Here is a 125,404-nt window from a genome sequence, read left to right on the forward strand (position 1 = left end):
AGTTCATCACTACTAAACTGGGCCAACAGGGGGCACCTGGATGGCTCAGTTGGCTAAGCTTCTGCCTTCGGCTCAGGTCATGATCCCAGGGTCCTGGAATCGGGCCCGGTGTCAGGTTCCCTGCTCAGCAGGTAGCCTGCTTCTCCCTCTCCCTCCCCTGCTCGTGCTCTCTCTTTCTCACTATCTCTCTTTCTCAAATAAATAAAATCTTTTTTTAAAAGGTTTTATCTATTTATTTGACAGAGAGAGACAGCAAGAGTGGGAACACAAGCAGGAATGGAAGAGGGAGAAGCAGGCTTCCTGCTGAGCAGGGAGCCCGATGTGGGGCTCAATCCCAGGATGCTGGGATCATGACCTGAGCCGAAGGCAGACGCTTAACGACTGAGCCACCCAGGTGCCCCATAAATAAAATCTTTTTAAAAATAAAATAAACTGGGCCAACAAGAAATATTGTAGGGATTCATTTAAGCTAAAAAGAAAGGACACTAATTAGTAAGAAGAAAACATATGAAAGTAAAAATCTCACTAATAAGGATAAATATGTAGTAAACGTAGAGGATTAATCACTTATGTGTATGAAGGTTAAAAGGCAAAAGTAATAAAAATAACTATAATAAGAGATACACAAAATAAAAAGATGTGAGTGAAATGTGACATCAGAAACATGTAAGGGGAAAGTAGAAAGTAAAAATGTGGAGTTTTAGAATGCATTCAAACTTAACTTGCTATCAACTTAAAATGAACTATTATATATATATAGCTATTCTATGTGAGCAACATGGAAACCACAAAGCAAAAAGCACTAGGTAGGTACACAAAAGATAATGAGAAAGGACTCTAAGCATCACACTATAGAAAGTCACCAAACCAAAAGGGAAGAAAGCAAGGGAAGATAGTAACAGAGAGGAACTACAAAACAACTAGAAAATGTTGACAAACTGGCAAGAAGTACACACTTATCAATAATTAAATGTGAATAATTTAAATGTAAATTTAAATTCTCCAATCAAAAAACAGACCAGCTGAATGGTTAAATAAACAAGACCCATCCATATGCTGCCTATAAGAGACTCACTTCAGATATAATGACACATACAGACTGAAAGTGAAGGGATGGAAAAAGATGTTTCATGCAAATGGAAACCAATAGAAAGCTGGGGTAGCTATGGTTATATCAGACAAAATAGGTTTCTAATACAAAGACTGTAATAAAAGACAAAGATAAGCATTACATAATGATAACGGGGTCATCCCAGCAGGAAGATATAGCACTTGTAAATATTTATGTACCCCACATAGGAGCAACTAAATATATAAAGCAAATATTAACAGACCTAAAGGGAGAAATTGATAGCAATAGCAAATATATATATATATATATATATATGGAACCACAAAAGATTCTGAATAGCCAAAGCAATCTTAACAAAGAGAAAGGCTCCCCTTTCTCCACATCCTCACCAACATTTGTTCTTTCCTGTCTTGTTAATTTTTGCCATTCTAACTGGTGTAAGGTGGTATCTCATTGTGGTTTTGATTTGTATTTCCCTGATGGCTACTGATGTTGAACATTTTTTCATGTGTTTGTTAGCCATTTGTATGTCTTCTTTGGAGAAGTGACTGTTGATGTCATCTGCCCATTTCTTGACTGGATTATTTGTTTTTTGGGTGTTGAGTTTGAGAAGTTCTTTATAGATCTTGGATACCAGCCCTTTATCTGTTATGTCATTTGCAAATATCTTCTCCCATTCTGTTGGCTGTCTCTTAGTTCTGCTGACTGTTTCCTTTGCTGTGCAGAAGCTTTTTACCTTGATGAAGTCCCAAAAGTTCATTTTTGCTTTTGTTTCCCTTGCCTTTGGAGACGTGTCTTGAAAGAAGTTGCTGTGGCTGATGTCAAAGAGGTTACTGCCTATGTTCTTCTCTAGGATTTTGATGGATTCCTGTTTCACATTTGGGTTTTCCATCCATTTTGTATTTATCTTTGTGTATGGTGTAAGAGAATGGTCTGGTTTCATTCTTCTGCATGTGGCTGTCCAATTGTCCCAGCACCATTTATTGAAAGCACTGGGTGTTATATGCAACTAATGAATTGTTGAACACTACATCAAAAACTAATGATGTGCTATGGGTGGCTAATTGAACATAATAATAAAAAAGAAAGAACAAACAAAGGTGGAGGCATCATGCTCCCTAATCTCAAACTGTACTACAAAGCTATAGTACTCAAAACTCTATGGTATTGGCATAAAAACAGGAACATCAATCAATGAAACAAGAATAAAAAGCCCAGAAATAAGTCCACACATATATGGTCGATTAGTTCACAACAAAGTAGGCATGAATATACAATGGGGAAAGGACAGTCATTTAATAAATAGTGTTGGGAAAATTAGAAAGCTAAATACAAAAGAATAAAACACAAAATTAATTCAAAATTTAAAGACTTCAATGAAAGGCCAGAAACCACGAAACTCCTAGAAATAAAAAGAGGCAGTAAGCTCCTTGACATCGATCTTGGTGATATTTTTATTTTTAATGAGACTCCAAAGGCAATGGTCACAAAAACAAAATTAAACAAATGGGACTACATCAAAGTAAAAGGCATCTGCACAGCAAAGGAAACCATCAACACAATAAAAAAGCAATCTACCGAATGGGAGAAGATATTTGCAAATGATATATCCAATAAGGGGTTAGCATCTAAAATATATTTAAAAACTCATACAACTCAATATCAAAATAGCAATCTAATAAAAAAATGGGCAGAGGACTTGAACAGACATTTTTCCAAAGAAGACATACAGATGGCCAACAGGTATATGAAAATGCTCAACATCACTCATCATCAGAGCAATGTAAGTCAAAACCATGATGAGATATTATCTTACACCTGTTAGAATGGCTATCATCAAAAAGGACAAGAAAAGATAAGTGTTAGCAAGGATGTGGAGACAATGAAACCCTTGTGCACTGTTGGTACAGCCACCATGTAAAACAGTATGGAGGTTCCTTAAAAAATTAATAGAACTACTATATACATATTATCCAGCAATTCCACTTCTAGATATTTATCCAAAGAAAACAAAAACTCTAATTCACAAGATATATGCATCTGCAGGTTCAGGGCAGCTTCATTTACAATAGCTAACCTACTATATCAATGGAAGAATGGATAAAGATACACACACACACACACACACACACACACGCACACACACAAGAATACTACTCAACCATAAAAAATGAAATTTTGCCATTTGTGACGGCATGCATGGAACTTGAGGGTATTATGCTAAGTGAAATAAGTCAGACAACGAAAGAAAAATACTGCATAATTTCACTTACATGTGGAATCCAAAAAATAAAACAAATGAAAACAAAAAAAAATCAGATATAGAAAACAGACTGATGCCAGAGGGCCGGGGTGAAGGGGGTGAAATAGGTGAAGGAGATCAAGAGGTACAAACTTCCAGTTATAAAATAAATAAGTCATAAGGATCTAATGTACAGCATGGTGACTATGGCCAATAATATTGTATTGAAAATTTGAAAGATGCTAAGAAAGTAAATCTTAAAAGTTCCCATCACAAGAAAAAAAAACTGTAACTTTGTATGGCGATAGATAGTAACTAACACTTACTGTGGTGATCATTTTGCATTGTATGCAAATGTCAAATCATTGTGTTGTATACCTGAAACTAATCTTTTATGTCAATTAACTTCAATAAAGAGAAAAAGACCCAGAAACAGCAATCTGAAAAAATGTGAAAAACTGTCATGAAAATGGAGTATAGACTTTTTGTTGTTCCACAAGGAAAGATGAGCAAGGCACACAGAGAGTTATATATACAGTTAAATGTGAAGAACTTTCTAATAATGAGGATTATTCAGAAATAACCTGTGTGGCTTTATAAAGTGCTCTAACCATCACTGGGTTTGGGGGCAGAAGTAAGAGAAACATCAACCATACTGTAAATGTGTTTCTGTCACCTCATAAGGTTTATAACTAAATTAATATAAAGATTATTTCTAGTTCTAAGATCCAACTCTAAATGAATTTTACTGTTTCACTAGAATGACTGTAATAGAGTATGCATTTAATTATCTCTATCTCCCCTTTCATAATTCACTATTCATAATTCACTATGAAAGTTATTGAGATTATTCCAAAAAATAAATAAAATAAAAGCATCCCTTTTAAAGATTAGTTACAATTATTATTGCAGCATTGTTTATAATAGTAAAAAATGAAAGCAAGACAAATGCCCATTATTTGAGAATAGATTAAATAAATCTTGAGACATAAATATAATGGACTACTATGTAGCCATTATAAACATGTGTTACCCAAGTATTTGATGATATGTGAAAAACTGTTTATGATATAATGTTAAGCATAAGAGGATGTAAATTACAGATAAAGATAGAAATTTTATGATCTATAATATGCTTCTCCTGTTCATCTTTAAAATATTTGAACCTATATTTTTCTATCAGCTATGTCCAAGTTCATCTCAACATTGCCATAGTGCCAGGTCCATAAGAGCTGCTCAGTAAGTACTTGATGAATGAATAAGGAGGGATTAATGAATGGGAGGGAATGAATAAGGGAAAGGTGTGACACATTTTTAATAAAGTATTTTGGAAAAAAAGTTAACATTTTTAAAATATCAATCTGTCCCATGCCTTAAACATAAAACAATGTAGTTACCATATGGATGAGACAGAAAAATATCAAGTCAAAAGAAAATTTAATTCATATTTTTTCAGGGATCTACGAAAATCTTACCTCAATGAAAATTAAAATAACAAGTCAAAAATAAGGAAAATCACAAGTTGGAAAAGTACTTGCAAAAAATTTGAAGAACGAAGTGTTAATCTATTAAGAATTCATACTAATTAAGAGGTAAACTATCAAAATACCAAGAGATAGTTAAACAAAGGATGTGGACGGACAGCAAAAGAGAAAATATAAGCAACAAATAAACATAGAGGGAATGTTGAATCTAACTGGAAATCATAAAAATGAAAAGCTAAAAGTAATGTTTTATACATGCAGAAAAGAATAAACACGTTCTCTGGTTCCAGAAAATACACAAAAATTTGTCTATGGAAATACTTCAGTAGCACTGTAAAGTGTTAAGTTTTAGATTGGAAATATAATTTTGCATATCTACTAAGAATTCTCTCAATTCACGCACTTTCATTCTATAGCCTTAATCTCTAGAGATTTGCCTTAAATTCTGAATTTTCAGTAGAAGGAAAAGCAGATTAGATAACCTGATACATAGATATCAATAGTCATTTTATCAAAATCACAAAAAATTTGAGACAAATTAAAATATCCAGTAATGGACCCTTAACTCTATGGTCAACTAATCTTTGACAAGTCAGGAAAAAATATCCAATGGAAAAAAAGTCTCTTCAATAAGTAGTGCTGGGAAAATTGGACAGCTACATAGAGAAGAATGAAACTGGACCATTCCCTTACACTATACACAAAGATAAACTCTAAATGGATGAAAGACCTCAATGTGAGACAGGAATCCATCAAAATCCTAGAGGAGCACCTAGGCAGTAACCTCTTCGACATTGGCCACAGTGACTTCTTTCAAGACACGTCTCCAAAGGCAAGGGGAAAAAAAGTAAAAATGAACTTTTGGGACTTCATCAAGATAAAAAGCTTCTGCACAGCAAAGGAAACAGTCAACAAAACTAAGAGGCAGCCCACAGAATGGGAGAAGATATTTGCAAATGACATTAGAGATGCAGGGCTGATATCCAAGACCTATAAAGAACTTATCAAACTCAACACTCAAAAAACTAATAACCCAGTCAAAAAATGGGCAGAAGACATAACAGACACTTCTCCAAAGAAGACATACAAATGGCTAACAGACATGAAAAAATGCTCAACGTCAGTAGCCATCAGGGAAATACAAATCAAAACCACAATGAGATACCACCTTACACCAGACAGAATGGCAAAAATTAACAAAACGGGAAACAGCAAATGTTGGCGAGGATGTGGAGAAAGGGGAACACTCTTATACTGCTGGTGGGAATGGAAGCTGGTACAGCCACTCTGGAAAACAGTATGGAGGTTCCTCAAGATGTTAAGAATAGAGCTACCCTACGACCCAGCAACTGCACTACTAGGTATTTACCCCAAAGATACAGATGTAGTGAAAAGAAGGGCCATATGCACCTCAATGTTCATAGCAGCAATGTCCACAATAGCCAAACTGTGGAAGGAACCGAGATGCCCTTAAACAGAGGAATGGATAAAGAAGATGTGGTACATTTATAGAATAGAATATTACTCAGCCATCAGAAAGGATAAATACGAAATGACAGATGTTGGCGGGGATGCGGAGAAAGGGGAACCCTCCTACATTCCACTGTTGGTGGGAATGCAAGCTGGTACAGCCATTCTGGAAAACAGTATGGAGGTTCCTCAAAAAGTTGAAAATAGAGCTACCATATGATCCAGCAATTGCACTACTGGGTATTTACCCCAAAGATACAAAAGTAGGGATCCGAAAGGGTACGTGCACCCCGATGTTTATAGCAGCAATGTCCACAATAGCCAAACTGTGGAAAGAGCCAAGATGTCCATCGACAGATGAATGGATAAAGAAGAAGTGGTATATATATACAATGGAATATTATGCAGCCATCAAAAGGAATGAGATCTTGCCATTTGCAACGATGTGGATGGAACTGGAGGGTATCATGCTGAGCGAAATAAGTCAAACAGAGAAAGACATGTATCATATGACCTCACTGATATGAGGAATTCTTAATCTCAGGAAACAAACTGAGGGTTGCTGGAGTGGGGGGTGGGGTGGGAGGGATGGGGTGACTGCGTGATAGACACTGGGGAGGGTATGTGCTCTGGTAAGTGCTGTGAATTGTGCAAGACTGTTGAATCTCAGATCTGTACCTCTGAAACAAATAATGCAATATATGTTAAGAAAAAAAAAAGAAGATAGCAGGAGGGGAAGAATGAAGGGGGGGAATCGGAGGGGTAGATGAACCATGAGAGATGATGGACTCTGAAAAACAAACTGAGGGTTCTAGAGGGGAGCAGGGTTAAAAAGGAATATTAAAAAGACTACGAAAAATCACAAAACATGTTACTATAAAGTGCAAATACTAATTAAAATTTATACTGTGATTTTACCAGTATAAAGAAAAATTATGTAGGGGGGAGGAGCAAGATGGCGGAGGAGTAGGAGACCTGGATTTTGATAGAAACGCTCGGTAACAGGCCGGGTGAGCACGGAGTGCGGCCGGAGACCAGCAAGATGGGAGTGATTGACTGCTTTTCTCTGGGGGCTCACTGAGGAGTGGAGCCCCGAGTTCTCAGCTCCTCAGGGTGCAGATTGGGAGGCTGCCATTTTCACCCTCGTCCTCCAAAGCCAAACGGAAAGCTTGCAGGGAACAAAAGCTCCCGAGAGCAAACCCAAGCAGATTATGTAGCCCAGACCGGTAAGGGCGGGGCAATTCCACCTCCAGCAAAGACATTTGGGAACCATGGCAACAGGCCCCTCTCCCAGAAGATCAGCAAGAATAGCCAGCCAAGACCAAGTTTACCAATCAATGAGAATGGCAAAACTCCAGCGCTAGGGGAATACCGCACATAGAATTCATGGCTTTTTTACCATGATTCTTTAGTCTTTCAAAGTTAATTTTTTTAACTGTCTTTTTTTTTCCTTTTGAACTTTTCTTTTTCCATTTTTCAACCAACATCTTATCAATCCCTTTTTTAAAAAATATTTTTTATTTTTCATTTTTAGAGTCATATTCTATCCCTTCATAGTAGTTACCCTTATTTTTGGTATATATATGTAAGTTGCTCTCTCTACAAAATTTTGAGATACAGTTTCTTCTAACAGATCAAAATATATCCTAAGTCTCTAGTGTATGGCTTTGTTCTAGTCTCCTACCTAATCGTATTCTCTCCCTTTTTTTTTATCCTCTTCTTTCTTTTTTCAACCAACTTCTTATTTTATCAATTCCTTTTATAAAATCTTTTATAATTTTCATCTTTACAGTCATACTCCATCCCTTCATCATATTAACCCTTATTTTTGTACATATATAAGTTTTTCTTTCTTTAAAATTTTGGGAGGCAGTTTCATTTAACAGACCAAAATACACCCAAAATCTAGTGTGTGGCACTGATCTATGCACCAGCCTGATCATATTTGATCATATTCTGGTTTTTTTTTTTTCGGTTTGTTTTGTTTTTGTTTGTTTTTATCTTTATCTTTTTCTTTTTTTTTTTTCTTTTTTCTTTCTTTCCCTTTCTTTTCCCCCGGTTTCAGGTCTTTTCTGATTTGTTTAGTGTATATTTTCTGGGGACGTTGGTACCCTGTTCACATTTTGTTCTCTCAGTCATCTATTCTCCTCTGGACAAAATGACAAGACAGAAAAAATCACCTCAACAAAAAGAACAAGAGGCAGTACTGACTGCCAGGGACCTAATCAATAGGGACATTAGTAAGATGCCTGAACTAGAGTTTTAGAATGATGATTTTAAAGATACTAGTTGGGCTTGAATAAAGCATGGAAGATATTAGAGAAACCCTTTCTGGAGAAATAAAAGAACTAAAATCTAACCAAGTCGAAATCAAAAAGGCTATTAATGAGGTGCAATCAAAAACGGAGGCTCTAACTGCTAGGATAAATGAGGCAGAAGATAGAATCAGTGAGATAGAAGACAAAATGATGGAAAATAAAGAAGCTGAGAAAAAGAGAGAGAAAAAACTACTGGCTCATGAGGGCAGAATTCGAGAGATAAGTGATACCATAAGATGAAACAACATTAGAATAATTGGGATCCCAGAAGAAGAAGAAAGAGACACAGGGGCAGAAGGTATACTGGAGCAAATTAGAGCAGAGAACTTCCCTAATTTGGGGAAGGAAACAGGCATCAAAATCCAGGAGGTACAGAGAACCCCTCTCAAAATCAATAAAAATAGGTCAACACCCGACATCTAATAGTAAAACTTACGAGTCTCAGAGACAAAGAGAAAATCCTGAAAGCAGCTCGGGAGAAGAGATATGTAACCTACAATGGTAGAAACATTAGATTGGCAACAGACCTATCCACAGAGACCTGGCAGGCCAGAAAGGACTGGCAGGATATATTCAGAGCACTAAATGAGAAAAATATGCAGCCAAGAATACTATATCCAGCTAGGCTGTCATTGAAAATAGAAGGAGAGATAAAAAGCTTCCAGGACAAACAAACACTAAAGGAATTTGCAAACATGAAACCAGCCCTATAAGAAATATTGAAAAGGGTCCTCTAAGCAAAGAGAGAGCCTAAAAGCAACATAGACCAGAAAGGAACACAGACAATATACAGTAACAGTCACCTTACAGGCAATACAATGGCACTAAATTCCTATCTTTCAATAGTTACCCTGAATGTAAATGGGCTAAATGCCCCAATCAAAAGACACAGGCTATCAGATTGGATTAAAAAATAAGACCCATCGATGTGCTGTCTGCAAGAGACTCATTTTAGACCCAAAGACACCCCCCGATGGAAAGTGAGGGGGTGGAAAACCATTTACCATGCTAATGGACACCAAAAGAAAGCTGGGGTGGCAATCCTTATATCAGACAAATTAGATTTTAAACCAAAGTCTAAAATAAGAGATGAGGAAGGACACTATATCCTACTTAAAGGGTCTATCCAACAAGAAGATCTAACAATTGTAAATATCTATGCCCCTAACATGGGAGCAGCCAATTATATAAGGCAATTAATAACAAAAGCAAAGAAACACATCAACAACAATACAATAATAGTGGGAGACTTTAACACCCCCCTCACTGAAATGGACAGATCATCTAACAAAAGATCAACAAGGAAATAAAGACTTTAAATGACACACTGGACCAAATGGACTTCACAGAGATATTCAGAATATTCCATCCCAAAGCAACAGAATACACATTCTTCTCTAGTGCCCATGGAACATTCTCCAGAATAGATCACATCCTAGGTCACAAATCAGGTCTCAACCAGTACCAAAAGATTGGGATCATTCCCTGCCTATTTTCAGACCACAATGCTTTGAAACTAGAACTCAATCACAAGAGGAAAGTTGGAAAGAACTCTAATACATGGAGGCTAAAGAGCATCCTATTAAAGAATGAATGGGTCAACCAGAAAATTAAAGAAGAATTAAAAAAATTCGTGGAAACCAATGAAAATGAAAACACAACTGTTCAAAATCTTTGGGATGCAGCAAAGGCAGTCCTAAGAGGAAAGTATATAGCAATACAAGCCTTTCTCAAGAAACAAGAAAGGTCTCAAGTACACAACCTAACCCTACACCTAAAGGAGCTGGAGAACGAACAGCAAATAAAGCCTAAACCCAGCAGGAGAAGAGAAATAATAAAGATCAGAGCAGAAATCAATGAAATAGAAACCAAAAGAACAGTAGAACAGATCAACGAAACTAGGAGCTGGTTCTTTGAAAGAATTAACAAGATTGATAAACCCCTGGCCAGACTTATCAAAAGAAAAGAGAAATGACCCAAATCAACAAAATCATGAATGAAAGAGGAGAGACCACAACCAACACCAAAGAAATACAAACAATTATAAGAACATATTATGAGCAACTCTATGCCAGCAAATGAGATAATCTGGAAGAAGTGGATGCATTCCTAGAGATGTATCAACTACCAAAACTGAACCAGGAAGAAATAGAAAACCTGAACAGACCTATAACCACTAAGGAAATTGAAGCAGTCATCAAAAATCTCCCAAAACACAAAAGCCCAGGGCGAGATGGCTTTCCACGGGAATTCTACCAAACATTTAAAGAAGAATTAATACCTATTCTTCTGAAACTGTTCCAAAAAATAGAAATGCAAGGAAAACTTCTGAACTCGTTTTATGAGGCCCCCATTACCTTGATCCCAAAACCAGACAAAGACCCCATCAAAAAGGAGATTAAAGTCCAATATCCTTGATGAACATGGATGCAAAAGTTCTCACCAAAATACTAGCCAATAGGATCCAACAGTACATTAAAAGGATTATTCACCACAACCAAGTGGGATTTATCCCTGGGCTGCAAGGTTGGTTCAACATCCTCAAAGCAATCAACATGATACAATACATTACTAAAAGAAAGAACAAGAATCATATGATCCTCTCAATAGATGCAGAAAAAGCATTTGAGAAAGTACAGCATCCTTTCTTGATCAAAACTCTTCAGAGTATAGGGATAGAGGGTATATACCTCAATATCATAAAAGCCATCTATGAAAAACCTACAGCAAATATCATTCTCAATGGGGAAAAACTGAGAGCTTTCCCCCTAAGGTCAGGAACATGGCAGTGATGTCCACTATCACCACTGCTATTCAACATAGTATTAGAAGTCCTAGCCACAGCAATCAGACAACAAAAAGATATCAAAGGCATCCAAATCAGCAAAGAAGAAGTCAAACTCTCACTCTTTGCAGATGATATGATACTTTATGTGGAAAACCCAAAAGACTCCACCCCAAAACTGCTAGAACTCATACAGGAATTCAGTAAAGTGGCAGGATATAAAATCAATGCACAGAAGTCAGTGGCATTCCTATACACTAACAACAAGACAGAAGAAAGAGAAATGAAGGAGTCGATCCCATTTACAATTGCACCCAAAACCATAAGATACCTAGGAATAAATCTAACCAAAGAGGCAAAGAATCTGTACTCAGAAAAGTATAAAATACTCATCAAAGAAATTGAGGAAGACACAAAGAAATGGAAAAACGTTCCATGCTCATGGATTGGAAGAATAAATATTGTGAAGATGTCCATGCTACCTAGAGCAATCTATACATTCAAAGCAATCCCTATCAAAATACCATCAACTTTTTTCAAAGAAATGGAGCAAATAATCCTAAAATTTGTATAGAACCAGAAAAGACCCCGAATAGCCAGAGGAATGTTGAAGAAGAAAAGCAAAGCTGGCGGCATCACAATTCCGGACTTCCAGCTCTATTACAAAGCTGTCATCATCAAGACAGTATGGTACTGGCACAAAAACAGACACATACATCAATGGAACAGAGTAGAGTGCCCAGAAATGGACCCTCAACTCTATGGTCAACTCATCTTCGACAAAGCAGGAAAGAATGTGCAATGGAAAAAAGACAGTCTCTTCAACAAATGGTGTTGGGAAAATTGGACAGCCACATGCAGAGGAATGAAACTGGACCATTTCCTTACACCACACACAAAAATAGACTCCAAATGGTTGAAAGACCTCAATGTGAGACAGGAGTCCATCAAAATCCTAAAGGAGAACACAGGCAGCAACCTCTTCGACCTCAGCTGCAGCAAGTTCTTCCTAGAAACATTGCCAAAAGCAAGGGAAGCAAGGGCAAAAAGGAACTATTGGGACTTCATCAAGATAAAAAGCTTTTGCAGGCAAAAGAAACAGTCAACAAAACCAAAAGACAACCGACAGAATGGGAGAAGATACTTGCAAATGACATATCAGATAAAGGGCTAGTATCCAAAATCTGTAAAGAACTTTTTTTTTTTAAGATTTTATTTATTTATTCATAAGAGACAGAGAGAGAGAGAGAGAGAGAGAGACAGGCTCCCCGCTGAGCAGGGAGCCCGATGTGGGACTCGATCCCAGGACCCTGGGATCATGACCAGAGCCGAAGGCAGATGCTTAACCATCTGAGCCACCCAGGCACCCTATAAAGAACTTCTTAAACTCAACACCCAAAGAACAAATGATCCAATCAAGAAATGGGCAGAAGACATGAACAGACATTTTTCCAAAGAAGACATCCAAATGGCCAACAGACACATGAAAAAGTGCTCAACATCTCTCAGCATCAGGGAAATCCAAATCAAAACCTCAATGAGATATCACCTCACAGAATGGCTAAAATTAACAAGTCAGGAAACGATAGATGTTGGTGGGGATGCGGAGAAGGGGAACCCTCCTACACTGATGGTAGGAATGCAAGCTGGTGCAGCCACTCTGGAAAACAGTATGGAGGTTCCTCAAAAAGTTCAAAATAGAGTTACCATACGACCCAGCAATTGCACTACTGGGTATTTACCCCAAAGATACAAATGTAGGGATCCGAAGGGGTACGCGCACCCCCGATTTTTATAGCAGCAATGTCCACAATAGCCAAACTGTGGAAAGAGCCAAGATGTCCATCAACAGATGAATGGATAAAGAAGAGGTGGTATATATATACAATGGAATATTATGCAGCCTTCAGAAGGAATAAGATCTTGCAATGACATGGATGGAACTGGAGGGTGTTATGCTGAGCGAAATATGTCAATCAGAGAAAGACATGTATCATATGACCTCACTGATATGAGGAATTCTTAATGTCAGGAAACAAACTGAGGGTTGCTGGAGTGGTGGGGGGTGGGAGGGATGGGGTGACTGGGTGATAGACATTGGGGAGGGTATGTGCTATGGTGAGCAGTGTGAACTGTGCAAGACTGTTGAATCACAGATCTGTACCTCTGAAACAAATAATACATTATATGTCAAAAAAAAAAAAAAAGAAGATAGCAGGAGGGGAAGAATGAAGGGGGGAATTTGGAGGGGGAGACGAATCACAAGAGACGATAGACTCTGAAAAACAAACTGAGGGCACTAGAGGGGAGGGGAGTGGGAGGATGGGTTAGCCTGGTGATGGGTATTAAAGGGGGCACGTTCTGCATGGAGCACTGGGTGTTATATGCAAACAATGAATCATGGAACACTCCATCAAAAACTAATGATGTAATGTATGGTGATTAACATAACATAATAATAATAAAAAAGAAAAATTATGTGGTGTGTGGCCTAGAGTTAACAAAAATATTAAAGATAAAAAGGGTTTAAAAAAAAAGATAAAAAGAGTTTAAAGAGGTGGAATGACTATTTAGGACTCTATTAGGATTGACCTAGTATTATTTCTGGAATAAAAAGAAAAACAAATTCTCAAGGAAAGGTAACTTTTCTGAGAACTTTTAGACATATTCTGATTCCAGCCCTAACTTACGTAGAGGCCATCAAATACAGCTATATTCAATGAGTACTCCAAGAAATGTATAACTGAAGATTCTCTTTAAGTGAAGATAATTGGGTTTTTAGAATGTGCAGAAGTCAGGGACTTTATCTCTAGAGAATCCTAAGTTTCTGACTCATAACCTTAGGGATTGAAGAAGTTTGTAAAAAATAAGTGCTAAATTGACTTCCAAAAGAAGCTGAATCTCTTGAGTAAATGTCAACTTTAGCACAAGTAATGGGAAACTAGAGTTGCATCATGGATCTTTATTTTTAACATATTTTATTTCCTTGATTCCTTCTTATGAAAATTCATGTACAGACTAATTGCCTGATTGTAGCTATTCTTTCTCACATTTCTTTTTAGGAAGGAGAACAACTGTCTTTCAAAGTGAGAATCTTCAGGTCTCATCTGAGAAATGCAAATTAAAATCAAATTCCTGGAAATTTTTTCTATTACTTGATAGAATGGAATGGTGTGGATGAGTTTAAAACCTAATCAGGAGGTAAGATAAAGAGAAAAGTTTTACTGAAATTATTTCAAAAGGAAAACATCCTATCAATAAATATAAAGATTTTTTTGTTGAGGTGATCACTGCTGGTGGGATTTTGAGAGTATGTATATATATGTAAAGGAAAAAAATATAAAAATCCAGGCAGCCTCTTCAACAGCAGAATATTATTTAAATTCTTTTAAAAATCCCAAAATAGTACATGAAAAAGAGACTAGTGAGGAAGAGGAAGTTGCCAACAGACCCTTATAAGTAATAGGTGAATAGCTACTGTATTCAAGTTTCTAGTTCACTAAAATCTTAAGTAAAAATTATCTAGAGAAAGAGCCCACAATTATTTATATATTATTCACACATAAACTATGCTCAATAAGGGTTTGAGGAAACATGTAACTAAAGGTGTTTACAGTAAAAGTAGGATTAGAAACAAAAATATGTAATAGAAGGCTGAAGTAATTATAACTGTTACTCTGAACTGTAGGTGTCCAAGGCAAAAGAAGAAATATTAATTTTTTTGTGTTCCCGTTTATGTAACAAATCAATTCTACCACTCTGGATCTTAAGTGTCCATGCTAGACCTGAAAGGAATCTTGGCTTTTTCTTTTTTCATTTTAATTCATTATTGTGGATAATGTCTTCATAAGTGGAAGACAATAAATGCCTCAATGCTTTCGAAAGATTCCAATATATTTTTATGTGTGTATTTATCATATGGATCCTTGAAAGTTAAGTGCTTCATATTAAATCGTGGTTTAATAAGAAGAAATTTTATAGGGCGCCTGGGTGGCTCAGTTGGTTAAGCGACTGCCTTCGGCTCAGGTCATGATCCTGGAGTCCCGGGATCGAGTCCCGCATCGGGCTCCCTGCTCAGCAGGGAGTCTGCTTCTCCCTCTCCTGCTCCCCCCTCTTGTGCTCTTTCTCTCTCTCACTCTCTCTCAAATAAATAAATAAAATCTTTAAAAAAAAAAAGAAGAAATTTTATAAATAAGTAAACCTAGTATAGTGCTCAAACAGGCCTGGGAATCAAAGATAAGAGTTTAAATCATAGTTCTGGTATTTATCACCTATAAGATATTGAAAACCAGGTGTTATATGGAAGTGTTGAATCATTACTACACTGTACACCTGAAACTAATATTACACTGTATGTTAACTAACTGGAATTTAAATAAAAACTTATAAAAAAGATACTGAAAGTTGTTCTTAAACTTTGGAACTTCTAACTCATTTCCTCATTGGTAAAATTTATAATAATATTTGGATTGTTCTGAAGATTAAATGATAAAAATTGTATGAGGTGCCTCATACTAGGACCTCACATGACAGTTTCTCTTCTCTTTGTAACCTAAAATAATACATCTTTCCTTGTGGTATATTAATTGAAGAGTAGAGTTTATAAAATCTATAAATTGAGAATCAGCAAATCCACTGATTTTTTATAAAGTATCAGTTGTCTTAATTGATATTTTTAGAAAAGCTGAAGAGAATAACAGGATTATTTCCTCTAGTGAGAATCTAGAGTGCAGATAGTGTTTTTCACTGAAAAATCTTAGTACTTTAAATATTAGATCTTCAAGTATCTAAGCCAATAAAATAAAATGATACAAAGTTAGACAGTTTCCCTCTAGAAAGTTAGAGAGCTTGACTTCTGGCTTGGATGAAAAGTCACAAACTTTCCTTAGGTCTCTTACAACACTAAAACAGTGCCAAGATGAAGTCCCAGGGCATTGAAACACAGAGTGGTTAATTCTTGTAAAACACCAGGGTTTGGGAGAGGGGGATGAGAGGTTTTAGGATCCAGGCCAGTTCAGATCCTTTAAAAATAGGAATGTCTCTTCTAAATGATAATTCTGGGGGTGCCTGGGTGGCTTAGTCATTAAGCATCTGCCTTCGGCTCAGGTCATGATCCCAGGGTCCTGGGATTGAGCCCTGCATCAGGCTCCCTGCTTAGCAGGAAGCCTGCTTCTCCCTCTCCCTCTGCTTGTGTTCCCTCTCTTGCTGTCTCTCTCTGTCAAATAAATAAATAAAATCTTAAAAAAAATAAATAAATAAATGATAATTCTGTTCCAGGCATCAATAGTCTGCAATCTCTTTTGATAACATATGATTAGGTCAAGAACTCAAGTTCCTTATCTTGGTGTACTTCCTAAAAACAAAAAATACTGTTACTTGGATGATTTTGAGGGTAGGGATTATAAATGCTCTCTTCCACCAGAAATAGTAGGTTCCTACCAATAACTGCATAGGACACATCTCTACAGCTCTGCGTCAAAGTGTAGTTTCTAGACACTTAAGATAATCACTGTACTACTTAAACTGTTTTGACATTTTTTTATTCTGAGTTAATTTTCCTAACATAACTGGAACCTGCTTCAGTGTTTTTCTCTTTTTTGATAATATTTTTTCTTTATATATATTTTAGAATTTTGGGTAATTCAGAAAAGTAGAAGAAAGTTCTCTAATATAACCATTAATGTTTTGGGTATTTCTTTTCAGTCAGTCTTTCTATTCTGTCTAGGTTATCTTGGTTTAGGTTTCAGTTTTGCAAAAAATGCTGTTGTTTTGTTTCTGTTTCACTTAATCATTTTAACATAATGTAAACATCATTTTTGTTTTAATAAAACATCCTCACAAATGTCATATTAATAAGTGCATAATGGCCCATCAAATTAGTATGCTATGATTATTTAACAATTCCTGTGGCATTAGCTAAGAATGAAAAACTGTTTCAAAAGACAATATCTAATAATGGCAAAGATTTAGTAGAAATGGAATTATCCAATATACACTTTGCATGGAAAGAAACTATCAAGAATCTTAAAAATCTTCATTCCCTAGTTCCCAGGAACCCATTTAGTGAAGTAAGCTAAAATGAAGAAGATTGGTGGTTTCTCTTATAAATGTTTGCAAGTGAAGTTTTTTTATGGCAACTATCTCTGAACTGTCAAGATACTAAATGCACACCATCATTACTTCCTGCAAGTAATTTCCAAATAGGAATCAACTTGTCCCTAGAAAAGAAAAGAGGGTATCTGACATGATTCACATCCTTCCTGAAACAACAGACCCCAGACAACCGATGGTCCTTCAAAGCCTCTATCAGACTTTCATTTTCATATTCAGAGTAGGTTGAGATATATATCTACAGTCATTCAAATTCCAATCTTAATACCAAATAGAAGTATATCCTGGCCTACTCAACCCTTCCTACCCTCTTTGTAATGTATGCCTACAAAGTATGGTACAGCTTGAATTGGAGGGGAGTCCTCCTTTCCATAGCCAATAGACATATAAACATTGTATTATGCTGATTAATATGTCTCACCATTATAAGCTAGAGTTGTCATAGAAAGCATGACCTGTTGGCAAATGACTATCACAGAGAAAAACAGCAAACTCTATACCAGAAACACAGCCTTGTTTAGAAACACTAAGTAGAAACTCATCCATTGGATCAATTCTTTTCTTTTCCTCTAGGGATATTTTTTTACAGATGTATTTATTTATTTGAGAAAAAGAGAACGTGGGTGGAGAGGGACAAAGGGAGAAGGAGAGAGAGAATCTTAAGCAGATTTCCCGCTGAGCAGGGAACCGACGATGTGGGGCTCAATCCCACAACCCTGAGATCATGACCTGAGCCGAAATCAAGAGTCTGACACTTAACCAACTGAGCCACCTAGGTGCCACCCTCTAGGGATATTTTAAAGTTTGTCAGAATACCTTGGGAATGAAAAGGTGTTTTCAAAATTATGTTCTTTGATTTATTTACTATAAAAAAGAAGGTCATCTAGTAATATCTACTCCTTAAATTTTTCAAATTAAAGTTATTTGCTCCATGCTCTATGATGCACAACTCAGATGACTGAGCTGACCTCAAATTCCTTTTCTGGAACATATTGACCCTAATTGCAAATTTAACAAATGGAAGAGAAATGACTTTAATATGGACAGAAATAAAAAAGCAGGTTCTTTTGTATGCAAATTGGTTGCTTGTATATCTAAAATCTAAGAACACAAAACTGACTGCAAAACTGACTCACACAGATATCTCAACTCCAAATCCCAGAAAGTGTTCAGTTTTTCATTTTCTACTATTCAGTTAGTCCTATATACAATGGAAGCACTAGTGACACTCTGCAATAGTATTGGAGAGAGATGGTCTAAAAGGACTAGCTATTCGTGTGGGTTCTCTAGTCAGCAGCAGCAGCATCTGGGAACATGTTAATAAATTCAGATCTTAGAATCTGCTTCAGACCCACTGATTCAGAATCCTTTACAAAGATTCCCCACGCGATTCATCTATATACTAAAATTTAGAGGCACTCCACTGGATAGGTGGTTTACTTCCACATTGCACATTAGAATCATCTGGAGAACATTATTTTTTTTTTAAGATTTTATTTATTTACTTGAGAGAGAAAGCACGAGAGAGAGAGCACAAGCAGGGGGTGCGGCAGAGGGAGCCAGAGGGAGAAGCAGGCTCCCTGCTGAGCGGGGAGCCCGACGCGAGGCTTGATCCCAGGAGCCCGGGATCATGACCTGAGCTGAAGACAGACGCTTAACCAACCGAGCCACCCAGGCGCCCCTCTGGAGAACATTATTTGAAAAGATGTCTGATTCCCACTCCTTAGACAATTTACATAATTTAGAGAGGGCAATAGCCTGTTGTTTAAAAAGAGCAGGTGATGTAAAGTCAGAAAATGCAGATTTGAATAGTGGCTCACTCGTGTTTTTATATACATTTTACCTCTATGAATTTCACTTCCCTCAGATAATTATAGTGATGATAAAATGAGTAATATGTGTGAACATATTTATAAATTATAAAGCCTTAAACCAATGATATTGTTAATGATTGTCATGAAATAAAATCAAATACACAGATATTTTTTAACAGATTAGGCACAGCCTCTCCACAATAATGATATTCAAAGTGGGATCTGTGGGTCCAATGAATTGGAAATAACAGATGTTTGTTAAAAATGCAAATAGTTCTTCCCTGCCTCAGAACTGTGTATCACAATCTCAGGAAATGGAAAAGAAGAGAAATTCAAAAAGCTAAACTGACAGCTGCTACCAGCACTCCACTGGTGCTGACACGCTTGGCTGCCCCTCCTCCAATGATCCCTTACTGCATATGGGAATATGTACAGACTTGTTAAACTCACATGCACTTTTCTCTTCTGGATCACTCCAGGTACAAAACAGTAAAGTGGACAGGATGAATTGGACTGACATTGAGTTCGTTCTGCAGGGACTTTCTGAGTACCCAAGAGTGGAAAAACTCCTTTTTGTGATGTGCTTGATGATGTACCTGGTGATCCTGCTGGGAAACAGCACCTTGATCATCCTAACTCTTCTGGATTCCTGCCTCCATACGCCCATGTACTTCTTCCTTGGTAACCTTTCCTTCCTAGACATTTGGTACACATCCTCCTTTATCCCCTCAATGTTGATACACTTCCTATCACAGAAAAAAACCATCTCCTTCACTAGATGTGTTGTTCAGATGTCTGTCTCCTACACTATGGGGTCCACAGAGTGTGTGCTCCTAGCAGTGATGGCATATGACCGTTATGTGGCCATCTGTAACCCTCTGAGATACTCCATCATCATCAGCAAGGCACTTTGTATTCAGATGGCAGCTCTCTCCTGGGGATTGGGCTTTCTCAATTCACTGACAGAAACTATTCTTGCAATACGGTTGCCCTTCTGTGGAAAAAATGTCATTAATCACTTTGCTTGTGAAATACTGGCCTTTGTCAAGCTGGCTTGTACAGATATTTCCTTGAATGAGATTACTATAATGTTGGGCAATGTAATATTTTTGTTTTCTCCATTACTGTTAATTTGTATATCCTACATTTTCATCCTTTCTACTGTACTAAGAATCAATTCAGCAGAAGGAAGAAAAAAGGCCTTTTCTACCTGCTCAGCTCACTTAACAGTAGTGACCGTGTTTTATGGGACAATCCTCTTCATGTATATGAAGCCAAAGTCCAAAGACTCTGCTTTTAACAAATTGATTGCTCTGTTCTATGGAGTAGTCACTCCCATGCTCAATCCTATCATCTATAGCCTGAGAAATACAGAAGTGCATGGAGCTATGAGGAAATTGATGACTAGACAGTGGTTCTGGAGGAAAGGATGAGAAACTTACCTCTTTGAGTTCATGCACAAAATAAGCCCATAGATGTGAGACCTAGGTTTTTAATATAAACAGAACAAAAGAAATAAAGATCATATGTAGCATCACAGAATTTAGGAGTTGGAAATAAATTTCAAGATAATAATCTAACTTCACCTTTTTAAAAAATGACATAAAAATGTAGAGACAACTGGTATAAGAAGTGAGAGTAAACTTTAAGGAATAAGAAAAGAAATAAAATTAGGCTTTTCCAAAAAAATCCAGTACACATCTTCTTCAACTGATGGGGTTACGTCCTGATAAACCCATTGGAAGTTGAAAATATCATAAGTAAAAAATGCATTTAATACGCCTAACCTACTGAACATCATAGCTTAGCCTAGCCTACCTTAAACGCATTCAGAACACTTACATTAGCCTACAGTTGTTCAAAATAATCTCGCACAAAGACTGTTTACAATAAAATACTGAATATTTCATACAATAATAAATTATATGAGTACTATACTGAAATTGAAAACCAGAATGGTTGTATGGGTTCAGAATGGTTGTGAGTGTATCAGCTGTTTACCCTTCTGATCATGTGGCTCAGACTGGAAGCTGTGGCCACTGCCTAGCGTAACAAGAGAGTATCAAGAGCTACCATGTTGCTAGCCCAGGAAAAGATCAAAATTCAAATTTCAGAGTATGGTTTCTACTGAATGCATATCGCTTTCGCATCATCATAAAGTCGAAAAATCCTAAGTCAAACCATTTTAAGTCAAGGACCATCTGTACCTTTGTCTACTGAACAAGTAAAGCACATATTTTTCAGCTCCCTTTTGAGAGAACTACTTGAGTTTTTCTGTTTGTCTGTTTAATACTGATGTTTGTTTTACCCAAGGACTTGATCTGGCCCCAACCTAATTTTTCAGGTACCTATTTCCCCTTCTTCTTTCCTTCCTCCTGTTTCTCCCACTCCCTTTGCACAATGCTATGCTCCATTCACTATTAGTTCTCCAATTATATCATGTTCTTTCCCTACCTAAAGACAATAGCATATGCCCACTTCTTCCCCATCATCACATTTCTCTTTCTATGGTAACAACCTAGCAAACTCATTAAAGAAAATTCAAGTGTTCGATCTTCTGCAAATCCTTCCAAAACTTAGTTAGTTATTCCCTCCTCTATGCTGCCTTGAACTTTACCTCTGCTATGGTAATTTTCCTTTTATACCAAATCATTTATTAGATTCTGAAATCTCCCCAATGGCAGAACTCACTGTTCTCTGTATGAAGTCTAATGTCAAATAAATTTAAAACAGTAGACAATAATTAATTACTGAATTAACATTTTTAAAGAATAGTAAAATATAGGGGCACCTGGGTGGCTCAGTCATTAAGTGTCTGCCTTCGGCTCAGGTCATGATCTGGGGGTCCTAGGGTCGAGCCCCACATCAGGCTCCCTGCTCAGCGGGAAGCCTGCTTCTCCCTCTCCCACTCCCCCTGCTTGTGTTCCCTCTCTCCCTGCGTCTCTCTGTCAAATAAATAAAATCTTTAAATAAAAAAAAAAGAATAGTAAAATATAGTCCAAGTACTTGATATAATACAGTGAGGTAAGAGAACTTGAATTTATGTATTATTTCATTGACTAAACAACAAATTCAAAAGTTTTTGATAAAGTATCAGCTAATTTTAAATGTATGGAAATATAAGAGCAGATAAAACATTTGGGCTGGGTAAGACAAAAATCGTATCAGTGTATAATTATTCTCTAATAAAAAATTGCTGAGAAAAAGATAATATCAATTGTATAAATCCTTCTTTTTTTTAAAGATTTTATTTATTTATTTGACAGAGCAAGAGAGTACAAGCAGGGGAACAGAAGAGGGAGAGGGAGAAGCAGGCTCCCCGCCGAGCAGGGAGCCCAATGTGGGCCTTGATCCCAGGGCCCTGGGATCATGACCTGAGCCGAAGGCAGACACTCAACCATCTGAGCCACCCAGGCGCCCCTGTATAAATCCTTCTTAAAGAATACTGACAATTCACTTTTTCAGCAGCAATAGTTTCATTTTAAATATTTTCCTTTAAAAAAAAAATCCCTTTGAAATTGCTAGTGAATAATAGTATGCAGTTTTATTTTTTTATGTGATATCATATGTTTATATGATATATAGTTGAGCTGCCTGGTACAGTGTCACAGTCTGAGCTGGATGAGGAGAATCTATGCTAAAGGGCCACTCAGCAAAGGTTTCAGCAACCAAACAGTGTTCAGGAGGGCATCTTTGCTTGTTCTGCCCAGCATGATGTTTTGGAGCCTGATGGAGTAAGTGAAATATCAACATGAAAGGGAGGCCCAATTCAGGTTGTCAGAACCCAAGTAGAATCAAGAGGACATCCACACAGGGAATGACTCAGCTCAGATTGTCAGAGAAAGACAGAGGGAGAAAGAGATAACTTGGGGTATTTTATGCTTATATCCCTAAGTACTACCAGAGCGATAGGCCTAGACTTACACTAACAAGATGTTGCTCAAGACATTTGAAATCACAGGTAAATTCAAACTAACTGAAGCTACAGTCTAGCCAGAAAAAGATCAAAAACTGACTGTATCAAAGTGATAAGCCTATCATCCTAGCTGACTGACAGGTGGTCTTTTGGAATTAGCAAATATGAACTTTTAAATAATTACTATAAATATATTAAATAAATCATTCCCATTTCATAGAAGAGGAAATTAGATTAAGATGTTTAATAAATTGCCTATGATCTCTAAGCTTGTATAGAAACCAAAAAAAAAAAAAAAACTAATTCTTTACTCTAGATCCGAAGTGTATTATTCCTTCACCTTTATCACAGCTCTGCCCAGTCACGGGAAAACAAAGCCAACAATTTTATAGACAATTGTCCTAAATTTCTCCCTAGATGACATCATCTACAACTAGGGATCAATTTCCATCTCTGTGCAAAAGACTTCCCAACGTATGTATAGCTTTAGTTCTGATTTCTTGCCTGGACTTCACTAATCTGTCTTCTCCTGTAAGTCTGACCATCAACGCACAGCGAACCAGTCAACCAACTTACATCCCTATCTTCGTGAAGTCATCATCCTTAAGCTTCTCCTCTCATCCAATCAATGGCTGTATCTGAGATCTTTCACTTAGACCAATGGACCAATCATCTTCGATGACCACTTATTCATACCTGAGAAATCAAATCAGCCCTACAACCCTGTAATTCCCATATTCATCCTATTTTCTTCATCCCATTGCTTTCTGGATCCAAGCCATCTCAACAATTTTATTGACTCTGGCGACAACTTCATGATGAGCAAATAAGTTTTGCACACTGAACTCACATTTAGTCATCTGGTCCAGAAAGTATATACAAATGCTACAAATGCTGCGGAGTGTACAGTTTTTAATTCCTTGTATATTGTGGTTTATATATTAGATATATTCATGTATTTCAATAATTCACACCATTTTAGTGGGTTTGGGGTATTGTATATCTTATAATATACATATCATGTATTTTCTTTCTAAGAGCTGATAGGTTCATTTATACCCTTGGATTTAAGAAACTAGGTGTCAGGGGAAAGAACAATAAAAAAGGGAAGGGTACTAGTAGTTTCAATGAAACATCCTGTAGCTTATTTAAATTTACAAAATAATGTCAGCATTCTTTTTTTTTAAAGATTTTATTTATTTATTTGACAGAGAGAAACACAGCGAGAAAGGGAACACAAGCAGGGGGAGTGGGAGAGGGAGAAGCAGGCCTCCCGCGGAGCAGGGTGCCCAATGCGGGGCTCCATCCCCGGACCCCCGAATCATGACCTGAGCCGAAGATAGACGCTTAACAACTGAGCCACCCAGGTGCCCCAATAGTGTCAGCATTCTAAGACCAACAACAAACTACTAAACTCTCTGATTTTTTTTTCCAGACTGGCACTCCTACCCATTTCTATTCAGGATACATTTGTACAGACCTTTTCCATGTGTACATAGACATTCACATCACACACATCTATCTGCATGCACAAATATATCCACACATGTAAAACATAGTTACACTTTGTGGAATATGCAATTACTTCCATTAAATTTAGCTATGCTGAAAAAGAGGTTGTACTAGTTTTCTAAAGCTGCCATAACAAAATACCACAGATTGAGTTGCTTAAACAACAGAACTTTACTTGCTCAGACTTCTGGAGGCTAGAAGTCCAAGATTAAAGTGTTGGCAGATTTGATTCCTTCTGAAGCCTCTCCTTGGCTTGCAGATAGTCACCTTCTTGCTATGTCCTTTCCTCTGTATGTGAGCATCCCTGGTGAATCCATGTGTGTCTAGATTTCTTCTTATAATGACACAACTCAGATTGTATGAGGGTCCACAATGACAGCCTCATTTTAACTTAATCACCTTTTTAAAAGGCCTTATCTCCAAATATAAATACATTCTGAGGTACTGGGGGGTTAGAGCTTCAACATGAGTTTTGGAGGGACATAATTCAGACTAAAACAGAGGTTAATCATAAATTAGCTAAAAAGTCTACTATAGGCATTACATTTGTATATTACATGTACAAAATTTTGAATACTAACAATATACTAACTTAATGTTTAAAATTATACTTACACTCTATAACCCAAAATAAAAATTGAAATTTGTCATCACGAGAGCTATTTGCATAAGATTTCAGATATGCTTATGTAAAAGGTATCTATGTTATTTTAGTTTCAGTAGTCAAAGAGGAAACTTAGGAAATCATACATCTCATTTAAAATAAGTGTGTTCCTGGGTGGTACAGTCAGTTGAGCATCTGACCCTTGGTTTCAGCTCAGGTCATGATCTCAGGGTCATGAGATTGAGCCCCATGTTGGGCTCTGTACTCAGTGTGGACTCTGCTTAAGATTCTCCCTCCCTTGCCCTCTGTCCTCCCACTATGCTCTCTCTCTCTCTAAAATAAATAAATCTTTTTAAAAAATGAGTGTCTTCCCCCATTATCCCAATGTTCTGTTGTGTATTGACCACTAAAACATCCCTCAGGTTAATGTTTATTGATATTATTTGCTACTGGGGATTAAAAAAGCACAAAGAGGGTTCCTAATCAGCAATTTTTTCACAGCTGTTTTTACGTCCTTGTTCCGTAGACTATAGATGATAGGATTCAACATGGGGGTTAATCCAGCATATACCAAAGCTATAAATTTATCTATTTCCTGTGAATCTATGGCCGAGGTCTTCAGGTACATGGAGAGAGCTGTCCCATAGAACAAAACCACCACAGTCAGGTGGGCTGCACATGTTGAAAAGGCTTTGCTTTGACCACCCACTGAGCTGATTCTCAGAATGTTGGAGAGAATGAATGCATAAGATATACAAATGAGGAGCATCGGCACAGGAAGAAGAAGTACACTGATCACCAGCATGATTAACTGTACCCTGGAAGTGTCTACACAAACCAGTTTCAACACAGCCAGAATTTCACAAGTGAAATGATTGATGATGCTATTTCCACAGAGAGACTGATGCAGCACAGACATTGTTTCCACCAGGGCAGTGAGGCAGCCTGTCACCCAGGAGCCAGCCACAATCTGCACACAAACACTCTTGTTCATGATGATGGGGTACCTCAGGGGGTTGCAGATGGCTACATACCGGTCATATGCCATCATGGACAGGAGCACACACTCAGTGGACCCCATGGCAAGAGAAAGGTACATCTGAACAGCACATCCTGAGAATGAGATGGTGTTTTTTCCTGAAACAAAGTTTGCCAGCATTGGAGTGAGAGCAGAGGAGGTGTACCAGATGTCTAAAAAGGAGAGGTTGCTGAGGAAGAAGTACATGGGTTTGTGTAGGTGGGAATCCAGGACGGTGATGGAGATCAGAATTATATTACCCAGCAGGGTAATCAGGTACATCAGCAAGCACAACACAAATATGATGACCTTAACTTTGGGGTAGTGAGTAAATCCCAGAAAAATAAAATTTGAAATGACTGTCAAGTTTGCCTTGACCATTTTATTCCTTTTTGTTTATCTGCAGTAGTGAATAAAAATATACATTGTATATATTATAAATATTAAATTCTACCAACTTTCCAGGGGTGTTTGGTAGGGGTACTTTAAAAGGATCGTTATTCTGGCAATCCCATATTAATTATTTATGCATTCATTCAACATTTATTGAATATACTACAAGTCACTGAAGATCTAGAGTTGAATTACATAAAAAGCTGCTCTTGGGCAACTCACAATAAAATATCACATAGTTAAGTAAATAAATAATTACAAGAACATGATATAAGCATGCCCTAGGGTACTAGAGAACACAGAGAGTAAGAATCCTAACTCTATGTTGGGGATGATGCTCAGTGAGACAGTTTGAGACTTAGTTTAATCAAAAAATGCGTTAGATTTAATCGAGGTAAGGACCACAGGAGATCTGCTGGGGAAAGAAAAAATTTTTGTAAAAGTTACATTGATGAAGGATTTAATTGCATTTCATAAACCTGCTAATTATGTAATACAACAGATGAATATGCTGTACATTAAGGAATATAAACAGAAGAAAAACATGCATCCAATCACTATAGTACCACCTAATTTCTCTCTTCAGGAAGGCATTTTTGAATATGGAATATCCTGAACCCACACTTAGAAACAAAATAATTTTCAAAGTTGAGTATTTTATATTGCAATTCAAATTACTTGTGCTGTCTCACAACTGGTCACGTATGGAGACCTGTTTAAAAACCACTGTCCTACAAGTGGAGTTCAAATGAAATCAGTCATAAGTACTCAAGCCTCACATCCTCATCATTGCCTACTTCTCCCTACTTCTCATATCCCAACACTCCACTTTCACACTCTGGTCTGAAACAACAACCAGCGTGTAGTTTCTCATACTTACCATGCCATTTTATATTTTTATGTCTTTAATCAACAGTTTATCTCCATGGAGTAGCCTTTCCCCCCAGCTCCAATGTGGTCTTTCATGAATATTTATCCAGTCATCAAAACTGTATGCCACTGTCTCAAGTACAACTTCGTTCTTTGTACATACTTATGTTACTCAAGTATATTACACGAAACTATAGCCATATATGCACATCCCAATTGCTCCCACCCCTGGTAGAAGTGAGCTTCTCAAGAGCTTGCTCCCCATAATACTAGCAAAGTAATAACTCACATTTAAGATTTTTAATAACACACCACTGCCTTGAACATGGAAAGCTTTTGATACATATTCAAATAAGTACATTTTCAGTACAGTTCTCCATGTCAACATAAAAGCCTGAAGATTTCTCAACTTGTCATTTACATCTGCACTCTTATCTTTAACATTAGAGAAACTAGTTCATTTAAGAAACAAAGATGATGAGCTCTTAGCTTTAAATATCTGATGTAGACTGAGGGAGGTGGGGAAGGCAATGACCACTTGTACTCTTAGAAGAACTTGTAGTGCTTCCCAATTACCTTCTGTAGGGTTTTAGAGCACTGTCCTCTGAGTATGAGACTTGGACTCTAAATCCAACCACGCTACTTACCAATACATACAATTAGACCAACCGCTTGGCTTCTTTGAAACTCAGTTTTCTAATCTGTACCAGGAGGATAATAATTCCTAAATTAACTTGTTTTAAATTCTCCCTCCACCACCCCAATTTCATGAACTATCTAATATTTCAGAGAATCACAAAGAGTTTATGATTTCATGGTCTCCCTGCTTTCTAGAACCACAGTCACAGACTCAGATAAAAAAACTTAGCATCTTCTTTATAATCTATTGAAATTTCAACCCCCAACCATGGATGAATATGAAATATTTTACTGATTATTTCCAGAAAGGTTAATGTTAGAAATTTCTGCTCTTTTGTCCACTTCGGGCAGCACACACCACCACTTCCACTGAGGCTTTCTCTATTGTCTTTCCCCACCCAGCACCCAATTTTCTTGCTCTAGCTCTGGATCCTCTTGCCTTCCCCATTCCCTTCTTTCTTCACCACTCTCTTGTCCTCTCTCTCATAAACAAAACAATGAGGTCTCTTTTTCTCATGCAGATTGAGTCCCCACTCATTCCCTTACCCTTATCTCATATCCTTTTAAGAGCCTCACCTATCCTAAATCATTTTATTGAGATACTTTCTTTAAAATGACTTCCGATTCCAGTGCTAAAATAAATGTTTTCTAACAAACTCCCCTCTTTCTTCCTCAATGTCAGAGCCAGAACAGACTCAGAGTTCTAATCCAATCCTCTTATTTTAAAGTTGATGGACGCTTGAAGGCATTTAATGACTTATCTGAGGTAAATGAGAAAATCAAAAACATAAAGCCAAAAGTCCTATCCCATATTCAGGACTCATTTCAACTCAGTATTTTTTCTACCAACTAGTATTTCTTTTTAAAGTAAATATCTCTACTCTGGTTTCCTGGCCTAGCGGAGACCCATTAATAAGCTTTATAAATCTGAGGGTACAGAAAGAAATGGATAATGTCTACTTTCATATACCTTTGCACATGTAATAAGCATCTTCATTTTTGATTAATGTATGCTTCAATATTTAAAGTTGATCTACAGCATGGTCCTTCTTGTGAATCTTGTGCAGTTCTCAAAAAAGTAAAAGAATCTGATTTTTGTAATTAGGACAATATTCCATGATAACTATATTACAGTGAGTTGTGCAGAGGTATTTTTACTCAGAAGATTGCAATGAAAAAGGAAATGGATGTTCTTGGTTTGCAAAAAATCAACCCAAATCTTGCCTGATTCACAAGTTCTCAAAATACAGAGCTTTTGTTAATTAAAAATATGAAAATAATTTCTTAAGAAAAATAACGACATAAAGATTTGTTTTGCCAAAATCACCACCCTATATGATCTGCTCCCCAAAACTTACAAAGGGTTATCCCTGGATCTAAGACTACTAAAGCTTCTGTTGCTATTAGGGACCTTCCAACTCCCTTAACAATTTAGCATTGTGCTTCTGAAACATAAAGAAGTTAAGAAACTTTCTAGTTCTCCAGGGTATGACTCTCCAAGTTCCATTAACTAATTGGGAACCAAAAAAAATAGATAAAAAAATTTTAAATTATTTCAAGTTATTTGGGTTGAGCAGCATTTGTGCAAGCAGAATTGGAGGAGACTATTTGCCTATTCCATGCCTTCTGCAGATAGCCCTTGAATTACACACAGCAAACATTGCAAATAAGAACTATAGAAATGTCTGCCTGTATGGCCTCAGCTTGTAAAGTGACCGCTCCAAATATTTCAGTTATCTGAGAAATAGAATATAAAACATCCTTACTGAGCTTTTAAATGGCCACAAAGAGAGAGCACTGATCAGTCAAATAATTTATTACTATCAAATGCCCTTGAGTAATATATAGTAATCTTTGAAGGAATAGTGCATTGGAATGAGTACTAGACTTAAAGAGTTGTGGATTAAACCTTAGTTCAACTATTGATTAGTTAAGTAATCTTAGACAATTGTGGTATATTAATTGCATTAATGACCCCAATTCTTCACAATGATTTTGGCCCTACACATGTGACTTGATTCGATCATGGAGCATTAGCAAATATAATGCAAGCAGACACTTGTAAAGCACTTGCACAATTAGGTTAGTCCTCTCTTTTCCATCTCTGCTACTATCATGAAAATACATCCAAGTTAGCCAACTGGAGGATAAAATGCACATTAAGCAGAACTGAGTTGCTTCACTTGCCAATAGCCAATGTTGTGAGCCAGCAATCACTCAATCTCCAACAAATGAGTCCAAAAACAATCAATAAGCCAACTCATAGCTGATTTGAGATATAAAGATAATCTAGTTGAGATCAGCTGGCTCCAGGCATCTCACAGACTTTAATAAATGCTTACTTTGGTATGCCACTGAGATTTTATGGCTGTAGCAATGTAAGACTGATGGAGCAATAAATGGTGTCATTCCCTATCCAACACTGACTCACCTGGTCTTTATCCTTCTTAAAAGAATCATAATTTTATTCATTTGTCTATCCCATTTTTATCCATAGGAAAATATCCTGATAAGCCCAAGCCTCCTACTTTACTTTCTAGAAGCTTTACATTTTTACCTTTCATACTGAGATATGAAATCCATCTAGAATTAATCTTTGTGTATGGTATGAGGCAAGGGCAAGATTTATTTTTTATTATGTGCACACTATTTGACTCAACATGATTTTATTGAAGAGCTCCCTGTCCCATTGCACTGCAGTGTCACTTTGACATAAACTAATTGACCATATATGTTTGGATCTGTTTGAGTCTCTTGTTTTGTTCCATTAGTCTATTTTTCTTATCCTTGCACCAATACTGCATTGTCTTATTAGATATAGCTCTATAATAAGTCTTGATTTTGGCCCTCTAAATGATTTCTTCTTTATGGATGGATTGTCTGGTGTTGGCATAATATATTTTAGCATCTGCTTTGCAATTTTCACAATATACCTGCTGGAGTTTTGATTGGGATTACCTTGAACCTACATTTCAATTTAGAGAGAATTGACATTTTTATACTATTGCATCTTCTAATCCATTAATTTAGGTCTTTTTAAATTTCTCTCAATAATATTGTATTGATTCTTCTTGTATAAATGTCTTACACATACTATATTAGATTTATTCATATATTTTTATATTTTTGATGCTTATAAATTGTGCTTTAAACTCTTTTTTCTACTTTCTTGTTATTGGTATGTAATGATTTTTCTATGCTAAATTTATATTTAGCAATATTGGTAAATTCACTTTTTTATAATAACTTTTAAAATATTTAATGAAGTATAGTTGACAATAAATTATTAATTCCAATAGTATGTAGGCCATTTGAGTATTCTATATACATATAGCGTGATTCATAAATAATGATAGATTTGTTTTAATTATTTATATCATGTATCATTACCTTTAGTACTGATTATGAATTCTGGTACTATTACAATGTGACATTCAGGAGCTGAGAAAAATTGGGCAAAATGAGAGAATTTTATTTGAAAAAAGTATTGGTACCTGAAAATGGCTATTTAAAACTATGTTTTGATTACTTAAAAATTAAGATTCTTCCTGTAATACAGATTACAGAAGACATAAAATATTTCTAGTTCTAAGATACTGTAGCAAATATAAAGTCCATTTTCTTAGTACTGGGTATAAATGAGCTCCCAGGAATCTTATAAAAAGCATTTCTAATGATTTTAGTGAGACAGAACAAAAGAGAATAAAAATAAATAAAAAATATCTGTCACTCTCTGATGTCTAATAAATGTAAAGCAAATTAACAAATTTCAAAGTAAATTGTGGAAAATATCATTTTAATAGAGTATCTGGGTAGATCTTATCTAGCCAATAGATCTGCAATATGAGCAGATTCTGAGACAGAATTACTTGTGTCCAGGTGATGGAGATGCAGGACCTCAGTAGAAAGCTTCACATGTTTTAGCTCAGACCAAGGTCAATTGTCCTGATGATTTTATATCCCAAGATACTTTCTGCCTGGGGTCCAGTTAAGGGGCCTTCACATATCATAGTGCTTATTCAAAAACTTAAGGTGAAAAAAATATACCTGAGGATAAAGCTATTTCCAGAAAAGATGAGAAACTGCTCTGATCTGCACTAGTTGAGACAGTGTTGTTAATGATAGGCTGGCATGCCTTCTAACAGAATCCAAACATCTAAAAACGAACACACCTATACTCCTCAATAAGTATGAATACTAATTTATTAAACATTCTACCAAAATTGCAATGGCAATTTGCAATGGCAATTTGCCATTGCAATTCGCAATTGCAAAGCAACTAAATGCTTGACATATTTATGTTTCAGACCAATATTTTTTATGAGTATCAAGCAAGCTATAGACACAAATCTACATCTGTCCAGAGTAATCCTCTTTTTTGACACATGCAGAAATTTGGCTAGAAAAAAAAATTTGTTTACTTGTAGCTTTAGTTGATCTTCCCTCAGCATTCATTTCATGTGCAGGACATGGTTTCCCCGAGTCTCAAGGTAACCTAAAAAAGACAATTAATAGCCCATTCATAGAAACTTGAGAAACTTCTTACCCTTCTGAAGTCAAGATATTTCATGGATGTGATAACTCAAGATTATATTAAATAAGTACATTTTCCCTGGCTTATAAAAATCCCAGAAATTCATTTTCCCCAATCTAATGGAGAGTAGAAAGTATGGCTTTTAATGTCAGTCTTTTCAGGGTCATGGCAAACATACCTTGACATTTTCAAGCTACCTCAGAATTTATGGAATCACAAATGACATCTCATTTTTGGAGATTCCAAATTATTTATCCTTTAAAATAATAGGAAAACCTCTAATGGACTTAAAGGCCATCAGCAAGAAGAATATCAAGGATGTCTTATTAAAAAATGTCTGTAGGGGTTCCCGGGTGGCTCAGTAGGTTAAGCATCTGCCTTTGGCTTGGGTCATGATCTGGGAACCTGGGGTTGAGCAGGGCTCCTCGCTCGGCAGGGAGACTGCTTCTTCCTCTCCCTCTCCCTCGACTGCCACTCCCCCTGTTTGTGCTCTTTCTCTCTCTCTGTCAAATAAATAAATAAAGTCTTAAAAAAGAAATGTCTCTAAGTAATGAGAGGTACAAATAGATATAACAAATGAATATCCACGTGTAAATGTATGACCATCAGGCAACTTTATCTTAAGAGAACTGTTGAATCTTTAGCAATGTGGTGAATAGGGAAGTATTTGAAATTTTTCCTATTTTCCTGTAGGTATTATTCCATTATATATATTTTTTTAATTTTTATTTATTTTTTGACAGAGAGCAAGACAGCAAGAGAGGGAACACAAGCGGGGGAGTGGAAGAGGGAGAAGCAGGCTTCCTGCGGAGCAGGGAGCCCGATGTGGGGCTCGATCCCAGGACCCTGGGATCATGACCTGAGCCGAAGGCAGACGCTTAACGACTGAGCCACCCAGGTGCCCCACTCCATTATATTTTAATATTTAATGATGAGTAACAGGCCAAAGTTTACAAGGTTTAGATTTCCCACACATTCCTCACCTCATAAGAGGCAAAGCCAGTAAGAGTGATCTTCTGATGAAAAAGCTAACGTTCCAGTGGGAAAACAGAGTTGCTTTGTTTTGGACCCTCATTCTTTTGTTATACAATGATCACATATCATCTTAGATGAATTAGTTGCCAGTCCCTCCATAATAAAATGAAAAGGAAAAACATTTTTTATAAACACACAATACAGTTTTATTATCCTAACAAGGAGCTACCAGAAATAACAATCTTTCTAGTGAATTATTATCTGAAAGGAAGTCCACAGATCCAAATAAAGTTATTATTATGGGTGGATATTAAGCAATTTTTCAGTGACAACTGAAATCTAATGGAGTATCTCCAAATTTGATGAAAGAACCGCCCGTTTAATTTGAAGAGTCCTTGGGAGTATCTCCCATGTCCTCGTATGTGTTCACTCTGTCTACCTCAGGACACAGCCATTACAATGTTATGATCTGCTATTCCTATCACTTCCCTGGAATCTGATGCTCCTGCTGCTTCTAATAGGCCCACTTTTAGGGTGTTCATATATTAGGTCATCCAAGCTAGGCCATTTGACAATGAAAGGAGAACTATTACTAATTACACCAGGGAAACTGGTGTTAACTAGACTAGTTCTGAGCAAATAGAGATACCTGGTCATCATTCCAAGATTGGTTCTGTTAGGGCCATCATGTTACAAAGACACAAGATGTTTCACAAAAAAAAAAAGGAGGGGGAGCATTATGCTCTGTTTGTGCCCTGGCTGACAGCAACTACTTAAGTTTTGGTCCAAATTTAATGTCTTTCAATGCCCAGACCTAAATTCATGGAGTCAGGCTGCAGAAACAATCTCTGGCCAGATATCATGCTTCTCTGGGACTCAGAGTGATGATAAATTTAAGATATAATTCTAATCTGAGACACAGTGAACCCTATTAATATAACAGGAGACTAGGGACTAAGGAAGGAGTTGGATGATAGGAATCTTTATGAAAGCTCATGGTGGAGATTAGGAACAGTGAGATCTGAAGTCTAATTAAGGTTTTTCTTTCTTCCTTTTCTACATTGTCATTCCCTTATATCTTCCTCAAACTTTCAGTTAGTAAATAGAAGCCCAGAACTAGCTACAGTTCAGGGAATGAAGGGAATGTATATCCATGTGTGGGATAAAACATACTGGACCAAGAACTGCATCAACATTGATGACAGCAAAGAATAGGCAGAAATAACTGGCCCTGAAGCCAAAATAGTGGTGTGGAACAAGAGATCAGCCACAACCAGTAGTCTCTAAAAACTCTCATTCAGTCACCTTTCAGCTATTCTATCTCCCTCTGAATGGCACATTATTCTCTCCTAAGAAAGTCAACTAAAGTTCAAAAATTGCTAGTCTCTCTTTTCCCTAAATATTTTTCAAAGAAGAGCCAATCTGTAATATGGTGGTTCCACTTTCTGGGCAGCTACAGAATGACCAGCTCTAAATCCAACAATCCAACCATGAATCAGTGAAACAACTCTGACCCCATTTTTAAAAATCTCTTATCCCATTTTTTAAAGTCTTATTTGGATAAACTGGGTTCTAGCCAGCTTCTCATTGACCATCATGATGAAAGAAAGTAATGCAAAGGAGTGACACAAAAAGTAATATATATGACCTTTCTGGAAAGAAATTCCAAAGAACTCCACCTTGGGAATAAATATATTTGAAGTGTATCAGGCTGTGAACCTGTTATATAAAACCTCTACTGTGGTTTGTCAATCAAATCTTTCATGACCTCCTCGGGAATGCTGACAGCTTCTGGTTTGAGACAAATGTTGTTGGCTCTATGTACTGGAGAAATTGAAAACATTTTATCCCCCATATAGTTTCAAGAAGTACACCATTCCAAGAAGTCACTTAAGTCTTAGGTCTTTTTGTTATTTTTAGTTAGTCAGATATAGGGTGTAGGAAGGATCTAGAACTTGTGGTTCTCTCAAATATCCTGGGAAATATTCTCAGAAAATAATTAGGAAGAGAACTAAAAGATTCAAGGAGAGGGACGCCTGGGTGGCTCAGTTGGTTAAGCGTCTGCCTTCGGCTCAGGTTGTGATCCCAGGGTCCTGGGATTGAGTCCTGCATCAGGCTCCTTGCTCAGTGGGGAACCTGCTTCTCCCTCTGCCTGCTGTTCCCCCTGCTTGTGCTCTCTGTCTCTGTCTCTTTCTTTCTGACAAATAAATTAATAAAATCTTAAAAAAAAAAAAAAGATTCAAGGAGACAGAGATAGAAGTAGCGTGACAATGAAATAAAGGAGTCATTTCTCTTTCATTGTTGCCTCTTTCTGAACTATAGGGGGAAAATAAATCTCTACCTTATAATTAAAAGTAAACACAAAATTTTAAAAAATTTAAAGGATAGAATAGAAAACCAAGAATATTTTAAATAAAATTTTTAAATAAAAATTAATTAAATAATGTGGGGTTTTAACCAGCATTTAAAAACTAAAGCAATTAAACAAATGAATAAAACCAAGTAACTTAAAACCTTAAAGTGTTCTGAAACTGTAAAAGAAACATAAGCTAAATTACTTAAATTTTTAAATAAAAAAATTCTGAGGATAATACAATAGCAGGAAAGAAAAAAAAAGATGTAATACCCAACATTAAAATCTAACATGAATATTTAAAGTGTGCAATTCAAATCAGGAAAAAACAAAATGATAAAAAGTAAATATTTTTTAAAGCTGAAGGTTACCATAACAGAATAAAGAAATATAAATCCCAGATAAAAATCAAACACAAAAACCATCTAAAGGTAGACCCACCATTCCCTAATAACAGAATTCCTTTTGGATCAGCAACATACTTCATGGTTAGAGAGCCAATGGGACAAAGGAAAAGATATAGCTCTACTTTAATCCATGGATAGTTCACTCAGAAGTTATTTGCCTTTTTTTTTTTTTTTTTTTTTGCTTTTAATTTTCAAATGGCTTTAAAAATCAGGTATTAGGTTCCAAGTCCAAAGCAGTTAGATTCCCATGTGTCAGAAGATCTTTGGGAAAAAAAGCTGTCAAAGTAGATATGTTGAAAGTAATAAAGAATAATAATTTAATGCCTCATAGGTGGAGGTGAACAAAAAGTTCTAAAAAAATAATACTATTCTAGAACCAAAAAGTTTAATATTATACAGCTACATAGACAGAGGAGAATCAGCATTACATATTTGAATAGACCCCAAGTAAATCAGACTCTTCTAGTAATTACAGTACTGTAAATTCATAATTTTAACTGAGTTTTAAAAATCTGAAACCAGTTTTCATTTTGCCTTATAAAGAAAGTATGAAATTGGTTTTGGAAATAATCTTATAAAAAAAAACATGTTATATGCAAACAATGAATCATGGAACACTACATCAAAAACTAATGATGTAATGTATGGTGATTAACATAACACAATAAAAAAAAAACAACAACAAAAACACATTTTAAAGGTTTTAATACAAGCGTTAACTTTTTCCTGTCTGGAAATCTCTCTCATTATTATACAACCCCTCTACTTGCCCTCACAATCAAGCTCTTCAACAAGAACAAGAACAAACTACAATCATTGACTCCTAAAACATACACATTTATTTACTTATTTTCATTATGACTGCACCAAAAAAATTTTAGAGCTTGAGAGCTTTGAGAGATGAATTTGACACAGTAGCAAGAACCTATTTGGCTCTTTGGTTTCTCTAATTGATTTCCACATTGTGATTATAAAAATTACCTGTCCCTTTCCCATTTACTTGTTAAACATATTTCTTCTCAGTAGGTGTTTAACTGCCTCCTTCACATCCTTGTTCCTAAGACTGTAGATTAAAGGAGTCATCATAGGAGTAATAACCCCATAGAACATAGATATAAGTTTGTCAGTAGCATCCAAGTCATCTGAATTAAGTGTCTCTTTAGACTTGGGCTTCATGTACATGAAGAGAATGGTTCCATAGAATATTATCACCACAGTCAGGTGGGCTGAGCAGGCGGAGACTTTGCTTCTCCCCTCAGAAGAGTGAATTTTGAGGATGCTGACAATGATTAATATATAAGAGATAATGATTAATAACAGTGGTGTCAATATAAACAATGTTGTGGCCACAAGCATGATGAACTCATTGCCTGAGATGTCAGCACAGGCCAGTTTCATGACAGCCAGAATTTCACAGGAGAAATGATTGATGACGTTATTCCTACAGAAAGGCAATTGTACCACAAATACAGTTTGTACTGCAGAGTTGATGACTCCTATGATCCAGGACCCAGCTGCCATAGGCACAAAGGAATCCTTGCTCATGATGACAGGATATCTTAGGGGGTTGCAGATGGCCACGTATCGGTCAAAGGCCATCATGCCCAAGAGCACACACTCTGTTGTCCCCATGGCCAAGCCAAGGAACATCCGCACTGCACAGCCAGAGAAGGAGATGGTCTTTCTTTCTGAGAGGAAGCTCACCAGTGTGGAGGGAATGGAGGTGGTGGTGTAGCAGATGTCCAAGAAGGAGAGGTTCCCCATGAAGAAGTACATAGGGGTGTAAAGGTGGGAGTCCAAGATGCTGATTAAAATAAGGGTGCCATTGCCCAGAAGGATGACAACATACATTACTAAGATTAGCACAAAAAAGAGTAGCTCAAGCCTTGGGTAACCAGAAAGCCCCTTTAAAAAGAATTCCACCAGAATGGTTTGATTTTCCCATTCCATTTCACTTTCTCTTTACCTGTAAGAATTCAAAAAAAATTTTAAGCATAATAATTTATTTATTCTGGGAAATCCAAGTTCACCAATGCACATATATAAAAATTTGCCATGGACCCAATGAGAAGGAAGAAAGAAAATAAAGGGGAAGAAGAGAGAAAAGGTAAAGAAGTGAAATAATCAACAAGGGAAGTGAAGTATGAAGAATCTACCGTATCCACCATTCTGGGCCAGCAATTTTTGAGGCTGATTTCACACATCACCTCACTTAAACCCCACATTTATGATCATTTCAAAAATAAGAAATTTATCTAAGTTAACCAAAGAGAGTTTAAGCCTAAAGTCATATAATTAATATGTCGCAAAGCCTCGGCCCAAACTCAAGCTTGCTTGTGGTCCCTAATTATCTGAAATGTCTTATGAACTATAAAAGCAATAAGGAATGCATTATATCAGAGATTTGGTTAGCTAACTTGTAAAGACAGCCTGGCTCCTAGTCAGGAAGACTCAATAATAACCCATTGCATATTAAAACATGGAAAGAAGTGTGTTAATTGGAAGGGACAATGGTCAGCAATAAACCCAACCAGTATTTACTGACTGCCCTGATTGCCCAAAAAACAAGTACAATTCCCGTAAAACCCAATTAACTGAAGTTTTCTTGTTACAATGCAAATATCCTTTTTTTGGTGGGAGATAGAACAAAATTGTAATAATTATCATACAGTAAAATACATAGTAAAGTTGATTTTGTCTCTTTTAGTGTATAGTTCTATGAATTTTGAAACATGTATAGATTCATGTAACTATAGCTATAACCAGAACACAGAACTTGTCTATCACCCTAAACACTGCCTTGTGCTATCCCTTTTTCGTCCTTCCTTTTGTCTACTCATAAATCTTGCAAAGACTAAAATGCTTTTTATTCTATAATTTTACCTTTTCCAGAATATCACATAAAAGGAATCATATGAGCCATTGGTCTCTGGCTTCTTTCTCTTAGCATAAAGCCTCTGAGATTCATCCAAGTTGTAATTGCTGAGTAGCATGCCACTGTATGGATGTACTAGAGTTTGTTTATTCACCTACTGAAAGACATTTGAGTTGTTTCCAGTTTTATGGCAATTATGAATAAAGCTGTTATAAAATTTATACCCACATTTTTGTGTAAACATAAGTTTTCATTTTTCTAGGGTAAATTTCAGAGTGGCATAGTGGATAAAGAATCGCACATATCTAAGTTTATAAGAAACTGCGAGTATTCCAGAGTAGCTGTATCATTTTTGCATTCCTACCAGAAATGTATGGGAATTATAGCTGCTTTTCATCCATATATATATATATATATATATGTGTGTGTGTGTGTATGTATATATATATAATATTTATAATTATATATATATTTTGCCCATTTTAATTGGATTGTTCATTTTCTTTTTGTTGAGTTTTGAGAGTTCTTCATATATTCTGGCTATGAATAATATTTTGGATATATGACTTACATATATTGTCTACAAGTCTGCGACTTGTCTTCTCATTTTCTTAATGCAAAAAAACTTTTCATTGCCACTTTAACCAGTTGCTGCTTAAGTTCAATTGATATAACATCCATCCGTGTTATGACCAAAAAGACATTTTCTAAAAGGGCAGTTCTTTGACACCTCTCACCTTGGGTTATTCTTCAGGGAAATATTCACTGCCATCACTCAGGGATCAGAAACAGTAGGTTTTCCATCCAAAGACTTTGCCTCATAAAGTCTCAGGCCTTCCTTTACTTTTTCTTCATAAATAGCACCCCTCCCACACACACATACAAATTTCCTTTCTTGTGGACACAGAATCCATTGAAAAGGCTCTAATTCACTCAAACAAAAAGACACCTGACATGTAGAACATTTCTCCCTATTCAGGAAACTTAGTGTGAATTTTAGGTCTGAATCCTTTGGACCTATTTTAACTGGCTTCTAACTACTTATATTTGCCTTTGGTTATTATTAGGGTACTTGTTCCATCCTATTTTTGCCCTTATTTCAATCAACTTCATCTTCTATAGATTCTTTTATACCTTAAAGATGCATGCTTCTTTTATTCTGAGTCCCATATTCACCTTCTTTAATGCTAGCCAGCCAAATCCCAATTCCTTGGTAAATGATGACTAAGAAGTAAATTCACTCTGCAAGTTCACTTTGTCTATTGAAGCAAATGTATTTTTTTTAAGAAACTGAGATTTTTACTGACATGCAGATGTACATTAGAGTTAATGTTTCTACAAAAAGGTTCTATAAACAATAGAAGTCAACCTACTAATTTTCATCACATGGATGAAAATTTTCATGACACGGATGGATGTTATATCAAACTCTATTCACATTGTAATGAGGAGTGTTATGCCCCCATAGCAAAGGCCAGCACCATTTAAAGCAAGAAACTCCGGTTGACATGTTTAAAGAAAGGCTATTTCAATTCATTCATATAAAAGTTAAATGAGCGTGTGTGTGAGTGTGTGTGAGTGTATGAGTGTGTGTGTGTGTCAAATATGATGTCTCAAGTTAACCATAGGAATGCATTACCAACAACAACAAAAAATTAAAAGTACTCAAAACAATTCTCCAAATACTCTTATAACAATGAAAATCAAAATTCTTCCCTTTTAGCTAAAAACTCTTTTCTCTGCTTCATTTACTTTTTACACAAATCAAAATATGTATTCAAGAGCAAGTAATAAAAGTTTTCCAAACAGCAGCCCAGTGAAAGGCTCCAGGACAGGGACTGTTTGTCTGTTCATGATTAGCACTAGACAAACATCTGCTAAATAGAACCAAAGAGAACTGAATTGGTGCTATGAGGTAAATTGTTACAGAATCCGAACACTGGAAACACAAGCTTACTTTACATTCTGGATCAAGAGTGCAAATCTGCTGCCTATTGTACAGCAACCTCACCGGACCCGTGGGAAATGACATCATTACATATGTAGGGACTACTGAACCAAGGACCCAGAAACTATATTCTGATTAAACGAATTTTTATTCCCACTAAAATAAATTCTAGACCTAAATATCCATCTTTTTTGGATATTCAAATTATTCTTTTGGTCATAGTTTTAAATTTTGTCTCTATTTTCTCACTATATCAATGAAAATCCTCTTGGAATTTTTTTATTCCTATTCTATATAGACTCTTTATAGTAAAAAATATTCTATCCCCCATACACATGGCTATTTCAACTCAGTTCACTGGACTGACATCCCCTTGGATTTGTTTTATTCGTATGTTTTCAGCAATTACCTCTAAATGGAAGATCGATTCATCACCTAGGTTGCAACACACAGCAGATTGTTTTACCTTGATCTTCTATTTGCAGCCTATTGTACAAAATTTTCCATGAGGTTAATGAATGTCTGAAGGGACTACCACTGAGGACCACAATGTCACAGGCCTTGTTGTCTGGAAAACATTGATGGCAAGGGTACTATTGCAAAATTGTTTTAAAAACTATACATTATAGCCAAATATGATTGATCACAAAGGGAGTGTATTTTGGCTGTGCTAGCTCAAAAGTAAGATAAAGGGGCACGTGAGTGGCTCAGTCGTTAAGCGTCTGCCTTGGCTCAGGTCACGATCCCAGGGTCCTGGGATTGAGCCCCACATCGGGCTCCCTGCTCCGCGGGAAGCCTGCTTCTCCCTCTCCCACACGCCCTACTTGTGTTCCCTCTCTCGCTCTCTGTCAAATAAATAAATAAAATATTTTTTAAAAAGTATGATAAAAATAAGTATCTGAGAACATGGAAGATTTCATTTGCCCTTCAAGCCCAGGTGGAAACATTGCCCTATTGTGAAGACCCAGGAATTTCTCTAAAGAATTTTCTCTGCGCTCAGGAAGGCAATTTAAATATTTCTTGCTCTAAGGGACTTATGCACTTTTCTAAGCCATAGCTTTAAATTGCTTCAGGGGAAAGACGTTCAAAACTTTTGAAAACTTCAAGAATAATCCCCTACAGACTTAATTATATTAGATCCATACTGTGTTTCAAATAACCAATCAGGATATGTCTTAACCCATTCTGTATTATCATATACTGCTGAAATCCTTAATCCAAATATATTCCAGTGGCTTTGTCCATACCTTTGTTCATCCTACCATGTCTTATTGATAATATAGTAGAAACACCTCATTTAGCTACATTAGCTCTTGGTTATTAATAGTAAGAGTAAAAACTTATAAATTTCCAGGCATTGTTATAAGAATTTTATATATATTAAGTCATTTAATTCTTATTTAATTAGTGAGTGAAGAGAAAAAGTGTTTTATTGTACAAAATAATCTAAAAATTATTGAAGCTGAAAATCAGAATTTACTTGTACTTATGTGAATATGAGTGGCATTTTGATATCCACAACAAATTCAGAAATTTTGCAACAATTCAATGAAAACCTAGAAGCCATTGAGCTATTCAGTTTTCTTATTGCAACTTTATAACCTAATTTGTAGCTCAATCCCACTCCATACTGTAAGCATCTCCAAAGAATTCACCTAAACAGGGGCACCTGGGTGGCTCAGTCAATTGAGCCTCTGACTCTTAGTTACAGTTCAAGTCATGATCTCTTAGTTTCAGCTCAGGTCCTGGGGTCAAGCCCCACCCCCGTGTGTGTGTGTGTGTGCGCTCGCGCGTGCCCATGCACACACACCAGTCTTACTTTCTCTCACTCTCTCAAATAAATAAATATTTTTTAAAGGAATAGATATACTTATCACCCACGTGAATTGACATAAAATTACCACCTATCTAATACAAACAGTTAGGAGGTAATGATGAATATATGTATAAAATACTAGGTACTCTCAGCCAACTTCTACTTCTGAAGGGTATGTTCTCCTTTCCTTGAACTGCTTCACCCAAATAATGAATATAATTTGTTTACCACGAAACCACTAAGCCAGGTAAAACAGACTTTGACTACAGGTCTAAGAACAGTAGGAAAAAACCATAGCACTGAACAGAAACAAGTTAAAACTGGATATCCAATATCATTGTTTCTGAAGTTCATTGATCTGACCATACAGCTGCAGCCAGCTTCCTGTACATCTTCTTAGGTCCTGGTCTGTCAACATGTGACTAAGCTTCCTTCTCAAGAACAGAGTTCTCTACCCATTTTTTCCCTTCTTCTCAGATCATAAGGGATCCTCAAAATCCTATATCCAACATTACTTAAGTGAAGCACCTAAGTAAGTCATATCAGAACAATGTGACAAGAAAATAAAATTATTCTTTTACATTTTTTGACAGAAAAGTTTTAGTTACTATTTTTTAACCTATCATTAAAGCTGGGACATGGGTCATAATTTTATAAAATCAAATGGCTCATTAAAGAGCTCCCCACCAAGAACCCTCCTACACTGTTGGTGGGAATGCAAGCTGGTGCAGCCACTCTGGAAAACAGTGTGGAGGTTCCTCAAAAAGTTGAAAATAGAGCTACCATATGATCCAGCAATTGCACTACTGGGTATTTACCCCAAAGATACAAAAGTAGGGATCCGAAAGGGTACGTGCACCCCGATGTTTATAGCAGCAATGTCCACAATAGCCAAACTGTGGAAAGAGCCAAGATGTCCATCGACAGATGAATGGATAAAGAAGAAGTGGTATATATATATACAATGGAATATTATGCAGCCATCAAAAGGAATGAGATCTTGCCATTTGCAACGACGTGGATGGAACTGGAGGGTATTATGCTGAGTGAAATAAGTCAAACAGAGAAAGACATGTATCATATGACCTCACTGATATGAGGAATTCTTAATCTCAGGAAACAAACTGAGGGTTGCTGGAGTGGGGGGTGGGGTGGGAGGGATGGGGTGACTGGGTGATGGACACTGGGGAGGGTATGTGCTCTGGTAAGCGCTGTGAATTGTGCAAGACTGTTGAATCTCAGATCTGTACCTCTGAAACAAATAATGCAATATATGTTAAGAAAGAAAAAAAGAAGAAGAATGTAGCAGGAGGGGAAGAATGAAGGGGGGGAAATCGGAGGGGGAGAAGAACCATGAGAGACGATGGACTCTGAAAAACAAACTGAGGGTTCTAGAGGGGAGGGGGGTGGGGGGATGGGTTAGCCTGGTGATGGATATTGAGGAGGGCACGTTCTGCATGGAGCACTGGGTGTTATGCACAAACAATGAATGATGGAACACTATATCTAAAACTAATGATGTAATGTATGGGGATTAACATAACAATAAAAAATTAAAAAAAAAAAAAAGAGCTCCCCACCAAAAAAAAAATTTGTTTAACTATAACTATCTTTTCTGTCATCACCTAGGATGTACAAAATATCCTAATGGGCATGCAGTGCAACTCAGCCTCAATGTGTAATCTCCAGACCTAAAGACATTGCTTAAATTATTTAAATTGAGATTTTACATTTTTTTACTATAAATTAACCTTTCAAACATAATTAGGCACCTATCTCAATTTTTTCCATTTTTAAAATTACATTTTCTGTTTTCCATATGTATCTATATTTATTTGAGAAACTTGGACAATTAGGAAAAAATACCATGGTTAATTTTTTAAATGTATCTTTCCAGCATCTATCACACATAAGTTTTCCTGGTTAGGTTTTGGCTTTGCAAACAATGCTAAAGACTAGTTTTTGTTTTTCTTTAATGTTATCATTTCAACATAAGTATTTTTGTATTAATAGAAATTCTTCAAAAACATTATTCAATAGTAGTAAAACAGTCCACCAAATGATGTACTATGATGATTTCATAATTCCCCTCCATCAAAATAGACAAGTATGAAAAACTACTTCAAAACGTAGCAGGTAGGAAGACGGCACTGGAACAGGAGGATCCTGGGCTTGTCTCTTCCCATAAACACAACTAGATAATTATCAAATCATCCTAAATACCCCCAGAATCAACCTGAAGACTGACAGAAAAAACTCCACAACTAAAGGGAAAGAAGAGGACACCTTGAAGAAGGTAGGAAGTGCAAAGATGTGGCTTAGAGGAGAAAAAGGATCAGGGGTGCTGCAGAAGAGTGGGAGTCTTGGTCATGGAGAAGGGTGAGAGAAAGAGGAGTACACAGGGAAATGTACAAAGAAAACATTTCCCCAGAGCCATCAGCTGGGAAAACTAGAGAGGCTGAATTTTGTGAGTTCTTGCAACTAGTGGGGCTTAAAGCCTAGAGTTTTAAAGGTCAGTGGGTTTGGCTGGGCTAGAGCCCTAATGGCACTGCACTGCTCCTGCAGAGAAAGCAGGCAAATAGTCCAGGGGCAGATGGCATGGAAGCAATGATATGAAGAACATCTGGGGCACACAGTGGGGAGATTATTAGCTCCTCTTCTAGGAGCATGTCCCTGAGATACAGCAGTCACAGAAACACCTCTCTTGGAACAAAGGAGTTGGCTGGCACCTCCCTTGCCCCTCACCATAAACACAGAGCCACATGCGGGAAGCAGTGCAGCACTGACACTGCTGCCTAACTTACTTACACCAAGCCCCCTGACCTCTGGCAGGACTGCCCTTCTAAGTCACTTGCTTCAGTCCCAGCACGGTGGGCCTCTCCCCGAAAAGGCCAGCACAAACCCCTGCCTATACCACATCTCCCCACTAGAGAGTCCTGCAAGGCCTCAGTTCTGGTGGAGGTGGTGTTAGGTCTCATATCACAAGCAGACAAGAGCACACTTAGTTAAAACTCACCACATTCAAGCCAAGAGCCAAACACTACCCACAGTAGGCAAGGATAACTTCTGCAGATTACTGGCCTGAAGGATAGAGCAGCCAAAACACAACAGTAGAGTGCATGCAACACCCACTGGAGACACTTCCTGAAGTGTCAGATCCTGGGCACTACATGACCTGTTCTTCATAAGGCCATTACTTTCAGGAGAAGGAGACATCACTGGCTTTTCTAACATAGAGAAAAAAGCAAAATGCCAAGGTGGAGGTATTTCTCCCAAATGAAAGAACAAGATAAGGCTGCAGCCAGCGTTCTAAGCAAAACAGATATAAGTAACATGCCTGATGGGGAATTTAAAGCAACAGTCATAAGGATACTCACTGGGCTTGAGGAAAGAAGACATCAGAGAGACCCTTACCACAGAGATAAAAGAGTTAAAAAAAAAAATCAACCAGAGATGAAGAATGCAATCAATGAGACTGTAAGCAGGCTTGGTGCAATGAACGGTAGCTAGAAGCAGGAGAAGAATGAATTAATGATATAGAAATAAAATAACAGAATATAATAAAACTGAAAGAGAGAAAGAAGAATTATGCAATAGGAGAAAAGACTTAAGGAACTTAGTGACCCCATCAAATGGAATAAAATTCATATTATAGGAGTCTCAGAATAGAAGAGAGAGAAAAGGGGACAGAAAGTTATTTCAAGAAATAACAACAGAAAATTCCCCTAATCTGGGAAAGGAAACAGACATCCAGATTCAGGAGGCACAGAAAACTCCCATCAAAATCAACAAAAGCAGGCCAATACCAAGATATATTATAATTAAATTTGCAAAATAGACTGATAAAGAAAAAAAGCAGCAAGACAAAAGAAATCCTTAACTTACAAGGGAAAACCCATAAAGCTAGCTGGAGATTTCTCAACAGAAACTTGGCAAGCCAGAAGAGAGTGGCATGATATATTCAAAGTGCTGAATGGAGAACATCTGGAGAGAATGCTTTATCCAGCAAGGCTATTATTCAGAACAGATGGAGATTTGGAGTTTCCGAAACAAAAACTAAAGGAGTTCATGACCACTAAACCATCCCTGCAAGAAACATTAAAGGAGACTCTGAGTACAAAGGAGAGACCAAAAGTGACAAAGGCAAGAAAGAATCAGAGAAAATCTCCAGAAACAATGATAAAACAAGTAATAAAATGGCAATAAATCCATATCTAACAATAATCACTTTGAAAGTAAATGGACTAAACACATCCATCAAAAGACATGGGGTGTCAAAATGGATAAAAAACAAGATCCATCTATAATGCTGCCAAGAGACTCATTTTAGATCTACAGATACTTGCAGATTGAAAGAGAGGGGGTGGAGAAATATTTATCACTGAAATATATGTCAAAAGAAAGCTGGAGTAGCAATACATATATCGGAAAAACTAGGCTTTAAGACAAAGACTGAAAAAGGAGACAAAAAAAGGGCATTATATAGTCATAAAGGGGATAATCCGAAAAGAATATATAACAATTATAAATATTTATGCACCCAACATGGGAGCACCCAAATATATAAAACAATTAATAGCAAACACAAAGGAATTAATTGATAATAACACAATAATAGTAGGAACTTTAACACCCCATTTACATCAATAGATAGATCATCCAAACAGAAAATAAACAAGGAAACAATGGATTTGAATGACACAGTGGACCAGATGGACTTAACAGATATATTCAGAACATTCCATCCTGAAATAGCAGAATACACATTCTTTCAAGTGCACATGGAACATTCTCCAGAATAGATCACATATTAGGTCACAAAACAGGCCTCAACAAATTAAAAAAAAAACTGAAGTCATACCATGTACCTTTTCTGACTACAATGCTATGAAACTAGAACTCAACCACAAGAAAAAAACTGAAAAGACCACAAATACATGGAGGTTAAACAACATGCTACTAATCAATGAATGGGTGAATCAAGAAATCAAAGAATAAAACAAACAAACAAACATGGAAACAAATGAAAATGAAAACACAATAGTCCCAAGCCTTTGAGATGCAGCAAAAGCCATCCTCAGAGGGAAGTATATAGTAATACAGGCCTATTTCAAGAAACAAGAAAAATCTCAAATAAACAACCTAACCTTACACCTAAAGGAGCTGGAAAAGGACAACAAACAAAAATAAAGCCAGCAGAAGGAAGGAAATAATAAATATTAGAGCAGAAATAAATGATATAGAAACAAACAAACAAACAAACAAACAAAAAACAATAGAACAGAACAATGAAACCAGGTGCTGGTTCTTTGAAAAAATTAGTAAGATTGATAAACCTCTAACCAGACTTATCAAAAAGAAAAGAGAAAGGATCCAAATAAATGAAATCACAAATGAGAGAGGAGAAATAACAACCAACACTGCAGAAATACAAACAATTATAAGAGAATATTATGAAAAACTATATGCCAATAAATTGGACAACCTGGGAGAAATGGATAAATTTCTAGAAACATATAAACTACAAAACTGAAACAGAAGAAATAAAAAACTTGAACAGATTAATAACCAGCATAGAAATTGAATCAGTAATCAAAAAACTCCCAAGAATTCTACCATTTTTTTAAGATTTGGAGCGAAGATGTCCTTCAACAGATGAATGGATAAAGATGTGGTTCAAATATACAATAGAATATTACTCAGCCATCAGAAAGGACGGATACCTACCATTTGCATCAACATAGATGGAACTGGAGAGGATTATGCTAAGTGAAATAAGTCAAGCAGAGAAACACAGTTATCACATGGTTTCATTCATATGTGGAACGTAAGGAATAGTACAGAGGGCCATAGGAGAAGGGAGGAAAAACTGAATGGGAAGAAATCAGAGAGGGAGACAAACCATGAGAGGCTCTGGACTCCAGGAAACAAACTGAGGGTTACAGAAGGGGTGGGGGAAAGGGGTAACCAGGTGATGGGTATTAAGAAAGGCACACGTTGTGATGAGTACTGGGTGTTATACACAACTAATGAATCATTGAACACTACATCAAAAACTAGTGATGTACAGTATGTTGCCTACCTGAAGGTAAATATTAAAAAAAAAAAAAAGATTTTATTTATTTATTTTAGAGAGAGAGAGCAGAGGGAGAGGTAGAAGGAGATGGAGAGGGAGAATCCCAAGCAGACTCCCCACTGAGCACAGTGCCTGATGCAGGGCTCAATCCCACAACCCTGAGATCATGACCAGAGCCGAAATCAAGAGTTGGATGCTTAACTGATTGAGCCACCCAGGTATCATAGTACCAGACATTTAAAGAAGACGTAATACCTATTCTTCTTAAACTATTCCAAAAAAATAGAAAAGGAAGGAAAACTTCTAAATTCATTCTATGAGGCCAGGATTACCCTGATACAAAAATGAGATAAACATTCCACTAAAAAAAGAGAACTACAGGCCAATATCCCTGATGAACATGGATTCAAAAATTCTCAATAAAAATGCTTGCAAACCAAATCCAACAATACATTAAAAAATCGTTCACCACAATCAAGTGGGATTTACTCCTGAGATGCAAGGTAGTTCAATATTTGCAAAATAATTACATTAATAAAAGAAAGGATAGAACCATATGATCATTTCAATAGATGCAGAAAAAGCATTTGACAAAGTACAGCATCCATTCATGATAAAAACCCTCAACAAAGTAGGTTTAGAGGGAACATACTTCAACATAAGAAAGGCCATGAAAAACCCACAGCTAATATCATCCTCAAATGGGGAAAAACTGAGAGTTTTTCCTCTATGGTCAGGAACAAGACAAGGATGTCCACTCTCACCACTGTTATTTAACATAGGACTGGAAGCTCCAGCCACAGAATCAGACAAAAAAAAAAAAGAAAAAGAAAAGAAATGAAAAAGAAATAAAAGGCATCCAAATTGGCAAGAAAGAAAGAAAACTTCTACTGCTTGCAGATGACATGATATTCTATATAGAAACGAAAAGACTCCACCAAGAAACCACTAAAACTAATATACAAATTCAGTAAACTCGCAGGATACAAAATCAATGTACAGAAATCTGTTGCATTTTCTATACACCAATAATGAAGCAGCAGAAAGAGAATTTAAGGAATCAATCCCATCTACAATTGCACCAAAAACAGTAAGATACCTAGGAATAAACCTAACCAAAGAGGCAAAAGACCTGTATTCTGAAAACTATAAAACACTGATGAAAGAAATTGAAGATGACACAAAGAAATGGAAAAACATTCATGCTCATGAATTGGAAGAACAAATATTGTTAAAATGTATATACTACCCAAAGCAATCTACAAATTTAATACAATCCCTATCAAAATAACAACAGCATTTTTCACAGAGCTAGAACAAACAATCCCAAAATTTGTATGGAACCACAAAAGACCTCAAATAGCCAAATCAACCTTGAAAAAGAAAAGCAAAGCTGGAGGCATCACAGTTCCAGACTTCAAGTTATATTACAAAGCTATAACAATCAAGGCAGCATGGTACTGGCACAAAAACAGATACAAAGATCAATAGAACAGAATAGAAAACCCAGAAATGCACCCACAACTATATGGTCAATCTTTCAAAGCAGAAAAGAATATGAAATGGGAAAAAGACAGTCTCTTTAACCAATGGTGTTGGGAAAACTGGACAGCAACATGCAAAAGAATGAAACTGGACCACTTTCTTACACCCTACACAAAAATAAATTCAAAATGGATGAAAGACCTAAATGTGAGACAGGAAACTATCAAATTCCTAGAGGAGAACATAGGCAGAAACCTCTTTGACATCAGCTGTAGCAACTTCTTTCCAGATATGTCTCCTGAGGCAAGGGAAACAAAAGCAAAAATAAACTATTGGGACTACATCAAAATAAAAAGCGTCTGCACAGTGAAGGAAACAATCAATAAAACTAAAAGGCAACCTACGGAATGGAAGAAGATATTTGCAAATGACATATCTGATAAAGGGTTAGTATCCAAAATATACAAAGAACTTATCAAACTCAATACCCAAAACACCAATAATCCAGTTAAGAAATGGGCAGAAGACACAAATAGATATTTTTCCAAAGAAGACATCCAGATGGCTAACAGACACATGAAAAGATGCTCAACATCACTCATCGTTAGGGAAATACAAATCAAAACTGCAATGAGATATCACCTCACGCCAAAATGGCTAAAATCAAAAACACAAGAAACAACAGGTGTTGGCAAGGATGCAGAGAAAGGGGAACCCTCTTACACTGTTGGTGGGAATACAAACTGCTGCAGCCAATGTGGAAAACAGTATGGAGATTCCTCATAATGTTAAAAATAGAACTACCCTATGATCCAGCAATTGCACTACTAGGTATTTACCCAAAGAATACAAAAATACGAATTCAAAAGGATACATGCACCCCAATGTTTAAAACAGCATTGTCTACAATAGCCAAATTATGGAAACAGCCCAAGTGTCCATTGATGGATGAATGGATAAAGAAGATGTGGTTTGTATATACAATGGAACATTACTAAGCCATCAAAAGAATGAAATCTTGCCATTTGCAACAACATGAATAGAGCTTGAGAGTATTATGCTAAGTGAAATAAGTCAGTTGGACAAAGACAAATGCCATATGATTTCACTCATATGTGGAATTTAGGAAACAAAACAAATGAACGATGGGTAAAAAAAAGAGAGAGAGAGGTAAACCAAGAAACAAACTCTTAACTATAGAGAAGAAACTGATGGTTACAAGAGTGGAGGTGGGTGGGAAAGGAGTTAAATTGGTGATGAGGATTAAGGAGTGCACTTGTGATGAGTGCTGGGTGTTGTTTGGAAGTGTTCAATCACTATATTGTACACCTGAAACTAATATGACACTGTATGTTAACTAACTGGAATTTAAGTAAAAACTTTTTTAAAAGGTAGCAGGCAATGATGGCAATATTATCTAAAATTCCAAATCCTATGGGCAATAAATAGAAATTTACAGGTACTATCAGTAATCTTAATTTTTTTTCTTTCCTTTACACAGATTCTGGGCCTCATCTTATAAAGAAGTAATAAAAAATGCAGGAAGCATTTCAAACACAAACGTATTCAAGACAGTACTCTTTTGAAGAATGGAATATTTGGAATCTATCAATTACCTCTTAAAGGAGCTACTCTAGCATTGCAAGAGAAATATAATTACCTCCACTCAATTTGTTATTTTTTTTAAAGATTTTATTTATTCATTTGACAGAGATAGATACAGCAAGAGAGGGAACACAAGCAGGGGGAATGGGAGAGGGAGAAACAGGCTTCCCGCAGAGCGAGGAGCCCAATGCGGGGCTCGATCCCAGGACCCTGGGATCATGACCCCAGCCAAAGGCAGACGCTTAACGACTGAGCCACCCAGGCACCCCAATTTGTTATTTTTTTAAGGCATCAAAAGAGATGAGTGGCTTTCTGTAGGAATGATTATAAGAAAATCTCTTGGCAGCAACAATTTTGGGGCTGTTAGAATACAAATATACCACCTTAGTCTCAGCATAAAATAATTATTTTCTGAAAATAATTTCCAAATAGGAATAAACATTTTGAAGAACTTAGAAGCGAAGAAATGGCATTTGATCGGATCCATATCTTCCCTAAAACGGCTTCAGTATAGACTCCAGATTACTAACGCTTGTTCAAAGCCTCTATCAGAGTTTTACTGGCAGACTAAAAGTAGGTTGATAATGCTTCTGCAGTAATTCAAATTTCATTCTTAAACAGGAGTGTATCTTGGCCTAGCCACCTCCTCATGTTCTCTTTGTAAACCTGCATAGTTTGGTACAGCTTACATTGGATAAGGGTCCTCTTTCCCATAGCCAATAGGATTGTAAACTTCCTTCTAAATTGACTACATGGTATGATCATTGTTTCCTTAGAGAGCAACATAACTTACTGTCAAATGACAATCACAAGGCAAATCCTATACCATCTCCACAGCCATTGTTTGAAAATACTAAGTAGTAACTCATCCATTGGATCAATTAATTTATTTATCTAGGGAAATATTTTGCAACTCTGGTTAAAAACATGCAGAGCTGTTTTGAAAAGGACATTCTGTGATTCATTTACTATAAACAGGAAGGTCATTTACTAAAATTTACTCTCTAATATTTTTTTCAAATTGAAGAAGTTCCATGCTCTTTGGCACACAACCCAGATGCTTTAGCTCACCCAAAGTTCTTTCTTTAAAAAAAATATGGGCCCTAACTGCAAATTCAACAAGTGCAAGATAAATAACTTTCAGATTGACAGCCTATGTGCAATTTAGTTGCTTGTACATCTACAATCTAAAGAACATGAAACTGTTTTATACAGAACTCTCACCGCCAAGCCTCACCAGAATGTTCAGTTTCACACTGCCTACTATCCAGTTACAGTTGTACACACAACTGAAGCACAATGGTGTTCTCCAAGGTTTTAGAGAGAGTCGATCTAAGAGGACTTGTGACTCGTGTGTTCTGTAGAAAAGCAGCATCGGCATCACCCAGTAACATGTTAGTAAGTGTAGATCTCAGGAGCCACTTCAACCCAACTGAATCAGAATCTATATTCTTCAAAGATTCCCCAGGTGGTTCACATATGTCCTAAAGTTTGTGAGACACCACTAGATCAGTGGCTTTCCTCCTTATTTGCATACTAAAATCATCTGGAGAGCATTATTTTTAAAAAGGTGTCTGATTCCCACCCTTTAGCTACTTACAGAATTTTTGGATGACAATAAAGTGTAGTTAAAAAATATATGAGATTTAAAATCAGAAAAAACAGACTTGAATAGCAGCTTATTTACTCACAATTTTATGTAAATTTCTTCTCTCTGGATTTCATTTTCCTCAGCGAATTATAGTGATAATAAAATAGGTAATGTGTGTGAACATGTTTGTTAACTATAAAACTCTAAACAAATAATATTGTTAGTGAATGTCGTAGTGTAAAATCAAATAAGTAAATCTTTGTTGAGAAAAATAAAGCATGCTCTCTCTAAAATATTGATTTTTAAAGTGGAGTTTATGGATTGATTGCATCAGAAATAGCAGATGTTTGTTAAAATGCAAATCACTCTTCCCTGCCTCAGAACTTGTGCATTATAATCTCAGAAAACAGAACACAGAAGCCTGCATTTTTAATAAGTTACCCATGTGGGTCAGCTGCTTTATGAGCCAGAAGAGGAATCCCACGAGCTCTCACTACTGTTACCACTATGCCAGCTGGTGCTCACATAGTTGTTGGACCTCCTACGCCACTTATCTTTTACTTTATATAATATGGGACCACCCATTTAACTCATATGCTGTTTCTTTTTCTGGCTTATTCCAGGTATGAAAAAGGAAAATGGAAAGGACCAATTGGACAACTGAAATTCAGTACATTCTGAGTACCAAGGAACTGAAAAAAATTCCTTTTTGTCATTTGGTTAGTGCTATACCTGGTACTCCTCCCGGAGAACAGCACCTTGGTCATCATAACCCTCCTAGAAGCCTGCCTCTACATGCCTTTTCATTGTGGATATCTGGTATTTATCCTCTTTTGTCCCCTCTATGCTGGCAAACTTGCTACCATAAAAAAAAAAAAAAAAAAACCTCTCATTCACAGGTTGTATTATATAAATGTCTATCTCTTCATGTAATGGGGTCCACAGAGTGTGTGCTCCTGGCAGTGATAGCATATGGCTTCTACATGGTCATCAGCAAATCTCTGAAACAGCCCATCATCATAAACAAGGCAGTTTGTGTTTAGATGGCAGCTGTCTCCTGGAGATTAGGCTTTTTCAATGGAATGACACAAAATGTACTCTCATTAAGAGTGTTCCTTCGTGGAAGAAATGTCATTAATCACTTTGTGTGAAATACTAACTTTAATAAGGCTGGCCTGAACAAGTGTTTTCTTGAAAAATAGTATAATAATGTTGGGCCATGTAATATTTTCATTTGCTCCATTCCTTCTAATTTCTGTTTCCCATATTTTCATCATCTATACTGTACCAAAAATTACTTCAGCTGAAGGAAGAAAAAGGGCCTTTTCTGCATAACAGTGGTGACTATATCTTATGGGACAGTCCTCTTCATGTACATGAAGCTGAAGTCCAAAGACATTGACTTCAGACAAACTGGTTACCCTTCTCTATGGGTAGTCAACCCCATGCTCAGTCCTATCATCTATAACCTGAGAAATAAGGAAGTGCTTGGGGCTATGGGAAAATTAATGAGTAGACACTGGTTATGGAGAAAATGATGAGAAACTAATATCCTTGAATTCATGCACAAAAGAAGCTCACATCACTTAGGGGAAAAAAAGAAGCTCACATATTTTGAGACAAGGGTTTTCAATATAAAGAGAACAAAAGAAGGTCATATGTAGAATCTCAGAACTTAGTCTAATTATATCACTTTGGGAAAATAACTATGATTTCATTAAAAGGTAGGGCTAAGTAGTCTAAGAAATGCAAGTAAACTTATGGGAACAAAAAATAAAATATCTGAAATTAAGCCTTTCCAAGAAAATCCAACACATACAGCTATTTAACAAATAAAACATATATTTTAGTAGCTTTTATTTGAAATACTTTTGATATATTTGTTTGTGCTTGTTTTTTTTTTTTTAATTTTACCGAGACCTCATTTGGCCCCAACCTACATTTCCAACTACACATTTCACCTTCTTGTTTCCTACCTATACTGCCCCCATTCCCTTTGCACATACTGTACTCCACTCACTGCAGTTACCCAATTCTTTTATGTTCTTTCTCATCTAAGAACAATAGCAAATGCTATTTCCTCTGAATTGTCAGATTTGTCTTTCTCTAGTGAAATCTTAGCAATGACAGAAGAAATAGGTCAAGTGTTACATCTTCTGTAAAGCCTTCCAATAACTCCCTTGAGTTAGTTCCTCCCTCTTCTATGCTATCCTGACCCTTACCTACTACAGCAAATTTTCTTTTATGTTATGACCATTTGTTAGCTTCTGAAATGTTCCCAATGGCAGAACTATGGCTCACTGTTCTCAGTATTAAGTACAATGCCAAATTAATTAAAAATAGTGGGTAGTCTTTAACTATTGAAATGGAAAAAGAATAGTAAAATTACAAGTCCAAATATCTGAAATACCACTTAGGGAAATAAGAGAAATGGGCTTTATATACTACTTCATCCCCAACTACAATTCTGAATACTTTTGTAAAATACCAGCTAATCTTTAAATGTAAGAAAAAATAGGAGATGATAAAAGTAGAACTGAGTAAAATATGCTGAAAAGGTCCTAAAAGTGTCTCCTCTGTGTGACTATTGAGTTGTAATACATAGTGGTGCTTGGAAGATATAATTGCCCTTCGGATTTTATTTCTACTCCAATCCTGCACTATAAACTCAGATTTCATTTTTAAGAACAAATTTTAAATTAATTCCACATACAGGGTAGTAAGATTTCTGAGGAATATTGTCAAAATACCTTGGAAGACAAAGATTATTTGTTTTTCACATACACACACACACACACACACTCACACACACACACACACATTTAGTTTGCAGCACAAATGGAAAGACCCTGATTCAAAATCAAAATTCAGAATCAAGGAGAAGGGAAAAGATGGTGGAGGAGTAGGGGACCCTATTCTAACTGGTCCCTTGAATTGAGCTGGCTATCTTCCAGACTACTCTGAACACCGAAGAAATCAGCCTGAGATGTAAGAAGTTAGATCTGGATCTCTACAAACAGAATATCGCACGCGATTGGTTTCTAGGTACAAAGCGGGGAGCTGTGATCACACTGGCATATATCAGAGGATAAACTGAAGGGGGAGGGAGCCAAGCTGTTGGGATCCTACAATGCTGGTGAGCAATAGCCTCCAAAGCCTCCAAGCTGGGGACCGGGCACAGACTCACAGACCTGTAGCAGTGGGGAAAGGACTTTAGGGCAGCCCCCTGGAATGAAACTGGAGCGGTGGGGCTGCACGTGTGAACTGGGGGTGGCTGGCTAGAAGCACAATGGCCAGAGATTTGCCCCAACCTGGAGGAGAGGACTGGGAGCACTGCTGAGGGGCACACAACCCAGGATGCTGCAGTTTATAGCAGCACAGACAGAAACAGAGATAGTGTGGCCTGGAGAGCTCACTGAAGAATAGACTGTGATCTCTCCGCTCTGAGGCAGAGGGTTGGAAACAATCTCTTCTGCTCTGACTCTTGGAAGAGATGCAGAAAGCAACCAGGGAAAGCCACCAGAGAACAAAAGCCCCCAAAAAACGGTTTTCACTGAGCCCATCCCCCACCACAGGGGGCAGAGCAACTCTGCCCAAACAGGGTTGCCTGAGTAACAGCGCGGCAGATCCCTCCCCCAGAAGACAGGCTGGGAGAACAAGAGGCCAGCAACCCTAAGGTCCCTAGAAAACATGTGCATCTTGCTTGGGTTGTGGTCAATAATTTGGACTCTATACATTCCCTCAACCACCCATCAACAGAATGACTAGGAGGAGGAACCCCCAAAATAGGAAAGACTCAGAGACTATGACTTATGTCACAGATTTACAAATGGATACAGATATAACCAAGATGTCAGAGATGTCAGAGATGGAATTCAGGGTAGCAACTGTGAATACAATAGCTAGAATGAAGAAATTGATTAATGGCAACATAGAGTCTCTAAGGGCAGAAATGAAAGCTGAATTGGCAGAACTTAAAAATGCTATCAATGAGATCCAATGTAATCTAGATAATCTAACAGCTAGGGTAAGCGAGGCAGAAGAACGAATTCGTGATCTAGAAGGCCAATTAATAGACAAGAAGGAAAAAGAGGAAACCAGGGAAAACAACTCAAAATCCATGAAAATAGAATCAGAGAAATAACTGACACTATGAAACGTTCCAAAGTCAGAATTATTGGGATCCCTGAGGGGATGGAAAGAGAGGACTAGAAGATATATTTGAGCAAATCGTAGGTGAGAACTTCCCTAATCTGGGGAATGAAACAAACATGTGTCCTAGAGGCAGAGAGGACCCCTCCCAAGATCAAGGAAAACAGGCCAACATCCCGACATGTAATAGTAAAACTCACAAATCTTAGAACCAAGGAAACCATCCTAAGGGCAGTTAGGGGGAAGGGATTCCTTACATACAGAGGGAGGAACATCAGAATAACGTCAGACCTATCCACAGAGACCTGGCAAGCCAGAAAGGGCTGGCAAGACATATTTAAGGTACTAAATGAGAAGAACATGCAGCCAAGAATACTTTATCCAACAAGCCTGTCATTTAGAATGGATGGAGAGATGCAGAGCTTCCAAGACCAGCAGAAACTGAAAGAATATGTGACCACTAAGCCGGCCCTGAAAGAAATATTAAGGGGGGTTCTATAAAAGGAGAAAGACCCCAAGAGTGATATAGAAAAGACATTTACAGGGACAATCTATACAAACAAGGTCTTCAGAGGCAACATGATGACAATAAATTCATATCTTTCAATAATCACTCTCAATGTGAATGGCCTAAATGCTCCCATGAAACGGCATAGGTTGCAGATTGGATAAAAGACAGAACCCATCCATATGCTGTCTATAAAAGACTCATTTTGAACCTAAAGATACATCCAGACTGAAAGTGAAGGGATGGAGATCCATCTTCCATGCCAGCAGACCTCAAAAGAAAGCTGGGGTAGCAATTCTTATACCAGACAAATTAGATTTTAAACTAAAGACTGTAGTTAGAGACACAGAAGGACACTACATCATTCTTAAAGGGTCTATCCAACAAGAAGATCTAACAACTGTAAATATCTACGCCCCCAACATGGGAGCAGCCATCTACATAAGCCAACTGTTAACCAAAATAGTCATATTAATAAAAATATGTTAATTGTAGGAGACCTCAATACTCCACTCTCAGCAATAGACAGATCATCTAAGCAGAAAATCAACAAAGAAACAAGAGCTTTGAATGACACACTGGACCAGATGGACTTCATAGATATATAAAGAACATTCCATCCTAAAACAACAGAATACTCACTCTTCTTGAGCGCACATGTAACTTTCTCCAGAATAGACCACATATTGAGTCACAAATCAGGTCTCAACCAATACCAAAAGATTGAGATTATTCCCTGCCTATTCTCATACCATAATGCTTTAAAACTGGAACTCAATCACAAGAAAAATTTTGGAAGAAATTCAAACACGAGGAACCTAAAGACCATTCTGCTCAAGAATGTTTGGGTCAACCAGGAAATCAAAGAACTTGAATAATTCATGGAAACCAATAAGAAAGAAAGCACATTGGTCCAAAACCTATGGGATACTGCAAAGGTGCTCCTAAGGGGGAAATACATAGCCATCCAAGCCTCACTCAAAAAAATGGAAAAATCCTGAATTCACCAACTAACTTTACACCTTAAAGAACTAGAGAAAAAGCAACAAATGATGCCTAAGCCATGCATTAGAAGAGAAATAATTAAGATTAGAGCAGAGATCAATGAATTAGAAACCAGAAACACAGTTGATCAGATCAATGAAACTAAAAGATGGTTCTTTGAAAGAATTAGTAAGATCATCAAGCCACTGGCCAGCCTTATCCAAAAGAAAAGAGAAAGTACCCAAATTAATAAAATTATGAATGAAAGGGGAGAGATCACGACTAACACCAGGGAAATATAAACAATTATTAGAAATTATTATCAACAACTATATGCCAACAAATTGAGCACCCTGGAAGAAAAGGATGCCTTCCTGGAAACCTATAAACTACCAAGACTGAAACAGGAAGAAAATGACAACCTGAATAGGCCAATAACCAGTAACGACATTGAAGCAGTCATTAAAAACCTCCCAAAAAACAAGAGTCCAGGGCCTGATGGATTCCCTGGGGAATTCTACCAAACACTCAAAGAAGAAATAATACCTATTCTCCTGAAGCTGTTTCAAAAAATAGAAACAGAAGGAAAGCTTCCAGACTCATTCTATGAGGCCAGCATTACCTTAATCCCCAAACCAGGTAAAGACCCCATCAAAAAGAATTTCAGACCGATATCCCTGATGAATATGGATTCCAAAATCCTCAACAAAATCCTAGCTAATAGATCCAACAATACATTAAAAGGATCATCCACCACGAACAAGTGGGATTTATCCCCAGATGCAAGCGTTGTTCAACATTCGCAAATCAATCAGTGTGATAGAACACATTAATAAGAGGAGAGAGAAGAACCATATGGTCCTCTCAATTGATGCAGAAAAAGCTTTTGACAAAATACAGCATCCCTTCCTGATTAAAACTCTTCAGAGTATAGGGATAGAGGGAACATTCCTCAAGTTCATAAAATCCATCTATGAAAAACCCACAGCGAATATCATCCTCAATGGGGAAAAGCTGAGAGCCTTTCCCTTAAGATCAGGAAAATGACGAGGATGCCCACTCTCGCCACTATTGTTCAACATAGTACTAGAAGTCCTAGCAACAGTAATCAGAAAACAGAAAGAAATAAAAGGTATTCAAATTGGCAAAGAAGAACTCAAACTCTCTCTCTTCACAGATGATATGATACTTTATGTGGAAAATCCAAAAGACTCCACTCCCAAATTACTAGAACTTATACAGCAATTCAGTCATGTGGCAGGATACAAAATCAATGCACAGAAATCAGTTGCTTTCTTGTACACTTAACGATGCAACTGTAGAAAGAGAAATTAGAGAAATGATACCATTTACAACAGCACCAAAAACCATAAGATACCTCGGAATAAACCTAACCAAAGAGGTAAAGAATCTATACTTTAGGAACTACAGAACACTCATGAAAGAAATTGAAGAAGACACAAAAAGATGGAAAAACATTCCATGCTCATGGATCGGAAGAATAAACATTGTTAAAATGTCTATGCTACCCGGAACAATCTATACCTTCAATGCCATCCCGATCAAAATTCCAATGACATTTTTCAAAGTGCTGGAACAAACAGTCCTAAAATTTGCATGAAATCAGAAAAGACCCTGAATTTCCAAGGAAATGCTGAAAAAGAAAAACAAAGCTGGGGGCATCACATTGCCCTATTTCAAGCTATATTACAAAGCAGTGATCACCAAGACAGCATGGTACTGGCACAAAAACAGACGTATAGACCAATGGAACAGAATAGAGAGCCCAGATATGGACCCTCAACTCTGTGGTCAAATAATCTTCGACAAAGCAGGAAAAAACATGCAATGGAAGAAAGTCTCTTCAATAAATGGTGCTGGGAAAATCGGACAGCTATATACAGAAGAATGAAACTTGACCATTCGTTAACACCATACACAAAGATAAACTCAAAATGGATGAAAGACCTCAATGTGAGACAGGAATCCATCAAAATCCTAGAGGAGAACATAGGCAGTAACCTCTTCGACATTGGCCACAGCAACTTCTTTCAAGATACATCACCAAAGACAAGTGAAACAAAAGCAAAAATGAACTTTTGGGACTTCATCAAGATAAAAAGCTTCTGCTCAGCAAAGGAAACAGTCAACAAAACAAAGAGGCAACCCACAGAATGGGAGAAGATATTTGCAAATGACACTACAGATAAAGGGCTGATATCCAAGATCTATAAAGAACTTCTCAAACTCAACACCCAAAAAACAAATAATCAAGTCAAAAAATGGGCAGAAGACATGAACAGACACTTCTCCAAAGAAGAGATACAAATTGCTAACAGACATATGAAAAAATGTTCATCATCATTAGCCATCAGGGAAATTCAAATCAAAACCACACTGAGATACCACCTTACACCAGTTAGAATGGCAATAATTGACAAGGCAAGAAACAACAAATGTTGGAGAGGTTGTGGAGAAAGGGGAACCCTCTTACACTGCTGGTGGGAATGCAAGTTGGTACAGCCACTTTGGAAAACAGTGTGGAGGTTCCTCAAAAAATTAAAAATAGAGCTACCCTATGACCCAGCAATCTCAGTCCTGGGTATTTACCCCAAAGACTCAGATGTAGTGAAAAGAAGGGCCATATGCACTCCAATGTTCATAGCAGCAATGTCCACAATAGCCAAACTGTGGAAAGAGCCAAGATGCCCTTCAACAGATGAATGGATAAAGAAGATGTGGTCCATATATACAATGGAATATTACTCAGCCATCAGAAAGGATGAATACCCAACTTTTATCAACATGGATGGGACTGGAGGAAATTATGCTAAGTGAAATAAGTCAAGCAGAGAAAGTCAATTATCATATGGTTTCACTTATTTGTGGAACATAAGGAATAGCATGGAGGACAAGAAGGAAGGGGAAAATGAAGGGGCGGAATCAGAGGGGGAGACGAACCATAGGAGACTATGGACTTTGAGAAACAAACTGAGGGTTTAGAGGGGAGGGGGATGGGGGGATGAGTTAGCCTGGTGATGGGTATTAAGGAGGGCAGGTACTGCATGGAGCACTGGGTGTTATACGAAAACAATGCATCATGGAACACTACATCAAAAAAAAAAAAGAAAGAAAGAAAAGAAATGAAAAAAAATTCACAATCAAAATGGTAATTCTCGTTCAGAGAAATGGCAGCATCAGTACTAGACAATCTTTTCTTACTTTTTAAGAATTTCTCACGGTTGTTTCCTCCTGATATATTGCTTCATATTTAATTTAATCCTCAAACATATTCTTAAATTTACATAGGAAATATAGACAGAAAATGGACTTAACTTTTGGCTGCCATTTAAGAACTCTGTGACCTTTATATAGGCCTAAATTTTTTTATCTACCTTACAAAGCCATCTGAAGCTAATCCTTGAAAGTAGGGACAATACAATGGCCAGCACTTAATCCCCAACCCCTACCAGGCATATACACTGTTGAAAAAATAAGGGATGTAATCAACACAAAAATGAAGGCAACCTTGGGGCTCCTGAGGGGCTCAGTTGTTAAGTGTCTGCCTTCAGCTCAGATCATGATCCCAGGGTCCTGGGATCAAGCCCCGCATCTGGCTCCCTGCTCAGCGGGAAGCCTGCTTCTCCCTCTCACACTCCGCCTGCTTGTGTTCCCTCTCTCCATCAAATAAATAAATAAAATCTTTTTTAAAAAATGAAGGCAACATTAACATTAATATTATTATTAATTAATGAAAATAATTTTAAAATATTATGTATTATGACACCTAGCACACCACATAGTGTATATTAGGCATTTATTAAATAATATTGCCTTAACCATCTATTGTCTTCCTCATTTTCTCTCTGGTTTCTTGAAAATAGGCCATTAAGCAAGAATTTCTGGGTGTCTATATTTGAATGAGACAGTAAGGGATAATCATTTATTGCATTTTCCACCAGCATTAATTAATGAAAAGGAACTTAAAAATAGTATATATAACTTATCTAGTAACCTAGCACATTTTAGATACATATGACTTATTTAAATATTACTTCTCATCCCATTACTTACTTTCTTCATTTGCTTTCTGAGTTCTGGAAAATAAGGTAATTAATCATGGAGTCCTACATGGTTATATTTGAATAAGGTACAAAAAGGAGGGAGCATTAGCAAAAAATGATCAAGATATAGCTAAAGGAAGGGAACTCTGGAGGTCAGCCTTCATTTTATCTAATCAAGGAAAGAATGGACTAGGGCAATATTAAGGGTAGAAAGAGACTAAGAAGTCAAATAGAAAAAAGGGAGATAATAAAATGTAATGAATCGCTCCCATGAGCCAGGTGCCTTTACATAAAGCCCCACTTAACCCTCAATAGGATAATAATACATTCAAATCAGACTACTGAGTTAGTCCATATCATTTAGCCCTATGGTATGCTCAACTCTGGCCTCAGGAGAATTTCAAATTCCTTATTCATTGTAGCATATTCTCCATTCCAAATATCAGCATCACTTTGTTTCTGAAGTAAATTAAGAAACAACTCTGTACCCTGAAAACTATAGAACATTTGTGAGAGAAACAAGATGACACAAAGAAATGGAAAAACATTCCATGCTCATGGATTGGAAGAACAAATATTGTTAAAATGTCTATACTACCCAAAGCCATCTACACATCTAAAGCAATCCCTATCAAAATAACAACAGCATTTTTCACAGAGCTAGAACAAACAATCCCAAAATTTGTATGGAACCACAAAAGACCTCGAATAGCCAAAGCAACCTTGAAAAAGAAAAAAGCAGGGGCGCCTGGGTGGCTCAGTCGTTAAGCATCTGCCTTCGGCTCAGGTCATGATCCCAGGGTCCTGGGATCGAGCCCCGCATCGGGCTCCCTGCTCCGCGGGAAGCCTGCTTCTCCCTCTCCCGCTCCCCCTGCTTGTATTCCCTCTCTCGCTGTGTCTCTCTCTGTCAAATAAATAAATAAAATCTTTAAAAAAAAAAAAAAAAAAAGAAAAGAAAAAAGCAAAGCTGGAGGCATCACAGTTCCAGACTTCAAGTTATATTACAAAGCTGTAATCATCAAGGCAGCATGGTACTGGTACAAAAACAGATACACAGACCAATAGAACAGAATAGAAAACCCAGAAATGCACCCACAACTATATGGTCAATCAATCTTTCAAAGCAGGAAAGAATATGCAATGGGAAAAAGACAGTCTCTTTAACCAATGGTGTTGGGAAAACTGGACAGCAACATGCAAAAGAATGAAACTGGACCACTTTCTTACACCCTACACTAAAATAAATTCAAAATAAATGAAAGACCTAAATGTGAGACAGGTAACCATCAAAATCCTAGAGGACAATATATGTTAAGAAAAAAAAAAAAGAAGAAGATAGCAGGAGGGGAAGAATGAAGGGGGGGAAATCAGAGGGGGAGACAAACCATGAGAGACAATGAACTCTGAAAAACAGAGGGTTCTAGAGGGGAGGTGGGTGGGAGGATGGGTTAGCCTGGTGATGGGTATTACCATCACGCTCTGCATGGAGCACTGGGTGTTATGCACAAACAATGAATCATGGAACACTACATCAAAAACTAATGATGTAATGTATGGTGATTAACATAACAATAAAAATTTTTTTTAAAAATCCCAGAGGAGAACACAGGCAGAAACCTCTTTGACATCAGCTATAGCAACTTCTTACTAGACACATCTCCAGAGGCAAGGGAAACAAAAGCAAAAATGAACTACTGGGACTTCATCAAGATAAAAAGCTTCTGCACAGTGAAGGAAAAAATCAACAAAACTAAAAGGCAACCTATGGAATAGAAGAAGATATTTGCAAATGACATGTGATAAAGGGCTAGTATCCAAAATATATAAAGAACTTACCAAACTCAACACCCAAAACACAAATAATCCAGTTAAGAAATGGGCAGAAGACACGAATAGACATTTTTCCAAAGAAGACATCCAGATGGCTAACAGACACATGAAAAGATGCTCAACACCACTCATCATCAGGGAAATACAAATCAAAACCATGATGAGATGCCACCTCACACCAGTCAGAATGGCTAAAAATCAACAACACAAGAAACAACATGTGTTGGCAAGTATGTGGAGAAAGGGGAACCCTCTTACACTGTTGGTGGGAATGCAAACTGACGCAGCCAATGTGGAAAACAGTATGGAGATTCTTCAAAAGGCTAAAAATAGTACTACCCTATGACCAGACAATTGCACTACCAGGTATTTATCCAAAGGATATAAACATAGTGATTCAAAGGGGTATATGCATCCCAATGTTTATAGCTGCATTATCAACAATAGCCAAATTATGGAAACAGCCCAAATATCAGCTGATGAATGGATAAAGAAGATGTGTGTATATACACACACACACACACACACACACAATGGAATATTACTCAGCCATCAAAAGAATGAAATCTTGCCATTTGCAATGACATGGATAGAGCTAAAGTGTATTATGCTATGTGAAATAGGTCAGTCAGAGAAAGACAAATACCATATGATTTCACTCATATGTGGAATTTAAGAAACAAAACAGATGAACACAGGGGAAGGGAGGGAAAAAGAGAGAGAGGGTTACAAACCATATGAAACTCTTAACGATAGAGAACAAACTGAGGATTGATGGAGGGAGGTGGGTGGGGGATGGGCTCAGGGGGTGATGGGCATTAAGGAAGGCACTTGTTGTGATGAGCACTGGGTGTTATATGCAAGTGATGAATCACTAAATTCTACTCCTGAAACCAATATTATACTATATGTTAACTAACTAGAATTTAAATAAAAATTTGAAAAAAAAACAACAACATAAGTATGATCAGAGAAAGCAAGAGGTGCAAACATTCTAGTCATAAAATGTGAAGGAGGAACTTCTGATTTCTGCTGTCTTCACTGTGGCTGAATAAGCTCCTATCAGACTCAAGCATGTCAGAGATGATAAATTTTGTAAAAAATTTTTTATTAAAAATCACTTTGGAGAAGTAATGCTTTGGTGTAAGTTTCACATTTTTATGCCTATAGGCTCAACTAGGCACTGTATGGAGTGGTATAAACTCTGATAATAAACTGGCAGTCCTTCTGGACAAACCTCAGAGTTCAATGGAAACACAGCCAGTGTAAAGTCAGGGGAGAATTCCAGAAAGGGAAAATATAAAAGAGGAAACATCAAATTCTGTGTAAAAATCTTGGTCCAGTTCTCTGACTGACCCCTGTGCCATGTAGGCACAGCCTAGCTAAAGATAAACGAACAAAAACCTTGAACAAAGATGTGAACTATTAACAAAAAGACTGAGTTAGCAGTTTAAGTCAAACCAGGTTTATTTTAAAACCAAAAAATCAAAACAATTCAGAGGAATTTAATGGGTTTTAGAATTTCCACAATATCACATTTACAATGTCCAGGCTACAATCCAGAATTACTCAACATATAAAGAATCAGGAATGTGTGACCCACTCTCAAGATAAAAAGGCAATCAATGGAAACCAAGCCCGAGATAGCCTAAAGGTTGGAATTAGCAGAAAGGGTGATAAAGCAACTACTTATAACTGCTTAAATGAAATAAAAGAGAATATGTTCACAAGGAAATAAAAGATACCAAATTTCAGTGAAGAAATAAAAACTATAAAAAGAACCAAATGGAAATTCTAGAACTGAAAAGTATAATAGCAGAAATTTTAAAATCCACTGAAGAGGTTCAACAATAGAGTAAAAGTGATAAGGAATCAAGTACCTGGAGAAAGAAATCAAAAGGCCTAACACACATGTAATTGGCATACAGGAAAGAAAGAAAGGAAATAATAAATCAAGGAAATATCAAACAGGCAAAATCTTTAACAAAATATTATCAAACTGAGTTCAACCATACATTAAAAGAATAATATACCATGATCAAGTGGGATTTATTCCCGTGATTCAAGTACAGTTTAACACTCATAAATCAATCAATATGATACATTACATTGACAGAATGAAGGATAAATTCATGTGATTATATCAATAGATCCATAAAAAAAATTGACAAAGTAACATCCATTCCTGATAAAAACTCTCAACAGAGTATAGAGGGAACATACTTCAAAATTATAAAGTCCATATATGACAAACCCATAGCCAATATCATAATCAATGGTGAAAAGCTGAGCTTTTCTTCTAAGATCAGAAGCAAGATAAGGATGCTCAACAACCCCACTTTTATTTAATTTAGTATTGGAAGTCATAGAGTAATGAGCAAGAAAAAGAAATAAAAGCGTTCTAAATTGGAAAGGAGAAGTAAACTGTCTCTAATTGCAAATGACATGGTATTATATATAGAAAACCCCAAAGGCTCTACAAAAAAAAAAAAGTTTAAAACTAATATATGAATTCAATAAAGTTGAAGGACACAAAATCCATATACAAAAATCAGTTGTGTTTCTACACACGAGTAATGAACTAGCAGAAAGAGAAATTAAGAAAATAATCCCATTTACAATTACATCAAAAAGAATAAAATACCTAGGAATAAATTTAACCAAGGAGGTGAGAGACTAGTACACTGAAAACTATAAGACATCAATGAAAGAAATTAAAGACACAAATAAATGGAAAAATATTCTGTGTTCATGGATCAGAAGAATTACTAATGTTAAAATGTCCATACTACCCAAATCTACAGATTCAATGCAATCCCTATCAAAATTCCAATGATATTGTTAATTGAAATAGGGAGGGCACCTGGGTGGCTCAGTCGTTAAGCGTCTGCCTTCGGCTCAGGTCATGATCCCAGGGTCCTGGGATCGAGCCCCGCATCGGGCTCCCTGCTCAGCGGGAAGCCTGCTTCTCCCTCTCCCACTCCCCCTGCTTGTGTTCCCTCTCTCGCTGTGTCTCTCTCTGTCATACAAATAAATAAAATCTTTAAAAAAAAAAAAAAGAAATAGGGAAAAATACCTAAAATTTATACAGAACCACAAAAGACCCCAAATAGAGCAATCCTGAGAAAGCTGTTTTTGGGGTTTTTTTTAAGTCCATTTAAAATACCATCAGTGGTGCCTGTGTGGCTCAGTTGGTTGAGTGTCTGACTCTTGATTTTGGCTCCAGTCATGATCTCAGAGTAGTGGGATCGAGCCCGGCGTGGGGCTCCACACTCAGCATGGGATCTGCTTGAGATTCTCTCTCTCTCTCCCCCTCTGCCCTTCCCCCTGCTCTCTCTCTCTCTCTCAAATCTTAAAAAAATAAAAATTAAAAATACCATCAAAAATATAAAAGAACAAACAGAATTTATTTAGAAATAAGACTTCTATACCAAAACTACAAAACTGTTTAGGAGAAATTAAAGAAAACCAAAATAAATGGATAGATACACCATGTTAATGAATTTACTTAGTATTGTTGAACTAATTCTCCCCAAATTTATCTTTAGAATTAACATAATCCTAATCATAACCCCAGTAGCTTTTTCTGTAGAAATTGATAGATGATCATAAAGTTTATGCTGAAAGAGCTTGACTTTCCCACAAAGGGATCATGACCTGAGCTGAAGGCAGATGCTTAACCGACTGAGCCACCCAGGCACCCCTAAAATAACAGATTCTTATGGTGTTACTGACATATTTTACCAACAAAAGGCCAGTAATATTTTTTCTAACTCAGATCCTTGATCCATGATATCACTGAAGTCTAAGGAACCTTTCTTTATCATGTGTGTTCCACCAAAAAGCCTGAAACCCAAGAGTTGATATCTGGCTCATTTTATAAATCCCAGTCTGTGGATAAATGACACATTTCCATTCCATACAGATGGCATCTTATTAGGCAAGACACTGTAGATCAATTTAGAAGAAATTGGACAATCTGGAAATCTCTGCCTTCATTTGAAACTACTACCTTTTTTTCTCTAATAAGGGCAGGAATGTGTGTGGATCTATAAAAAGTAATTTATGTCATTCATGAATACATTAGATGTGTCCTTTTATATGACAAAGGAAAAGACTAATTATGCCCTATTGGTCCATAATATTGCCCCAGCTTAACACTCCTAAACCAGAAGGTGCATGGCTGTGAGCAGAACTGGGAAGAAGAACCCTCACTTGGACTTACCCTCCTAGGAAGATTTTTCCAAAGAAAATTACAGGAAAGCCACAGTACTGTAGCTTTCTTCTAAGAGTAAGTATTGGAGCCTAGCAGGACTTTAAGGGATCTATGTGGGAGCAGAAAGAAGCCAGTTCTGACGTCATGAAATCTTTCTATTGGGTCGATCTTACTAGTCCTTCTATTTTTTATTCATACTTAAAATATATCCTCTTATTAAATAAGGCCCCTAAACCCTGTCTTCCTTTGAAAATGTTGTTCTGTTATGTTCTTCATCTGGAATGTCTGTCCCCCACTTTCCACTTGGAAAAAGATCACTTATCCTGGGCGCCTGGGTGGCTCAGTTGGTTAAGCGACTGCCTTCGGCTCAGGTCATGATCCTGGAGTCCCTGGATCAAGTCCCGCATAGAGCTCCCTTCTCGGCAGGGTGTCTGCTTCTCCCTCTGACCCTAACCCCTCTCATGTGCTCTCATTTTCTCTCTCTCAAATAAATAAATAAAATCTTAAAAAAAAAAAAAAAGATCACTTATCCTTCAGAACCAGGTAAAATGTTTATAATTCACACCTAGATTTTTTTTTGTGACTTTACTCTTTTTAGTATCATCATAGATTTTAATCACAATGTATACTTGTTTTGTTTCATTTTATCCCATTTCTGCCACTGGGTGGAACACTGCTCAAGAGCAAGATGCAAAGCCTAATTGTCTTTACTTTTCCATTCCTTAGTAAAATGCATTGATTTTCCACCCTCTGGGGATTTGGGTCTTTGAGTGAAAAAAGATGTCTTGAACATCACTTTTGAATGTTTTTCTTCATCTGAAAAGTATTATAAGCTCTTCTAGTATAGCACATAAAATCAAATTATTGTGCATCTGATAGCATGCATAAATTCACTTCTTCTATTCAGCAGGAACAAATCTTTCACTTTCTCAACAGAAGCATTTGTGTCTGTGACTTTATTTTCAATTATTTATCTTTTCACCTTAGCATGACAAATGTATCTCTTCCCTGGTATATTCTGTATTCAGTTCAATCAGCCAATTTTCAATAAATCAATCAACTAAACAATAAATATTGCATTTGTTGGGCTCCTGTAACAGACCTAAAAGCACTTATAGAAACTACGGTATATTACTAGGCTATAGTGGGACACAGAAGAAATAAAGGATCTAGTCCCTGCTATTGAAAAACTAATGAATAAAATTAATAATTTAGTTATAGTTATCATTTTCTAATACTTTAAAGTCTCCAACATAAATGATCTTCACATAAATGAGTTCATTGGCTAGCCATCTCACATTGACCAACTGATCCATTGAAGTTGGATTTCAATAATTATGAAACTAAGGTTCCAGAGAATAAGTGGATTCAGAGATTGTTGAAGGCCATATACTATTTAACTCCAGGTCTCTTTGCAATGTCCTTTACATTGTCATATATGAAATATTTACAAGCACAAATGAATACATGTAAAACAATGTGAGTTTAGAAGAAAGGAATTTAGAAGAAAGGAACAGAAACATATAGAAAGAATGAGGGAAGAAGCTTGCATCGAGGAGTCAAATTGGCTCTTTGCACCACATGAAGTATTTAATACCATTCTCAAACAATATAGAGCAAAATAGACATTGGTGCATGATTAGAGGCATTATTCTTTCAGACTTAAGGGCTGGGAAGATTTTCCACTGAGGAAAAAGATCTAACTCCTTGGAATGTGCTCATCTGTGTGGAGCCCTGATGTACCCTCCTGGGCTCCAGAAAAAGGTGATCACTTCAAACCTATAGAAATATTGAATTCTCATCTTAGTATCTGAACCCCCACAATTTGGTTTTCCAATCATCTCCCCTGTCACTAAGCAACAATACAACCCAAGTTCCAACTAACCTAAACTCTTAGTGGTAGTCCACATCTTGCCACATGCTGTATTCTCTGTCTGAAATATTCTTCTGCACAAGACTACTAAGAGAATTGTTTTTCCCAGTTCAGCCAAGGAGAAAGCCCTTTCTCTTCCTAGGATGGCCCCTTCTAGAGGAATTTTACACATCCTCCAATAATAGCACTTAACACACATTATAATTGTGACCCACTTAAGTTAACCAATCTTAATAGCTAATCTCAGCATGGAGAGACTACAAAAGAAATGGAATCCATCACTAAATGTCTTAAAGAATACTGCATATCTTTACTGAAATTTCCAGGAGAGAGACACACTGAGGGTCACAGAACACCAGCATCAAAGCTTCCTATTTAGCCTTTTTTTTCTTTTCTCTGATTATATTTTTATGGTATCTATTTAAATATCTCCTATATCTATCTTCCAAATCTCTAGTATGCACTACTTTCTTCCTCATTGCATTATCCCTTCTTTCTCATTGTCTTCTCTTCTTTCTTTCCTAGAGCTGGTCCAAGTCATTATATATGAAGATCACTTTATCCCATTTAAACTACTCCAAGTCCACTCATTACTCTGTTCAGCCCAATAAAGATCTAACATATTATGAATGAAAATGAAGGATCCAGCTTAGAAAGTAGGGGAAAGGGAAAAGCTGTGAATAGTCTTTAATATTTTTGTCCTCAATTTAAGTGTCAGTCTGTATTCCACAGGACTGTGTACTCCTTGATCATGTTTTGGGTTTTGTCTCAATGTATTTAGTTTTTTGATATTACCAATAGTTAACATAATGTCTGAGAAAAAATAGCTATTCAGTAAATCCTGGTTGCTTGAATAATTGAATGGAGGAATATATGAATGATTAGAAAGCTCATATTCTATAGGAAATTCATGTAACTGCAAAAATACCTAATTTGTGACACTCTAAACCAATTATTACCATGTTCTCAGAGAATTATGCAAACAAGTTCCTTAGAAACTAATTTTTTGAGTCATTTAACAGTAACAATGGTATTCACTCAAAGATGCCACTGCTCATCTATTGAAACCTACGATAAGCCAAATCTCCCCATCAGCTGAGGTGTCTGCACAATGACTCACATTGCCTCAGACACTTCTGCACAGAAGTGTGCCTGCCAGTTTGCAGCTAAAAGGAAATCAGCCCTAAGAAAAATAGCTTCATTTTACTACTCTGGTCTCTCTTTGGCATAAACACAGGCTAGGTATCTAACACCCTAAAATGCCCATTCTTTTCCTTTATATGATCAAAGACTACCCCATTAGAAATTTTTTTTGTTGAGTTCTACTTTATCTTCCTAAAAAAGATAAGAGACTAGAAAACCAATGCACATTGAAGATAAGAAGTTAAGCCAGTAAAATGGCATTTCCTTTCACATAAGATTACAGAACTCATTATTCCAGACTTAAACTAAATTCAGTTATCCATGAGAAGGTGGATGATTTGGATGAGATCCTTTTACCCATAAACTGTGGTCCCATTTCTCCTTAATCCAGTCATGAAGGAAAATGGTAGGCTCTAAATTTCTCTCACATTTAAATATCAGGAACAGAAAAATGAGAATTTCAGGAATTAACGGTACCACCAACCCTTATATTTACTGTGGAACCTCTAGGTGAGAACTAGTCCTGCATTCAGAGTAAAGGAATTTTAAAAAGCATTCACATTCCCTCTGAGGAGCATTTCCGACACAATACATTCTTCACAGCTTCCTTCACATCTTTGTTCCTCAAACTACAGATGAAGGGATTGAGCATAGGTGCCACAATTCCATAGAAGAGAGATGATTTTGTCTTTGCCTGCACCAGAAGAGTCTTTAGCCTTGGGTTTTGCATACAGGAAGAGGATGGTTCCATAGAATATAATCACCACTGTTAAGTGGGTGGAACAAGTGAAGTCTTTGTGCTTCCCCTCCGCAGAAGGAATCTTCAGGATGGTGGAGAGAATGAAAACATAGGAAACAAAAACGAAAAGTACTGGGACCACAAGAAAAATTATATTAGCAATACCCATGCTAATCACATTTATGGAGATATCAGCACAGGCCAATTTTAAGACAGCCAAGATTTCACAAGTAAAATGATTAATGACATTATCCCCACAGAAAGGAAGCCGCATTGCAAGAGAGGTTTGCAACACAGAATTGACAGCCCCTGCAATCCAGGACCCAGCAGCCATGGGCACATATGAAGTCTTGCTCATAATAATGGAGTATCTCAGAGGGTTACAGATGGCCATGTAGCGGTCAAATGCCATCATGCTTAGAAGGACACACTCTGTGGCTCCCATAGCGAAGGAGAGAAACATTTGCACTCCACATCCAGAGAAGAAAATGATTTTCTTTGAAGTTAAGAAGCTGCTGAGAAATAGGGGAATAGAAACACTGGTATAGCAAATATCCAAGAATGATAAGTTACTGAGGAAAAAGTACATGGGCGTGTGCAGGTGGGTGTCACAGACACTTACAATGATGATGACTCCATTTCCCAGCAGAATCACCAGGTACATACATAGGACCAGCACAAAATAAATGACCTCAAGTTCTGGATAGCCAGAAAGTCCCAAAAGGACAAATTCTGTCACAGAGGACTGATTGGTCTTTCCCATGTTAATATTTTCTTTCACTAAAATGAATTCTGTAGCAGCCAGAATACATGTGGATCTGTTACAGCAGTGTTTGCAAGAGTTGCTTCCATCCTTATGTGGCTTCCCTTATGGGTAACATGGACTTATAAATGGATACACAGCATAAGAATATGTTACAATCCTCTAAACTCAGAATTTTACATCTCATGGAGACTAGCTCAAAAAAAAAAAAAAAAGTCCTTGTTAGAAAAGGGATTCAGAACACATACAACTGGGTTAGAATTATGTATCTCACTTACATTATGAATTTGAAATTATTTTGAATGCAATGTCATTGTAACATTTTGACCAAACAATCCAGAACACAACTAATATGTTACCATCAACAAAAATCACTGTTCTTCAGTTACTAAAACAAAATGGTGTATATAAGTCCTGCTTCAATGGTAATTTCATTTCAATTTCAGAATTTTGCTGCTAGAAAAACAAGCCGAAAAGATACATTTTTAGAAAAAGAACTTTTGGTTATTCAAATCTGGGGGGAAATATATACCTGTAATATCCTAAGAATATTAACTATAGACATTACTAATGGTTGTAAAAGAAAAAGGAAAACATTTTTAGATAAAATTATTCCTGTATTTTTCAGTACAAATTGGGATGTCTATTGTCCTGCCTAATATATATATAATGAATTACAAGTAGATTTCAGAAAAACTCCAGTGCACATGTCTCAATCTACAAACCATAATAAAGGTATAAACTGAGAAATTTAAGTGATGGGAGATTTACTCTTTTACTTGCAGGTATCAGAAAATACATATTATTTTTTCCCTGCACAGAAATCAGCTTCTGCTCAAACAGCTGCTCTGCCAATCTTTTTCTCACTGCATATTCAGAATACCCATAATAAAGAGGGATAGGTCATTCAAAATATTCTTAAGCATTAGTAATATGTTATAATTATTTATATCCCCACTTCACTAGAAATACAATGTTTCTATATTAAAATGCCAGAAACAGAAGTCCTACTTTTTTGTGAGATTGCTAGTCTCATAAATTCCACCTCAACAAGTTCAAATATATAACTAAAAAAACTATCTGCTTCTCAGTTTTCATTAATACCAAGTAGCTGTCATTGCTACAGTAAAAAAAAAAAAAAATTAACCAGTAGAAAAACAGAACTGACTTCCAGTAAAAATAAAAATTGGGTCTCTTTATAGTCACTTCACTAGTAGAGGAGCCTTTAAAAGACCAGCCAAGAGGCACCTGGGTGGCTCAGTTGGTTAAGTGTCTCCCTTCAGCTCAGGTCATGATCCCAGGGTCCTGAGCCCTGCCATGGGCTGCCTGCTCAGTGGGGAGCCTGCTTCTCCCTCTCCCTCTGCCTGCCGCTCTCTCTGCTTGTGTGCTCTCTCTCCCTCTCTTTCCCTCTCTCTCTCTCTCCCTTTCTGTCTGTCAAACAAATAAATAAAATATTAAAAAAAAAAAAAAAAAGGACCAGCCAATGGAGCACCAAAGCAACTTAAAGTCTTGGCTGCTTTGAGGATCTTTCTAATCCCAAAAGTAATTTAAAGTTTGCAATGTGGATTGGTTAGAATTTAGGAACTCTCTAGTACTTTTGGGATGAAGTCCCCTAGAAGCAATTAAAACAAAGTTGCTAATACAATTAAACTTAAGTGTAACTCACACCACACACAAAAAATTCTTCTGTCTTTACACCCTCTGAGAGCAAATTTAGAACTACTACCCAAGTAAAATGGTCAAGACATGGACATTAGAATTGACTATTTCTGATAGAGAGATGTGGCAGTAATCTGTGATGCTTAGGTTAAAATGATACGTTGTTCTTAATAAATTACCTACCAATCACCTTTATTTTGACCTCTAAATCCTGGATTCTCAGAATTGATAAACATTATTCTGGTCTCGGAGGGGGAGGAGCAAGATGGTGGAGGAGTAGGAGACCTAAATTTCATCTGGTCCCAGGAATTCAGTTAGATAGGGATCAAACCATCCTGAACACCTATGAACTCAACAGGAGACTGAAGAAAAGAATTGCAGCAAATCTCTGAACAGAAAAGCGACCACTTTCTGGAAGGTAGGACGTGCGGAGAAGTGAATCCGAGGTGCTACTCGGGAAGATAGACGGCAGGAGAGGGGGCCTCCATCAGCTGCTACTGGCACGTGATAGAGCAGCAGAGTACAAAATCGGAACTTTCAGAAGTCAGCTCTGCTGAGGGACATCGATCCAGTGGCTAAGCAGGGGGTGGAACCCTCACGGGACAGTGTGGTCTCAGGACCCTCGGAGTCACAGAAAGACCGGAGGTGCCTGAGTGTGGCAGGGCTCCCAGGTATTGGAGTAGGGAAGCCGGCTGCAAAGGCGGAGCCGAGGAGTGGGCTCTCAACTCGGGGTTGCCATAAACCGCGATCCGCGGCACAGTCGGGCCACTGCTCTTCCAGCAGGGACCCAACAAGTGGCAGATCCGGGGAGACTCCCCTTCCTCCCCCAGGAGGAGCGGCGTGGGAGCGCACTGCAGGGATCTGCTGGGTTTGGAGACTCCACACGGGGTTGTGTGCCAGAGATAGAAACGCTCAGTCACAGGCCAGGTGAGCACGGAGTGCGGCTGGAGACCAGGGAGATGGGAGTGATTGCTTTTCTCTGGGGGCACACTGAGGTGTGGGGCCCCGAGCTCTCGGCTCCTCTGGGCAGAGATTGGGAGGCCACCATTTTCACTCTCGGCCTCCAAAGCCGAACAGAAAGCTTGCAGGGAACAAAAGCTCCCGAGAGCAAACCCAAGCAGATTACTTAGCCTGAACCCCGGCAAGGGGGGAGCAATTCCGCCTCCGGCAAAGACATGTGGGAACCACGGCAACAGGCCCCTCCCCCAGAAGATCAGCAAGAACAGCCAGCCAAGACCAAGTTTACCAATCAATGAGAACGGCAGAACTCCAGCCCTAGGGGAATACTGCACATAGAATTCATGGCTTTTTCCCCATGATTCTTTAGTCTTTCAAAGTTAATTTTTTAAATTTTCTTTTTTTTTTTTGAATTTTTCTTTTTCCCTTTTTCAACCAACATCTTATCAATCCCTTTTTTTAAAAAAATCTTTTTTATTTTTCATTTTTAGAGTCATATCTCATCCCTTCATAGTAGTTAACCTTATTTTTGGTATCTATATATAAGTTGTTCTCTCTTTAAAATTTTGGGATACAGTTTCTTCTAACAGACCAAAATATACCCTAAATCTCTAGTGTATGGCTTTGTTCTAGTCTCCTGCCTGATCACATTCTCTCCTTTTTTTTTTTTAATCCTCTTCTTTCTTTTTTCAACCAACTTCTTACTTTATCAATTCCTTTATAAAATCTTTTATAATTTTCATCTTTACCGTCATATTCCATCCCTTCATCGTATTTACCCTTATTTTTGTACATATATAAGCTTTTCTTTCTTTAAAATTTTGGGAGGTACTTCTAACAGACCAAAATACGCCCCAAATCTAGTGTGTGGCACCACTATATCTATGCACCAGCCTGATCATATTTAATCATATTCTGGTTTTTTTGTTTGTTTGTTTTATCTTTTACTTTTTCCTTTTCTTTCTTTTTTCTTTCTTTCCCTTTCTTTTCCCCCAGTTTCAGGTCTCTTCTGATTTGTTTAGTGTATATTTTTCTGGGGTCATTGTTACCCTGTTAGCATTTTGTTCTCTCATTCATCTAGTCCCCTCTGGACAAATTAACATGAAGGAAAAAATCACCTCAAAAAAAAAAAAAAAAGAACAAGAGGCAATACCGACTGCCAGGGACCTAATCAATACGGACATTAGTAAGATGTCAGAACTAGAGTTCAGAATGATGATTATAAAGATACTAGCTGGGCTTGAAAAGAGCGTGGAAGATATTAGAGAAACCCTTTTTGGATAAATAAAAGAACTAAAATCTAACCAAGTAGAAATCAAAAAGGCTATTACTGAGGTGCAATCAAAAATGGAGGCTCTAACTGCTAGGATAAATGAGGCAGAAGAGAGAATCAGTGAGATAGAAGACAAAATGATGGCGAATAAAGACGCTGAGAAAAAGAGATAAACAACTACTGGATCACGAGGGCAGAATTCGAGAGATAAGTGATACCATAAAACGAAACAATATTAGAATAATTGGGATCCCAGAAGAAGAAGAAAGAGACAGAGGGGCAGAAGGTATATTGGAGCAAATTAGAGCAAAGAACTTCCCTAATTTGGGGAAGGAAACAGGCATCAAAATCTAGGAGGCACAGAAAACCCCCCTCAAAATCAATAAAAATAGGTCAACACCCCATCTAATAGTAAAACTTATGAGTCTCAGAGACAAAGAGAAAATCATGAAAGCAGCTCAGGACAAGAGATCTGTAACCTACAAGGGTAGAAACATTAGATTGGCAACAGACCTATCCACAGAGACCTAGCAGGCCAGAAAGGACTGGCAGGATATATTCAGAGCACTAAATGAGAAAAATATGCAGCCAAGAATACTATATCCAGCTAGGCTGTCACTGAAAATAGAAGGAGATAAAAAGCTTCCAGGACAAACAAAAACTAAAGGAATTTGCAAACATGAAACCAGCCCTACAAGAAATATTGAAAGGGGTCCTCTAACCAAAGAGAGAGCCTAAAAGTAACATAGACCAGAAAGGAACACAGACAATATACAGTAACAGTCACCTTACAGGCAATACAATGGCACTAAATTCCTATCTTTCAATAGTTACCCTGAATGTAAATGGGCTAAATGCCCCAATCAAAAGACACAGGCTATCAGATTGGATAAAAAAACAAGACCCATCAATATGCTGTCTGCAAGAGACTCATTTTAGACCCAAAAACACCCCCAGATTGAAAGTGAGAGGGTGGAAAACCATTTACCATGCTAATGGACACCAAAAGAAAGCTGGGGTGGCAATCCTTATATCAGACAAATTAGATTTTAAACCAAAGACTATAATAAGAGATGAGGAAGGACACCATATCCTACTTAAAGGGTCTATCCAACAAGAAGATCTAACAATTGTAAATATCTATGCCCCTAACATGGGAGCAGCCAATATTATAAGCCAATTAATAACAAAATCAAAGAAATACATCGAAAACAATACAATAATAGTGGGGGACTTTAACACCCTCCTCACTGAAATGGACAGATCATCTAAGCAAAAGATCAACAAGGAAATAAAGACTTTAAATGACACACTGGACCAAATGGACTTCACAGATATATTCAGAATATTCCATCCCAAAGCAACAGAATACACATTCTTCTCCAGTGCCCATGGAACATTCTCCAGAATAGATCACATCCTAGGTCACAAATCAGGTCTCAACCAGTACCAAAAGATTGGGATCATTCCCTGCATATTTTCAGACCACAATGCTTTGAAACTAGAGCTCAATCACAAGAGGAAAGTCGGAAAGAACTCAAATACATGGAGGCTAAAGAGCATCCTACTAAAGAATGAATGGGTCCCAGGAAATTAAAGAAGAATTTAAAAAATTCATGGAAACAAATGAAAATGAAAACACAACTGTTCAAAATCTTTGGGTTGCAGCAAAGGCAGTCCTAAGAGGAAAGTATATAGCAATACAAGCCTTTCTCAAGAAACAAGAAAGGTCTCAAGTACACAACCTAACCCTACACCTAAAGGACCTGGAGAAAGAACAGCAAATAAAGCCTAAACCCAGCAGGAGAAGAGAAATCATAAAGATCAGAGCAGAAATCAATGAAATAGAAACCAAAAGAACAGTAGAACAGATCAACGAAACTAGGAGCTGGTTCTTTGAAAGAATTAACAAGATTGATAAGCCCCTGGCCAGACTTATCAAAAAGAAAAGAGAAATGACCCAAATCAACAAAATCATGAATGAAAGAGGAGAAATCACAACCAACACCAAAGAAATACAAACAATTATAAGAACATATTATGAGCAACTCTATGCCAGCAAATTAGATAATCTGGAAGAAATGGATGCATTCCTAGAGATGTATCAACTACAAAAACTGAACCAGGAAGAAATAGAAAACCTCAACAGACCTATAACCACTAAGGAAATTGAAGCAGTCATCAAAAATCTCCTAACAAACAAAAGCCTAGGGCCAGATGGCTTCCCAGGGGAATTCTACCAAACATTTAAAGAAGAATTAATACCTATTCTTCTGAAACTGTTCCATAAAATAGAAATGGAAGGAAAACTTCTGAACTCGTTTTATGAGGCCCCCATTACCTTGATCCCAAAACCAGACAAAGACCCCATCAAAAAAGATAATTACAGACCAATATCCCTGATGAACATGGATGCAAAAATTCTCACCAAAATACTAGCCAATAGGATCCAACAGTACATTAAAAGGATTATTTACCACGACCAAGTGGGATTTATTCCTGGGCTGCAAGGTTGGTTCAACATCAGCAAATCAATCAATGTGATACAATACATTACTAAAAGAAAGAACAAGAACCATATGATCGTCTCAATAGATGCAGAAAAAGCATTTGACAAAGTACAGCATCCTTTCTTGATCAAAACTCTTCAGAGTACAGGCATAGAGGGTATATACCTCAATATCATAAAAGCCATCTATGAAAAACCCACAGCGAATATCATTCTCAATGGGGAAAAACTGAGAGCTTTCCCCCTAAGGTCAGGAACACGGCAGGGATGTCCACTATCACCACTGCTATTCAACATAGTATTAGAAGTCCTAGCCACAGCAATCAGACAACAAAAATAAATCAAAGGCATCCAAATCGGCAAAGAAGAAGTCAAACTCTCACTCTTTGCAGATGATATGATACTTTATGTGGAAAACCCAAAAGACTCCACCCCAAAACTGCTAGAACTCATACAGGAATTCAGTAAAGTGGCAGGATATAAAATCAATGCACAGAAGTCAGTGGCATTCCTATACACCAACAACAAGACAGAAGAAAGAGAAATTAAGGAGTCGATCCCATTTACAATTGCACCCAAAACCATAAGATACCTAGGAATAAATCTAACCAAAGAGGCAAAGAATCTGTACTCAGAAAACTATAAAATACTCACCAAGAAATTGAGGAAGATACAAAGAAATGGAAAAATGTTCCATGCTCATGGATTGGAAGAACAAATATTGTGAAGATGTCAATGCCACCTAGAGCAATCTACACATTCAATGCAATCCCTATCAAAATACCATCCACTTTTTCCAAAGAAATGGAACAAATAATCCTAAAATTTGTATGGAACCAGAAAAGACCCCGAATAGCCAGAGGAATATTGAAAGAAAAGAAAAGCTGGTGGCATCACAATTCCGGACATCAAGCTCTATTACAAAGTTGTCATCATCAAGACAGTATGGTACTGGCACAAAAACAGACACAGAGATCAATGGAACAGAATAGAGACCCCAGAAATGGACCCTCAACTCTATGGTCAACTAATCTTCGACTAAGCAGGAAAGAATGCAGGCAGCAACCTCTTTGACCTCAGCCGCAGCAACTTCTTCCTAGAAACATCGCCAAAGGCAAGGGAAGCAAGGGCAAAAATGAACTATTGGGACCTCATCAAGATAAAAAGCTTTTGCACAGCAAAAGAAACAGTCAACAAAACCAAAAGACAACCGACAGAATGGGAGAAGATATTTGCAAATGACATATCAGATAAAGGGCTAGTATCCAAAATCTACAAAGAACTTATTAAACTCAACACCCAAGGAACAAATGATCCAATCAAGAAATGGGCAGAAGACATGAACAGGAATTTTTCCAAAGAAGACATCCAAATGGCCAACAGACACATGAAAAAGTGCTCAACATTGCTCGGCATCAGGGAAATCCAAATCAAAACCTCAATGAGATACCACCTCACACCAGTCAGAATGGCTAAAATTAACAGGTCAGGAAAGGACAGATGTTGGCAGGGATGCAGAGAAAGGGGAACCCTCCTACACTGTTGGTAGGAATGCAAGCTGGTGCAGCCACTCTGGAAAACAGTATGGAGGTTCCTCAAAAAGTTGAAAATAGAGCTACCATACAACCCAGCAATTGCACTGCTGTGTATTTACCCGAAAGATACAAATGTAGTGATCCAAAGGGGTACGTGCACCCTGATGTTTATAGCAGCAATGTCCACAATAGCCAAACTATGGAAAGAGCCAAGATGCCCATCAACAGATGAATGGATAAAGAAGATGTGGTATATATATGCAATGGAATATTATGCAGCCATCAAAAGGAGAGTAAGATTTTCTTGTGCTTTTTTTGTTTGTTCCCATTGGTGTTTCCAAGTTTTAGGCTTATCTCGCACTCAGTCTGGGATATATAGAAGGCAAAAAGAAAACAGGAAACTCACTACACTTTTTGGTTCCTGAGATCCTAAAGTTCCTAGCTGGTCTTTTTCTCTCCACCTTTCAGAGTCTTCTTATGCTTTCTTTATACATAATGTCCAGAGTTTTAGCTGTATTTAACAAAATAGGGAGAAGTGTCTATTCCGTCTTGTCTGGAACTAGAAAACTCTATAACCATTTCAAAAGTGAATCCATTATTATAATCTTCCCTAGAAAATACTCCAGCCAAAATGATCTCAAGAATTATTTCACTCTTTTAAGGAAGAGGTAAATTAAATTTTACACAATCTATTCACAGATAGAAAACATAGAAAACTCCCTTAATTCATTTTATGAGGCCAGCATAAACTTGATACCAAAATCTAACAAGGACATGGTTAAAAAGAAAAATTAAGAACCTAGCTCTCATGAACACAGTTGGAAAAAAATCCTAAAAAATAATTAGAACATTGAATAAAGTGTTACATAAAAAGAACAATAGATTACAGTTAAGTGGAGTTAATTCTACAAATGTAAGAGTGGTTTAACATTCAAAAACCAAATAATAAGATTATAATATTACTAAAAAAGAAATACCACATAGCAACATTTATAGAGGCGTAAAATTATTGTTCTGTGTTTTTAAACCTATGGAACAAGTTTCATTTTGCCTTTTCTTCTGTTCATGCAATTAGCTACTTGAAAGCACTCCCTTGCCTTTTTCATCTCTGTATTGCCCTACAATGTTAACATCAAGTGAAAGGTCTTTCATATAATTGGATCTCAAATAGAAATAAATTTAAAGAAATAGAACAAACATCTATAATGTTATTAAAGTGTTGTTGGCTATTACTTTTTTTAAATTGTATTTGATATACAATGTTACATTAGTTTTGGGTGTACAACATAATGATTCAACAAGTCTATAGGTTATGCTATGCTCACCACAAGTGTATCTCCCACCAGCCACCATTCAACACTATTAAAATACCATTAACTATATTCCCTGTGCTGTAACTTTTCTTCCAATGACTACCTTTTCTTCCAACGACTTATTCATTCATAACTAGAAGCTTGTATCTCCCACTCCCCTTCACCCATTTTGCCCATCCCCACCCCCACCCCTCCAGCAACCATCAGTTTGTTCTCTGTATTTCTGGGTCTGTTTCTGCTTTTTGTTTGTTAGCATTTGTTTGTTTTTTAGATTCCATACATAAGTAAAATCATATGGTATTTGTCGTTCTATCCAACTATTTCACTTAACATAATACCCTCTAGATCCTTACCACATCTTCTTTATCCATTCATCTATAGATGGACACTTGGGTTGCTTCCATATCTCAGCTATTGTAAATAACATCGCAATAAAGATAGGGGTGCATATCTTTTCAAGTTAGTGTTTTCATTTTCTTTGGGTAAATACCCAGGAGTGGAATTGCTGAATTGTATGGTATTTCTATTTTTAATTTTTTGAGGAACCTCCATACTGTTTTCCACAATTTGCATTCCCACCAACAGTGCATGAGGGTTCCTTTTTCTCCACATCCTCATCATTTTTTGTTTCTTGTCTTTGATTTTAGCCATTCTGACAGGTGTGAGGTGGTATCTCACTGTAGTTTTGATTTGTATTTCCCTGATGATTAGTGATGTTGAGCACCTTTTCATGTGCTTGTTGGCGATCTGTATGTCTTCTTTGGATAAATATCTATTCAGGTACTCTGTCCATTTTTTAATCAAATCATTTGTGGGTTTTTTGGTGTTGAGTTGTATAAATTCTTTATATATTTTGGATATTAACTCTTTATGGTATATATCATTTGCAAATATCTTCTCCCATTCAGTAGGTTGCCTTTTTGTTTTGTTGGTTTCTTCCACTGTGTAAAAGCTTTTTAGTTTGATGCAGTCCCAATAGTTTATTTTTGTTTTTGTTTCCTTTGTGTTGGCTATTACTTTTTAAAAAAATATTCATTCTATCTCCTTGCTTCATAGTTTATCTATTACAAATGATCTTGAGTCTCCTCATTAAAGTCATATCCCTCTTACTAATAAATGTACTCTAGAGGTGGTAGTGTAATGTAAATGTGAATGAAGTTAAAATAATAAGATCTAGAACCATCATAGCAGGGCCAGAGAGCCAGTTGAGTTAGAGGAGTTAGAGGAAACAGTTGGGAAGCCATGGAAATAGTGTAATGGAGTTAGAGGGGGTAGTTGGGAAGCAATGGAAATAGTGTATTGGCCATTCAGATGAGGCTGGGCACCCATAGCTTTGGTATCACATCCTTGTGTTTTTCCAGCCACCAAGGAAAAATGTACTACACTGACTTTTCCATTCTATAAAAAGGGCATCTTAAGAAGCTCTATGAGGGGACTGAGGCTTTACTCATTAAAAATAGGGAATGAAGAGAATCTCTGATCCCAGTCTTTCTCCGTTGTCATTACTCTCAAAAGTCAAAGATAAGTGGAGAATTACTGTTTCACTCTCTATTTACTTTTCATTTCCTAGTTTCCATTTACAAGTATTTTGACAACAGTTACAATTGCCTTAAAAAATGACACAGGATAATTCAAAACATACAATTATTTTTAGAAAGTAGGTTAAAAAGTCAGAACTGCACTATGCTCTTAAGTTTATATGTAGTACATGTATATGAATATATTAAAATATTAATAGTTACTACAACTGAAATTATGGATGAATTTTTCTTTCTTTGCACTTTTCCAAGTTTCCCAGCTTTTCTGTGATAAGTAAATATTCTTTATTTAATCAGGAAATTTTTAATTTATTAAAAAATAATTTCTTGTTTAATAGGCTATACTATAATTAGGTCTTTGAGACAATATCCCTAAAGCTTTAAGAGCTACTACTACCTTACACACAGTTTAAAGATACTCTTTAAATCACTTCTGGGATTACGAGGTTCCTTAGAGGAAAAGAAAGAAGTATTTAAATTGGCTACCAGAGCCATGGATAGGTCCTTTGGACATTTTTAGGGCCCAGAGATTAGAGAACACATATTTATTTACTGTTGATACAAATTCAAGACAGAACATTTTAGTAGGGATGACAGTCTTACCTTTGGTCTGTTCCCCTTGACACTACCCACAGTAATCTGAGATGGTGGTGTTCTTAACAGTGGGCCCCATAGCTCAAAAAGGAGAGCAAAGATGTCAACTAGTTTAAGGAAGGGCAACAATGAATCTATCATCTGGACACAAAGAAGTTGGTAAAATACTAGAAAAAGGAATGATTTATAGGGATGAATGTGCCTGTGTCTAAAACTACAACCTTTTTTAGAAACTGAAGTCTCAACAAGCCATGATACCTACTTGTATGGGGGAGAAGGTAAGAATCCTACACTAAGAACTGAATAGGAAGCATTGCACAGTTGTAAAGATTTGTTTCAGAAAGAGAAGGAGAAATGGAAATGATAAATCATAAGTAATTTATGTTATATATTTTAAAATTTTTTCTTTCAAACTGATTTTAAACTTTCAGAAAAGTTACAAAATTGGTTCAAAGAGTTCCCTTATATATCTCACCTAACCTCAAATGTTAACATCTTACAGAACCATAGTGCAATTATCAAGAATAAGAAATTAACATTGGTACATTATATTGACTATGGACTTCATTCAAATTTCACAAATTTTCCACAGTCTTTTCCTATTCCAGGATCCTCCTCAGGATCCCACATTGTATATACTTGTTCTTTCTCTCTTGTCTCTTCCATTCCAATTTATAACTATTCCTCAATCTTTTTTTTTACTAATTTGAAAAGTTCCAAATTAAAAAATGAAAAAAAAATATGGACAAAAAGAATTATTAAATCAAGGAAGTATCTTGACTATCTATGAACATAATTTTAAATTATTCAATTCTCCTTAGGATGAAAAAGGGGGGAAAATGTCAACCTGAGAGACTGGATTAAATTAACATGTGTCGTATTCTTATTCTGTGCCAAGGATTATTACATATCACATATAATCTTCAAAACAATTCTATAAAATAGGTGCTATTATGCTAAAATTACAGATGACACATCATGTTCAGGCAAGTTAAGTGTCTTACCCAAGATCTATACAGTTATGAAGACACAGAGCAGAGACTGAACTGGACGTTTGCTGACTCCAAGCCAATTGTTCTTTCCTTTAAGACATGGTGTTGTTTCACAAATAAATCTTATCAGTGGTCCCGACAAAGGGATAAAGGGATTAGGGCACAGTAGACTTCCACAGCACAGCCTTAGAGATGGTCAGAGCATGCAAGATGAGTTAAGGTGAATCAATTCCAGGAGTGAGACTATTGCTCAGATAGAAGTTCCCACCAGATAAGAGCTAAACGCTTTTGCTGTGTTTCCAGGAACAAAACAAACAAACAAACAAACAAAAAACTGCACTTGGTTTCCACAGTGAAGAAAAGCAAAAACCAACAACAGGATAATTCTCAATACCATGTAGAAAGAGGAGAAAAGGCCTTTGCTTTTTGTCTTTGCCTTTGTTCATTCCACCTTATCCATTATTATTATCTTTTGAGGCACATAGGGCTTATTTATTCAGACAAGCACTGGGGATCTCCTGTGAGGGATGTTTCATATTGTGAGGAACAAAGTTGCTTTATAAACAATAGGGGACACTACGTCTAGAACTAGAATTCAATACCCAGTGCTAAGAATTTTCTCCTGAGGATGCTTTCCAGGATAGCTGTCATGTAGCCTGATATAAGAGGCTCATGGGGCAAAACATGAAATCCTGGCTGAATTTATATACTTTATAGACAAGCTTCTGTTGACAGATACAGATAGAAGACAGTAGATGCACATGATCCATGAGTTTCAGAATTCTCTTTCCTTGCATAGGTGGTGCCCAATGGTGAAAAATAATCTAAGGACAGGCCCTTTGGGGGAGATGAACAAAGCTCAGGGAACCAAGAAATTGAAACTTCACCTTTTTATGGACAAAGAGAAAGAAGCAAAAGTAACAGAAGCCCCCACTATTTCCCCATGGTCTTGTGTTTCAGGAAGATATCTCCTCTTTCCTTTTACTACATGATACTGTTACTGCACCCTGTCTGTGTTGCTAACCTTGGTTACATTCCAAATAGTGGGCTCTAGCATCCCTTTGCAAAAACTGGGCTGTGTCAGTATGTCTTCTCAGAGTGGATATATTTGTGAGATTGACTGTTTGAAATTAGAATGTTAAAAGGCATTAATTAGTGTATGTAATAAAGCACCAGAACATCTCAAGTCAATTTCCAATCCATTGACTGTTCTTTTCCCTTCTTGGGTTTTAGAGAAAGCTGGGTCCAACAAATTCCTGGACCTTTTGGCTTCTTCAGTAATCTCCTAATCATTTGAAAGAATACAAAGATATCAATCTTTGCCCCAGGGCAGTTCCCTGTTAAGAATTTAATTCTTTTTTTTATTACTTCTACAATCAGAAATATAGTTTTATTAAAGAAAATATGAAAAATATGTAAAAGTTAAGAAAATTTTAAATACCTCAAAACCAAATCTGACAAAGAAAACCGTAGTTAATATTTTGATGTGGTTTCTTTCAGCGATACGTATACAAAATTTATATTTATGATAATTTATACTGTGTGAGACTTGTTTTTATCTGATAATATCATATCATGAGCATTTTTCCTTGTCCTTAAAAGATTTTATTTATTTATCTGAGAGAGAGAAAGAGAGAGAGAGATCTTGAGCAGGGGGGAAGGGTAGAGGGAGAAGCAGACTCCCACTGAGCAGGGAGCCCGATGTGGGACTCGATCCCAGGACCCTGGGATCATGACCTGAGCTGAAGGCAGATGCTTAAAAAACTGAGCCACTTAGGCGCCCAATTTTCAGAATCCTTAAAAAAAGAAATTATGACTATCTATTGGTTGGATATTTCAGGAAAATAATTATTAAATGATGATGATGATGATGATGAAGATGATAAAAGTAATCATTGGATGACTTTTAGGGAAATACTTGCAGTTTCATCATTTAAAATCAAGTTGGCTGTCTAAATTTTTATTAAAAAAGAAAATTGAATTCCATCAAATGATTTGTTATTATCTATCTGGGTGATCACATAGGGTTTTTTATTTACCTATTTGTTCGCCATATTATATTGATTGATTTCTAAATATTAATTTGGAATGCCTTGAATTTATGAAATTATTATACAGTTGATTTGGTTTTATATTTATTTATGATTTTTACATGTATATTCAAATGAGATTAAACCATAGTTTTATTCTGTCTTTGACACTGGGGTATAAAAGTTATTTTAGCTTGATAAAATAATTTGAAAGCTGTTCCATAATTTTTTGGACATTAAACTCTTTATGTAGCACAGAAATTATTTGTTTCTTAAAAGTGTAACCTCTTTCCTAAGTAATCTGTGTCCAGTGTCAAAATGAGGATCAGTGTCTATCTTTATCCCAGTTGGATTTCTGATAACACTACAGTATCTACTGTGCTAAAAATTGAATAAATGAAAGTTTCTATGAGAGAAGTCAGCACAGTTCTGTGAAAGCACTCAAAATGGGAACCCTACCCAAACTAGTTCAGAAGGTTTCCTAGAAAAAGGTGATAACAGGGAGGGGCCTTTCCAGTTTAAGATGAGAGCTTACACAAAAGCATGAAGAAGAATGAGAATGATGTTCAGGGTAAACTGTGAGGAGTTCAGTATGGCTGTAACAGAGCATAAGGAAGAAGGGTCAATAGTAGCTCCAGAAGTTCTATATTAGCAACACTTAGGGGTGACAATCTGGTTGCAGGAGAGTCTTCTTCAAAGTACTATATCAGACAAATACAAAACAACTGGAGCACAGGTAAGTTTTCATACAGTATTAACATTGTATATCATAGGAACTTATACATGGAAAGATCAATGTGAGCTAGAAAAAAACAAGGCAAGAATGTTTAATTTCAACACACCTGAGGACCATGTAGTATTTTCAGAGATAAAAAAGACGATCTGTGATAGGTACTATAGTGTTGTGATAGGAAGGCTGATTCTTGATCTAGACTACCAGGTATTAAATCCTGGTTCTAGCTACAAGATGTTGGGGAAGCTATTTAACTTCCATTTATCTGTTTCCTCCTCTGTAAAACAGGGATAATAGTAGTATCTCATACTGCTATTATATAAATTACTTACCTCATAGGTTTGCAATGAATATTAAATGAGTTAATAGGGTAAAGTGCTTATAACAGTGCCTTGCACAGAGTTAGTTCTCAATAAATATTAGCTAGCTATTATTGGGCCAGCCATTGAATACTTACCAACATTCATAAAACCTTTGTTCCAGGAACTGTTATAAGCACATTTTATATATTCATTATCAGAAGGTTTCTTGCTATGAAATAAAAATAATATAGAAGACACAGAGATAGGGGCACCTGGGTGGCTCAGTTGGTTAAGCGCCTGCTTTCAGCTCAGGTCATGATCCCAGGGCACTGGGATTGAGCACCACATCAGGCTCCCTGCTCAGCAGGGAGTCTGCTTCTCCCTCTCCCTCTGCTGCTCCCCCTGCTTGTGCTCTCTCTCTCTAATAAATAAATAAATGAAATCTTTAAAAAAAGAAGAAGAAGAAAAAGACAGAGATACATTCCAACATAGTATATATAAAGATTAAGAGGAAAAAAATTACTTATCATTAAATACTAGTATTTTAGTATATTAACTTGCCTGAAAAAAAACATAAAATTTGCATCAAGGATTTTGGTGACAAAAAAAGAAGAGAATGATTACGAAATTTAAAGGAATACATGCGTTAGGAAGTGTTAGGAATACAAGTGACCTATACTGACAGAGGAGAAAGCCAGGTTCTGAAAAAATTGTACTTATGTGGACCCAGGCCACTTAACCCCTGGATACTCCTTGCAATCAATCTCAAATAGTTCTAGATTAACTCTAGACTGGTCCTTGAAAGAATAGATACATGTCCATCTGAGAAGAGAAAATATTCAAAGTCTGTCCATTAGGACCTCAAACTTTAGTGGCATCACCTTAAACATGCTACATAAATTTTTCTGAGTCAGTCAAGAGACTTAATAATTATAATAACTGATATAATTATAAAAGTATTATAATTACATATACGGTGTTTTAACCATGCATTATAATAGGCACTTCAGATATTTTATGTAATTTAATACTCACAACAAATTGCTAGAGTTATTTCTTTCCCACATATTACCATGAACCAACTGAGGCTCAGAAAGTCACAACAAAGCTAAATGCCATGGTGTTAACTGTACATGATGTATTATTTTAAAAATAGAACCAGCTTCCTTTTTAAAAGATCTTATTTCAGAATATTCATTAATAATGAGATTTATACGTACATTTAGAATTTCATTGTCCCTGTTACTTTATTAGAGGCCTGACACTTCACAGCACAATTTTTGGGGTTATTGGTCGCTTTGCCTCTCCTACTGCATGGCCGTACAAAGTACTGAATCTCTCAGCGCTTCACTTTCGTCATCAATAAAGTTAAAATTGTATCCATGCCTTTCCTGATTCCCAGAGCTGAATGAAAAATCAAAATATTGCAGGTAAAAGTGATGTTTTAAACTAAATTATAAAATTAAATTTCCTGAAGTCATATACTTATCTGAACTGTGCCTGTGACATGGACACATGGAGATGGGGAATTACTCAGTGGTGACCGAATTTTTTCTGGTGGGACTTTCCAAATACCCAGTGCTCCAGCTTTTTCTGTTCATATTCTGCCTCATCATGTATGCGATAATCCTCCTGGGAAACAGTCTCCTCATTATCATCAGCATACTGGATTCTCACCTCCACACCCCCATGTACTTCTTCCTTGGGAACCTCTCATTCCTGGACATTTGTTACACATCCTCTTTCATTCCTATGATGCTCATCATATTTAGCTCTGAGACAAAATCCATCTCCTTCATTGGCTGTGCTCTGCAGATGGTTATCTCCTTGGGTTGGGTTGCACTGAGTGTGTCCTCTTGGCTGTGATGGCCTATGATTGGTATGTGGCCATCTGCAACCCACTGAGGTACCCCATCATCATGAACAGAGTGCTTTATGTGCACATGGCTGCTTGGTCCTGGATCATAGGCTGTCTGAATTCCTTAGTGCAAACAGTCCTAATAATGGTGTTGCCTTTCTGTGGGAATAATGTCATCGACCATCTTACCTGTGAGTTACTGGCCCTTAAACTCATCTGCTCAGATATCACCATCAACGTGCTTATTATGATAGTGGCAAGTATTGTTTTCTTAGTGATTCCCCTACTGTTAATTTTTATTTCCTATGTTTTCATTCTCTCTACCATCCTGAGACTTAACTCTACTGAGCGGAGAAAGAAAGCCTTTTCACCCTGTTCAGCCCACCTTGCTGTAGTAGTTTTATTCTATGGTTCAGCCCTTTTTATGTACATGAAGCCTAAGTCAAAGGACACAAAGACATTTGATGAGATCATTGGGTTAACTTATGGAGTGGTAACCCCAATGTTGAATCCCATCATCTACAGCCTGAGGAATAAGGAGGTGAAAGGGGCTGTGAAGAAAGTCTTGAGTAGATACTTACACTCAAGGAAAATATGAAAGTGCTTAGGACATATGAACACATTTGGGAAGAAGATATATTTTTTGTAGTTACAGATGAAGTTGCGGAACTCAGGATAACGAGAACATTGTGTTTGTAAAGTCAAATATGGAATTCTCATTTTTACAACAGAGAATGTCCATGTAAATCTGTTCATATAATAGCTTTGCAGCTGTCCTTCTAGTTATATGGAACTATGCCTCTTGATCCCATAGAGGTCATGATGGATGCTGTTTATGATGAATATCTCTCTGTCACTATGTATTACCTTCTCTCTCTCCTCTTTTCTCCCTTTTCCTTCTTTTACCTTTCTCTTTCTTTGCTCTCTTCTTTATCTTCTTTCTCAGTCTCCTCAAGTACAGATGTATATATTGTTTCGGTCTGCCCAGCATCCTCTCATCTTGTAAAAGAACACATCTTTTTATTTTAAGGGATCAACTGTCTCCCACTCTCAGTCCATATTTGGCTGAGGCTGACCACACTCTCTGGATCAAGTGATAAGCATGAAACACAGACTGGGGCCATGAAAAATGAACATCCCCTAGCCACAGTGATTTATTCAGGGTAGCCTGTGACCTAAGACATGCTAATCACACTTAATTGCCAAAATGTTGCTTGAGTGTCAAAGAAGAATCACTCTTTTTTTCAAAGGTCTCTAACAGGTAGAACATATGCCCAGATCTTCTCCTGGCCATCTTTGTCAATATATGGGGAGAGCCAGACTGAAAATGAAATCACCAAAGAGGAAGGTAGAGCTGAGGGAAGAACTTAGGGTGTGCTTGATGTCATTATTAACTCCTGGTTCAAGGTGGGTCTAAAAACATTAGTGCTTGGACTTTTCAGTTATGTGAGCCAATAAAGTTCCTTTAAAATAGATTGAATTAATTTCCACTGCTTATAACCATATAAATCCTTTTTAATGCATTTTTTTAGTTCCAAAGGTAGAATTTAGTGATTCATCAGTTGCATATAACACCCACTGCTCATTACTTCAAATGCCCTCCTTAATGCCCATCACTCAGTTACCCCATCCCCCCCCACCTCCCCTCCAGCAACCCTCAGTTTGTTTCCTATAGTTAAAAGTCTCTTATGGTTTGCCTCCCTCTCTGTTTTCCTCTTATTTTATTTTTCCTTCCCTTCCCCTATGTTCATCTGTTTTGTTTCTTAAATTCCACATATGAGTGAAATCATATGGTATTTGTCTTTCTCTGACTGACTTATTTCACTTAGCATAATACCCTCTAGCTCCATCCATGTCATTGCAAATTGCAAGATTTCATTCTTTTTGATGGCTGAGTAATATTCCATTGCATATATATACCACATCTTCTTTATCCATTCATCTGTTAATGGACATCTGGGCTCTTTCCATAGTTTGGCTATTGTGGACAATGCTGCTATAAACAGTGGGGTGCACGTACCCCTTCAGATCCCTACATTTGCCAGAGGAATGTTGAAAAAGAAAAGCAAAGCTGGTGGCATCAGAATTCCGGACCTCAAGCTCTATTACAAAGCTGTCATCATCAAGACAGTATGGTACTGGCACAAAAACAGACACATAGATCAATGGAACAGAATAGAGAACCCAGAAATGGACCCTCAACTCTATGGTCAACTAATCTTTGACAAAGCAGGGAAGAATATCCAATGGAAAAAAGACTCCTGGACTCCTGGAATGAAACTGGACCACTTTCTTACACCATACACACACACAAAAAACTCAAAATGGATGAAAGGCCTAAATGTGAGAAAGGAGTCCATCAAAATCCTAGAGGAGAGGGGCACCTGGGTGGCTCAGTTGGTTAAGCATCTGCCTTCGGCTCAGGTCATGATCCTAGGGTCCTGGAATTGAGCCCCACATTGGGCTCCCTGCTCAGCAGGGATTCTGCTTCTCCTTCTTCTTCTGCCCCTCCCCTTGCTTGTGTTCTCTCTCTCTCTCAAGTAATAAGTAAAATCTTTAAAAAAAAAAAAAAAATCCTAGAGGAGAATATAGGCAGCAACCTCTTTGACTTTGGCTGCAGCAACTTCCTGCAAGATATATCTCCAAAGGCAAGGGAAACAAAAACAAAAATGAACTATTGGGACTTCATCAAGATAAAATGCGTTTTCTTATCTTACCTCATCCTCTCCCTCTCCTTCACTAGCTCCTAGCTCTAACTTTTCCTCTGTATATCCCTTTTTCCTGATTCTTTTTTTTTTTTTTTTTAATTTTATTTATTTATTTGCCAGAGAGAGACACAGCGAGAGAGGGAACACAAGCCGGGGGAGCGGGAGAGGGAGAAGCAGGCTTCCCGCCGAGCAGGGAGCCCGATGCGGGGCTCGATCCCAGGACCCTGGGACCATGACCTGAGCCGAAGGCAGACGCTTAACGACTGAGCCACCCAGGCGCCCCCCTTTTTCCTGATTCTTTAGAAAACTGTTTGTGTCTCTCCCGCTCAGTCATTTTGTGATTCTCTTTCTGTTTCCATCTCTTTCTCACTCTTGCTCTTTCATCCTCTCTCTGTCTCAAAAACTTGTCATTTTTAAGAATCACTGTTGTTCCCAAATTCACCAGCACTCAGGAGTCACCTCTTCCTTTAGTACCAATTACAATAATACAATAATTACAATAATATAACCTTTATGTTGCATGAATGCACATAATTTATCCCCCCTTGCAAATATTGCTGAGGACTTTTTACATTTTCCTAGTTCTTGGTCAATTTTTCTCCAGACAGCTCTACTATGCTTCTCCATCACTTTTCTGATTATCTTACAATATTTTTCATTGTATTTAAGCTCTCTACAGCCCATTTCACACCCCAAAGAGTATATACAAAACACGTACATTCAAGAGGTTGTCACATTTAACAGACTTATAAAATAAAGTGATGCAGAAAAAAAACTCCACCTCATTACTGAATATCACTGCTTCTATATCTACTAGGCATACTTCCTCACAAGAGCCTCTTTTTTTCCCCAGATTTTATTTATTTATTTGACAGAGACACAGTGAGAGAGGGAACACAAGCAGGGGGAGTGGGAGAGGGAGAAGCAGGCTCCCCACAGAGCAGGGAGCCCGATGTGAGGCTCGATCCCTGGTCCCCGGGATCACGACCTGAGCTTAAGGCAGATGCTTAACGACTAAGCCACCCAGGCGCCCCTCACAAGGGCCTCTTAGAGCTCCTGGCTAATCACCTTCTGTTTCCTCTACAAGCATTAGGCTTAACCCAATAAAAACATATGGATAGACAACTAAAAGCACTCCTCCTTGTGGCCCTTCTCAAAGGAGTGAGTCTACCCCCAAAACAGATGGCAGCTTCTACTCTTTTAACTACAGAAAAGAAGTTCAGGCACTTTTAAAAACAATGTGTCTTCAGGGCGCCTGGGTGGCTCAATCCTTGGGGCACCTGGGTGGCTTAGTCAGTTGGATGTCCAACTCTTGATTTTGGCTCAGGTCATGATCTCAGGGTTGTGAGATCAAGCCCCACGTTGGTCTCCACACTCAGCATGGAGTCTGCTTGAGATTCTCTCTCTCCCTCTCCCTTTGCCCCTACCCCCACTTGTGCTCTCTAGATAAAAAAATAAATAAAATCTTAAAAAAAAAAAAAAAAACTATGTGTCCCTACTATCATACCAGTAATTTAGAAATATTGGAGCCCTGCACCATGAAGAGTGTAGATTTCATTCACTTCAAGAATAACAAACATGTGGGACACCTGGGTGGCTCAGTTGGTTAAGCATCTGCCTTTGGCTCAGGTCATGATCCCAGGGTCCTGGGATCAAGCCCCGCATCGGGTTCCTTGCTCAGCGGGGAGCCTGCGTCTCCCTCTGCCTGCCGCTCCCCCTGCTTATGCTCTCTCTCTCTGACAAATAAATAAAATCTTTAAAAAAAAAAAAAAAAAGCAAGAATAACAAACATGTAATAATAAAAAGACACTTTAGCATCTTTACCCATCTAATGAAATAAAAGATTTTGTGGTGAAAAAAAAATTTCTTCAGGCAAACCTCTGAGACATACTATCAAATAAAACAGGCTATCTCCTCACTGTCACCAAAAATGATCTTGACTCCAATTATTTGTAGGACTTCACATACAATTACTAGATATAATATCAGATATCAAGTATGGTAACCTCAGAGGGAAATAAGTTTCTAATCTACCAAATAATATTTAAAGGTCAGTTAACACAACAGTCAAATCTCACAGAATTAAAAGCACCTAGCTCAACACTTTAGGCTTGAATATCCTCTACCACATCCATAATTGGTGGTTATCCATGCTTTCTTGCACACCTCTAATAATGGGAAGCTCACCACCTACTGAGAGACTGTAGTCATAGTTATTAGAAACATTTTCTTATATGAAGCCAAAACCTGTCTTTTATATTTTCTACTTTTTATTCTTAGTTGTATACTTTAGGAAAATATCACTTGAGTTTATTTTTAGAACTAGAATTAGTTTATATTTTATAGTAGGCTACTAGTTCTTAGAATTAATAGAGTTCAATTCACTCATTCATTCAACAAATATATGAATATCTACACTCTTCTAGATAAGGGCAACAATATGAACATTAATGTCTGAGATGGAGTTTGAACACAGATCTGTTTTATTCTGAAGTCCATTTCATACCTTTTGTTCCCTGCTACTATCCTGTGATTATAGCTTGGACAACCTTTCAGCTTGGATATTATAATAATGTTCTACGTGGTTTCACAATCTCTGAATTTTTCCTAATTTTAAGTAGTCTGTCTACCTTCCAGATTAATCTTTCTAATTCAAGGTGTTCATCATCACTAACTATTCAAAAACTTAGTCTGGTTTTCCAAGTAAAATGCAAACACACTGGCATGATATTAATGTCCCTCCACAAAATGGTCACCACCTAAAATTCTAGTATTATCTCCTAGAGCAAACTCACCCATTCTTATTGTTTCAATGAATCACCAATAAAATGATGAATCCAAATCTACAGGTACATCCCACATTTCTCTCTGGGGGATTTTACAGTGTTATCTCATCTAAATGCAATAAATAAAACACATTTCTTTCATTCATCATGTTATCTTATACCATATTGTCTTACTGCCATTTTCCCATTACAAAATGCTTCCTGCTCTTTTGATAATTTCCAAAATTCTTAAAATGAAAGCATGACATCAGCAAGATGGCAAAATAGAAGGTCCCCAGTTCTAGTCCCCACACAGAAACACTATTTGGTAACCATCCATAGGGCAAAGTGTCTTTGTGCAAGCTTCAGGATCCAGTTAAGAGGATGCAACATATCAGTGGAGCCCATGAATGAGGGAAGTTATTTGAGAAAGCAGGCCAACACCCCAGTAGCAGGACCATCAACTGTGGACCTGGCAGACCCAGAAGTAGCCCAATCCACCTGTGGACTTAGCTCCAGCACTGCATGTTCTTGGACCTGCCATCAACCCTGCTCTTAAGCAGACCTGGCAGGAACCACACCCAAATGGCTTCCACTAATAGTCCCCACCCCAACCACAGTCTGACTGTGGACCTGGAAGCAGCCCCTTGTTTGAACACCAGTCCCATCCACCCAGGGACCTAGCATGAGCCACATATGCACAAATCCCTAGTAATAAGCTCACCCACCGCAAACCCAACTGCAGACACAGAAGCAGCCCTGTGACCCAGCTCCAGCCCCACTTGACAGAGATCCCAGAGGTAATCCTGTCTGTCTGGAGATCCATCAGGAGGTCATTACCTGCCAAAATCAGTCTGTAAAGACTGGAAGAGGTTAATGGCCCTTCAAATGCACAGACACCTACACAACGGTTACCCAAGGATAATGAAAAATCAGACAAAAATGATACAAAAAACAAAAAGGGAAAGAGAAAACTTTTGGAGGTGATAGATAAGTTTATGGTATTGATAGTGATGATGGTTTTACAGGTGTGTAGTTATCTCCAAATAGACCAAGTTGTACAAATTAAATATCTAGAGCTCTTGGTATATCAATCATATTTTAATAAAACTAGTTAAAGAATTCTTAAAATGACCTGATAATTTGCCCAAGATCTAGATTCTGTAACTCTTCAGCCTATCTTTCACCCCTGTTTATCTCTCCCCACTGTTCTGCACCCTGTGTTTCAGCTGGATTTCTTTTAATTCTTAGAACTATCACTTCTTCTGTCTCTCTCTCTCCCTCTCTTCCTCTCTCCCTCTCTCTCTCCCTCTCTCTCTCTCTCTCACACACACACACACACACACACACACACACACACTTCTATCTTGATGAAGCTCTTTTTATCTCAAAATCTAAGTGCTTGGACTCCGGTCAATGTACTCTGCCATAATCCATACTAGTTTATTTGTTTTGTTTTTGCTGATAAAGAAAATAATGATTAATATAATTCCACTGCTAGAGTCACATCTTGATTGGAGTCCAAGCTAGAAGTCAGTTTCCAATTTCACACTGATATACTACTTACTGTGTTACACAGTTTGACACCCTAAGAGAAAAAATTGGGATCACATCATTTACTAATGTAATAACTAAAGAAATATATGATACGCTATGTTTGCAAAACTAGAAGTTAAAATCATTTTACCACTCTGTCCAGTGGCAAAACAGTCCTAGAGGATTCAAGAAATTTAAATTGTGACATACTGGTAGGAATTTTTGACTTGTGATTACAAATATTTCTGACAAAAATTTTTTAAAGGTTATACTCTATATAAAGAAACCATCAAATGTCTCATGATTATAAAAATAAGTAAGTAAATGGTGGTAAATACTCAAGTTCTGAAATACTGTATCAATATGATTAGATAATTAGGTAACTCTTCAAGACATTTAAATGAAAATAAAGAAGTGTGTCATTGAGGAAGAAGCTAGTTTATGTTTCCTTTTTTGAGGAAACAAGGCAGCATTTTGTGTGACTAATAGAAGGTTCAAATATCTAAATGTATAAAATAAATAAAATAAAACAAAATAGAGGATTTTTTTTCACATCACCGAGAGTATTCTTTATTAAATCAGTCTGTACATTTCCTGAAATAGAAGATTTTTTTAATACTAAAAATGTGTATCTTTTAAATTCACAGGAAACTTGTCAAGTTAAATGTGTGATGCAAAACAGACTCTAATGGAGGCAAGAGTGACAAATGAATTTTTTAAAAGTGTCATTATAAATGTCCTTACACTTCAGAAAAAAAGTTATCCTATTTAAAATGAAAAACTTTTTAATAGATTGTTTACAACTCCAAGGGAGTAATGAAAAATAAATTTTAATGGTCCCTTTGAAACTTAGTTTCCTATACTGAACAGTTAACAGTTAACAATGTTTCATTGTTATTCCTGGGGGATAGGAAGAACCAGAGAGGGAAGCAAGTTAAAGTATCAGATGATTAAGCAAATTTAAACTCTAAGTAATGAGGAGAAAGTTATAAATAAACTTCTGTCACATAATATGTTTTCTTCTAAAGTCTTCCAACTGTTTTTAGCTATTTCTGCAGGAACTACTGGTTCCTGTGACATGTGACATTGAATAGACCACAGCAAAAGGATCTTTGTTATTCCCACAATATTTTTCTGCAGTCTCACATTCAATACCCACCCACAAGGCCATGAAGATACTTCTGATAATGCCATTCCTCTACATTCAAATGATAATCACCTATATAGCTTGCAATGTTGTTCTTCAAACAACTAAATTATATAATTACTAACATTTCTCAGGACCTATTCTAATACAGAACTGTAATGAGAACTAAGGTTTTGAAGTTCAACCCAAAGAAATAAAACTATAACTTGAATGAAAGAAGGAACTCTTTCTCTATGTTACTCATATTCTTACACAGATATGGGATTTAAAATGATTAAATTATGATATACTATTGATTAGAGACTATCTAAATTAATAGTAGTTACATCGTGACAATGACTGATACAGGATATCAGTATTAATATGTAGGCACAATGTACAGTATTGGTTTGTTAAAGAAAAAACTAGGACTTTGGCCAATATAATTAACACTACTGCAATTAGTGAGAAAGAGCTATTAAATATAAATTTTATGCTTCAAATCTAAAAGATTTAACTTTCAAAGGATTTTGAATGGTACAATAAACTGTTGCCTCAGTGTTCAGGGCAGTGATGAAAGAAATTATTGAAGTAGACTAACAAGACTATACTATACAAAAGACTGTCATTTATGACAAACAGAATATTTATCATATTAATCTTTGTTAAAAATGAAATTCTGTCTTCATGGCAAATAGTTTTTAATCAAAACAAAGGCCAGCATACTATTTGAGATTAAAATCCATGAACATGAAGCAAAAGCAAATTATAGAAGAGAAGAGAGATAAGCGACAAAAATAATCATGTAAAAGAAGACAAAATTTTAAGAAAGTTCTTATGCTCTGTTTTTTCCAGTGTCAGGTTAAGGTAGGGAATTTCACTGCCTTGTCTTACCAGCTATGTTAAGTCCAATGATGAAATAAATCATAATAAATTCTAAGTATAATGATACAAGAGTATGGTGTGCACAGAGTTACATTTTCTTTCAATAAGTATATAACTTGTTAGTATTTTCCCTTAATATCATCTCTGTTTTCAAAACATAAAATACAGAATTTTCTTTCACTTGCCTTTTACAAAATAAAGAGCATGAACCCTAGACTATGGTTCTTTGTATAGTTGCTACAGAAGACCTCTTCCTGCTTTTTCTTTTGTGTGTACCATACATACATATCATATCTATACCTTATTTTATGACTTGGCAGGAACACTAACACTTCACATTTTAAAACATAAAGTTTTTCATCAATATTAAATAAATGAGCACTAATATTTATAAAAAAGCAAAATATGTTAGCAAAGCTAATACCGGTAATAAAATATGGAAGTGGGTCTAAAAAGAAGTATTATTTTACACAAAGAGCATTTACTATAGTTTTTAAAACAGGAAGCACAGTCTGCTTTTAATAATAAGCGACCCTATTATATTTTAAGAGTGGTTTGTTATATGCATCAATGAATAAAATAGAAATGGAATCAAGAAAATAGAATTCAGATGATAATGGAATCATATTTTCAAATTTCTGAAGCAAAATGACAGTAAACTATAAAGTAGCTAAATTATCTTTCAGGACTAAAGACAAATAACTTTCCAGACAAAGGCTAAGAGATTTTTTTTATCATCCATAGAAGTTATTGAATGAACTATTTTTTTAAGATTTATTTATTTATTTGAGAGAGAGAGCACATGTGAGCAGTGAGGAGGCACAGAGGGAGAGAGAGAGTCCTGAAGCAGACTCCCCATTGAGCGCAGAGCCCACACAGGGCTTGATCCCATGACCCCAAAATCATGACCTGAGCCAAAATCAAGAGTCTGATGCTTAACCAACTGGACCACCCAGACGCCCCGACTGAGTAAACTATTAAAGAATGTACCTAAGAAAGAAAAAAATTAAATCTAGATGGAAAGAGTGGAATAAAAAAAAAAAAGCAATAGTCAACAAAGAATTAATAAATATATGAATTTATAAAATTACTGCCTTTACTTTAAAAAGGCAAAAAATGCAAATTTAAAAACAAGGTCATGGAAATAAAATTCTAGAACGCAAAATACAGAAGATGATAAGAGAGGCTGGCAATCAGAAGTAAATGTTCTAAGATCCTTGTGGTTGTTCAGGAAAACTAAAGTATGTTAGTTACGTTTAGACTTTGCGATGTTAAGCAAACATCTTTAAAAATAAGTGTCAGGGTGCCTGGGTGGCTCAGCTGGTTGAGCACCTGACTCTTGGTTTCAGCTCAGATCATAATCTCAGGGTGGTGAGATAGAGCCCCACGTCCAGCCCCATATAAGGCTCTGTGCTGTCTGCCCACCCCCTGCTCGTGTGCTCTCTCTCTCTCTCCCAAATAAATAAAATATTTTCAAAATAAAACAATAAAAATAAGGGTTAATACAAAACAACAGAAACAAGATATCAAATTTTCAGGCCAGTCAAGAAAATCAAGAAAAGTTCACGATCTAACAGAAGTCAGGAAAGTTGGAAGAAAAAGCAGCAAATAAAAAAGTATAATAGATAGAAAACAACAAATAAGGAAAATAAGATTAAAGATATATATTTGAACACATTAGTATCCATCACAATAGTTATAATTATGTTAAACATACCAATTAAAAGACAAAGATTCTCAGATTGGATTCTCATTAATCCCACTGTATTTTATTTATAAGGAAAGCATCTAAAACTTGACAAAAGGAGGTTGGAAGCAATGGAGTGGAAAAAGTCATCCAGACAAACACCAACCAAAAGAAAGTTATTGGCTTAGAGTAGACAAAATAGGCCTTGAAGCAAAAATCATAATAGCAGAAAGACCAGAAAGAAAAAATAATCTTCAACCTAGTCATACAAACAGCTTTGAAATAAAGAAAACAAAAATCCCCAGAATTAAAGACACAAATTTTGTAAAGACACTAAGTAAAAGTAAGTGATTTTAATACACACCTCTCTCAAACTGATAGGTATAAAAATGTGAAAATAGAAGATCTGAATTCCATAGTTATTAAGATTAATTAAAATATATAAACAGGAAGATATATATTCTAATATATAAACTAGATAATATGTTAAGATCTATATAATTCTATATTCAAACACTACAGAACACACATTGGTAATACAAAGCAACTCTTAATGAATATTAAAAAATTAAAAACACTCATCCATAATTTCTAGTTAACACACAATAGAATTAATTATTAGTAACAAAAAAATAAACCCCAAATATTTTATATTTAGAAATTTTGAAATGTGCTTCTAAATAATTCATTGGCTAAAAAAGAAATCATGATGGAAATTACAAAATATTTAGAACCTGACAATAAAATTACCATCAAAACCAGTTAATGCAATTTAACTCTAGAAGGAAATATATAGGCATAAATAAATTGGTATTTCAGTCTTCAATATAAACATGAAAATAAAGATTGAAAATTAATGCACTAAGCATTCAATTCAAACATTACAAAAAAATGAAGAACAGAAAAAACACTAAAGACAAGGAAGTATTGAAATAGTTGCTTAGAAAGATGCCAGGACATTATCATATGGTTTCACTTATTTGTGGAACATAAGGAATAGCATGGAGGACATTAGGAGGAGGAAGGGAAAAATGAAGGGGGGGGAATCAGAGGGAGAGATGAACCATGAGAGACTATGGAGTCTGAGAAACAAACTGAGGGTTCTAGAGGGGAGGGGGGTGGGGGGATGGGTTAGCCCGGTGATGGGTATTAAGGAAGGCACGTACTGCATGGAGCACTGGGTGTTATACAAAAACAATGAACCGTGGATCACTACATCAAAAACTAATGATGTATTGTATGGTGACTAACATAACATAACAAAATAAAATTTAAAAAAAGAAAGAAAGAAAGATGCCAGAACAAATAGTTTCCCTAGAAAATTCTAATAAATTTTTTAAAACAGAAAAACTATCAAATCCATTTGTTTCAGAAAATTGGCTCATTTGGCTCAGTTGGTTAAGCCTCTGCCTTTGGTTCAGGTCATGATCTCAGGGTCCTGGGATCAAGCCCCACATCGGGCTCCCTGTTCAGCGGGGCGTCTGCTTCTCCCTCTCCCTCTGCCACTCCCCCACCCCGACTCTTGTGCTCTCTCTCTCTTTCTCTCTCTCTCTCAAATAAATAAAATCTTAAAAAAAAGAAAATAAAAAAAGAAGATCTTCACAAACTAATAGTTTGAGCCTAGTATAAGGTGAAACAAAAACTGCACAAGAACAATAAAAGAAAAATATATGTCACTCTATTACATTGATATAAAAATCCTATATAACATACTAACAACATAAGCCAGCAATGTATAAAATAGTTAAAAATCCTAAATAATATATTAACAACATAACCCAGCAATGTATAAAATAGTAATACCTAATGTCCAAGTAAGATTTATCCCAGGGATCCAAGGAAGTTTTAACATAATAAAACATGGTAATGTAACTCACAATATCAATTAAAGGAAAAAAAAAAAGCATGCCCATTTCAGTAAATGCAGAAAAAGCATTTGATAAAGTCAATATGCATTTATAATTTTAAAAAAATCTTAGCAAATTAGAACAGAAGGGAACTTCTTCAACCTGATAAATGATACCTATCAAAACCTCACAGCAAATATCACAGTTAATGAGGAAATATTAAACATATTACTTTTAATGTTCAAAATGAGATTTTAAAATGCCTTTTTTGCCTCTTCTATCAACACTGGATAGAGTTCAACTTTAAAAAGAGTAAAAAATAGAATATATAAGGTTTACAAAGGAAGAAATGAAGTTATCACTTTCCCAGACAAGGTAATTGTCTAATAGAAAATGAAGAAAAGTTACAAACAAATTATTTGAATTAATAATGGGGTTGCTGAGTCTAAAGATCAATATTTAGAAAATCAATTGTGTTCCTTGTACCGATCACAACTCTATATTTTATACAGAGAAGTTAAATCACTATGGTGTACACCTGAAAATAATGTAACATTGCATGTCAATTATACTCAAAATTTTTTAAAATTATAATTAAAAATTTTAAATACATATTTTAAAAAGAATCTCACAATAACGACATATATGTCAAGTGCCTATGAATAAATCTAAGAAAAACATCACAAGTACTTATGAGGAAACTTATAAATCTTTATTAAAAAATAAAATAGAAATGGGGCACCTGACTCTTGATTTCAGCTCTTGAGATCATGATCTCAGGGTCATGAAATCGAGCACCATGTCGGGCTCTGCACTCAGTGGAGAGTCTGGTTAATATTCTCTTTCTCCCTCTCCCTCTGCCCCTCACCCGGCTCATGCTTTCTCTCTCTCAAATAAATCTTTTAAAAAAATAGGAAGCCTAAATAAACAGGGAGCTATATTTTATACATAGTTATGAAATTCAAAAATATTTATTCCCAATATTCTCTCTAAATTTAATACAGTTCTATCAAAAGTCTAATGGAGGGGCACCTGGGTGGCTCAGTCTTTAAGCGTCTGCCTTCGGCTCAGGTCATGATCCCAGGGTCCTGGGCCTTACACTGGGCTCCCTCCTCAGCGGGAAGCCTGCTTCTCCCTCTCCCACTCCCCCTGCTTGTGTTCCCTCTCTCGCTGTGTCTCTGTCAAATAAATAAATAAAATCTTAAAAAAAAAAAAAAGTTTAATGGAATGAGTTTCTTTCCCCTCTTTGGATATTGTTAAGTTGATCCTAAAATTTACATAAATGAATAAAAGATCTAGAGTTTATTGCAAGAACAATATTGCAAGAAAATATTGCAGAATAAGAGTAAGAAGATGGTAGCTAATATATTACATATCAAGACTGATTATAAAGTTGTAGGTATTTAGATAATGTAGTATTGGTGAAGACAGAAAGACAAACAAATCAATAGAATAGAGTAGAAAATCCAGAAATATCCCAGGCATCTCTAAGAGTTTGACAACAGATATCATCAGAGGGCTTGATAACTGATAAGGCATTGTAAATCAGTACATAGCAAACAGACTATTTGATAAATCATGTTTGGTTATTGATTATTCATATTGACAAAAAAGATAACTATATAGATGCCTACCTTATACTATACCACATATAAATTCAAAAAAGATTTAATAGCCAAATGCTAAAAAGCAAAATTTTAGAATGTCTATAGGAAATTATGAAAGAATATTTTTATGACATAAAAGCAGTAAAAGTATTTGTTAAACAAGCTAAAAAACAAAAAGAGAAAATGAGAAATTCAGCCTCTTTGAAATTAAATGTTCTATATGACAAAAGACACCATTAAGAAGGTTTGAAAATTAGACATATATGGGAGACTTTATCTGTAGTACACAAAAACAAAAAAGGATTAGAGCCCAGAATATGTTTCTAAAAAACACAGACATCCAATTAAAAATATAGCAAATTCTACACCCAAAGTTCTACAACCAATATCAATAAAAATATGAAAGGATAATCAAATCAGAGAAATGAAATATTTATAAATGTGACATTGCCCACCTAAAACACAGTTAAATACAAAATTATGAAAATAATATGGAGAAACACAAAATCTAATTCATTGCAACTGGGAGTATGAATTAACGTTTTGAAGAGCAAACAAGCGAGACCAGTGGAGGTGATCCCATAATTCCACTTATAGGTTTGTACAGAAAGGATGAAGAAAAAGCTAGTCTGTGCCACCATCTAGTGGCCTCAGAATATAATAGAAAATACGATTCCTTCAGCAAAGTTTACAAAGTACTCTTGAAAGTACCTGCACAGGGATGCACCAACAACTTACAAACATGTAGAGTTTATACATGTAGTTAATGCCCCCACTACTCTATTGAGCCAACATTTGGCTCCACCTATTTGCTTCCTTCTACAGATTTGCATGAACCTAATCTCGCAACAAAACCAAACAGAAATCTTCAGGCAATGTTTCATATCTACCCCATATAATTTCCAAAACCCTTCAAATAATATCTACTTTATGTGAGGCTTAAAGAATGCTTCTCCAAATGAATCAGGCTGGATTGTTAATAATTCAAAAATTGGCCAATACTAAGTATTGACAAGAACATTGTGCAAAAGGAGCTCTCATACACTTCTATTAGGGTACAAAATTGGAAAGTTAGTAAAGATTAATGTATATCCCAAAATAAAAGAAACCATTAAACTTTTAAAAACTGTTAAAATAAAAACTAAACATTACAAAAAAAGAAAAGATGAATATGTGTATACACTATGACACAGAAATTCCTCTCCTATGTACACCCTCTAGCAGTGGTTCCTAACCCCATAGGATACCTATGAATAAAATTCAAGGGGACTGGTAACTTAGATGGGAAAAAAAAATAAAAAAATATATATCTTTATTTTCATTAACCTCTAAATGAAATTTAGTAGTTCCTGGGGACAGTTTTACATAGAGTTTACCAAACTTTCAAGCTACAGATAGTCGTCATTTTATTCAAGTTATTTAGCAAAAACCAGAGCAAAACCTACCCCATCCTTTTATTTTTATCTCAAAACCAGATAAAGACAGTACAAGAAAATATAACTTTTTATTTTATTTCATTTATAACATAGATGTGTAAATAATACATAAAATATGAAATAGAATGTTCTAATAATGACAACACTTGGATCAACCATAAACTCTAGGCAAAAAAAAACTTTACAACTTCCTGAAACCAGGATCTCAAAGAGATATTTGATTCCCCATGTTCATTGCAGCATTATTCACAATAGCCAAGATGATGGAACAACCTAAATGTCAATGGATGGATGAATGGTTAAAGAAAATGTGGTATATATACACAATGGAATATTAATCAGCCTTAAAAATGAAGGAAATCTTGCCACATGCAACAACATGGATAAAGTTTGAGGACCTTACGCTAAGTGAAATAAACCAGTCATAAAGGACAAATACTCTCTGATTCCATGATGAATCTAAAATAGTCAAACTCATAGAAGCAGAGTAGAATGGTGGTTGCCAGGGGCTGATGGGAGGAGTAAATGGGGAGTTATTATTCCACAGATATAAAGTTTCAGATATTCAAAATGAGTAAGTTTTAGAGATCTGTGGCACAACATTGTTCCTATAGCTAACAATATGGTGTTGTGGACTTAGAAATTTGTCAAGAAGGGTTAGATCTCATGTTAAATGTTCTTACTACAATAATGAAGATGTGGTATATATATAGTGTGTGTGTGCACACACACACACACACACACACACACACACACACACAATGGAATATTACTTGGCCATAAAAAAGAATGAAATCTTGGATGGAGCTAGAGAGTATTATGCTAAGTGAAATCAGTCAGAGAAGGACAAATACCCTGTGATTTCACTCAGATGTGGAATTTAAGAAACAAAACAAATGAGCATGGGGGAAAAGAGAGAGGAAAACCAAGAAACAGACTCTTAGCTATAGAGAACAAACTGATGGTTACCAGAGGGGAGGTGGGTGGGAGGATGGGTGAAATAGGTGATGGAGATTAAGGAGTGCACTTGTTGTGATAAGCACTGGGTGTTATATATAAGTGTTGAATCACTAAATTGTACACCTGAAATTAATATTATACTGTATGTTAACTAACAGGAATTCAAATAAAAAAATTTAAAGATTTAAAAAATAAATAAAAATAAAACAAAACAAAACAAAAAAATACCTTCCTGAAGTGGCCAACAGCATCCAGACAATGAATGGGGGCAGTCAACACTTGTAAGAAGGAACAGCACTAGGTGAGTTTCCCTTTTAGTGGTTTTAAGATAAGGGAAGGACAAAATATTAGTATTTGTTCTATAATTATGAATGACTTTCATTTCTCCCTTTGGATTTTCTGGACGTCTCAAATTTCTATACTGAGTATACATTATCTGTATAATCAGGGAAGTAATAATTCAGAGGAGAAAAATTATTGTTCAGTAAGTATAAGCAGTTCTTGAAACATCATCCCTAATGTACCTAAAAATTACTACCTTCTATATTATTAATAATAGTAATAGTAATCACTAATATCCCACACACTCCTCACGCTGGGTCTCTCCTCTGCCTTATCTTTTTACTGTGTGATATACTTGCGTGCCTCATAAGGTACATCTTATCTATACTGCCCACCTGGACCATTCTAACTGGTGACCTCTAGAATCCTATTCCAAGAATTGGAACTGTTTCAGTGTGTCCGCTCAGGGTGCATATATTTGTGAAGTAATTGCTTGAAATCAAAACATTAAATGGCCTTAAGTCAGTCTGTGTAATAAATCAACAGAAAACTTCTCTCCAATATCCATTAACTGTTCTTACCCTTTCTTGGGTTTTAATGAAAAACTGAGGACAGATTTCCTTAAATCCTTGCCACGGTTTCCTTAAAAGGAATACTTTAAAATACTTCTGATTTTTAATTAAGTTTTTATTTTAATTCCAGTATGCTTAACATAGTGTTCTATTAGTTTCAGGGGTGCAATATAGTGAGTCAACAATTCTACACATTACTCAGTGCACATGATAGTAAGTGTACTCTTTTATCCCCATCACCTGTGTCACACACCCCTCCACCCACCTCCCTTCTGATAACCATCAATTTGTTCTCTATAGTCTGTGTCTTGGTTTTTCTCTTTTATTTTCCTTTGCTCATTTGTTTTGTTGCTTAAGTTCCACATATGAGTGAGATCATATGGGATTTGTCTTTCTCTGACTTATTTCACTTAACACTATATAGCTCTATCTATGTTGTTGCAAATGGCAAGATTTAATTCTTTTTTGACTGAATAATATTCCATTGTGTGTGTGTATATATTTATATTGATGGTATATCATCATGTGGTATATATACATAAATATTCATTATATATATATACCACATCTTCTTTATCCATTCATCTATCAATGGACACTTGGGCTACTTCCACAATTTGGCTATTGTAAATAATGCTGCAGTAAACATAGGAGGGCACGTATCCCTTTGAATTAATATTTTTGTATTCTGGGGGTAAATGCCCAGTAGTGTGATTACTGGATTGTAGGATGGTTCTATATTTAATTTTTTAAGGAAGCTCTTACTGTTTTCTGCAGTGGATGTACCAGTTTGCATTCCCACCAACAGTACATGAGGGTTCATTTTTCTCCAATCCTCCCCAACACTTCTTATTTCTTGTGTTTTTGATTTTAGCCAATCTGACTGGTATGAGGTAATATCTCATTGTGGTTTAGATTTGCATTTCCCTCCTGATGAGTGATGTTGAGCACCTTTTCATGTGTCTGTTGGCTATCTGGATGTCTTCTTTGGAGAAATGTCTGTTCATGTCTTCTCATTTTTAAATTGGATTATTTTTTTGGGTGCTGAGTTGTATAGGTTCTTTATACATTTTGGATACTAACCCTTTATTAGATATGCCATTTCCAAATATCTTCTCCCATTTGGTAGGTTTTCATTTAGTTTTGCTGATTGCTTCCTTCACTGTGGAGCAGCTTTTAATTTTGATGTAGTCCCAAATGTTTATTTTTGTTTTTATTTCCCTTGCCTCAGGAGACATATTTAGAAAAATGTTGCTACAGCTGATGTCACAGAAATTACTGCCAGAAATTTATGGTTTCATGTCTCATATTTAGATTTTTAATCTATTTTGAGGTTATTTTCATGTATGCTGTAAAAAAAAAGTAGTCCAATTTCATTCTTTTGCATGTAGCTGTCCGGTTTTCCCAACTGAACTTTGGTTAAGTTTATTTCATTTGTTGAAGAGACTTTTTCCCATTGCATATTCTTTCATGTTTCATCAAAGACTGATTAACCATATATTTGTGGGTGCACTTCTGGGATTTCTATTCTGTTCTATTGATCTGTGTATCTGTTTTTGTGCCAGTACCGTACTGTCTTGATGACTACAGCCTATAATAAATAACTGGAAGTCCGGAATTGTGATGCCTCTGGCTTTGCATTTTTTTTTCAATGTTGCTTTGGCTATTCAAGGTCTTTTGTGGTTCCATACAAATTTTAGTATTGTTTGTTCTAGCTCTGTGAAAAATGCTGCTGGTATTTGATAGGGATTGCATTAAATGTGTAGATACCTTTGGGTAGTATAGACATTTTAACAATATTTGTTCTTCCAATCCATGAGCATGGAATATCTTCCCATTTCTTTGTGTCATCTTCAATTTCTTTCATCAGTGTTTTATAGTTTTCAGAGTATAGGTCTTTCACCTCTTTGGTTAAGTTTATTCCTAGGTACTTTATTATTTTTGGTGGAATTGTAAATGGGATTGTTTTCTTAAATTCTCTTTCTGGTGCTTCATTATTGGTATGTAGAAATGCAACAGATCTCTGTATATTGATTTTGTATCCTGTGACTTTACTGAATTCATTTATCAATTCTAGTAGTTTTTGGTAGAGTCTTTAGGGTTTTCTGTATATGGTATCATGTCATCTGCAAAAAGTGGAAGTTTTACTTCCCCTTTACCAATTTGAACGCCTTTTATTTTTTGTTGTGTAATTGCCTTGGCTAGGATTTCCAGTACTGTGTTGAATAAAAATGATGACAGTGTACATTCTTGTCTTGTTCCTGATCTTAGGGGAAAAGCTTTCAGTTTTCCCCCATTAAGGATGATGTTAGCTGTGGGTTTTTCATAAGTAGCCATTATTATGTTGAGATATGTTCCCTCTACACCTACTTTGTTGAGGGTTTTTGTCATGAATGGATGTTTACTTTGTCAAGTGCTTTTTCTACATCTGCTGAAATGATCATATGGTTTTTATCCTTTCTTGTATTGATGTGATGTATCACATTGATTGTTTTGTGAATATTGAAACACCCTTGCATACTGGGAATAAATTCCACTTGATTGTGGTGAATTATTTTTTTAATGTATTGTTGCATTCAGTTTGCTAGTATATTGTTGAAGATTTTTAAACTACTGACTTTTACAGTCATAAAATATATATGCTTCATGTTTTGAAAATTTGGGGAAATGAAGAAAAATTAAGAATATTAATAATGCTTCCAAATGCATTTCAGAGAAAACTAGTTAACATTTTGCTGTGGCTTTTTTTCAGCCACATATATACAAATTGTAATCATTTATACTGCTATATGCTTCCTATTTTAATGTAACATTATACCATGAGCATCTTCCTTTCCCTTTACTCTTCTCCAAGATTACAATTTTTATTGGTTGTATAACATATGAAGGTATGCCATCTCATGAATATAGAATGACCCATGATCAACACAAACCAGACTTCCAGCAACCTAAAAGAAAAATTGCTGCAACTGTTCAAATCCTGATCAAATTTGAAACATGAAAGGACATGCAATAAAATATCAATAAATAAATATCATTTATTTCTCTTATTATTTCTATTTGGTGGATCATTCAGAAGAAAAAATGTTGAATAATAATAATAGTGCTAATACCAATCTTTGACAACTTTTACAAATACACTCCAGAGTTTCACCATTTTGAATTATGTGGCCCAATGATTTGATAGAGATGATCTTTATTATATTAATTATGTATCATCCCATATCTAGATTTCTAAGAGATTTTACTGAGTATGGTATTTTATCAAATACTTTCTGGCATCTTATTAGATGAACATGTGTTTTGTTTTTTTGCCTAATTGTTTAGTGTATTATATTGATAGATTTTCAAATATTAATTTGGACTTCCACTAATTCATGAAATAAATTATATCACTTTAGTATACAGTTTGGATGTACTTTATTGATGATTCTTAAATATATGCATAAATAATACTGATCATAGTTTTCTTCTATCCTTGACAATTTGGAATAACAGGCTATTTTAGTTTGATAAAATGTTTTTGTAAAATATTCCGTATTTTTTCACATTGAAACATGTCATATAGCACAGACATTGTTTCTTGAAAAAGAAACAATTTTTAACAATTTTAAACAATATTTTCAGCTTGAAATAAGCTTAAAATAACTCTCATAAGCATTCTGCATCCAGCTCCATTTTGAAAACCAAGTTCTCATAATGGGATCTCTATTACCTACGATAGTACATAAAGCAGAGTATGAGCTGTGTAGATGAATAAACAAAGGATTCTATGAGAGACATTAAGTACAGAGTGCTGTGACAGTACTTACAAGGGTCATCCTCCTCACAAGAGGAGGTGAGACTGTTCTCCTAGAAAAGGTGAAGTCTAAGTTAGGAGGGGTCATTCTAGCTTAAGAAAGCAACATGTACAAATGCATAAGAGGGGAGCCTAGGTGGCTCAGCCGGTTAAGCATCTGCCTTCGGCTCAGGTCATAATCTGGGGGTCCTGGGATCGAGGCCCTATCCTGCTTCTCCCTCTTCCTCTACCCCTTCCCCCACTCATGCTATCTCTCACGTGCTCTCTCTCAAATAAATAAATAAAATCTTTAAATTAAAAAATGCATAAAGAGTATAGTATTATGGGGAGACTGAAAGAAATAGCATGGCCTCTGCAGAGCATTTAGGGTGTTAGTGGTGCCTCCAAAATTTCTACAGAAGAATCAAGGGGTAACAATGTGATTGGTGGAGAAGCTAGAGGACTTTTCTTGAAGTTGTGTTGCATAGGAAGCACATTGTTTTACAGGATTATATTTTCCTATTAAAATATTTTTTGTGCAGTTGCTGAAGATCATGAGGAAACAAAACCTCCCTTGACACCACCATAGCAGAAGAAATGGCAAAAGTGAAAGCAAAGGTAACTGAAGAAGTTCAGATAGGCCCACCTGACGGGTTGATTTGGTGTTTCTGGTAAACTTACTGTTTCCGTTTTCTCTTGTTTTGACCTAAATTCTGATAAAAGGCTTCCTTCATCTGGGACCTTTTTTGAACAGAGAGAAAGACATTGCTCTTTCATCTTTGTGTGTATATATGTATTATGTAATATACTATATTACATAGAGTAAATATAATTATATATTATATATATGCCATGTTGGAACCACCCATTGTTGTAGGTGCCTAACAGATTTTATCTAAGTTGATTCTAATGACAACTTAACTAATAATTATTGCTTTTTCCCAGTTTACTATGAGCTAAGACCCTGAAAAAATAAACAGTTTACTAAAGTTATACCCAGGTTAAATGATATGATGCTAGATCTACATAATCTTTTTTTTTAATTTTTTTTATTTTATTCTGTTATGTTAGTCACCATACAATACATCAGTAGTTTTTGATGTAGTGATCCACGTTTCATTGTTTTCGTATAACACCCAGTCTACATAATCTTTTAAATAGAGACCAGCTTCATCAGAACAGCTTTAATTTAAAATTTTCCATTAATAAAGATATCCTTATATATCTACATTTGAAAGCAGTTTGTCCTAAATTTTATTTGGCACTTTCCAGTAGAATTTTTGGAGTATTAATAGCCTTGACTATGTTGCTGTGTAGTCCTCAGATGTTCTGGGTTTCTCCAAAGCCTTACTACCATCCATCATGAATAAAATAAATATCATATCCCTCCTCTTTTGATTCTTAGGAGTGTTTCAAGATGAATCAAATGCAATATTGGAAGTGAAGGTGTACTAAAAATCTACATTATAAATTTAAATTTCCCTGAGTCTTCTCCTTTTCTAAACACTGAAAGTGACATGGAACTTGCGAAGATGGGGAATTACTCACCTGTGACCGAATTCATTCTGGTGGGACTTTCCCAATACCCAGTGCTCCAGTTTTTCCTTTTCATGCTCTGCCTCATCATGTATGTGATAATTCTGCTGGGAAATAGCCTCCTCATTATTATCAGCATACTGGATTCTCACCTCCACACCCCCATGTACTTCTTCCTTGGAAACCTCTCATTCCTGGACATCTGTTATACATCATCGTCCATTCCTCTGATGCTCATCATATTTAGCTCTGAGACAAAATCCATCTCCTTCATTGGCTGTGCTCTGCAGATGGTTGTCTCCCTTGGGTTGGGTTGCACTGAGTGTGTCCTCTTGGCTGTGATGGCCTATGATCGGTATGTGGCCATCTGCAACCCACTGAGGTACCCCATCATCATGAACAGAATGCTTTATGTGCACATGGCTGCATGGTCCTGGATCATAGGCTATCTGACCTCCCTATTGCAAACAGTCATGACAATGATATTGCCATTCTGTGGGAATAATGTCATCGACCATCTTACCTGTGAGTTACTGGCCCTTCTTAAACTCATCTGCTCAGATATCACCATCAATGTGATAATCATGACAATGGCAAATATTGTTATATTGGTGATTCCCCTACTGTTAATTTTCATCTCCTTTTCATCTCCTTTCATCATGATTTATTGAAATCATGAAAGGTGATTTCCCCTACTGTTAATTTTCATCTCCTACGTTTTTATCCTCTCTTCCATCCTGAGAATTAATTCTGCTGAGGGGAGAAAGAAAACTTTTGCTACCTGTTCAGCCCACCTGACTGTGGTTATCTTGTTCTATGGTTCAGCCTTTTTATGTACATGAAGCCCAAGTCAAAGGACACAAACACTTCTGATGAGATCATCGGGCTATTTTATGGAGTGGTAACCCTGATGTTACCCATCATCTACAGTTTGAGGAATAAAGAAGTGAAAGAAGCCATGAAGAAAGTTCTGAGGAGACACCTGCATTTATTGAAATCATGAAAGGCTTTAAGACATGTGATATCATAAATGGGGAAATAGATCTTGTCTCTTTTTTTAAATTCAATTAGCATATAATGTATTATTGGTTTCAGAGGTAGAGGTCAGTGATTCATCAGTCTTATATAATACCCAGTGCTCATTACATCACATGCCCTTAGTGCCCATCATGCAGTTACCCCATCCCTTCTTAACCCTCTCACCTCCAGCAACCCTCAGTTTGTTTCCTATGATTAAGAGTCTCTTATGATTTGTCTCACTCACTGATTTTGTCTTGTTTATATACTTTTTCCTCTCTTCCCCTATGATCCTGTTTCTTAAATTCCGTATGATAATTGTCTTTCTCTGACTGACTTATTTCGCTTAGCATAATGCCCTCTAGTTCCATCCACATAACTGCAAATGGCAAGTTTTCTTTTTTTTTGATGGCTGAATAGTATTCCAATATATATATATATCACATCTTCTTTATCCATTCATCTGTCGATGGACATCAGGGCTCTTTCCATAGTTTTCTATTGTGAACATTGCTGCTATAAACATTGGGGTGCAGTGCCCGTTCGGGTCACTACATTTGTATCTTTGGGGTAAATACCCAGTAGTGCAATTGCTGGGTTGTAGGGTAGCTCTATTTTTAACTTCTTGAGGAACCTCCATACTGTTTTCCAGAGTGGCTGAAACAGCTTGCATTCCCACCAACAGTATAAGAGGGTTCCCCTTTCTCTGCATCCTTGCCAAAATCTGTCGTTTCCTGACTTGTTAATTTTAGCCATTCTGACTGGTGTGAGGTGGTATCTCATTGAGGTTTTGATTTGGATTTCCCTGATGCCAAATGATGTTGAGCATTTTTTCATGTGTCTGTTGGCCATTTGTATGTCTTCTTTGGAGAAATGTCTGTTCATGTCTTCTACCGATTTCTTGATTGAATTATTTGTTCCTTAGGTGTTGAGTTTGTTAAGTTCTTAATAGATTTTGGATACTAGCCCTTTATCTGATATGTCATTTGCAAATATCTTCTCCCATTCTGCTGGCTGTCTTTTGGTTTTGTTGACTATTTCCTTTGCTGTGCAAAAGCTTTTTATCTTGATGAAGTCCCAATAATTCATTTTTGCCTTTGTTTCCCCTGCTTTTGGAGACGTGTCGAGAAAGAAGTTGCTGCGGTCAAGGTCACAGAGGTTGTTGCCTGTATTCTCTAGGATTTTGAAGGATTCCTCACATTTAGGTCTTTCAGCCATTTTGAGTCTATTTTTATGTATAGTGTTAGGAAATGGTCCAGTTTCATTCTTCTGCATGTGGCTGTCCAATTTTCCCAACACCATTTGTTGAAGAGACTGTCTTTTTTCCATTGGATATTCTTTCCTGCTTTGTTGAATTTAGTTGACCAAAGAGCTGAGGGTCCATTTCTGGGTTCTCTATTCTGTTCCGTTAATCTATGTATCTGTTTTTGTCCCAGTACCATACTGTCTTGATGATTACAGCTTTGTAATAGAGCTTGAAGTCTGGCATTGTGATGCCACCAGCTTTGGTTTTGTTTTTTTTTTCAACATTCCTCTGGCTATTTGGGGTCTTTTCTGGTTCCAGACATTCATGATTTTATTTATTTGGGTCCTTTCTCTTTTCTTTTTGGTAAGCCTGGCCAGGGGTTTATCAATCTTATTCTTTCGAGAACCACCTCCTAGGGACACCTCGGTGGCTCAGTTGGTTAAGTGTCTGCCTTTGGCTCAGGTCATGATCTCAGGGTCCTGGGATCAAGTCCCACATTGGGCTCCTTGCTCAGCTGGGAGCCTGCTTCTCCCTCTGCCTGCCACTCCCCCTCCTTGTGCTCTCTCTCCCTCTCTGAGACAAATAAATAAATAAAATCTTTAAAAAAAAAAAAAAGAACCATCTCCTAGTATTGTTGATCTGTTCTGCTGTTCCTTTGGTTTCTATTTCATTGATTTCTGCTCCAATCTTTATTAATTATCTTCTCCTGCTGGGTTTAGGCTTTATCAGCTGTTTTTTCTCCAGCTCCTATAGGTGTAAGGTTAGGTTGTATATTTGAGGCCTTTCTTGTTTCTTGAGGAAGGCTTGTATTTGCTATATACTTCCCTCTTAGAACTGCCTTTGCTGTACCCCAAAGGTTTTGAACAGTTGTGTTTTCATTTTCATTTGTTTCCATGATTTTTTTTCTTTTATTATGTTATGTTAATCACCATACATTACATCATTAGTTTTTGATGTAGTGTTCCATGATTCATTGTTTGCGTATAACACCCAGTGCTCCATTCAATACGTGCCCTCTTTAATACCTATCACCAGGCTAACCCATCCCCCCACCCCCCTCCCCTCTAGAACCCTCAGTTTGTTTCTCAGAGTCCATAGTCTCTCATGGTTCATCTCCCCCTCCGATTATCCCCCCTTCATTTTTCCCTTCCTACTATCTTCTTCTTTTTTTTTTAAACATATAATGTATTATTTGTTTCAGAGGTACAGGTCTGTGATTCAACAGTCGTACACAATTCACAGCGCTCACCATAGCACATATCCTCCCCAATGTCTATCACTCAGCCACCCCATCCCTCTCATCCCCTCCACTCCAGCAACCCTCAGTTTGTTTCCTAAGATTAAGAATTCCTCATATCAGTGAGATCATATGATACTTGTCTTTCTCTGATTTACGTATTTCGCTTAGCATAATACCCTCTAGTTCCATCACATCGTTGCAAATGGCAAGAGTTCAGTTTTTTGAGGGCTGCATAATATTCCATTATGTGTGTGTGTGTATATATATACCACATCTTCTTTATCCACTCATCTGTTGATGGACATCCTGGCTCTTTCCAAAATTTGGCCATTGTGGACATTGTTGCTATAAACACTGGGGTGCACATACCCCTTCAGATCAAAGCTTTTGCACAGCAAAGGAAACAGTCAACAAGACCCATTGATTCTTTAGTAGGATGTTCTTTAGCCTCCATGTATTTTAGTTCCTTTCAAATTTCCTCTTGTGATTGAGTTCAAGTTTCCAAGCATTGTGGTTTGAAAATATGCAGGGAATGATCCTAATCTTTTGGTACTGGTGGAGACCTGATTTGTGACCCAGGATGAGATCTATTCTGGAGAAAGATACATGTGCACTCGAGAAGAACGTGTATTCTGTTGCTTTAGGATGGAATGTTCTGAATATATCTGGGAAGTCCATCTGGTCCAGTGTGTCATTCAAAGTCCTTGTTTCCTTGCTGATCTTCTGCTTAGATGATCTGTCCATTGCAGTGAGTGGGGTGTAAAAGTCCCCTACTATTATTGTATTATTATCAATGTGTTTCTTTAATTTTGTTATTAATTGGTTTATATAATTGGCTGCTTCTATGTTAGGGGCATAAATATTCACAATTGTTAGATCTTCTTGTTGGATAGACACTTTAAGTATGATATAGTGTCCTTCCTCATCTCTTATTACAGTCTTTGGTTTAAAATCTAATTTGTCTGATATAAGGATTGCTACCCCAGCTTTCTTTTGGTGTCTGCTAATATGAAAAATGGTTTTTTACCCCCTCACTTTCAATCTGGAGGTGTCTTTAGGTCTAAAATTAATCTCTTGCAGACAGCATATTGATGGGCCTTGCTTTTTTTATCCAATTTAATACCCTGTGTCTTTTGATTGGGGCATTTAGCCCATTTGCATTTGGAGTAACTATTGAAAGATATGAATTTAGTGCCATTGTATTACCTGTAAAGTCACTGTTACCGTATATTGTCCCTGTTCCTTTCTGGTCTATGTTACTTTTGGGCTCTCCCTTTGCTTAAAGGATCCCCTTTAATACTTCTTACAAGGTTGGTTTGGTGATCACAAATTCTTTTAGCTTGTTTGCCCTGGAAGCTTTTTATCTCTTCTATTTTGAATGATAGCCTTGCTGGATAAAGTATTCTTGGCTGCATATTTTTCTCAATTAGCACCCTGAATATATCTTGCCAGTGATTTCTGGCCTGCCAGGTCTCTGTGGGTAGGTCTGCTGCCAGTCTAATGTTTCTACCGTTGTAGGTTACAGACCTCTTGTCGCGAGCTGCTTCCAGGTTTTTCTCTTTGTCTCTGAGACTTGTGAGTTTTACTATTAGATGTCAGGGTGTTGACGTATTTTTATTGATTTTGAGGGGGGTTCTCTGTGCCTCCTGGACTTGGATGCCTGTTTCCTTCCCCAGATTAGGAAATTCCTCCACTATAATATGCTCCTATATACCTTCTGCTCTTCTGTCCCTTTCCTCTTCTTCTGGGATACCAATTATTCTAATATTGTTTCACTTTATTGTATCACTTATCTCTCAAATTTTCCCTCATGATCCAGTAATTGTTTATCTCTCTTTTTCTCGGCTTCTTTATTCGCCATCATTTTGTCTTCTATATCACTAATTCTCCCTTCTGCCTCATTTATCCTAGCAGTTAGAGCCTCCATTTTTTATTGCATCTCATTAATAGCCTTTTTGATTTAGACTTGATTAGATTTTGGTTCTTTTATTTCTCCAGAAAAGGATTCTCTAGTGTCTTCTATGCTTTTTTCAAGCCCAGCTAGTATTTTTATAATTGTTATTCTGAACTCTAGTTCCGACATCTTACTTATGTCCATACTGATCAGGTCCCTGGCAGTCAGTACTGCCTCTTGTTCTCTTTTTTGAGGTGAGTTTTTCTATCTTGTCATTCTGTCCAGCGAAGAATAGATGAGAGAAAAAAATACTAAAATGGCAACAACGACCCCAGAGAAATATACTCTAGACAAATCAGAAGAGACCTGAAACTGGAGAAAAATTAAAAAAAAAAAAAAAAAAAAAAAGGAATAAATCAGACAGGTGAACAGAATAGAGCAATACACTGGATCCTGTGTGTATTTTAGTCTGTTTGTTAGAAAACTAGATCCCAAAATAAAGAAAGAAAAACCTATATATGTACAAAAATAAAATTAAATACAATGAAAGGATAGACTGTAACTGTAAAAATGAAAATTAAAAGATAAAAAAAAAGGACTATAAACAGACAGGTGAACAGAACAGAGCAATACACTATATCCTGAGTGTATTTTGGTGGGTTTGTTAGAAGAGACTACATCTCAAAATTGTAAAGAAAGAAAAACCATGGGGTGCCTGGGTGGCTCAGTTGTTAAGCATCTGCCTTTGGCTCAGGTCATAATCCCAGAATCCTGGGATCAAGCCCCGCATCGGGCTCCCTGCTAGGCAGGAAGCCTGCTTCTCCCTCTCCCACTCCCCCTGCTTGTGTTCCCTTCTCGCTGTGTCTCTCTCTGTCAAATAAATAAATAAAATCTTAAAAAAAAAAAAACAAAGAAAAATATATATTACAAAACTAAAATTAAATACATGGAAAGGATAGAATGTAACTATAAAGATGAAAATTTAAAAAGACTTTAACAAAACAAAAAAAAGGAAAGAGGAGGAGGAGGGGGAGGAAAGAGAGAATATGATCAGACAGGTGAAGAGAACAGCGTCATATACTAGATTCTGGGTGTACTTTGGTCTGTTAGAAAAACTGCATTCCAAAATTATAAAGAAAGAAAAAAAATTATATATATATGTACATATAAATATACACATATATGTAATTAAATACACAGAAAGGATAGAATGTAACTGTAAAAATGAAAATTAAAAAAGATTTTTTAAAAAGAGTTGATAAAATAAGAAATTGGTTGAAAAGGGAAAGAAAAAAATTAAAATTGAAAGACTAGGATCATGGGGGGGAAAAAAACATGAATTCTATATGCTGTATTCCCTTAGCGATGGAGTTTTGCAGTTCTCAATGATCAGTAATCTTGAGCTTGGCCAGATGTTCTTGATAATCTTCTGGGGAGGGGCCTGTTGCTTTGATTTTCAAGTGTCTCTGCCCTGGGCAGAATTGCACCACCCTTGCCAAGGGGCCAGTCTAAGTAATCTGCTCCCAATTGCTTTATGTGGCTTTTGTTCCCTGAAGGCTTCTGTGCAGCTTTAGAGGATGAGAATGAAAATGGCAGCCTCCCAATCTCTAGCCCCGGAGCCAAAAGCTGAGGGCCCCAATCCTCAGTGGGCCCTCAAGGAAAAGCAGTCAATCACTCTTGTCTCCCTGGTCTCCGTCCACACTCTGTGCTTACCCAGCCTGTGACCGAGTGTTTCTATCTCAGGCAAACAACCCCATTTCCACTCTCCAAACCCTGCAGACTCCTGCGGCGCGATACCATGCCATTCCTCCCAGGGGAGGAAGGGGTGGGAGGATCTTGCCTGTCCTGCTGTTTGTTGGGCCCCTGCTTGGAGAGCAGTTGCCCGACTGTGCCATGGTTCACAGTGTATGGCAACCCCGAGCTGAGAGCCCTCTCCTGGGCTTGCTGATTGCAGCCAGCTTGCCTGGGAACTCTGCCGCACTCAGGCTCCCCCAATCTTCCTATGACCCCAAGAATTCTGAGACCACACTGTTCCATCTAGGATTCCACCCCTGCTTCACCACCTGAGCCCCTTTCAGGTGGAGCCAACTTCTAAAAGTTCTGATTTTGTGCTCCGCTGCTATATCACTTTCCAGTAGCTGGCTTACAGAGGCTCCCCCCACCCAACCCCACCCCGCCCAGGTTTATCTTCCCATGTATCGCCTTGGATTCACTTCTCTGCACCTCCTCTTACAGAAAGTGGTCACTTTTCTATTTGTAGAGTTGCAGCTATTCTTTTCTTAGATCTCCAGTTGAATCTGCATGTGTTCAGAATGATTTGGTAGCTATCTAGCTGAATTCCTGGGACCAGACGAAACTGGTCTCCTACTCCTCTGCCATCTTGGACTCCTCCCCCCTAGTCTCCAGATCTTGTCTTTTGTATTCAAAGATGAATCTATAAAACCTACTGTCATTATAGCTTGTATGTTTACAAAATCAAATATGGGACTCCCATTCTTTTCAACATAAAGTGCTCATGTAAATCTTCTAAATAGTGCCTATCTGCTGGGTTTCCAGCTCTAAGCAGGTCTGCTAATTGCTCCCATGAAGGTTATGATGCTGATCATCAAAATGAATCAATCTCTCAATCTCAATCTCTCTCAATCACTCTCTGTCTCTCTCTCTACTCCCTTGTGTTTTCTCACTTCCCCTCTTCTCTCTCTTCCATATAATTTCCTTTTTCCTCCTTCCTTCTCTTTTCTTTCTCTCCTTTCTCAGTATCTTTGAAGTGGATATCTGTTGTTTTTGTTATGCAACATCTCTGCATAATAATGCTACACAATTTGTAGACCTGTATAATATGTAGAAAAATTATGTATATTTTTCTTTTGAGAGACCAACAGTCCCCAACTCTCAGTCCATGTTGTACAGGGTGGGAATGTCCCAACCCTCTGAAAACAGGGGTAAGCATGGAAATAGGACCTGCCAAAGACTAACCTTTTTTAAGTTTATTCCTTTAATCATAGTGATTGGTATGGTTTAGCCAGTGACCTGAATCAGGCTAATCAGACACAATCCTAAAAGTGCTGCTCTGGTGTCAGAAAAAAAGTTATTCTTTCTGTAATGATCTCTAAATGGGTGGAATATAAACCTAGAGCTCCTCCTGGCCTTCCTTGTCAATATGTGGGAGAAACTGAGAAAGAAAGTAGAGCTGAGATAGAGAATGTGCCTGAGGATGTCATTCTAACTCCTGAAAGCAACGATGACTAAAATCAGATTCCCCTCTGTACAATTTATTTATATAAATCAAATTAGTATTTTGTACAAGACTAATTTTAATTAGATTTTACCACTTACATCCATATAAATCCTAATTACTATATCCTCTTGCCTCATATCCTCCTCCATCTAGTTATGGAGGACACAGTCAAACTGAGAAGCAGAGAATGAGATGGTGGTTACCAGGGGCTGGAGAGAGAGGAAATCAGGGAGGTATTAGTCAAAGGGTACAAAGTTTTGGTTAGACAAGATGAGTAAGTCCTAGGGACCTACTGTATAACATGGTACCAATAGTTAACAACACTTTAAATTATTGTATACTTTAAATTTTTTTTAATTAGTGTATACTTAACACTTGTGTTAAGTGTTCTTACTGTAAAATAGTAATAATAAATAAGAGGGTAGGAAGAAACTTTTGGAGGTGATGGATAGGTTTGTGGCACACATTGTAATGAAGGTTCTATGACTGCATACTTATTCCAAGCTCTCATGTTGTACACATTAATTATGTAAATCTATTTGAATGTGCAAACTAATTGAAAACCCAGGGGAGAAAAAAGGATTTTACTTTAAACAATAAAGAGTACATACTAAAGTTCTAATAAAGGTAAAACTAATCGATGGTATTAAAATATCAAAAAGGTAGCTACATTGGGAGAGTTGAGACAGGGAAAGACTGGAAGAGGCATTAGGAAACTCTTCTAAGCTTATGAAAATGTTCTATATTTTGATAGGAGTTTAGATGACACAGGTGTATGCATTTGTCAAAACAGTACATTTTACTTGTTTGTGCGTTTATATAAGTTTTAAATAAAAATAAAAACTGCAATTAAACACTTAATTCTAGTTTAAAACTCTTATTAATGATATGCATACTGAGGGAGAAGTGTATTGAAGTCTGCAAAGTGCTTTGAAATGCATAAAATGAGGGGCACCTGAGTGGCTCAGTCGGTTAAGCGTCTGCCTTCAGCTCAGGTCATGATCCCAGGGTCCTGGGATTGAGTCCCACATCGGGCTCCTTGCTCAGCAAGGAGCCTGCTTCTCCTTTTGCCTCTGCCTCTCTCTCTCTCTCTGTCTCTCATGAATAAATAAATAAAATCTTAAAAAAAAAGAAATGCATAAAATGTAAGATAGATTGAGGAATACAGAGGACAGATCACATATGGTAACCAAGTATAGTAAAATCTTAATGGTAATATCTAGTCAGTGAATAAATGAGTGTTCACTTCAAAATTCTTTCAATCCTCCTTTAAGGTTGAAAATTTTCATAATAAAATGTTGGAAAAATTTTATACAAAACTTAACAGGGGCATAGCTCTTGAATAAATGATACAATATAGACTCCTACTGAGTCAAAGATAGAGAACAAATTAAACATGATGTCCTTACAGATTCCCTTAAATTTCATTTAGGAAAAAGTAATACTACTTTAAAAAGGCAAAATTTGTTAGAAGGTTATTTATAACTCCTACAAGGGAGAAATTTAAAATAAGTTTTAATGGTCCCTGTGAAACTTAATTTTCTATATGATCTGTAGTCAGAGTTTTAATTGTTATTCCTGGGGGATGGATAGAAGGAAAGGACAGGGAAAAAAAGAAATGTATCAGAAATTTATAAAAGTCAAAGTCAAAGATAATGAGAAAAAAAGGAAAACAGCAAACTTCTTTGGCAGAATGTTTTGTCTGCATGATTCTTTCTCCTGTTTTTAGCTATTTCTAAGGGACTACTAGTTCCCCAGGGCATGTGAGATTATATAGACCCTAACAAAAGGAATTTGGTTCTACAGCCTTTACTCTTTAATTCCCCGTCTTCCATACCCTTAAGTCCATGAAGAGGTTTTTTGAAAATGGCATTCCTCTATACCAAAGTTTCTCAATCTTGGCACTACTGATATTTTGGGCTGGATAATACCCCATTGTGGGAAGCTATCCTGTGCATTATAGGATGTTTAGTAGTACCCCTTGCTTCTACACACTAGATGCCAGCAGCACTGCGCTCCCTCCCCCACCGTCTCATATGTGACAACCAACAGTGTCTCCAGAATCTACCACAGGCCCAAAAGGGGCAAAATCACCACCGCTGAGAACTCTGCTACACATCCACAAGAAAAATCTCTAAATCTTGTAACACTGCTAAACACTGTGACATTCTTAAAACGACCAAGTTGTATAAACACCCACATTTCCCAGAGCGATTTCTGATCTGAAACTTTAATAAATATTAAGAGGTTGAAGTTCAACTCAAACAACGTAAAGTATAAGCTGGCTGAAAAATGAACTTTTTTTCTTATGCTACTGATATTTTCACACCAGATGTGGAAGGAATAATGACTATAAATATCAGAAATTAAAGATTAGAGATAACATAAATAGTGGTAGCATTTTAATAAGGATTCAATTGAGCATATACATTAAAAGCATAAGATTGTTTCTAAAAGGGAATCAGACTTTGGTCAATATTATGAAGACTATTGATATTAGCGATGATGGGATTACTGAATACAAATTTTATGCCTCTGATCCAAAGTTTCAAATTTCAAAGCATTA

General features: G+C 36.6%; 5 protein-coding genes and 2 pseudogenes across 6 annotated transcripts; 4 read left to right on the forward strand and 3 right to left on the reverse strand.

Annotated features, from left to right (window-relative positions):
• Positions 1-19,715: 19,715 nt before the first annotated feature.
• Positions 19,716-20,729, forward strand: LOC118547779 (olfactory receptor 13C7-like). Its single transcript, XM_036111428.2, has one exon. It carries the CDS (start codon positions 19,716-19,718, stop codon positions 20,727-20,729), a length of 1,014 nt encoding a protein of 337 aa, XP_035967321.2.
• Positions 20,730-25,767: 5,038 nt separating this feature from the next.
• On the reverse strand, positions 25,768-26,727 carry LOC118547788 (olfactory receptor 13F1-like). Its single transcript, XM_036111446.2, has one exon. It carries the CDS (start codon positions 26,725-26,727, stop codon positions 25,768-25,770), a length of 960 nt encoding a protein of 319 aa, XP_035967339.1.
• A 7,014-nt stretch (positions 26,728-33,741) lies between these two features.
• LOC118547791 (olfactory receptor 13C2) lies at positions 33,742-38,467 on the reverse strand. 2 transcript variants are annotated; one of them, XM_078062309.1, is made up of 2 exons: positions 37,527-38,467; positions 33,742-33,760 (listed from the first exon to the last, which is right to left on the reverse strand). In XM_078062309.1, the coding sequence occupies exons 1-2, from the start codon at positions 38,465-38,467 to the stop codon at positions 33,742-33,744; spliced, it is 960 nt and encodes a 319-aa protein (XP_077918435.1). The 2 variants fall into 2 exon arrangements, with proteins under 2 accessions (XP_077918435.1, XP_035967342.1); XM_036111449.2 differs by lacking the exon at positions 33,742-33,760 and having other exon boundaries at positions 37,514-38,467.
• A 560-nt stretch (positions 38,468-39,027) lies between these two features.
• On the forward strand, positions 39,028-55,451 carry LOC144380130 (olfactory receptor 2K2-like; annotated as a pseudogene).
• Positions 55,452-73,312: 17,861 nt separating this feature from the next.
• LOC118547792 (olfactory receptor 13C7-like) lies at positions 73,313-74,185 on the reverse strand. The gene has a single exon (XM_078062311.1). It carries the CDS (start codon positions 74,183-74,185, stop codon positions 73,313-73,315), a length of 873 nt encoding a protein of 290 aa, XP_077918437.1.
• A 16,950-nt stretch (positions 74,186-91,135) lies between these two features.
• Positions 91,136-92,076, forward strand: LOC118547796 (olfactory receptor 13D1-like). The gene is given in 2 exon segments (XM_078062312.1): positions 91,136-91,442; positions 91,445-92,076. Coding segments are annotated over 2 exon segments (939 nt in total).
• Positions 92,077-114,184: 22,108 nt separating this feature from the next.
• Positions 114,185-115,206, forward strand: LOC118547778 (olfactory receptor 13D1-like; annotated as a pseudogene).
• Positions 115,207-125,404: the final 10,198 nt, after the last annotated feature.

Source organism: Halichoerus grypus, chromosome 14 (genome assembly GCF_964656455.1).
Source record: "Halichoerus grypus chromosome 14, mHalGry1.hap1.1, whole genome shotgun sequence".
NCBI lineage: Eukaryota > Metazoa > Chordata > Mammalia > Carnivora > Phocidae > Halichoerus > Halichoerus grypus.

What these genes read in the sequence shown, in the direction of transcription:
- LOC118547792 (XM_078062311.1), bottom strand. Translation starts at nt 74,185, where the DNA reads ATGGGAAAGACCAATCAGTCCTCTGTGACAGAATTTGTCCTTTTGGGA.
- LOC118547779 (XM_036111428.2), top strand. Translation starts at nt 19,716, where the DNA reads ATGGGAATATGTACAGACTTGTTAAACTCACATGCACTTTTCTCTTCT.
- LOC118547788 (XM_036111446.2), bottom strand. Translation starts at nt 26,727, where the DNA reads ATGGTCAAGGCAAACTTGACAGTCATTTCAAATTTTATTTTTCTGGGA.
- LOC118547791 (XM_078062309.1), bottom strand. Translation starts at nt 38,467, where the DNA reads ATGGAATGGGAAAATCAAACCATTCTGGTGGAATTCTTTTTAAAGGGG.